At 39.7% G+C, this 144179-nt stretch overlaps 1 protein-coding gene across 1 annotated transcript; it reads left to right on the top strand.

Annotated features, from left to right (window-relative positions):
- The first annotated feature begins 44060 nt into the window (after positions 1 to 44060).
- adcy8 (adenylate cyclase 8 (brain)) lies at positions 44061 to 130542 on the top strand. The gene is made up of 19 exons (XM_054624367.1): positions 44061 to 44137; positions 44215 to 45049; positions 76464 to 76613; positions 85455 to 85585; positions 85863 to 85974; positions 87201 to 87328; positions 92340 to 92498; positions 94401 to 94671; positions 103009 to 103206; positions 107553 to 107653; positions 108339 to 108540; positions 110896 to 110985; positions 111773 to 111945; positions 114097 to 114175; positions 119509 to 119667; positions 126598 to 126744; positions 127637 to 127729; positions 128776 to 128890; positions 130043 to 130542. Exons 1-19 carry the CDS (start codon positions 44061 to 44063, stop codon positions 130540 to 130542), a joined length of 3720 nt encoding a protein of 1239 aa, XP_054480342.1.
- Positions 130543 to 144179: the final 13637 nt, after the last annotated feature.

Here is a 144179-nt window from a genome sequence, read left to right as displayed (position 1 = left end):
CAATGAAACTGTTTAATATCAATGTTTCCTTTGTGCAATAATGAAGATTCAACCGTTTGGTTTCATTTTGCTTTTCAACAGCTTCTTTTTTTGAATTTTTATCGACAGTTAGCTAGATTTACTGTTCATTTCGTATTCTACTTTTGTTTTTTGAATTATTTGCCACATGTTTGAAGCAAATAAATACATGTAAAATTAAATGAAATGGTTGTCGATGCCTATTCATATTCATCAACATGAATCCCATTAGTTTATGACTGTATGAAAATGAATGTTAAATCTGCGCAAGATAGGAATATCTTTTGTTTTCATGGACGGCCGAATGGTGCGTTACTTTTAATGTTGCCGCTGCAAGGAATTGTGGGTCGGAATTATCTCCTTTTCCTTTAGTAAAGGAAGGTCCTGTGTTTCCTATTCTAAAGGAGCTAAGAGAAGAAGCCTTTCCTCAGCATTTAGAGAAGTCTAACAGCTCCTATCATGGCGGACATGTAGATACTTTCGGGTCATTTCACTCAGTGAGGAACCTTCCTAAAATGAAAATACTGCATAATTTGTGTCTCTCGTGTTGTACAATTGTGTAAAATGTCCTCCTCTGGAAAAGAAAAAGAAAGAAAATGATAATAAAATATGATACAATAAATATATTGAAAAGAAGCAGCCAACTCCCAAATCTCTTATTTTGAAACGTCCTTGAACACAAAGGACCGCTGTATGTTTAGCGCCACTCAATTATGACTATGAATACTTCACACACCACCTCAACATTTCAATAATCTCTGAATATGAGTGGTGTTATTTTTCAAACCAAGTGTCTTATCACACGCTAACAGATGTCCGGGGCTCCAAACAGGTCTCTGTGAGTGAAGTGTTTAACCTTTCTCTGACTGACTGCCTCCAAACAGACGCTGTCATTATCCTTTTAAAGGGATAATTGTTTCTTTGTTCGTCTGAATAATAAAAAATAAAAATCAGGTCCCGAGTGCTTCACATGGTCTCTCTGATTACACGACTATTGACCTGATGCTTGATTAGAAAAGTGACGACATTTGTAGCAGGTGGAATATAATTATTGTTGTGAATACATATTTAAATATACAACAACACATACATGCATATATGCATAGATACACACATACACACAGAAAATAATATTAATACGAGAGAAAAAACTAAATAAATAAATTATATATATTGTATATATATATATATATATATATATACAATATATATTCAGTAATTTTCTCACCTGTTTAAAGACACAGAGAGCTGGCTATAAATTATTATTTAAAATTATACCATTTACTACTTTTTTTTACTATTGGATCCATGAATACAAATAATAATATGCTAAAAAATATATTTTTATAAGTCTCCTTGCAGAAAACAATATGCAGCTGACATTACCAGAACCTGTACACAATAAAATGGGCTAACAAGGTGTTAGCATTCAGCTAACGGATGAGTGTATCTGCATCATTTTAAAACGTGTCCAGCATGTTGATATCTTTGACTGTGTGTTTTTCACGCTTGACTCTGTGAGAGGGGGAATCGTCACAGTCGCTTTGACCTTTGACCTCGGTGGATCCGTCTATAATGCCTCTAATCTGTGTGGAGCCGCGACAAAGAGGGAAAAACAACACAAAGAGAGGCAGATTGTCTCCTCTGAGGAGAGGTAGACAATCACACTGTGACGGAGATATTCCCTCCTCACCTACCACACACACACACACACACACACACACACACACACACACACACACACACACACACACACTCCCCCCCGGTCAGCGCTCATGGATCATCATTATCACATCTGGACCAGTAAATCCCTTCCATATTTTTTCAGTCAGAGCGAGTATGAATGAGAAAGACGATTAGCGAGCATAAGCCACTGTGTGTGTGTGTGTGTGTGTGTGTGTGTGTGTGTGTGTGTGTGTGTGTGGCATGCCTGTACGCTGCTGTCTGTGTCGTTGATGTGAAGTCATGTGTGTGTGTGTGTGTGTGTGTGATGGTACGGAGGCTGAGATCATGCTAGCTGAACCATGGCAGCTCTCCAGCAGCAGCTCGTCTTCCTCTTTTTGTAGAGGAGGAGACAAAAAATGAAAAAAATGAGATACAGAAAAAGCAAAATGAAAGCCAACATCTCTTTCTCTCTCTCTCCAGCTCAGAAAATGACACAGCTGTTCGGTGAAATCTATAATTTTCATAGAACAAAGCAGCAGAGACACGACGTGTCAAAAACGCTGAAAGCTCGTCCGGCGTTTTTGTTATTTATTTCTTAGAGATGTCAGAGACGTCCATCCTAACCATCATTCTGTCTGTTTCTGCTCTGTTCATCCTCAGTTACTTTAATAAAAGTACTGTATTGTACTGTAATGAAACCATAGACTGTATATGAGAAGTGGACGTAGTCATTGAGGCTTCACCCATTGGTTTGTGGACTGATGTTATGAAGCATTGAGTTAAGCAATTTCGCCGTCGCCATGTTTTTTGTCTTGACTTGTCTCTGGTGTCGACCTGTCAATCAGTGTGTAGCCCCGCCCTAAAGCATCCCCTGCTTTATGGTCTGTTTGACTCTAAATGGAGCATCATTTACTAAATGAACATCATGCTGTATTGAAGAAGACTTGAAACTAGAGATTGAGACCATAAACTCATGTTTACAATGTTTACTGAGGGAATAAATCAAGAGAGAAGTAGAGTCATTTTCTCATAGACTTCTATACAACCAGAGGAGTCGCCCCCTGTTGGACAGGAGAGAGAATGCAAGGTTTGAGGATACTTCTATACATAAAATATGATGCTCATCAAAAAACTGTGTGCGAGTAAAAAAGGTGGACTTATTTATAACCGAGGTTATGCATTTGACTCTTCTTTTCTTTGTCGGTTCCCCCCCCCCCCCCCCCCCCCCACTGTCGCTGTTTTTAGCCTCGTCCTTGTGTAGTCTAAATAAAAAAACACGGGTCATCAGATATTCTCTGAGGAAGATCAGCAGCTTTGTGGAGCTTCATTTAACCTCCCATTGTGAGAGGGCTTAGTGTGTGTGTGTGTGTGTGTGTGTGTGTGTGTGTGTGTGTGTGTGTGTGTGTGTGTGTGTGTGTGTGTGTTTGTGTTTAATATGGACACACCCAGCAATCATTCTGCATCAACATTACCTCTGTTTATTTAATTAAATAATCCCATTTTCATATTACGTTTTTTTTGTTAAACTGCTCAAAATCTCTCTTAAATGTGATTTTAGAGAAATTAATTAATCAAGTTTTTATAACTTGTTAACTTATAATTTCTTGAGCTTCTTAAGTATCATAACTGTATGAACATAAGATAAAATAAAACTTTTATTGATCCATAAAGGGGAAACCCACATGTTACAGCAGCACAAGGATAGCTAAGAGGTAAGAAAATATAAAAAAAAGAAATAATAAATAATGATATAACAAGAGATAAAAGAAAATAGAAGCATTTACAACACAGTAGACTCTTTAAATGAATAATAATATTTATAATATATGAATAATAACTAATTGTGCAAATATTAGTTAAAATAAACAGATTTTTGTTTTTGTAGAAGAGATAACATTTTATGTTCCAAGCAGGATTTGAAACCATAACCTCTCCTTGTAGTTTACAAAAATAAAATAGTTAATCAATCCTTGATTATAAGCATTTAGTGTGTGTGTGTGTGTGTGTGTGTGTGTGTGTGTGTGTGTGTGTGTGTGTGTGTGTGTGTGTGTGTGTGTGTGTGTGTCCTCAGAGATAAGACTCCAAGGTCACAGCTCTGCCCGGCCTTCAGATCGACCAATGATCTACAACGTCGATAAAACAGAAAGACACACGAGAGCGTCGGACTCAATTATTCATCACTAAACTCTTTTGTCCCCAGTTAGCGGATCAATAGCTGCTATAACCAGCTTCCCAATGAAGGAAAGTAGCACTCCACCATACCTATTATGTTCCCCTTTATTATGTTTGGGCTCCAAATGTTTTGGGTGAGTGATGGAAAACAAATAAAACAGCATTAGGTAATGGCTGTTATTCTGCACCAGGAAACGAAATAGTTGGGCAGATTTATGGAAAGAGAAAAACTTTCCTAGTTCTCTTTAGCATCGAAGTTTTTGCTGATTGCCGAATGAATCACTCATAACTGATCAATAATACATAATTACAGTAACATTTTAGAAGTGTAAAGCATGTTAACATGTACTGGATGTTGGTGCCATGTCTCTGGCTATCCTTCTGATGTCAGCACACTTTTTCCTTTTAGCTCGTTAGCATGCATCAAGCTTAACTACTCGCACTGAGGCAAATTTGTGATATTTGATTATGAGCCACACAAATAAATTGAATTGATTTGAATGAGTTTGTCATTATCAGTTTGGCTGACGTCTTTGGACTGAAGAGACTGAAGCTTGTAAAATGTTCTGTTGGACAGATGGTAACCAGCTATTAACACAACTAATTGTACCTAAAAAAATATCTTTAAAGCTTTAAATAGTAGTAAGAATTTGTAGTTTTAAATAAAAGACACTCCATATCCGTCCAAAATGTGTGGGATGTTTCATAGTAGAGAAAAATAAGTGAGAAATTGTTGCTGTATTGTGTTTACAAAAGGTACAAGAAATATCGATATGTGTAAACTTTGCAATAAAGGGAATATATTTTAAGTAAATTATTGAATTCTTGTCAAGGACAGAAGTCTCATTGACTCCAAATGTCCTGTTTGTTGACTTCTAGTTACCTTTAATTAAACTAAAATAGACGTTTTGGCCGTCCAGAGTCACTTTATATCTGCAGCCCGTGAGATTATCAGATGTTAGAGCCTTCATACCTTTAAACCGATTTGTTTCAGTGTGTTTCAGTGAATATTCCTGCTCTCGCACTCGGGAAGTTGTTTTTCATCCTACCAACATTGTGACATTTAGCCCTGGATTCTGCCAAAAGCTCCCCAAACATCCTCGGCTCCGGAGAAGCCAGTTTTACTTGTGGGGCCAACATTTCCTCCGTCACAGGGAATTTAATCCTATATATTCCATCCCGATAGCCCTCCAGCCCTCCTTTCCTCCCTCCCTTTCAGCACTATTTTCCAGTAGATTGGGCAAAGTCTCCTCTCTATAAGCTGATGATCCGTTTGCTTAATAAAACTCTAGAGAAAGATACTTGGGCCGTTGTTAAGCTTCTTAACCGGGAGCTCCGTTTGCAGGCAAAATGTAGAATGTGACAGTGAAAAAAAAAAAGAAATCCTCCATGAGATTTAAGTTCCACTGATTGTTTTGTTCTGTAAACATTCAGGATTTTAATGTTGATGTAAACACACTCGCCCGACTGTCTCTTCATGTTGTGTAATGCTCTTTGTGGTTATTACTACTTGTTGTTGAGGAATAAAATGTACCTGGCAAGCAGAAATTTAAAATAACATTGCTTTTTACAATTAACACTTGAAACTATGAAAGAACTTGCAAATGAAAAGGGAGTCTAAGTATAACATGTAAACCACACTTTGGTGTTTCCTTTTTTTCCTCTTTACAGATTTCATTCAACTGAAACGTGGTTGTTTTATGAGATGAATCATGCAGAAACTGTTTGGTATTCTCTGTAAAATTAGAACCAAAAATATGTACCTTTACTTTGCTGATACTTTCCTTCTTCTGCAGAGTAAAAACTGAATAGTGGGATGATTGTTTTTGTGGTCATTCACAACTAAAAAGTTGAAAAACTACTGAAATTAGGTTAAAAAGAAGCTCTCAGTCAAACATATCTCTGTCTTTTTAATAATCCCTCTCACAATGCAAAAAAATGTTGCTTAAAAGCACTTTTTTTTCAAACAGGAAATATTTTTTACAACTTAAAACCAATGAAATGTTTGCTTTCTGCAGCTAAAAGGATAAATGTTTGGATAACCACTCAGAAAACATGTTCTAAACAATTGAATATTGATAAGATGTTTATATGCTTTCATAACAGATGTATTATAGTTTTAAAGAAAGCATCTACTAAACACTTTTTCATCTCACAGGTTCACATTAAAAGCAAATAATAAACAAAGACAGATAGAGACAAACCTGTTGTGTTCCACATGTCTTTGCAGCAGTTTAAATCAGTTTTGTAATAATGAGAGTAAACTTGTAATCTCTGTAACATCTGATTGTTGAGGTCGAACTGGTTTCTCTCAGTTTCTCTGTGACTTCAGAACATGAACATTTCTAGAATCAGAATCAATGTGTCATCAAAGAATAGATTCTGTTCTAAATGCACATTATCAAATATTTGTGGCTGTATTTTAGTTATTAAAAATACATTCAGCCTTTATTGTTTTCCTATCTATATTTCACATGTAGTGATTGTTAGTTATCTCCCAATTTAAGTCTATGGGAAGAAGGGTTTTTTGGGCCACATTGCATCATGTAAGCAACAAGGGAATTGTAAATCCACCATTTGGCCACTATGTAAAATGTTAACGTCTTCTCATACAACTGTTTGTATGATATCTTACTCAGCATTTTCGTTGATTCTAAAATAATGTTGTAATTGTTTTTCGTATGTAGGAACATTTTTCATAACATTTGCTTAAAAGTCTGGCGCTCTTCCTGTTGGCTCACATAACCCACCACTCTGCATCTATTCCTCCTTTCCTTGGTTGGTTGGGTCGCTTACATTCAGCCATGAGGAGTACCGTATTTTCCGCACTATAGGGCGCACTGGATTATAAGGCGCACTGTCAATGAATGGTCTATTTTCGATCAGTTATGCGCGTTTTTTCATATATAAGGCGCACCGGACTATAAGGCGCATTACATGAGCGGTGGCAATTTTTGGGTGCGGCCCACAGAGGAAACAAAACAGTCAGTCAGTCAAACTTCCTCCACTTCCGTACCATTGATTCATTAATGTTGAATTCTCTCGCAGCTGCTCTATTCCCATGTTCTCCTGCGTGACTGACAGCCTTGAGTTTGAAGTCCGCGTCGTAAGCGTGTCTCTTGACAGGAGCCATGTTGGGTCCTTATACACACACACTGTAATATGATGGTGAAGCACAGTATGTATTACTCCGCGACGCTCCTGACTACGGTGGCCGTGATGCTGCTGCGGTGCGGCTTTGTAGTTTACTAAGTCTACTAAAACATGTTGACAGAGCGCCGTGTACCACACAAAACCGCTTCGAGGTCAGTAAGCACAACCAGAATTAATCCATATATAAGGCGCTCCGGATTATAAGGCGCACTGTCGTTTTTTGAGAAAATTAAAGGCTTTTAAGTGCGCCTTATAGTGCGGAAAATACGGTAAGATTAATTAGGTTTATATATTTAATATCAGGGTGAGTCATAGAAAGAAAACAAGGAGACTTGTATAGTGTAATGACTGACATCATTCTGCACAATATTGATCCATGTGCTTCTGTTTGTTTTCGGAGCAATGTGGCATTTTTCGGACTATTCAGGTTTTGGAATAATGGTCTGTCGGATCAGCGGTTGGGACGTCGTCGTGTCTTTCACTGTCACAACTCAAACCTTAAATATAACAGAAGAGAACCGAGGCGCCGTGTTTCACATTATTCAGCTTCTCTATTCAACCTCAGCCAAACATTCTACGTTTTCTCATCCCTTTCAGGTGTCAGTAATCAGTATTCATTTTCTATTCGCCTACCGGATCCAGGATTTGAACGGCAGCATGATGTTCAAACCGAGCCGCACCTTAATCCACCTGACAAAAGGGAACAAAGAGCGACCCCCCCCCCTCCCCCAACCCCAACCCTCGGGTCTTTTTCTTTTAATCTGTTTTACTTTTAATTGGGCCACTCGATCAAAGAGAGATGTCTTCCCAATGAAACACTGTGTCATTTTAATTTTTCTCTCATTAGCTTTTAAACTACTCGGCAGTCCTCCGACGGGAGAACGGGGCATTTTACTGAGATGGAAATGAACGAGCGGCGAGGGGTTGAGGGGGAAATAAAAGAAATAAATAAAAAGACTCAGCGGGGTCTCTGCAGAGATGCTGTACGCCTGCTGATATCCAGACTGGATATGGAATAATTCTGACCTTTGACCTCTCAGATGGGAGGCTTTGTGGTAGGGACAGATGAGGGTCTTGACTCTGAAAATGGGGTCTATTTCTCTGATGGCTTTTAGATTTTCATGAGAAAAAACAGCAGTGAATGAGCCGGAAGAATTTCTGTCTTGTTTAAGAACACTTGACATTCTCTGAGTCACCGGAATCAAATCTGAAAACTCCTACAAAAATACTTTAAATACATATTATACATAATACATATATACAGAAGAAAATATAACAAAATAAAAACATTAGTGTATTCCTGTAGTGCATTTTTTTAAACATTGACTATGTTTGAGCACCAAGCATCACTGATGTAAACACTGACTCCGCCTCCTCTTGTCCCAACAGAGTCCTGTTCTCTGTCCTGACTTTGAGTTCCTTTGGTAAACAGTAAAACATTGTATTTGTCTTGGGCTTTTATTGTGAAAGGTAAGAACAGAAGGAGTGGATCTGGTCTGCACTGTTTTCGTCAAGTTCGAAAGAAGTAATAAAGTTTCGGACTCGTTGTTGGACAATAAAGTGTACGTTATGAAGATGTGCGGTCGCCACAACGTGATTGGATGATGCCTTTAAAGGAAAAATATATTTTCTGGCTCTAAAAATATCAGATTTTCACTTCACGATCACCGTATCATCATGATATCTATAGAAAATAATGATATCATTCAAATTCATATTTGGCTTTGTTTACTGTGCATTTTGTCTCGTTTTTTTGGCAAATGAATTACACTTTTGGAGAGAGGTGGAGAGAGAGTCTGTAACCATAACTGTATATAAGAAGTGTACTATTGACATATATCAATATTTCATTTTTTTAATATCAGGTTTTTTGTCAATACTGGTATAGCACAACACCCTTTAACAACATAAACATGATCACTGTTCGACACAAAAATATGTACAAACTTAAAAGATTAAACAGTTAAATCTAAAGTAGGCTTTTTTTTTTTTTATACCATCTACAAAATATATGAAAGATTCAACGATAAAAGCATCAATTAAGAATCAGTCAATACCCAGGATCCATCACGGAAGAGGATGCAACTGATTAAATCCTTTTAATCTTCACCTTTAAAATACATTCTCATATCAGCTTTTGATGCATAAACATGTTGCTGTCATCTTTAACCTCAGTACGTGTTTTCTTTCCAACCAGATTTGTATAAAGTGCACTTAGAAAAAAAAAAAGTCTGAGTTTAGAAAGCGAAACAAAGAGCACATTAATTTATCATCTCCTTCTTCCCCCCCAAAAAAAACCGAGAGAGAGGATCTGGACTCTGCAGAGACGAGGCCCCGGGCCCCTCGGATGGAACGCTGCACTGTGTGGGTGTTGATTTTCTTTTTCTTTTTTTGTTTAAAGAAAGCCCCTCCGGCGAGGCTTTCCTCTGAGAGAGGCTGAGGATGAGTCAGCATCTCCCCACAGCTCTCAATTTAACTCAAGCAACAAGACACGTTGCAGGAAAATGGAAAAAGAAAAAAGCACTCACATCTTATTCGATTTCAGAGAAGCCGTCGTGAAAGACGACCGTTTCTTTTACACCAAACAGCCATTATCAAGCTTTCAAAGTTCCTCTTTTCCAGCTCTCATCCTGCTGGTTTGATTGACAGCTCATAAGTCCAATTGTTCAGGACGTTATTAGATTCAGGGAGGAAGCTTTTACCTCGGTGAAGTGACTTACAGAAAGAACCTCTGTTGTCAAATCACAAACTCTCATTTCACTCGAGAGCCCAGCTGTTAGACGGTGGAAATGAAAGTGTGCACGTTAAGTTTCAGACAAAACAGCTGCTGTGACTCACCTTTGAACAGGAAGTATGTATCCGTATTTGATCATTAGTGCAGTAAAATTAAAATAATACACATTTTAGCACTAAAATAATTCATCAACACAGTTCAAATGCTAAAATAGACATGCTTTTTATGAGATCCTAAGTAGACTCTTAAATGGTGGCGTAACATTTTAGATAATACTTTACATTTATTCACTTTCTTCTCTGAGGGTTAGATGGAGTACATTTATATTTTACCACTACTTTCCCATGAGGTAATTAGCTTAGCTTAGCATAAAGGCTGGAAGCAGGGGGAAACTGCTAGCCTAGCTCTGTCCAAAGTTTAAAAAGTTCACCTACCAACACCTTCAAACTTTAACAAAGTCCAGGTTTCTTTATTTGTACTTGTCGGTAGGTTTGGTTTGCTGTAGATGAGGGTGTCCATCTCGACAAACATTTTACAAACAAGAGAGACAGATGTGATGAAAGTTGTACACCTAAAAAATAAACCTTCGTCTTGAGGGACGAAGCTGAAATTGGCTGAGTTTTTCTTTATTGGATGTGAGGACGTGGTATATGTTGTTCACATCGTAAAGCCCTGTGAGGACAGGTTTTGATTTGTGACATGACTGGTTTACAGGAACCCTGAGTTTAAACTGCAGTTAGTATCTTTAATGAAAATAACTTTTTTGTCATATTTGCTCAAACTGTCGTTATATCCTGACAGCAATACATGAAAACTGTCAAACAATAGCAGTACTAATTAAATGTTGTCACATCAAATGAGTTCAGACACGTCCATGTCACAAACTTTCTAATTTTCCCGCTGAACAGTAACTTAAATATGTTTCTGAAAACATCTAAGGTGAGAAGTAGACAATAAATGAACAGGATATTGATTCAAAGTTATCAATCAGCCTCATAGTATTTCAATCAATTCAATAAAAGCACAAAATAATAACTTCATCAGGATTTGTCAATGTTTAAATAGGAAAGTTTACATGGAAACACATCATTTGTTGAGTCTGTACACAAACCCAACAATGTAAATAATATAATTTGTGTTTTTTCGTGGAGCTACGTGCTTTAATTACTTCTTAACAACAGCCAGGTGCAGACAAGTATTTTCTTCTTTTGTGCAAAGAGCTCATTGCTGCATTGATTGTCTGATATTCATTTTCAGCAGAAGAAAACCCTGATTGATCCGTTTGTGATTAACCGACAGAGCCGCAGAAAGATGATAATAAGAGGTTGTTAAAGTAAAAATCCATTTCGTTTAGGCTCATTCACTGTCGTTCTGGCTGCTGAAACCATGACGTTCATCACGACGTGTCTTTTTTTTCTGAAACTACCTGCAACAACACAGATAATAAAAAGCTCTTGTTCTCTGTGGTCAGAGATGTAAACGCTCTGATATGAACCGTGTGTTCTTGTGTTTTCCTGCAGCTCGCCCATATTTCTGCTGCCGTCGTCTCCAGCCGACCGAGCGCATTCTGTCCACACACATTCCGCTCCGGTTGGGGTCAAACTGTGTCGGAGCCAGCGAGCAGGTGGCTGATTGTCAAACAGAGGAAGGCGACCGGCTGCATGGCTATGAGGTGGGAAAAAAGGGCTTCTGGAGCAAATAATTAAAGACTCGCCATGTAGATAAAAAAAGAAATAAAGAAAACACTGGTGTTTAAATTCTAAAGAGGCATCAATCCTCCACAAATCCTACCAAGAGTTGTATGAGACTTTAGGAAGTAAATATTGATGTGGTTGGTTTTCGCATTGATGATTTTCATATTCTATATCTTCTCTAACAAGATGCAGATGTTTGTAAACAGCAAAATGTCTTTTGGGATCATTTGAGATTCATTTGTCACGTTAAGTTCTTAAGTAACGCTTAATAAATGTATTTATAAAAAAGACTGTATTCTCGTTATGAGCAGAAATTGACTGTTGTTGCTGGACTTTCGTAGCAAAACACGAAAAATGAGGAGTAACCTTTGAAAATAAAAGTCTGATACTTACATTATTTATCGTTATGCACCAAAACTCTAAGTCTTAATACGTGAAAACCGACTGACCAAAGAATCTGATTCTGATTCGGTGCAGGATTGATGTGATGTTGCATCCTTTAATAAATAACTGTATATGTACAGAATTATGAATAAACTCTCCTTGACCATTTCTTTAATGCAAAAAAATATGCAATTCTGTGTTTAAACAGGTTGCTTTTGTTCTGCTGTTGCTATAGTTACTGTGCCCGTGTTCAGGACAGTAGTTTAAAGTTACAACAGTAAACCTAAAGTTATCCAGACGTAGTGGGGGGTGCATTACATATGTGCTGAGTGAGAAAACCACGTTATTACAGAGGAAAGTTGCATCAAATCCTGATCTTAAGCTCCAGTGTTGAATACGGATTAAAGACGCACACGTCTCCTCGTAGTGAGATTAAGGTCATGTATGCTCAACGTAATGAGATTAATGTTGTGGCTGACAAACTATACCGTTTGCCTGCAGTAAATCTATCCTATGTGTGTGTGTGTGTGTGTGTGTTATACGCCCGTCCATCAGTGTGTGTGTGCGGCGGCTGCTGACGCTCCGTCGCCGTCTCGGAGATTTACGGTGCAGATGTTTTGTTTTTTCGTCCCTCTGTTTCACGTTCTGCTGTCACATCCGTCATATTTCCCTCCAGCGTTTATGGGGCAGCAGGTAGCAGAGCTGCAGCCATTTTAATTATGTGGGCCAATAAATCTGCTCTCCAAGAAATGTCAGTGAACAAAAGATGTGGAGGGCTGAAAATCAGGACAGAGAGGGTCCTCTGATGCAGGAAGGAAAGAAAACCAGTCCTACAAAACTCTTATGCTCTGTTCAGGATAAATGACAGGCGAATTTTCTTGCGGGATCGCTTCATCATTTTATTATTGCATCTAGACGCTCCCTCCGTTTAGACAACATTCCATCAATCATGGCATGGATCAATACCTAAGATTTTAGTCCTGGTTTATCTAGATTTTCTATTTTAGTGAAAACAAAAGAGTTGTGCTCAGAGTTTGTCAGTCTGGAGTCTTTGGCTTCCTCCGAAATTCCATACTAAGATGGTATTTTTAAGAATTTAGTGCAAAGTTCCCTTTTTTCAGTTCATAACACACGCAAACATATACATATTACAATACTTTCATTCGTGCTAAAATATGCCCAATCACCATTGTGTTGCCAGATAGTGACTTGAAAGACATTAGAAGAAAGTTTTGACACTTTAAAACAAAACATGTCAACCCATCTTTCACAGCAAACATCCAGGTTAAAATAAAAGCACACTGACAAAGACCAGTTTAAAGACTCGGAGTGTTCTTGGTGACTGAGCTTAATTTAAGGCGATGAAGACCACTCGAGCAAACTGAAGCTCTTTTTGCTCTTCGTGACCCCCCGCCGCTGCAATTCTACTAAAAGCCTCCAAATCCCGGCATCATTAGCTAAGCTCTGAGCTCTTCTCTGATTGTTTTTTTTGTTTTTTGGGGGCTAGAAAAGGAAGAGATTCATTTGATAACATATTATAATCTCTATTTTTGGAGCAATGTTCCACATGTTAACTAAAAAACTGGCTTTAAAGTTTCATTCTCTCAAGCAAGGATGTACCAAAGCCGTGTAACATGACCCCAGTATGTTGAAAAAGCCATGTTACATGACCCCAGTATGTTGAAAAAGCCATGTTACATGACCCCAGTATGTTGAAAAAGCCATGTTACATGACTCCTGTATGTTGAAAAAGCCGTGTTACCTTAATTAATTATAGTGTTGAAGCTTTCTTGGATTTGAAAGCAAAATCTATCAGAAGAATGCTGCCAACCACAAGTAAATTAAATAAAAAAACAGCAGGGTTCCACAACAAAATGCAGATTGTAGCCCCATTTTGATGTAGGAAAATGGGGTACAATCTGAATTTCAAACAAGCACAAAAAAACTATATCATATGTGGAAGGTGGAGGATGATTTTAGGAAAAAAGCTGCTATGAAGTCTGGTGGTTTGGCAGCTGATACTTCTGTATCTCTTTGCAGACGGCAGCAGGGTGAACAGGTTGGAGCTGGGCGGGTTTGCAGGCACCTCTTGTCACCAATATCCCTGATGCTCAGTAGACGGGTACCAGCGATGTTTTAATCACCCGCTGTAGAGCCCTCCTGTCCTGGCAGTTCCACCCAATGCCAGTTTGTAATGTTTTTAGTCAGGATGCTTTCTATTGCTCCTCTGTGAAAGTTAACAAGAGCTCTGCATGGACTACCTATTGCCTTTGTACAAGTCCTGTAAAGTAACAAGTCAAGTATTAAATGAATTACAAAGACACAAAGGTTTAATATCTTAAAAATTTGATTTGGCTGCAAAATATTGGTCTTTTTTCTTAAATTCCTAGACATTTAAATAGTGTTTTTATTAGTGATCTATTTGTGAAAGTCACGAGATCGAGTCTCATCGTTTGGGATCTGGCTGATTATGGTAGTGTCATCTCCAAACTTCATAACAGAGTTCTCTTCATGTTTGGGGTAGCAGTTGTGGGTGTACAGCGTAAATGGAAGGGGCCTAAGCACAATGCCCTGGGGGACTCCGGTGTTCGAAGCTAGACTGGAGGAGGTTTGGCTGCCATATATGACATTATACTCAATCTGAGTATCATAACACCCCTGTCAACATCCAGTTTATCTTGAGGTATTGTTTGTTTTGTTTTTTTGTTTTTTTATTGTGAATACAAATTTTTTGGGGGGTTGTCGACTACTCGATGATTTGACTGCCACTCTCACAATCGAAGCATCGCAGTGGTATAAAAATGTGTTTATGAAACAACAGATTGTTCCCTTCTGGTTATGAGGGTGTTGAATGTTTTATTTGACATAGAAGTGCTTTGTTTCTCTCAATAAATCATGATATATGGCCCGTTTTGGCATGAATAAGAGCTTTTTAGTAATGCTGTTCAGAAACATGTGAAAAATCAATCTCCTTGATGCATGAATAAATCAGAAGACTTTGTTGCACTTTCCAAAATTTGCATCAGAGCAGCATCTTGGCCATAGCCTCAGGCAGACTAGATAACAACAACATAAGGCTACCGTTTCAAAATCAAAGTATGGGCTTCAGCAGTCTGAATACGACAAATTAAGTGTAACGTGCAGGTTTTTTTAGCACAAAACTCCTTCTTTGTGTGTCTAATCAGCATGCAGAGTGGAAGCACGGTGAAAGCAGAGCAGCAGCAGCTTTGGTGTCAGTGTCTAGACAGGATGCACTTAGGCGCAGCATTGAGTGCAGGTCACCTGTATTTACAATCACTGTGAAAAGGCTGCAAATAGAAGCGTAAAAATAGGCCTCTGATTGAGAGTCCATGTCTGTGTAAACAGCAGTAAGGTTCAAAATGGTATCGACTGCATGTAACCAGATTTGGAGACCAAACAGGTAAAGATAAAAGGAGGCCAGGTGATGGGAATGATGGGAACACATGCAGGGCAGGAGGGACTGGAACTGGAATCAGGTGTAGACAAGCTTTCACTGTCTCTCTGTGAAACGTATCCTCATACGATTTGGATGATATCCTACAAAAAGTTACTTCTCGTATTTGTCCAGCAACGTTACGAGAAATCAGGCTTTTCAAATTAAACTACCGCTTCATAGGAAACAAATTAGTTCTGTTTAGGAGACAAAACTATTTGGTTGAGTTTTTAAAAAAGATGGTTAAATACTAAGGTTTAGGAGAAAATGGTGAAATACTTAGTTGGGTTTAGGAAAAGATGGTGAAATACTTAGTTAGGTTTAGGAAAAGATGTCTGGTTGCTCCAGAAATAAATGCATTAGTAGAATGCATTACATTACATTACAGTCATTTAGCAGACGCTTTTATCCAAAGCGACTTACAGGAAGTGTATTCAACATAGGTATTCAAGAGAACTACTAGTCACCAGAAGTCATAAGTGCATCTCCTTTCTTAAACAAGCATCTTAAAGCATAAACCAGAGCAAAAGTATAGTGCAGAAGCAAATTACTACGAAAACAATAATTGCACCAGACTAATACGAATACAATAAGTGCAACAAACTGATACGAATAGGATAAGTGCAATAAACGAATACGAATACAATAAGTGCAGCGAACTGATACATTATATTGTATTAATGTGAACTTTCCCTTTAACTAAACCTTGGGATGGATGGCGGCCTCATGGAGGTGAGTGGTAGGTGTCGGGGATAACAATAAACTAAACTCAAGTCTCATGGTGGGAAGCTGAAAACTAAATAAAGGGCATTCTTTACACAATCATTACATTGTGATTCCAACTCCATCAATGCAAATTACAGGTTGCGCTCTCTGCTGAATCCTGTGGAAACAGCTTCTATTCAGTGGAAACAATTCTGTCTCCGTCTCCCCAGCTGTGCCAGCCTCTGCTTCATTACAGCTGTCTGACAGTATGATGTATGCATCTCCCATTTCATTTGCAAAGGAAATGTGCAGATTATGGAACGGCTCTGACCATGCTTCGCTGAGGATCATATAGACAAATGTTTGAACCCAAAATCATACCGTATCCTCTGAAGGCCATCTGTTTGGTATCCTAAATTTCAGCGCCAATCAACTTCCTTTTTTGAAACTCCTCGAGATGTCCACATTTGAACTTTTGCAATTTTATTCACTGTAATTCAATTCAGCCGTCTGAGACAGCGAGAGGCAGGATTTGACAGCCCTCCCTGCGGTGACCAGCCTTTTCATTTCGCTGATTTAGAACCACTCGTGTCCATGGGAGACGGCGGGCCGCTCCGCAGACGCCACCGCCTCATTAAGAATGTGGTGGGTCTGATCAAAGGAGAATATATATTGTTATCCAGCAGACTTCTTCAGCTGTTCCCTTCAGACACACTGCTCCTGTGCACAGTCACACGTTACTGCACACCGCCGAAGGAAATCACACATTTAGACTTTAGAACATTTCAAATCTCAAATTTAAATATGACAATATTACCAGCAACCAGTCCCAAGTTCAGTTTGGTTGACAGGTTCTTAATTGGACTAAAACTAAATAGGTGAATCTATAAAATGTTTGTTGATAAAACTAGAGATTTGTTTGCACAATTTTTTTGATTTTATTCTGTTTTAATACACTCAGTGTTTCTTCAGTTTTTTCTTTTATAATATATCAAATAAAACAATGTCTGAACTGTTAAAATGTTTCAGTTCTTGGTTTCTCAACAACATTTCAGCTGCAGAGATTCGTTCATCAGTTAAAGCTGCACAAAGAAACCCAATCAGTCACTCTGGAGAGCTGCCTCAGTGGATAAATCATTCATCATATGCATGCCAATCAGGAAACTTGTTCTTCACAACATATTAATTCCACAACTTCCGTAACAAGGTCACTGGAAACACGGCGTGACGGAGAGCTTTGTTCAGTCACAGGGAGAAGCTGAATCAGTGTGACTGCAGGGGTTGAATGAAACGCATATAGCTAACTAAATACAGACCAATTACACAGCAACATTACATAAACACATTCAACATGGAGAAAAGAGTATATATACATAAATTATATTTATAATTTTATTATTAACTCACACATTGAGAATATTAAGGCAAAGAAGCAGCTACTGTATACCATTATATTTTAATAAAAGCAAGATTTTGGACCAAGAAGTAAAAAAAATACTTAATTTATAAAAATAAATTTGACATCAAAATCTCAGTAGAATATATTGAAGAGCAAGCTTACAAATACAATCTTTACAAGAACAAAAGAGTTATGTTCTGTTCACAAAAGAATCAACTCAAATTAGTTTTTAGGATTTATCCAAAATACATATTTGTTTTCATTTGTTCTCACTGTATTGTATATGGAGATCATCCATTGTTTGTGATGTTTAATTATTCGTCGGGGATGGACTGTGTATAAGTACTGACAAGAGTCTTTGGTGTGGAAGCAGTTGTTCAATTTCATTGATTTAGCCGATGGCTAATTAGCAGGCTAGCTAGCTAACAGATTCCACCATGCTTTTATGCTACGGTGGTTACAGAGAAATAAGCCGTACAAAGTTGCCACTCATCTGGAGATAGCAATGTGCTTTCCTACGCTTTGTCTAGAGTATGTGAATGAAGCATTAAGTTGTTAAATTTACTTATTCAGCTAGTCAGCTAGCTTACTGATTCTGCTTTCATGCTACACAGGTTACAGAAATTGTGAGCACATTTTGCCCTCCCTGTAGAACGATTGTGGAAGTGTTCAGTGATGATGATGGACAGGAAGAACAATAATTGTTTTTGATGTTTAATTACTTGTCAGGGGGAAAAAAAACAGTTTGAAACAAGTGTCTCGCAGATAGAAGGTCATTGGAGGCAGATGTCCTGATTAAGTCCCTCATTGTTTTGGTGTCTTTAATTAAAGAAGTGATATTTGAAGCAGAAGGTTGATGGAGAACTCGGACTCTCCTTCTCTATCTCCTCGTCTTCACTGGCCGTTAACAAACAGTGTGTATCAATCACCCGACCTCCAGTCTTTCTCCTTGGTATTTGGTGGCGGCCCCACGGTGAATGTCAGACGCTCTGGTAATGAGTTATTATTGTGCAATGATAACGTTTCATCGATTGCGCGATCGATTTCTCATACGAGGAGCCGAGGGGGTCGTTGTAGGGTGTTGAGTCGAGCGGCGCAGCATGCTTTCACGCACACCAAGCGTGACATTGGCCTCTCAGCGCTCCGTCCTCTTAATCAGAGGGTGACTGGGGTTAAATTATACATTAGTAAAGACGGTCATCGGGTTTATTCATGTCTTTAAAACCGAGGAATGAAGAAAAATGGAGCTAAAGGACAGCAAGATACAACATGGCCATAGAAGTGGATCCAGAGGAGAGATTCTGCCACCAGACAGTCCCATCTCTGCTTTATAACACTAATAATATTACACGTATTTGCTTTTTCCTGCTAGTTATTACAAGGGCTGATAGTAAAATAATACAGTCCTGTGTTTCAAATCTGGATTGTATCTTTAAGTGCAATGCAAAGAAAAAGGCTTGAAAAAAAATCTGTTATTGTGATTTTTTGTGGCACAAAATGAAATCTGATGTATGAGCTTATTCTTGGAATCCATAGATGTGTTTGTTGTCCATTGTATTACTTCCCATTGGTTGTAAACAAAATGTTAAACTACAATGTTAGCCAGCTTGGTTGGTTGGAAAAAGAGGAAAATAAAAGAGGAAAATAAGTAATAATAAAATATTATTTATAAATATTATCTATTATTATTTTAAATAGAAAAGATAAGTTTTGTTAAAACAAAAAGGTGACTTATTTTATTTTCTATTTAAAATAATATTCATCATATCAGAAGGCTAGCTAACTTGCTTACTGTGATAGCTAGGCTAAAATGTTTAAAGTTTGTGCTTGGAGAGTCAGCTAAGCTAACAAGCTAAGCTAAAATGTTAGCGAGCTAGATTGGTTGCCAAGAGAGGATCTTAACTTTACCTAAATGTATTAAGGCATCAATTTAAAAAGCATGTTTTTTCAGGTTCATTTAGTAACTTAGTGACATTCCAATGATTGATATATAAGGTTAATTCTTTAATGTTGACAGCTGATAAAATCTTTCAAGTTCAGCGCACAATAACTGTCGCTCGTCAGCTAGAAATGGAGGCCTACTTTTTTAATTCCTGTCTGAAATCAAGGACCTTCTATCAAAAATGACAAAGAATTTTGATCGGCAAATGGATTGTTTTTTATCCTTATCATGGAGAAATAAGGATAAAAATGAGAATGGACAAGCTTGACTTGTGTAGCTAGTCAAGTTACAATGTGGCTTAATTTCATTTTCCGTAACTTAAATGTAAAACATTTTAAATTTAGTTTTCAACATCTTAAACATATGACAACCAAAATGCCATTTAACAGCTTTTTAAATGACCATTTTAGCAAAATGAAGAACTGAAAGAAGCCAAAGATGAAGAAGAAAAAGAAGAGCTTTGAATAAGAAAAATGTCCCTCAAATTAATTAGAACAGAAACAGCATGAAGCAACTCCAACAGGAGCCCAGCAGACATTCACACTTTATTGGTTCTATTTTTTTTCACGCTGCGTTTGCTGCCTCAGATGTGGGATTTTATGAATTTCTCTGATCCAGCTGATCGATGTTGTGTCCCAGCAGGATGCTGACACTCGGCTTCACACAACAGAGCATCAAGTTGAAAAATCTGTGGGGGGAAATGTTAGCGCTCTGATGAACGGCTCGGGGCAGATGACTGAGCTCCACGTCCTCCTTCTCTCCACACAAGCTTTTTTGATCAAGTACTACATTTGTTAATTTTTCTGACAAGAGATAAACTGGCTGTCATTTGACCTTTCTGTCATTTGGCTGCATGAAAAATGGCTGCATCAGCAAACGGCTTTAAAGGATAAAAGCAATATATCTGCCTTTTTCATAGCTTTGTCTTGGATGCGTGCTTAAAGTCTTACTTCAGGTCGCCATGTTTTTAATCGTGGTTGTTGCCCAGAAAACGTCCGAAACACAACAATTTATGAAATTCCAGACAGGTTCTCTGCAGATATTTTGCATTTGTAAGAGTGAAATTTCAGACAGAAATCAATCGACCAACAGCCAACTGTATGACGGGGATTTAAGGAAGCAGAGAGATCCTCATGATCCAAAATACTGGAAGCTGTTTTGCGTGTATAAACCCTGCAGATTCTGTTTATGGCACAATGGTTTGAAATGAATGCAGATAATGTAGAGAGACATGGGTTTAGACAAAGAAATAAGTATTAAGATGCTAAAGAAGAGACAGAAACGAGCAGAGATGTTTAACCTGTTGGCTCTGATCGATGACCAGAGCTCCACTTTGGTCTTTATCTGACTGACTCAGCACTCCTTATCTCCTCCTTCTTCTTGTGTCCTGTCGATGCTTCCCCACTTCATGTCTCTCTCTTTACCTGTTGGTTATGTTGCTGGTTCAGGAAGTCTGTATATTAACAAGGATGGAGCAGTCAGCACATGCAGATACCAACTTTTGGTATCAAACAACTTTTACAATGCTTGTTATCTGAATGGAGTTTTGTTCGATCGTTGCTAGGATTTGCCAACACCGTACCTTCTCCATTTAAAATCAAAATATTAACATTTCTCTCAGCTCACTATTTGTGTTACATTTACCTTATTTATATGAGGGTTTTGTGCCACAAATGCATCAAGCAGGAAAACTGAAAGGAGGAAAATAAAATAAAACAAGATACATAAGTTAAATAAAAGTGGAGCGAGCCTCTTTGCCTCAATGTGGAGTATGTAATATAACCCCCAAACAGGTTGAAGAAACTAAATGTAACAAAAATGTAAGTTTAAATGTAATTATATTCCATGGAGTCGTCATACGTTTATAATAAAAAAATAAAAAAATGAAACCGCTTATTCCTCCTACATCGTGATTGATTGTCTGTGATCTTTTTTTATCCAAACATACATTGATGTTCATCCTCGAGCCGGAGTGAGTCATCTCTGTTTCCACATTCAGTTCAGATTAAACAGCTTTGTTAGCGTGTGAAGGTTTTTCCTCACACTGCAAACGACCTCAGAGAAACAACACGACCTCACTGCTCAGCGTTAATCATCCACACCACACAGTCATATATATATATATTCTGGTGGTTATACAGTAAACAAAAAGGTAAACATGACATTAAATAATCAATCCTGGAAGAACAGGTCTGGACAAATTAATAAGCGGTGGGAAGGCTGGCATACATTTTGCAGTTTCTTCTTTACCAAGCATCTGTGCATTACAATGTTAAACCTAGTACAACTACTATTACTGTAACACCAATTATACAGTGTTATAATGAACTTTATCAGTTGTTATCACTACCATTCTAAAGCTTCAGACGGGGCAAACTACACCTACCTGCACGCTGTGAGACAGTCATAGTTCTAAACATGTGGTTAACGTTGTGAATTTAAACAAAATGACTTGGTTATGGGTCTAAGGAAAGATAAAATAAGTATATTTGTTATGTTATTTCACACAAACGTATGATATTGGAGGTGTGGAGGAAGGGGATGATGAGATTATTCTGGGTAAGTAGGTGGCGGTGGGGGTGGATGTGGGGAAGAGGAGGTCTGTTCCTGTCTGGTTCTGAAAAAGTAACTGGGGTGTGAAACAGAATTACAGGATCAGTTCTGCTAATGCATCAATCAGGATGAATGTCTTTGGCGTCCTGTTCCAGTTTGTCAACCAGTTTACAGGTGCTGAATTAAAAAATGTTCCGAAATTAAGATTTTTTTTCATTTGTTTGTGAAGCAAAATGACACATCTTGGAAACCTGACATTAAATCAGAGGTGGTTATTAAAAGAGACTTAGACCAATCTTATGGGAAGGCAGTGATACATGTCCCCAAAAAGTTCAGGATAGGAATTTGTCCTCCTCTAACTCCACCAAGCAGCTTTGACGGACAGCATTAAAGTATGATGGAATTGGCAAGCTAGCCAGCTAACTAGCAGACAGCTGGCTAGCTTGCTAAATCCACCATGCTTTTATGCGACACTTGTTTCAGAAAATGAGCCGGAAAGTGGGCTGGTCGAACACTCGTTGGCCAGTTAGCTAGCTTGCTAACACCACCATGCTTTACACTGGTTACCCAATGTATGATCGTACAAGTCCTGTACTGAAGACCTGCGATCACTGCACGATGCGGCCCTTTCAATGTCTGTACAACTTGATCCTGACGTATTTACAGAATAAAAGCCTGACGGAATAATAGCTAACCTCAAATAAAGGTCTCTCCTCAGTCAAAGTGAATAAAAGTGCTGCTCATTATTTGACAAATCAAGGTCAATCAAACCTTTACTTAGAAATGTGTTATCCTTTATACAATGACAAAGCATAGGAAAGCATATTGTTATTGACAGATGACTGACAACTTTATATTTCTATTGCATTATAGTTCTTGGGAATTGGCAAGCTAGCTAGCTAAGCAGCTAACAGCGAGCTAGTTAGCTAGGTTGCTAATTCTACTATGCTTTGAGCTTGTTACAGAATGTATGCTTGTACAAGTCCAGTGCCGTATTAAAAGACCGGCAATCACCGCAAAATACTGCCATTTCACATTCTGCACAACTTCATCCCGATACCTTTACAAAATAAAAGCCTGTTCGATTAAAAGCTGACTTCAAACAAATGATTACTCCTCAGTCAAGGAAAATAAAAGCCCTGATAATTATTTGACAAATCATGGTAATCAAACCATTACTTAGTAATGTATTAATCTTTATACAAAAGTTCAAACATAAGTCATATTTTAAAGATTATAAACTACCATAAACTCGGGTAGGTCTCTCTAACATTTGGCTCATCTCTAAATGTAATGTACTGAGCTGCTGACTGGTTTGATAAGACCAGTGTGTTCCAAATCCCAGATGCTGCAGTTTGTTTTATCTGGACAGAGATACACCAGGTCGGCGTCTATTTCTGTAGCTGGGTGTCTAGACAAAACTCCTTCTCCTTTTCCTGGACAAAACCCACCTCTACTGGTCATTAACATTCACATCATTCACATTTTCAGTGTAAAATTGAGATAAATGTACCCAAGAAATGTGGTAATGAGTGGTAATTGACTTACATCATGCCTTTTTACTTATGAACATGAATTCAAACTTCTTAAAACGGAGGTGCACGAGGAAGAAGTTTAACTTTTTCTACCCTACATCATTTTATTTTTTTTACTTGCTTTAATACTTTTTAAAAAGAGTCAAGAATCAGTGTCCTTAAAATAAAATATCATCCATTTGACATCTTGACTTTACCGTAATTAAAAGTGAAGGAAAGAAGATGTAGGAAGGAAAGTTTCTGTTTGCCAAATGTATAACTCTTCAACTGTCTTTTTATTTGGTGTACTTTAAAAAATGTTTAATTGAACTTTAATTCTTTGCCTCAACAATGGATAAATGAAACAAGATAAATGTAGCAAGTTTATCAGAGTCCTAACGAACAAAACACCCACACACTCTTGTGGTACAAAAGTGAATTGCTATCACCATATAAGTGACAACTTTGTTCAGTTTATTTGCATTAAAGAATGGGGCATTAAAAAAATACGGTCACTTCTGTTCATCGGATGCAACAGGAGGATTCCAAAACTAACGGTTGAGGTCACGATGACTATGTCCACTTTTTATATACAGTTCAAGATGATACCTCTTTTCTATTTCTATTGCCTGAAAGATTTGTACAAAACGTGTACAATTTCTGCGACTGATACTGATATTCACAGCATTCAAAACGACAAAAGCTAGGTATCTTTCCATGCATTTTTTGGTTTCTTTTTATACATTTTTAGAAACTAACAAGCGTTTTTTTTCATTATGTTGGCAAACTTTATTGTCCAACACACAGTCTCATTGCAAATTTTGGTTTCAAATTTATTTGGAGGGGAAATAATGACTTTGGCTTTTGAAAAGCTAATCTCAAACGTAGGCTAGCAAAGTTAAATCTTTTATCACTTTCAATACTAAAAAGAATAGTTTTCGTGAAATTCATACCTGTCTCTCCTCTGATGATTTGGAGTTTTGCCTACTGGATGTTGATTGAATTCTTTTCAGGGTTCAGTTGTTAACTTTAGCAAACAAACGCTGTATTTAAAACATGAGTTCTTCCTCAATACAGAAAATGAAGGCAGGTGATGAAACCAGTGAGGCAGGTCTGGACCAAAGGAGCTTTAGGAGAGCACATGTTGTACAGTTGAGATGTGTCCCGGCACTGAACAATGTACGTATTGTTTCTTCTTCCTGTCTGTGGTTTTAGCCATGAGGTGAAGAAGTGATTAACTTTCTGCAGGGACAGCCGGCTGGAGAAAACCTGTCCAGGGCCAGAGACAATATTTACAGGTGTGACCTTGTCGTGTGTGTGGATTTAGATTTAGACTCGGTGTGTGCTGCACATGATAAGACACAACTCACCCCCACAGCAGGTCTGTGTGTGGATTGGGTGGCTGGAGCAAGGTATTTATTATGATCTGGGGTTTCTGGGTTTCATTCTCTGCACAGCTCAACAGGAATAGATTAGAATTTCTCAGCTTATGTTTTTTTGAATTAACAAGAAATGACACATCTTGCCATATTTTGTTGTGAGGTTAATGATAGTCTGTTTTTGTCACGACAAATGCATGATGTTCATGGTCCCCAGATGATTATTCCTATTGTCTTGACTGAAGAAAACAGCTTGATTAAATTAAATCTTAAATAAAGTGTCTGCACCACTGAGACAATGCCAATGGAAAGTCATTTAGGATGTTTTTTTTGTGGTGGACACAAAAATCTCCAGGTTTGACAAATATAGATTTTGATCAAAGTTTGCAAAGAGAAGAGGTCAGGTTGGATAAAACAGGACTTTCACCCAGGAGACCGATGTTCATGTCTATTGTGAAACCAAAAGTCAACATTATCTTATATTATAAATAACTACAATCTTTTCCTAAACCTAACTAAATAGTTGTGTTGCCTAAAACTAACTGAGTTGTTTCCTGCGAAGACAGAAGTTTATTCTGAAAAGACCGTATGCATGTAACGAGTGAAAATGTACACGTTGCTGGTCTTTTGTAGGAAAACGCACAAAATAAAAGAGCAGTAACGTTTCGTAAGACATCATGCGAATTGTTGTCTAAGGATACGTTATTTTTTTTGGTGTTGGTGCAGATCTTCTGATCAATCAGCGACATTGAAACAGGTCTGCATCATTACGTCGTCTAGTGAATGAGCTCAGACGTTTTTTTTTATTTATTGATTTTTTATAGTTTTGTTGAATTTCCCAGCGTTTGTCTTCAAATTCATTAACATTTTATTAATAATTTATATTTGCTCAAATGAATGTCTACTATTTTGCTTTATTCAACATCCTCCAAAACACATTTTCCTATTGCAGATAGCAGAGTAAAACAACAACAACAACAACAACAACAACAACAACAACATCCAGCCAAAAGCAGTCTGTCGTCCCGGTTTATTCCTCATCGACATCATCAGGCTGCTGACTGTGAGTCTCTGATTCCCTCTCAGCTGCTCTGGCACATTGTTCCTCGTGCAGCCGAAGCCGTTAATTATGGCAGCCGGTTCACAGCTTCGATAGCAGTGCTTTGGCGCTCCGCGACATCCCAACTGTCAGTTTAATCATAGAGCCGGGGTCGACGACAGCGACCTCGCCGGGCTGGCTCTGCCTCGCCTCATCCCACTGCAGAAAATATCTGTCACACAAAGTCACAGAAACCCCGCTGATGCTCAACCTCATCGACTCTTCCGGATGTATATCGAGTCAAATCCAAATAACTGTTTGGTGTGTTTTCTGCTATACAAAAATTAAACATTGTATTATGTGATTTCTGACTGAATCTCCTCACATTTTCTATTCCATATCATCATTTACATGACTTTCCTAGACTCCCTTGAGAGAACACACTATAATTAAAAAAATACCTGAAACAAATGTAGAAATATTCTTAACACTCAATTAGGAATTTGGAGAAATGCTCTCTTTTGCTAGCTTTCCTTTTCTATCTCTAAAGGCTTTTACACTAAAGGTACATAATGAATAAGCAACACTGAAATGTGAAATACTCACCTGCGTATATCATATGTATCCTCATACAAAAGTTCCCAAGATATCTTTTGAAAAGTTACAAATCTTTCGTGTGCTTTCCAACGAAAGTCTCAAAAGCAACAAACGCTGCATAAGAACAGCCTTGAATATTATATGTTGAGGGCTTTTATTGTGAAAGGTAGGAACAGAAGGAGTCGACCTGGTCTGGCATCCCCTGCTTTATGGTCTGTTTGACTCTAAATGGAGCATCATTTACTAAATGAACATCATGCTGTATTGAAGAAGACTTGAAACTAGAGATTGAGACCATAAACTCATGTTTACAATGTTTACTGAGGGAATAAATCAAGAGAGAAGTAGAGTCATTTTCTCATAGACTTCTATACAACCAGAGGAGTCGCCCCCTGGTGGACAGGAGAGAGAATGCAGCTTTAACACATGAAGCATTGACTTCACTTGGCAGAGCCGACAAATGTCTGTGGCGAAAAAATTCTGTCGATGTGAAACTAAGATGTCAGTGACAACAGAGACGAATACTAAAAAGATTGTGACAAAAGATACTAAAAATAAGCTCAGAACATTGTGTGAAATCAGACCGCGGCTGCGACTTGCTAGCGAATCCTGTTTGCTTTTGTAAATTACGATTGGTGTTTAAAGACCAATCACTGTTCCTGGAGGGTTTTAGACGCACACACACACACACACACACACACACACACACACACACACACACACACACACACACACACACACACACACACACACACACACACACACACACACACAGCAAACATACCCAGTGACACATCAGAAGCGCTGTCTGAATTTAGAAGGCTCATTAATGGTCCGTTTCTGTCGGTGTTGATTTGATGCGTGCCTCCTGTCGCTGTGTAGTCACAGCAGATACCACATCCTGTCCTGGAGAAGGTCGAAAAATAGCTGCTCATTAGCTGGCATACATGGATTCATGAACACACCACAACTTTTTACCTCCACACAGCTGTGACTCAGAGTTTTTTTTTACTGGAGAGAATATTGCTGAACATTTTGGTAGGTGCGTTTGAAAGCTTTCTTTGAACAACCTTAACATCCCAGTCTATTGCCAATGTCTCCCAAAACAACAAATATGACTGTTGGGCGAGCACCGTCGTGGTTTACGTTGGGAAACAAGAACCAAAATGATGGGTTAGGTTATTGACTGTCTTAACAATAGAATGCATATCAGAATAAGATGTAGTCATCGTAATGTCACCCATTGGTTTGTGGACGGATGTTATGAAGCCTTGAATTCGGCGAATTTGCTGTCGCCATCCTAGATAACGGCCTTTGCCATCTTTTTTTTTGCAGCCAATGAACAGAAGTGACCATATTTGGACTGAGGAGGAGTGACGTAGAGACGCCGTATACGTCTCTGGTGTCGACCTGTCAATCAGTGTGTAGCCCCGCCCTAAAGCATCCCCTGCTTTATGGTCTGTTTGACTCTAAATGGAGCATCATTTACTAAATGAACATCATGCTGTATTGAAGAAGACTTGAAACTAGAGATTGAGACCATAAACTCATGTTTACAATGTTTACTGAGGGAATAAATCAAGAGAGAAGTAGAGTCATTTTCTCATAGACTTCTATACAACCAGAGGAGTCGCCCCCTGATGGACAGCAGAGAGAATGCAAGTTTTAAGACACTTTCTGGTTTTATTGTGGTATTTGTACAACATTTGTAAAAATTACACTCTTTTGTATTTTTGACTCAAGACTATAATATAAATTAGTTTTTGTTGGTAGAAACCTTAAACTGATAAATAAATATTTCAATCCCAATTTTTTATAAACATATAACTGCATTACCTAACTCAAGATTTATTTTTCAAAACTTCATTAGATATAAATGTTAGGTCAACGTCTTTCAAATCTACTGTAAATAATGTACTTCAAGGGGAGGTATATTTTATATATGTATATGAATTTCTACCCACATGTGTTTTGTCAGAATAGATGGCAGTGTTTCTCCATGCATTGTTTTAGCGGCCTGCCTTGGCAAAAAAAATGGCGGGACAGCGTTGGGGGGAGGGACTGATGTCATTTTGGGAGCGACATGTTTTGTCAGTTGCGGCGGTCTGAGGGGAAGAAGCGTCAGTATTTGGCGAAGCTCCAGACACACGACATGTAACACAGTGTTTAAACGCTCCCTGACTTCATACATCAACCTGACAGCATCCAGCCTGGGACCCTGAGAGCTGCTGCCTCTGAGTTCAGACTGAAGAGACACATAGATAGATAATACAACAGATAACACACAAACACACATTCATTACAAAATATCTATTTTTTTTATTATTAGTATTATTTTTGATATGCCAAACAAATCAAATCGGTATTGATACAAAAACACAAGTGAATAGACAGAGAGAAAACCATACACAGAATTTTCATTAGATAGAGAACATGCAAGTTAATTGACTTCAGAGCCCCGCCCACACTGACTGATTGACAGGTGAATAGAAAGACATCAGGGCGACAGGTAACAATGACACTAAATGAAAGGAGACTCACAGATTTCCTCTTGAATTGACTTAAAGTGAATCAATCTGAGCTGAATAAAAAACGAACAGACTAGACTTTCCTTCTGTTTGATCAGCGAATCAAACGCCTCCACAGCAGGCGTGGGCACTTCAGGCTCCCGACAGGTATTGGAAATGAGGAGCTTGGTGTCGAAGTAATTTGTGTTGCCTGTAAAAAGAAAGCATTGACCCATGGGAAACAGAGGTGAAGGTGGTGCTGATAGACATTATTATACAACTGACAAGCGGCAGCCTGGTTTTAATAAGTGAGTCCTCTGGATGTCTCGTCCACTCTGAGGGACTCTGTAAAATCTTTGCTTCAAAATTTGCTTCATTGCTCCCCAAAAGAAAAAACAGTTTTGCAGGAAAGTGAAACAGAACACACATTGACTTAAACACAACACACTTGCAATGCTGGACAATAAATAAAACATATATGAGAAGGGCTCTTGGAGAGGGCAGACTTCCACCCAGGCCGTTTCCATTTTGGATCCCCTCCAAAATGTAATGGGTTCTTCCTTGGCCCATACTACACACTGCCTCCACAGTAGTTCTTTTCCGAAATCCTGCTCACAAGCAGATAAGTAAACAAACATACCCAGAACATTTATGTTATGTATTGAATTGGGTAAGAATGAGGATAAGGCTATGAGGCTAATTTTAGTTCTGTAAAAAGCAGTGTCATCCGCAAAAGAGTTGAACCCGTCATCTGCCAAAGTTCTGCGCTGACCAATCAACAGTGCAAGGTAAAAGACTTCAGAGCCCCGCCCACCCTGACTGATTGACAGGTGATGTTTGGGAAATAGAATAACATCAGAGCCAATGGAATGAGACTAAATGAAAAGAGACTCGCAGATTCCAAGAATTCCAAGAATTAAGTCGAAACCCCTTTCATGTAGTTTGTAGCATTATGATCATTTTACAGAGAAAAGGGATAAAATGTCGCTGTGAGTTTAATAATTATGAATTATGTGTTTCATAGTCCAGCAGCAACGAGAAAACCTGGGATTTTCCCATCAGGCTGTGCTTCTGCCATGCAACACCTTGCACTGTCTGAATTAAGTAAGTTTGTAGTTTGGGAGACAGATTTCAGACGATTAAATAAAGTGTCTTCTACCAAAACCATGAAAGAGTTAAAACTCGTAACGGAGGAAGTGATTTGTTCTTCATCACAAACAATAACAATCTGTATTACTGAAAAATCTCAAGTCACCTAATCAACAACAAACGGCAAAGAAATGAAAAATCAAAATGAGATGAAAAACAAATTTACACAAATTCATTTAGAAACATCGAGTGAAGATATGATGCAGATGTGGCTGTCACAATCATAATCATGAATTTCAGTTTGAGTCTCCTGCACATCAGCATCTTCAGCTCAAGTGGACAATCAGAGAAGATGTTTCTGTATTGATCATCTTCCAGTATTCTCTGATTACCGGCATGATTACAGATGATTTACGCTGCGGCTCGAAGCCAAACAACGAGGAACCGGCAGCCAAATGGTCGCCGAGCTGAGCGCAGCAGATTACAAGTCAGAGACTGGAGGAATGAAGAGGAGGAGGAGGAAGAGGAGGAGGGGAGAAATAAAAAAAAAAAGAAAGTCCTCTGGATGACTCATCCCCTCCGGCTGCCTCTCAGATATGATGCCAGCACAGTCGGGTTATTTGCAGCAGGCTCAAACTGCCGTGTTACCCTCAAACATGATCATTACGCCTCAGTCGCCGTGACATCATCGAGTGCAAAAACAAACTCGAGTTTTTCTGTTAATCTTGTACAGAGGATTAAAAACTTCTATCACTTGGAACACATGAAGGAGATTTCCGTGTGTTTTCACTGCAGATCAGCTTGTTTCTAAATGTTTTATTCGGTTACGTAATTTCCATACTAGTACAAGTAAAAGATTACTAGGGACATATTTAAAACGGCTCAGACTTCCAAATAGGAGATACTTCAGTGGTTTTGCAGTGGTAAAGGTTAAGGACACTTAAGTCATCTCCTCTCTACTTTGTTTGGCGTTACTTCACCAGAAATGTGTTCCTGAATGTGTGGAAAATGCTTGGAAACAGATATAAGACCTTAATGTTGGGAAATTAAATGGCAATGCTTCATTTTACAAACCCTGCCTCATAGAAATGTATTTATGTATTATTTACCTTTAGTTAACCAGATAAGTCAATTGTGAAGCAGTTCTCATTAACAGTGACAACCTGGCCAAAGAGGCAGCAACAGGAGATGAGTCGATGCGAGACAAAATAAAACATATATACATATTCAAAAGATCTCATACAAAAATAACAATTGTACAATATATATTAAAAAAATGGTGTTCCCTGAGATGCAAATTCAGAAGCAGGTGCAGTGATCAGAGACTATGGTTTGTAATAATGAGTTATTAAAAAAATCAGGTTTTTTTGTACAGATATTGTTAAATAGGTGCAGAATATGACTGCTAATATGATCTAAAAGGGTTAGAAAATATTTTTTTGCATGTAATTTCGGCTTTAAGATGTAATATTCACCAGCTGCAGATTACATTGTATGCTTATGTTTGACTTCAATTGGATTTTTTTATGCAGTTTTATTAACTTGACTTCAAAGTGACGTGAGCAGCAAATTGGAAGGTTTGTAGGTGAAAAAAAATCCAAACCAAACTGATTTGGGGTTAAAGTGAACACTGAGTTCTCTGTATTCTCTTTTCAACAGGTCATTGAATAGAGCCTCTGTAATGTAATGAATTAAGCCAAAGTCAAGTTTTCCTGTATGTACATCCATATGTGATGTAAGATGTTTAAAGGCTTTGCTCACTTTGGTCCCTCCACTTTAATTAAATCTGATTGCATTTTGGCTGAATGGATCTGGAAAACCTAAACTCAGCAGGTTTGAATTACTGTAGCTACTGCTGTCACCCACTCAGAGCGACTTACTGTTCAAACTCATTCAACAAAACTGTATTTATTCAGAACCAGATGCTGGAATAACCCAATACCTGACGTCAAGGAAAAATGTATTCCCCCACTACCAACAGTTCACGTTTCTTTTTTGTCATGATCAAAATGTGCAACCTCTTGGACAAGTTATTTTGTAATGCGATCATTACTGTGGCAACTTACTTTCTCATTACTTTCCCAACATGCACCATAATCCATAACAACACAGGACTAAGGCTCCAAACATGGTCCACGCAAGAATAATGGATGTAGTCATTGTGATGTCACCCATTGGTTTCTGGACTGCTGTTTGGAAGCCACAAGTTTGGCAATTTGGCCGCCGCCATCTTGGCAGTTTTCCAAACAACGATTACCATGTTTACAATGTTTACTGAGGTAATAAATAAAGTAAGAAGTAGGGCAACCTTCTCATAGACTTCCAAACAAACTGACTTCTTTTTGCAACTTAAAGGATTTGCCCCCTGCTGGCTTTACTGGTCAGAACTGGAGGTTGCCGCCTAAAACAACAAGAAAATTGTTCTCAAGAAGATGTTCTCTAATAAGCATGTTAGCATATACAGCTTAGGCTGATGGGACTGTCAGTTGTTTGCAAACATTCAGTCATAAAAACATTATCAAATAAAAATTTGCCTGGATGCATGTGCTAGATGAACCACATTTCATGTCAATCCATCCAATACTTGTCCCTCATAAACCATATATGTGAGCCTCATGGTCGCTGTAGAGGAAGATTCATCCTCTGGGAACAATAAATGTCTTGTTAGTTGATACAATAATTCAGTCTGCACCGAAGTGTTCAGTGTCTGACCAGACTCATTCGACAATGCAGGAAACCTAAACACACACAAACAAAGGCGAATGTTAATATTTCTTTGACGTAACGTTCTTTCTGTTTTCCACGTAAATTATTCTTCACTGCTGCTGGTCGGTCATGTGTGACCTCAGTACGTCTTCATAGCCACGTTCGCTAGCTGAGATATATCTGAACACACACACACACACACACACACACACACACACACACACACACACACACACACACACACACATTTACAGGCATATGTTGTTTATGAGACCAATGTGACATTTCCCTGCTTTACAGGGACACACATACACAAACACACGTTGAAAGTCAAATACATTACTTTTATGCAGGCCCATGAACATATGTGCTCAAACACTCCCAAACACACACACTCTCACACTTGTAAAAGACCTCGGGTATGCTGATGGCGTTGTTTGGCTAATCAATGGCAAAAGTGCAGGTTAGCGTGGCAGGGGGAGTAAGAACGGGTGCAATGCATGAAGATTAGACTCCAGTAGATTTCCCAGCCTGCCTCTGACCCCTCAGATAAAACTGCAGCTAAGTTAACTGAATGTACTTGTGGAAAAAAAATAAACGTTTGGCTGCACAGGTCTTTAAGATCAATCTTTATCAATCAATCAATCTATAACCATCTTATTGGGATTTTTGAGTAATAACATACACAGGCATGTCCTGACAAAATAAGGCTAAGAGGAAGATTTCTTTAAACTAAATAAATGAAAAACTAAAATAAATCTTTTGTCATGTTTCTAGTTGTTTCACAAAGAATTTTAAGTTGCAGATTAATATTAAAGAAATGTTGAGAGCAGGATTAAAATGTGTTTCGCTAACATTAGATATGAAATGTTAAAACACAAGCAGAGAGCGCAGCCCTACGTCCAAACGGGTCTGTCAACAACCCAGCATCTTATCTTATGTTTTTTTTATATATATGTCATGCAGAATATGGTATAGTCTGTATTTTCAAAAGCCAAAACTGGCGTTAAAGCAAAACCAATATTTAATTTTAACATCATAGTTTTCTTTGTTAAGAATTATTGTAAAGTGGAGCTCGCTGCATGTAATCCGAGCTTATCAGACATGACTGTCAAAAAAAGTTCACTGATGAAAGCATGAACATGTCTGAGATTTTACAAAGATGGACAATTCGTTTTTAAATACTCTAGAAACCAGAGTTCTTAAAAATCTACATGTGACTAAATATTTTGCAGCCACATCTTTTTTTTTTTACAAGATATTCAAACTTCTTAAAAATACATTTCACACTTCTTTCTTTACAGGGCTTGTATGAAGACAACATGAGAAAATACTACTTAAGAGCATTACAGATATTTTATGACACAGCACTCCCATTTACTAGTGAAATATAGCACAAATAAAGTTTTCCCAGCTAATTTAAATTTTGTTTTATGTCTTTAAATAGTACACCTTATCTCTTAAATTTATCTTTTTACTAATTACAAGCAAAAACACCTTGTATTCATTGTATTTTTATATTTTAAAATACATTTTCATAATTTTACATAACCAACCAGCTTCTGATTAGCTTGGCTGTTTCAGAGGTCTGGTAACACGCTAACAACATTACAAACGAAAAAAAAGGAATTCAATTCAGGTTCCTTTGCAGTCCATCATGTCTGTCGATTCTCCGTCTGATCAAATGAGCCGACGCTTGTCCTCGTTTCATCCTCACGGAGTTACTGTGACCTTAATCTGAAGTATTTATTTCCCAGTCGGGGTCATAAGGAGTCTTGGTTTTCGTGTTTGACCCAGATTCAAAGTCAGTCAACTCTGCACAGAAGCAAAATGAAGCAAGACTTCTTTTCTTCTGCTGCTTCTCTTTGTTCCATCCACTGATGAGCGCTAATCCTCTGGAGTCAGACTGAGTTTCCACCAACTGGGCTCAATGAAAGTCTGTTTTGTTGCAGAGCACCGAGGAGCATTTATCTGTCTTGTTATTAACATTTATACAACTGAAAAAGAGTGAGCTTTTACACTCCCTCCTCCAGTCCTACATTAACACCTGGCAGCAGGCCAGTACAATCACGGTTTGCTCTTATTGGAGCTGAATTAAAGTGAATGAGCTGGAGAAAGTGATTAACACATCCCTTTAATCACAGAAAAGGCGTATTAAAGATGTCATAATCAACATGTTTGGAAAGCAAAATATAACCCTAAAACAAGCCAACTCAAATCAGGCTTGATGTGAGCTTTAGAGAACCATTTCACTTATATAACAAACTATAACTCGTCCCCAGATTCCATGTGAGTTTAAAAATCAATTTAACGTCAAAGTTACATTATTGTTGTGTGGTTTCTGCTAAGCAAGTGCTCATACCAAAATGACAAAACAGTTTGTTTCTCAGCACGCTGGACTCATCCAGCATTCCTACCTCTACTTACAAAATAATGTGCCATAATTTGTAGATATCACACAAAAGGATTTTGTTTGTTTTCCAGCTAATCATGAACCATGAAGTATAAATACCACACAAGCACACACAGTTTTGGTTCTGCCAAGTGAGGCCAATACTTCATGTCTTAAAGCTGCATTCTCTCTAGTGTCCATCAGGGGGCGACTCCTCTGGTTGTATAGAAGTCTATGAGAAAATGACTCTACTTCTCTCTTGATTTATTCCCTTGTTTCAAGTTTCAAGTCTTCTACAATAAAACGTGATGTTCATTTAGTAAATGATGTACCATTTTGATTCAAATAGACAATAAAGTGGAGGCTGGCTTACTGTGATTGACAGGTCCAAGATGGCCGTGACTTAATTAACGTCAACAAATTATCATAACGTCAGTCCACAAACCAGTAGGTGACATCACCTACTGCTTTATTTATATATATATATACGTATATATATATAAATTAACTGACATGTTTCTACTCAAATGAAGACTCTGATATCCTGGTGATAAAAGAAAACCCTCTGAGACCTTGTCTTCAGTGAGGGAAATGGACCAGAAACCCGCCTGCCAGAGGAATTAATAAGGTTATTACTCATGTTAATTAAACAACAACACACTTTGAACAAAAAACAAATAAGTAACTTGGAATAAATCATTATGCGGGAAGGAAATAGTAAGTGGTGAAGTATGAAACGTAAGGGTTGCTGTAGCAGTTTTACAAATGAAGTGGTGAATGACCTTCAAGGCAGTTGATTGCAGTCTGATGAGAGAAAATTTGTATTGTTAATTATGGGCCATTGTGTGGAAATCCTCACATAAACCATATCCTCAGCATTTAGGAGCAGCGAGCTGCTGTGAGGCGCCGAGGGAGCATGTTAAGGTTCAGAGTCTCGCTCAAGGACGCTTGGGACATGAAGACAGAAGACAGATGAAGACAGGGAGCGAAACGCCAACCCGCTAATGATGTTGACTTGTTTTATTGCTAATAAAGGACGAGGCAAAGATGAAAGCTGACAGTTTAATGACGTATAACAAGAGCTCTTTTTTATTTTATCAATTAAAAAAACTTGACTTTTCAAGGTGATTGAAGTCTTCAAACCAACACTTCCTTCATATCTTTACTTATTGTGAAAACCAAGTCCCCTCAGTGTATTCTTTGGTCATGGTTTTGAATTGTATTTGTATTTTGATCATGTAAGGACTGTCCTGTATTTGTAATGGATGACACAGGGAACAAATCCCCCGGGACATGTCCAGTTATACTGTCCAATTAATGGACAGCTGCCAGCTGATAACAATTAAGAGTTACCAGTGGGCATTGGTTTCCTTCACAGTGTTTCTTTACTGAACCACAGTGGATAGTCACACAAAGAGGTGACTTCAACCTCCAACCAGCTAACGAAAAGAAAAAAGAATCTGAAAAGAATTGTCAATGAGAACAACTATATTGTTAATTTGGCCGCATTAAAACACGCCATTTCTGCTCTGTCTTTCAAAATAAATTTCCTGATTTCACTGGAAACAACCTGGTAAGGTTAGGAAAAAAGATTGTTGTTTGGGTTAAAATACGTATTTTAGGTAGTTAAGTAGGCTATGTTACGTAGCCTACATAATAAAGCTACGGTATGTAAGCTACGTGTTAACGCTGATTTATTTTTAAGCCAACATTGACTTTTGGGGTCTTCTTATAAGTTACATAACAATACTACTTTGCTAACATCATGTAGCATAGTTACGTAGGTTGCATAATGTAGCGTAGTTATGTATGTTATGTAATGTAGCCTGTGTAAGTTGGTGTCACACAGGACACGAACACCGGCCTCCTGGTTGAAAGTACTGTGTTTGTCTGTATATGCATAGGCTACATAACGTAACCTACGTAACCTACGTCACTACGCTACATTACGTAAGCAAAGTAGTAATGTTATATAATATGTTTTGGACTTTTGCTGTCAAACAGGACACGAATACTGGCCTACTGGGTGAAAGTCCTGTGTTTGTCTGTTGTTAAATAGACTACATTAATCAACCTACTTAACTACAGTACGTTATGTAACCTACTGAACCTTCATAACTAATCCACTATGTAAGTGACATAGTCTTGTTTAAAGTCAAAGTTGACTTTTGGTGCCACATAAGACTCGATCACCTGCCTACTAGGTGAAAGTCCTGTGTTTGTTTCGCCCATCCATCCACTCAGACTTTGTAGCTCTTTATGATACGTCACCTGACTTCCATTCTTTTCTCCCGCCATAACTACGGCCACCTAGAGCCTCATTGTTTTTAAGCTGCCGTATTTGACGATGTGTGAGTTAGAATGGGCTGTTTTATTTTTATAATAATAATAATAATAATAATAATAATAATAATAATAAACAGATTAACTTGTGGCTGACTCATGTGGAATTTGTTGGATGTCTCTTATTCTGAGTTTGATTTGATTGTGGGGGGGGTTCCAGTGGTGAATCATCCCAGTAAAATCACCCTGGCTGCCTGATCTCAGAGCAGTTCTTCATTATTCGCCGTTATGTGGAGCCGCTCCAGATGACATCATCTCTACCGTCTGTCTCTGCTGGCGCTTCAGATTCACACCAGTAACACAGAAATATCAGTTTTCCTCACAGCGCCCACTGGGGACGCACTGGAACTGAAATTCTGCCCGTGACTTTGATATGGAGAAGATATTTTTGGCAGTCATTTTAACAATAATACAGTTTTTGTAGTAGAAGAAGAAGCTGATGACACCTGCCTCCTCAGTTTGTATATCAGCGTGTCACCACTAAGTAATCTGGAGTCTTCCTGATCTTCCAAATGGCCAGTCCAGTCCTTTCAGTAAATCCTTGTGTTGCTTTTACTGAAATATAAGTATATATACAGTACCAGTCAAAGTTTATATATATATATATATATATATATATATACAGTAGCAGTCAAAAGTTTGGACACACCTTCTCATTCAACTACTTTGAAGAATGTAAAATATAAAACATATTCTGGTTTGTTGAGCATTTGTTTGTTTACCACATAATTCCATATGTGTTCCTTCATAGTTTGGATGTCTTCAATAATAATCTAAAATGTAGAATTTTTATTAAAAAAAAGAAAGAAAAACCATTGAATGAGAAGGTGTGTCCAAACCTTTGACTGGTACTGTATATAATAGTGTTAATGGAGTATGTTCCTCACATGTCTTGGTATTTTTGGGGGTATTGAGTTCTCCTTCCTGCAATTTAGGGCAAATCTTTCCTAGATGAGAAACTCTTCTGCTGTGAGCGTATATATGATCCATAACTGATAGAATAACGGTTGAAAACCTCAAAATTGAGTAGAAACAACATCCAGCTCCTGGCAGGTTGTGACCTCCAGCAGGGACAAATAATGAGAATAGAAGCTCCTGCAGAGCTAAAAAACCTTCCCCGTGTCTCGCTCCATTATTCAAGGTAAGACCTTTTTTCTTTTAGCTCTGCAGCTAGCCGCGGGGGCAACCCTTCACTCGGCAAAGTGAAGGGCCCGCTGCAGCCTTCACACACAGTCTGGCGACGGCTGAAAGAACACATTCGTCCTTGCTGTGCACACTCGCCGTCGTTAAGCTGCGTTCTGGTGAATGGGAGGGCGAGCCGTGCCCTTCATTTTTCTGTCATATGGCCATTGAAACCTCGAAATATGAGCTGTCAGGCGGTCTGACAAGCTGAAATGAGCGGGATAGCAAACGGCTTAATCTCTGAGGCGGCCCTGGCACATGGATGGCCGTAGGGAGCCGCACAGATAATAATGTATGCAGCCGTTAATGTGACTGGGACAAAGTAAATGAAGGATTTCACTCTAAATTGATACATATAACATTTTAATTAAATGAACATTAAGCCGTGCAATCTGCTTAATTGTTTTGACAGGATCCAGAAAAAGAAAGCAAATACCTTTAAGACATAGAGCCCATTTCATATATCCAGAGTATAAACGAAGCTTTTGAAATGTGGAGGATGGATGTTAGAGACATGCCGTTTGTCTTTGGTCTCCTTTGAAGTGATGAACATGAGATGTGAAGATGAAATGCAACACTGAGGCACGGTTTTACATTTGACATGGCCAAGATGTTTTAAAATGTCTTATGAATAAGGAAAGAATAATCTGAAGTCCATTGTTTTAAACAGAAATGAGTGCACAAGAAGTCCTCAAGCTTAGTTTATACTAGTATATAACTATTTGCCAGCCAAATCAGAGATTTTCACTTCATTTAAAAGCTTATAAAGCTTTTTTATTTTTTTACAGGGCTTGTATAAATCAGTGAAGTAGTCCATGAGTTATGAGTTATGAGTTATGAGTTAATTACAATCCCTCCTCATCATAGTGGAGGTTAGTTTATGGCATTATGCCGGTCTCACTTCTTCTTTGTACGCACTGTGACATTTTGGGGATTGATGCCAAGAACAGCGCGTTGAGTATAAACACCTTTAAACGATTTAAATCTACACTAAATTGACTTTTTGTACAATTCTCTTTAAGTTTTCCATAAAGTCAGACTGGTGGATTGAATAAATTTAGATTCATTCAGATATTCTTCATGGCATCATGTAAAAACTGCCTGGTTGTGTCCACAAGATCACTTTCCGGCATTTCCAAAATCACAAATAAAGACAATTTAATTGAATTCAAATATGCAACTGTTTAACACGACAATGAGCTCAGTGATGTAATCGATTAGTTAGACAACTCATTTATTCTGTAAACAGATTTAATTATGAACTGCAGACGTGTTTGCTTCATCTGTACGCTGCACGTTGTCTCTTTCTGGAGCAGCTTTCCTTTTTGAAGCTCAGAGGGAACGGCACATTTGCAAATTCAATATTCCCCCCCCCCTATCAGTTAGGACGCCCCGTTTACAAGGACAAATAAAGGGCATGTTGAATAATATGCCGGCTCTTACTGGTGGCTTGATAGTGTCAGTGGGGTTCAGTTTGGGGAAAGGATTTCAGTAATTCTCCTTTCCTGGGATTCAGCAGAAAAAAAAAGAAAAGAAAAGGAGATAGAGTGGAGACACGGCAGACGAAAACAGAGGTAAAAATAGACTGAATAGCAATGAGGCAACTTTCCTCTCGCCCGGAGCCATGCGTGAGTCAAAGTGGGGGTTTGCGTCTCCTCATAAGGACCTCTTGCAGCTCCTCAAGGTTTAGGAGAGAATCATTTTACCCCGGCTAATCCCAGTGCAGCAAGCTCTCACAGTCTCTCTCTCTCTCTCGGATAGAAGCAAAAGTGGGACAACACAGGGGGGGGAAGCTGGAGCCTCCTCCAGAGCTGCACATTTCCTTCTCCAATATTCTGTCTACATTTTGATGACACTCTGAATTAATCTGAATTAATCTGGCTTTAACCAGAGTCCCCCAGGGTGTGGCGGTGAGCAGAGATCTGTGGAGGGCGATGGTGGACGCGTCCCCCGGGAGCCCTCCTTTCATGATTCATCTGAAGTGTACCGTTTGTGATCGATACGTGAGGGCCTCGGATTTAGATTGAGATTCACCATCAGGTTATTATTAACATTTCAGTCAGTAAACTAAGCGCTCTTACTCGCGGCTGTTTACACTGAACCAGCATGTTAACAATTACCAACGTTACAGATTGAAAGTAGTGCAGCAGCCAAAGCTTCACTGGCCTGAAAACTTTAGACTGAACGTCTGGGGAATGTTAAGAGAGAGCATAGAAGGTCAACTGATGAGAGGCTCTACATCCTAATGGGCTAAACCATTAGAGATATATAGAGAAACGTTGCTAATAGACTAAACTATTAAAGATATATAGAGAAACGTTGCTAATAGACTAAACTATTAGAGATATATAGAGAAACGTTGCTAATAGACTAAACTATTAAAGATATATAGAGAAACGTTGCTAATAGACTAAACTATTAAAGATATATAGAGAAACGTTGCTAATAGACTAAAGATATATAGAGAAACGTTGCTAACAGACTAAACTATTAAAGATATATAGAGAAACGTTGCTAATAGACTAAACTATTAAAGATATATAGAGAAACGTTGCTAATAAGATAAACTATTAAAGATATATAGAGAAACGTTACTAATAAGATAAACTATTAAAGATATATAGAGAAACGTTGCTAATAGGCTAAACTATTAAAGATATATAGAGAAACGTTGCTAATAGACTAAACTATTAAAGATATATAGAGAAAGACTAAACTATTAGATATATAGAGAAAGTTGCTTGCTAAAACTAAACTATTAAGATATATAGAGAAACGTTGCTAATAGACTAAACTATTAGAGATATATAGAGAAACGTTGCAGGCTAAACTATTAGAGATATATAGAGAAACGTTGCTAATAAGATAAACTATTAAAGATATAGAGAATGCTAAAATAGATAAACTATTAAAGTTGCTAATAGACTAAACTAATAGGCTAACAGACTAAATATTAGATAGCTAATAAGATAAATTTATGTAGATAAATGTTGCTAATAGGCTGAACTATTAGAGAAATCTTGCTAACACATTAAACTATTAGATAGAGAAACGTTGCAGGCTAAACTATAAGAAAGAGAAATGTTGCTAATAGACTAAACTATTAGGGAGATGCTAAATATAAATGTTGACTAAACTATTAGGGAGATGAATATAAATGTTGTTTATATTCTAGGCTCAACTATTATAGAAATGAATGAATATTGCTAATAGGCTAAAATATTATCTCTGCTCTGCTCTGCTGGCAGAAGCAGTCGGTAATACGGTCACGCTGGCTGTATGGACTGAGAGAAACAGGTAGATCTGACCAGAGTTCTCCTCCTGTCACTCACCTGCAATTCATTACATTACATTACAGTCATTTAGCAGACGCTTTTATCCAAAGCGACTTACAGTCAGTAGTATGTTACATATCATTCACCCATTCACACACTGATGACAGGCTACCATGCAAGGTGCCACCATCAGACTCTAACTAACATTCATCATCCAGTCCACACCGATGGCAAGCCTTCAGGAGCAACTTGGGGTTAAGTGTCTTGCCCAAGGACACATCGACTGCCGAAGCCGGGTATCGAACCACCGACCCTCTGATTGGAGAACTACCTTGCTCTCCACTACGCCACAGCCACACACTTCAACTGTTGCTTATTGGTCTCAACCATCATGTTCATCATGTTCATCATGTTCATCATGTTCATCATGTTCATCATGTTCCCAGAGCAGAACAAAAGAAAGGGAAACACATTGTGAGGCATGGAGATGGAAAGAGGAGGTGAAGTAAGGCAGTGTCAGAGGAGAGAGGGGGATGAGGAGGAGGAGGAGAGCGTGGGATGGGGAAGACGGACACACACACACACACACACACACACACACACACACACACACACACACACACACACACACAGTGACTGTGACGTCAAACAGGAGCCCGGCTGACTCTTCTCGGTGAGCAGCCTGCACATCATGCTCCTCCACGCGGCTGCTGCTGCTGCTGCTGCTGCTAGAAAACACCGAGGAGGAGGAGGAGGAGGAAGAAGAGGAGGAGGAAGGAGGAGGAAGAAAGGAAGGAAGGAAGGAAGGAGGGGAGTTCTTTTTTTTTGGGACACTTTGCACGGACACAAGCCGCTTCTCCTCGCGTGGTGAGAGGTAATGTGACGGAGCGACACTGTGCGTCTACAACCCTCCTCTCTCTCTCTCTCCCCCCCCCCCAACCCAAACCCTCCCTCTCTCTCTCTCAGGTGTTGCATCCCCCCCCCTCTCTCTCTCCCCCCTCCCTCTCTCTCTCCCTCTCTCTCTCTCTCTCTCCCTCCCTCTCTCTCTCTCTCCTCTCTCTCTCTCCCTCTCTCTCTCTCAGGTGTTGCATCCCCCCCCCCCCCTCCCTCCTCTCTCTCTCAGGTCTCTCTCCCCCCCTCTCTCTCTCTCCCTCCCCTCCTCTCTCCCTCTCTCTCTCCTCTCTCTCTCTCAGGTCTCTCTCCCCCCCTCTCTCTCCCCCTCCCCCCCCCCCCCCTCTCTCTCTCTCTCCTCCCCCCCCCTCTCTCTCTCCCCCCCCCTCTCTCTCTCTCCCCCCCCCCCCTCTCTCCCCCCCTCTCTGGATGGAGAGGCAGGAGGAGGGTTTTGACGCGTCGCTCTCTCTCGCACTTGACTGTGATCCTCTCGAGCAGCAGCAACAACAAGTTGCCTTGTTCTAGTCGTGGATCCTCCGGCTCGAGTCCACACGAGGAGGAGGAACCGGGTTCTGTGACGGGATGTACACACGTCCTCTGCTGACAGCAACGGATTTCTCTTTTTTTATATTGTTTTTTATATTTTTTGGGGAGGAGGGGGGTGACAGAAAAGAAAAAACGGGAATTAATTTGATTTTTCTTTTTTTTTTCTTTCTTCTCTCCCACAAGGAGACACGATGGCACAGTGAGACCCGGCTGTGCCAACGACGCGACACATACCCATTTTGGAGGGAGGGGTTTCATATCATTATTATTATCATCATTATTATCATCATTATCATCATTATTATCATTATTAGTATTAGTATTATTAACACTGGCTCTCCCTGATGCTGCGGACGGTGGCTCCAGCTGCCGCTTGGACGCAGCTCCGCGCAGGAGGAGGAGGAGGCACGGTGATGGAGCAGGAGAGGGTGAGGGCGCACGGTTAGTCCCGGGAGAGAGAGAGAGAGAGAGAGAGAGAGAGAGAGAGAGAGAGAGAGAGAGAGAGAGGGTGCTTCTACCCCTCGGGGACTCGGGTCTACCTGCTGGGTTCCTCCAGTGGAACCATGACCTCCGCCCGGTTCAATGCGCACCATGAGGACGTCGAGATAACTCACAAGACGGGAGAGTCATAATATAACACACACACACACACACACACACACACACACACACACACACACACACACACACACACACACACACACACAGAGACACAATAACAGCAGTGATGGAGCTGTCCGAGGTCCGGTGCTCCAGCGCCAGCGAGGAGCTGTACACCATCAATAAGACCCCGAGCAGCAGCAGCAACAACAGCAACAGCAGTGGTGGAGGAGGTGGTGGTGGTGGACTGGTGGTGGTACTGGTGGTGGTACTGGTGGTACTGGTAATGCACGACCCAAGCGGCTGCTGTGGCAGAACGCGGTGCGGCACATCACCGAGCAGCGCTTCATCCACGAGCAGGAAGGTGGAGGTGGAGCAGGAGGTGGAGGAGGTGGAGTAAAGGGCATCGGGCCGGACGAGCCTTACGACCCGAGCCAGGACGCACGGAAGCAGTCCTCCTCCGGACGCGCCTCGGTGGGGGACCGGCACAACAACGGAGGAACCAAGGTGTTCCCCGAGCGGGCCAGCAGCGACCTGGGCTTCCTGCAGATCGACTGCGCTCCCAGTAACTCGGACTTCTTCCTGAACTGGGGCTACACCTACCGGGGCGTCATCTTCCCCACCCTGCGCAACGCCTTCAAGTCCCGGGACCTGGAGCGCCTCTACCAGCGCTACTTCTTGGGCCAGAGGCGCAAATCCGTGGTGGTGATGAACATCTTGGACGTGGTGACCAAGCTCACCTTGCTGGTGCTGCACCTGACCCTGGCCTCCTCCCCGATGGACCCCATCAAGGGCACGCTGCTGGGGTTCTTCACGGGCATCGAGGTGGTGATCTGCGCCCTGGTGGTGGTGAGGAAGGACACCACCTCGCACAGCTACCTGCAGTACAGTGGGGTGGTCACCTGGGTGGCCATGGCCACGCAGATCCTGGCTGCCGGGCTGGGCTACGGGCTGCTGGGGGACGGGGTGGGCTACGTGCTGTTCACGCTGTTCGCCACCTACAGCATGCTGCCGCTGCCGCTCACCTGGGCCATCATGGCGGGGCTGCTCACCTCCGGGCTCCACATCCTGGTCCAGATGCTCATCTCCCAGAATGCAGCGCTGTCTACCAACCAGGTGAGCGCTCACCTGTCTGGCTCCCCGCTAGCTCCTTTCTCCCCCATCCTTCATCCTCCCCTCATTCCTCTCTCCTCCTCTCCGTTCACCTCTAAATCCTCCTCTTTTCCATCTTCTTCCCCCACCTCCATCTCTCTTCTCCTCCTCCTCATTTTTCTCAATCTCCCTCTTCCTCTCCATTTTTGACCTCCTCTTCTCCCTCATTACCATTTGCCTCCCCCTAATCCTCTGCTCCTCTTTTCCAGTTTCTCCATCTTCCTCCAATTTCTTGTCTTCTTTCTAAATCCTCCAATCTTTTCTTCTCCTCCACCTTTCCTCACTCTCCTTCTTCCAATCACGCTCCTTCTCTATCTCTCCCTTTTCCATCTTCTTCCCCCACCTCCATCTCCTTCTTCCTCTCCATTTTTGACCTCCTCTTCTCCCTCATTACCATTTGCCTCCCCCTAACCCTCTGCTCCTCTCCCCGCTAGCTCCTTTCTCCCCCATCCTTCATTCCTCACCTCCTTCCTCTCTCCTCCTCTGTTTTATTCACCTCTAAATCCTCCTCTTTTCCATCTTCTTCCCCCACCTCCATCTCTCTTCTCCTCCTCCTCATTTTTCTCAATCTCACTCTTCCTCTCCATTTTGACCTCCTCTTCTCCCTCATTACCATTTGCCTCCCCCTAATCCTCTGCTCCTCTCCCCACTAGCTCCTTTCTCCCCCATCCTTCATTCCTCCCCTCCTTCCCATCTCCTCCTCTTCTTTCACCTCTAAATCCTCCTCTTTTCCATCTTCTTCCCCCACCTCCATCTCTCTTCTCCTCCTCCTTTCCTCAATCTCCCCCTTCTTCCCTCCTGTTGACCTCCTCTCTTCTCATTACCATTTGCCTCCCCCAAATCCTCTGCTCCTCTTGCTCCTTTCTCCCCATCCTCATCTCCCCTCATTACCATCTCCTCCCTCTCCTCTTTTCACCTCTAAATCCTCTCTTTCCATCTTCTTCCCCCACCTCCATCTCCTTCTTCTCCTCCATTTTTCAACCTCCTCTTCTCCCTCTACCATTTGCCTCCCACCTCTACCTCTCCTTCATCTCCATTTCTCCCCCCTTCGTCCTCACCTCCTCTCTCCTCCTCTGTTTTATCACCTCTAAATCCTCCTCCTCTTTTCCATCTTCTTCCCCCACCTCCTAAATCTCTCTTCTCCTCCTCCTTTTTCTCAATCTCCTAAATCTTCCTCTTTCCATCTTCTTCCCCCACCTCCCTCCTCTTCTCTTTTCTCATCTCCTTCTTGCCTTAACCTCTGCTCCTCTTTTCCAGTTTCTCCATCTTCCTCCAATTTCTTGTCTTCTTTCCAATCACGCTCCTTCTCTATCTCCCTGTCGTCCACACCTCCTCTCCTCCTTTCACCTCTAAATCCTGTTTTCCATCTTCTTCCCCCACCTCCATCTCTTCTCCTCCTCCTCCTTTTCTCCTCCCTCTAAATCCTCCCCCTCATTCATTTGCCTCCCCCATCCTCTGCTCCTCTCCCCACCTCCTAAATCCTCCTCTTTTCCATCTTCTCTTCTCTTCTCCTCCTTTTCTCAATCTCCCCCTCCTCCTCTCCTCTCCTGTTGACCTCCTCTTCTCCCTCATTACCATTTGCCTCCCCCAAATCCTCTGCTCCTCTCCCCACTAGCTCCTTTCCCCCATCCTTCATCCTCCCCTCATTCTCTTCATCTCATTCCTCCCCTCCCTCCTCTCTCCTCCTCTCCTTTCACCTCTAAATCCTCCTCTTTTCCATCTTCTTCCCCCACCTCCACCTCCATCTCAATCTCTCTTCTCCTCCTCCTTTTCTCAATCTCCTCATTTCTTGCCTCCCCCTAATCCTCTGCTCCTCTTTTCCAGTTTCTCCATCTTCCTCCAATTTCTTGTCTTCTTTCCAATCACGCTCCTTCTCTATCTCCCTGTCGTCCACACCTCCTCTCTCCTCCTCTGTTTTATTCACCTCTAAATCCTCCTCTTTTCCATCTTCTTCCCCCACCTCCATCACTCTTCTCCTCCTCCTTTTCTCAATCTCCTTCTTCCTCTCCATTTTTGACCTCCTCTTCTCCCTCATTACCTCTGCTCCTCTTTTCCAGTTTTCTCATCTTCCTCTCATTTCTTCTCTCAGACTTCTTCTCTTTTTAAACCCGCTCCTTCTCTATCTCCCTGTCATCCACACCTCCTCTCCTCCTTTTTCTCTCCCCTTCTCTCCTCTCCTCTCCTCTCCACTCTTCTATATTTCCTCTTTCTCCATCTTGCACCACTCTCCTCATTTCTCAACAATTCTCTCTCTTCTCCTCCTCTTTTTCTCAATCTCCCCCTTCCTCTCCCCTCCTGTTGACCTCCTCTTCTCCCTCATTACCATTTGCCTCCCCCTAATCCTCTGCTCCTCTTTTCCAGTTTCTCCATCTTCCTCCAATTTCTTGTCTTCTTTCCAATCACGCTCCTTCTCTATTTCCTGTCATCCACACCTCCACACCTCCTTTTTCTCTTTCTCTTCCTTCCTCATCTACTTCTCCTCCTTTCTTCCTCTCCGCCCTTCCTTTTTCCCTTTTCTCTATCTTCCTATACTTTCCCTTATTTTCTCCTCAATTCTCTCTCCTCTTCTCCTCTTCTTCTAAATCTCCATCTTCCTCTCCTCTCCCCTTCTTCCCTGTCGTTGACCTCCTCTTCACCCTCCTCTTCTCCCTCCTTTGCCTCCCCCTAATCCTCTCCTCCTCTTGCCCAGTTTCTCTATCTTACTCCCATTTACTCTCTCAGTTTTAATCCTTTCTTTCTCCTTGTCCCTGTTGTCCACATCTCCTCCTTCCATCTCTCCTCTCCTCTTCTTCTCCGTTGTTGACCTCCTCGTCTCCCTCCCTGATTACCATTTGCCTCGCCCTAATCCTCTCCTCCTCTTTTCCAGTTTCTCCACCTTCCTCCCATTTCTTCTCCCAGACTCTTCTTCCTATCCTGCTCTCCACTCCTCCTCTCCTCTCCTTTCTTCATAACCCTTCACCTCCCTTTAATCCTCTGCTCCTCCTGTCCAGTTTCTCAATCTTCCTCTTTTTTTGTCTTCCTCCTCCTCTCCTCTCCTATCTTCCTCTTTTTTTTTATCTTCCTCGTCTCTCCTAATTTCTCCTCTTCCATCCTCTCCCTCAACCTTTTTCTCCTTTATCAGTCTCCTCATCCTCTTACATCTCCCCTTCCTCCTCCCTCTCTTCTCCTCCTCCTCCACCTCCTTACTATTCTTCTTCTTCCGTTCCATCAGTGCGTCTCTCCATAAGCTTCCCCACTTGTTGCCGTGTGTCTCCAGGCTTCATGGATGCTGATGACACGTTGGTGTTAAATGAAACTCTCAGCTTTGTTGTTGTTGTTTTTTGGTTTTTTTTATGCATATTTCTGCTCAGTTTCTGCTTCATATTTTTGCTCGATCCTGATCATAACAATCCAAACTCTCTGCAGTTTATTCTGCAGATGTTTCCTTGACTGTGAGCAGATGTTTCCTTGACTGTGAGCAGATGTTTCCTTGACTGTGAGCAGGCGTTCATGTGTTTGTTTTAACTGCTCTGTTTCTGTCATTTCATGGCTTTTTTTTCATTTCCTTTCACTCGTGATAATGAAATATTGCCGTTTCTAGTCTGCTAGTATGCTGAGGTTTCAGCACCGGGAGCTGTCCAACACACACACACACACACACACACACACACACACACACACACACACACACACACACACACACACACACACACACACACACACACACACACACACACACACACACACACACACAGGTCCTGAAACACACGAGCAGCTACACCCCCTACTGGTGAATATGTTAATCATAAATTAGCTTTCACATCAGCCTGCATGCATCCCTAACTTCTTTTTATTAAAAATATTTAAGTTAATGTCAGTAAGTATGAAGCTACCAAAGCAGTACATTAGCTCTGTATTGGATTAAGATTAAAACAAACGCCAATGAGGTTCAGCTTTGTCTTTGTGCTCTTTCCTGGTTTCCTGGTTTTCTTTTTCCTGGATTCTTTGCTTCCAGAGGCTAGTGGTTGAAATAAGTCAGGTAAGGCAGCTCGTGTAATGCATCCAGAAGCTGCAGTTTGTTGTCAGAATTCTCTTGTTGGTTTTCTTCATCTGCTCAGTGAAAGTGTTCCTCTGTAGCGGCCAGCATGCTGCAGATGAAGCTACGTATGTTGTGTTTCTGAGAGGAAACTCTCACCTGAAGTGGATTATGGACTCATTTTTAAATGCACACGAGAACAACCCGATCTCCCATAATCCTTTGTTGAATAATCCAAACTTCATGGAATTAAACAACAGTTTTAATGTTAACGTTAACACAGACGGAGGAGATTATTAGTTATTTAGAATTTGGAGTGAAATGAGGAAACATCAGATCAAACAGTATCCATGTCTGAGGGGAAGTCCTTCTGTTTAAAATGAGACGGTGAGTCAGGCTTTGAAGCTCCATGCGACACAGTTTGTTGGTCCTTGACGTCAGGAGCTCTTCGTTCTTATTCTTCCAGGTCTTTGTCATTTTCAGTATCGTTAACAGAAAGAGACTCTTTTGTGTCCAAATGTTTAATATTCATGGTTTTTAGAGGTGATATTTAGACAATTAGCTCTTTGCTTTGGCATTTGTGTCTCTTTTTAAAATGTCAAAGTTAATTTAATTTATTTAAAAAGTCAGAAGCAGTCGAGCTGGAACAATTTCTCAACTAACTGATGAATTGTTCCAGGTCTTTTGATTCATCCATTAAGTCATTTCCCTGATAACTGGCAATTATGAGGATCTGCTGCTTTTGTCTCTTTGGTTTGATTATAAATTAAATATCATTCGGTTTTTCGAAGGTCACCATGGGTTTTTGGTACCTTTTAAGGCATTTTTGACTATTTCTGTACATTTTATAGAGCAAATGACGAATTGAGATAATTAATCATGAGATTAATAGATGGTACAAATAGTTATTAAATGCAGTAATTGAGTCCCGGTTAGTCTGTGCATGAAAAATGTGGTGAGATCTTTTAATCTTTAACTAAACCTAACTAAGTATTTCACCATCTTTTAACTAACTAAACATCTAAACTAAAGTATTTCACCATCTTTACTAAACCTAACTTAGTATTTCACCATCTTTAACTAAACCTAACTAAACTTAACTAAACCTAACTAAGTATTTCACCATCTTTAACTAAACCATCCTAACTAACTTAGTATTTCACCATCTTTAACTAAACCTAACTAAGTATTTCACCATCTTTATTAAACCTAACTTAGTATTTCACCATCTTTAACTAAACCTAACTAAACCTAACTAAACCTAACTAAGTATTTCACCATCTTTATTAAACCTAACTATTTCAATCTTTAAACCTAACTAAACCTAACTAAGTATTTCACCATCTTTACTAAACCTAACTAAGTATTTCACCATCTTTACTAAACCTAACTAAGTATTTCACCATCTTTAACTAAACCTAACTAAGTACCATCTTTACTAAACCTAACTAAGTATTTCACCATCTTTACTAAACCTAACTTAGTATTTCACCATCTTTAACTAAACCTAACTTAGTATTTCACCATCTTTAACTAAACCTAACTAGAACCAAGAAACAATGCATTCAAATACTGATTTCAACGTTGATCACCATGACACATTGTATATTTGTATTGATAAACATGATAACCAGACGTCTCACTGTGTTATATCCATGCAGAGATTTGAAGATTTGAGTCATGCCTTATGTTCAGCCTGCAGCTCAGAGTCATGCATGTTCACACATACAGGAAACTCCCCAAAGCGTTACTCACACCCTGCAGCGCCAACGCCCGTGGAAGGCCAGCGAGGGCGCTCTGATTGTTCGCTGCACTACGGCTCTCTTGTTGAGAAGCTCGGGGGGGGATTTCCCAGCTTCCCTTCCTAACTGACCCAGCAGATGAAAAGGTCAGAGGTCAGGGCTGCTGTTAGCCGGGTCTGACGCTGGTCTTTGCAGTGCGTGACTACAGTGTTTTATGATTTTTTTTTCCAGATCAATGAAACCTTTTGAAATGTGATAGATTAAACACAACGGAGACTCAGACGGTTTTCAGACCATAAAAGCTTTTCCATTGGCCGCTCTGAACTCTGTCTGATCGATTGTTCTTCTGTTTGTTTGTTGAGCTGAGCAGTGATAGACACCATGACTGAAGTAACCCAACACCAGCAGTGTACAGTAATACTGTAGTAATACCATACTATGATATATGATACGTTAAAGCATAGTCGGGCTGTCAGTTCTTCAGTCAAGATTAATTCCAACCATTGAACTTTGTAGAAAGTAATTCATACGCAGCCCTTATTAAAAAAAACAGCACATATCAGCACGACTTTTTGCACACTTGTATCCTCAATTTTTTTTTAATTTAATGGACACAAATATTGTACATGGACACAAATATCCCTATTAATATATATTAACACATATAAACAAAAATACATCTATAAAAATGAAGTTCAAATGCAGTTTTCAACCAACGACAGAACTTAAAACGTGTTATTTTGAAATCGAGCTTCGCTTGAACGTTTCAGTTTGTGTATTTTCTGCTGGAAACCTTCCTTTCTGACCAGATGGATTTTTGTGTGATCACACCAAAATCTCACCAAATCTTTTGCTCCTCTCACATGTTTCTCTCTGTAGCCTTGATTCCACGGCAATATATTTCATGTATTTTACGTGATCTGGTTAAAGTAAATGGTTTGTTGGGGCGCGATTTTAGATTTTAAATGAGACGTAGAAAAAATGTTTCTCATGAAATATCACATTTTAAGTTTAGTTGTGGCTGCTTTACCTGACTGAAGCGCTTTTGTGGCACATGATGTGTTTAAGGACCGTAGACAATTTCTTGTCTTCTTTCCAATCACGCTCCTTCTCTATCTCCCTGTCGTCCACACCTCCTCTCTCCTCCTCTGTTTTATTCACCTCTAAATCCTCCTCTTTTCCATCTTCTTCCCCCACCTCCATCACTCTTCTCCTCCTCCTTTTCTCAATCTCCTTCTTCATCTCCATTTTTGACCTCCTCTTCCATTTTTGACCTCCTCTTCTCCCTCATTACCATTTGCCTCCCCCTAAGGACCGTGGCGATAATGACGTTTTTTTTCAGCTTCTTGCCGTGATAAACGCTGTAGTTTTGGTGATTTTTTTTTAAAGAAAACATGCTTTTCAATCAAATTTTGGGGTTCAGAGGGTTAACAAAGACACATTTATTCATTTAAATGTATTCGGTAAACGTCATCAGTGGCACACAGGTTTAGTGATTGATTAGCTTCCACTCATACTGTGATTGGTCGTTACTAAAACATCAGCTCTCTGGAAGCTCGGTTGGTGGGAGGGATTATTTGAGCATCGCGTGTTGGTATTAGCCGACCTGAGATCAGCGCCTTACACATTCTGTCTTCATTTGGCTGCGATGACATGTGAGCGGGTGGTTGCAGCCGGATGGACGTGGTGGCGGCGGCGGCGGCGGCGGTGGCGGCGGAGGCAGGATTAGGACGGCTCAAGCTGCACTCCTGGGGTTTAAGAAGACGGGGCACGCTGTGAAATTTAACATCCTGGACTCAAACGGTGCTAATCTGCTCCGATTAATTGTGTTTGCTTTAGGACGTGGTGAACATATGAAGAACGTAGTGACTACAGAGAGGAGCGGAGAGGACGTTTACTGTCGGTTTAATTAGAAAAGGAAACTCTGGATTTGAGACTTAAAATATTCCTGCACAAAGTCAAATTTATGAAGTGGTGATGTAACGGATCATAAAATATGAGATCAGGACGTCATCGATGCTTTTCTAGTCTCTGATCTCTGATAATGTTACATTGTAAACAACCAATCTGTGTTTAAAGCAACAGGAGGAGAGCTAGTAACGTTAGCAGCACCGCTGACGGCTAACCAACGGAGGTTCAGTTCAGTTACATTATGATGCATTCAGGCTCTGTCCAGTGAAAATGAGTATTGGGCAAAGGTAAATTAAAACTTTATTATGTCATTTTGTTAAATTATGGTGGTTTGGACAATAAAGTAGTCCATGAATATGAGATATAAGTTTACAGATAATGGCAATTCTTCCTCGTCATTGTGGAGGTTGGTTGATGGCGTTTTGATTGTCACACCTACAGTTTATGTTCATATCTCTGAGTTACACTCCTCTTTTTTTGATTCGATTCTTCACAGTTCATTTTGTTTGTACGCCCTCTGGTGTTTTTCGGAGAATAATGCAGCACAGACGGTATAAACGCCTCCGTTCAAGCTCGGAGCTCGCGCGCCGTCTGCAGAGGCTGGCAGTATGAACAGAGCTTCAGTCAGCAGAGCCGTTCCGTTCAGACTGTGGAGGTCAGACAGAAGAAATAGTAAAACCTGTTAAGAGCGGTCTGCCTCTGCCAGACTCAGAATAGCCTCCATCGACCCGTCTCCGTCTCTTTAGAGCCTCTCCGTTCTCCCTGCTGGCCCCACATCCTTTGTCTCCGGCACATCCAAGGCTTTCAGTATCGGCCGCCGCATTCCGCATTAAAGCCCTGAAAACCAATACTGTCACATCCCATCGTCTCTAAACAATAAGCTCATATTGACCCGCTGCTTGCTTTTCTTTTGTTTACCTCTCCCTGAAATCCTGGTTCTGGTTCTGCGGTCGCTGCGTTATTGATCTGTGCCTTTGTGCAGACGTCTTTTAGCCTTTTTTACCTGCCGTTAAATGAACAGAGGCGTCAGTAAATAACGGATTAGGTTCCTCTGGTTTGTATATGATAATGTGAGTGTTTTTGGTGGAGCTAAGAGCATTATACGACTGTCAATAGCAGTGTATCTTCTTCCCTCTGTTCACACACACACACACACACACACACACACACACACACACACACACACACACACACACACACACACACACACACACACACAGCGTGAGCTTCACACACACCGATTATTCGTTCTTCAAGCTCGCTGCAGTTCCCTCTTCTTCAAGGTCAAACTCGGCTTACCTGGAGCTCCGGCTGCACCGAGGAGATAAAGAAGGAAATAAGAGGGCAAGTGTTGATTTCATAAGGAGAGTGCATGCGTGCATTTCAATCTCTGGCCCACATGGGGCCCTGAAAAAATATTTTATGCATTTAAACATTAAAAAAGGCTTTCTGTTTTCTATTTCTACCAGCCAATGACAATAACAAAAAAAAAACACATCTCCTGTGTGCTTTCATTTGGATTTGACATTTCAGACGTACGTAAAGAAGAACTGATCAGACTTTACCTGGCTGATCATTTAAATAAACAGTTTACTAGAATTTATACTAAAAACAAGGCTCCACACTCAATGCATAGAAAACACATTATTTTTGTTTCTGGGATTATTATTATTATGTGTAAATAAATCACAGGTATCCTCTAGACACAGTAGTTGTTCTTTTACTGTGGAATCTTTACTGTGCGTTATTCAGATTGTATGATTCATAGGACTGTTCGTCTAAAAGTATGATTTCCAATAACACCAGAGAATTATAAAGTCGAAAAGTCAAAATTACTTAAAATAAATTGGTTAAAATGAGATAAAAACGTGATTTTCAGAAATAATATTCAGAAAATCACGTTTTTAATCTAACGTAATATTCTGCCTGTTGCTGTTTTGCCTTTCAAAAACAACATTTTCACTGCAGAACTTTGCTCACTTAAACTCCATTAAAAGCGATTCGATTTTTTATGGGAATGGGAGACGAAAAATGCTTTGTCATGTTTTTTTTACTTGTCCAGCTAAAGAGCTACAACTGCATTTTGTTATGCAATTTGACTAATCGATCGTTTTGGTCAAAGTCAACTTTCTTACGTCACTCAGTAGTCTTTTTTTAATGCTTTTTATAATGAATGAATTACTTATTTCCAAGAAGCACAAGATTTAAAGTTGTGGTTTTGCAAGATTCCTCGTGGAGCAACATAACTGTTAACTAAAACAACTGTTCGATTAGTCGACAAAGTCTTACTCGTGTTAGTTGACCATGAATTTCTCTAGTCAATATTATCCATGTTCTTCTGTTTGTTTCAAGGACACGTTGTATTTAAGCAACGGTCTGGAACAATAGGAATTGATTTTGGGATAACGGGCTGTCGGACTTTTGGGATTTTGAAATAATGTGCCGTTGTAAAAATTGACCGTCCCCGTTTTGGAAAAGGTGATGAAATCATTGAATCATTTTCTTTCATTGACAAACACTATTTTGTAGCATTTTATTTAATTATTGTTGAGCCTTCAATATCATTCTGGTGTCAAAGAAAAAACACACTTTGGCTTATTTGGACTTCTTTAAACCAATCACGCTATGCTGCGCCCGGTGAGTCAGACTACTTGTTACTGGACCTGAATTTCTGCTTTTCATAAAAAGCCATGAATGCTACGTCAATGAAAGGCAGCCAGGTTGATTCTGACACATTCTTTCCATCATCGGAAGTCTTGGTGACCTTTAGAGTGTGAGCGTCATTCAGACTCTCCTCTTTCTTCCCCCGTTCGGACACGTTTTCTCCGTCTTTGGACTGACTCAGCTCGATGAAACACTCCATCCTTTATCTCCTTCCTCTCCACCCACCTCACCTCTTTCACCCTCCTCCTCCTCCTCCTTTATCTCACCGGTGTCATGCAGTTGATCTTGGACAATCTTGCTGTTACCAGACACTGCACTCAGCCGCTCTTAATATTTAATGAAGGATCAGGGCCATCAGCAGCAGCTTTTTGAGCTTTTCATAGCGGAGTTTTTCCGGTGACCTCCAAAGCATTTCCAAAAATTGCTGCAGACGTAAAAGCTTTTAGCGTCTTTCTTTCTTATTCTTCCTTTCCATGAATGAGCCCCCGAATCAGGGCAGGAAATAAACACTTTTCTTCCATTTAGAAATCAGTCGGCGTTATTAAAACTTAAACATACAAACGTAAGGGGACTGCCAAAGTGGAGAAAAGTGTCTTTTAAAAATTCAGCATTATTATAAAAGCTTCCTTCAAATATGTTTAAATAAGTATGTGTGAGTCTCGGCTTCACAAAATATATTTTTTTTTACCTAGAATTATTTACATAAGTACGGTTTTCAATTCCCTCAACTGTCAGTTTGTCTGCCTCTTGAATCCACTGAAACATCACAATGACTACATGATAGACGGACATCTTGTAAGACATTCCTGGTTCCCAGAGGATTTATGATAATTACTTTTCCTCTAGTGCAATGAGTTTCCAGAGTTCAGACATTCATGCTCCCCTTATTATAAACTTTGGCGATCTTCTGACTTTTCATCAGGTGCAGAAATGACATTCCCAGCAGCCTCAAATGTCCTTGCTGATTAATGCTAACACGCTTAACTATTTTGGTGATCATAAAGCATAAAGCGACTGCACCATTGACCAATAAAAACCTGATTTAAAGTCAATGGGGCAATTTTTTTTCCCTGCTTTTCAAAGGGTGCATTATTCAGATAGTAAGATGTGTAGGATTGGTTAAGTTAATGTATGATTTCCAATAACACCTAAGAGTTGTAACGTCCAAAAGTCAACATTGATTAAAAAAAAAAGGAGTAATTATTTCGGGAATTCACAACATGTTTTTATCTAACAAAATACTCTCTTTCTATCCATATTTATTGCCGGTAAGCCTTTCAAAAACAACATTTTAACATCAGAACAGTGCTCGCTTCTCCAATTTACCAAATCCTCCATTGAAAGCATCGCGGTTTTTAAGACAAAGGGAGATTAAAACCCCTTTGCACCCAGATTATGTGCATTTTACTTGCTAAACATCAGCATTGTTGCTGTGCACATGTTAGCATTCTGACTTTAGCGTTTCGTTTCAACAAGTATTCATATTGATGTGTGATTGAACTTCTTAAAAATGACTATCCTTTCAATCCACAAGTAGAGACAATATGAAATGAGTCCACTTGGTTTAATGTTGGGTGCCTGAGACATAAAAGAAGAAAGAATGAAATGGATTAAACAATAAGACACACTGAGGCCGTCTTCAGCCTCTCAGGTCTGTTTAAAGGCGGACAGAATGAAGAGCTGGATTTACTATCCGGCTCTTTGCCATCACAGACTTCACTGAGTGGGGGGGGGGGGGGTTACCGTTTTGTCACCTTGTGTTTATTCCTCCGGCCTCGTCCTCGGTGAGACCAAATGAAACAGTCTGTCTGGGAGAGTTACAGACCCTGAGTCTGGGCTCTGGAAACGATAAAAAGGTGCAGCTTGTTGTTTCTTCCCGTCTCCGCTCTCTGCTTTGGGCTCTCAAACCTTTTTTTGTTGAGCTCTAGTGCCAGAGGAGTGTTGAGACCTGATGAATGAATGTAGTTTTCAAACCGCCTCCAGGGAGTAAGGAAGCTATTTCCCACCTTCGTATTGCTGTCACTGAAGTTTATTCCTTTGCTTTATTTTAAATGAAAATGTCACGTCTTGACGCTGAAGTGTGTCGGCATGGATCCAGTGTCTTTCAGCAGTGGTGACTGACCTTCAAATATATCTGCAAGTCATTCAGTTTGTCTTGCCAAATGCTGACTCAACACTCAACTACCAGTCCTCTTCTTCTATTATTTGGCCAGGAAGCAAGACAGTCATCTCAATGAAAGCTCTTTGTATTCCTTTAACTGAACTTCTGACAGAACGTCAGAGCGGGTTATTGATCTGCTGCCAGTGAATATAAGAAGTTTAAATATTTAGATGTGTGAACTCTCGGACCACAAATTAAACAAACCCATTGTGTCTTTAGGAGAGCCCCTCTGCATTGAGCAAGCAAACAATAGTCACAAAATACAATATATTGGTTTTGTGTACAGGTACATGAGTTTTCCGGGGGGTTTTCGTGGCAACTTTACATTAAAAATGAGAGTTAGGTTAAGACCAACAAAACCACTTAGTTAGGTCAACAAAAAAACATCATGGTTGGTCTTAAAATAACCAACAAAACCAACAGTTAGGTTTAGGCAACAAAACCAACAGTTAGGTTTAGGCAACAAAACCAACAGTTATGTTTAGGCAACAAAACCAACAGTTAGGTTTAGGCAACAAAACCAACAGTTAGGTTTAGGCAACAAAACCAACAGTTAGGTTTAGGCAACAAAACCAACAGTTAGGTTTAGGCAATTTAACCAACAGTTAGGTTTAGACAACAAAACCAACAGTTAGGTTTAGACAACAAAACCAACAGTTAGGTTTAGACAACAAAACCAACAGTTAGGTTTAGACAACAAAACCAACAGTTAGGTTAAGTCAACAAAACCAACAGTTAGGTTTAGGCAACAAAACCAACAGTTAGGTTTAGACAACAAAACCAACAGTTAGGTTTAGACAACAAAACCAACAGTTAGGTTTAGACAACAAAACCAACAGTTAGGTTTAGACAACAAAACCAACAGTTAGGTTTAGGCAACAAAACCAACAGTTAGGTTTAGACAACAAAACCAACAGTTAGGTTTAGACAACAAAACCAACAGTTAGGTTTAGACAACAACAAAACCAACAGTTAGGTTTAGACAACAAAACCAACAGTTAGGTTTAGACAACAAAACCAACAGTTAGGTTTAGACAACAAAACCAACAGTTAGGTTTAGGAAACAAAACCAACAGTTAGGTTTAGGCAACAAAAGCAACAGTTAGGTTTAGACAACAAAACCAACAGTTAGGTTTAGGCAACAAAACCAACAGTTAGGTTTAGACAACAAAACAACAACTTGGTGTTGAACAACGGTCTCTTTGTTGAAAGTTTTTTTGGACTCACTCACCTCCCATCTTGCCCAGCAATAGTCGTCTTTTTAGACATTATAAAGCACTTGCTCTGACGGTTGCTCAGTTACGTGGATGCATTTTATTTGTGTGTCAACCATGAATAAAGATCCTAATTGTATTTTCCATTGGCATTATTTTCTTTCCAGAGCTACACAAACAAACAGACATTTCGTGTCCAAGTACACAAAACCCAACATATTGCATTTCGTGCCTATTACACGAGGTGTCGTGATACTGTCCTCTCAAGTACAGCGTCAGCAAAATGTGTTCATGACCCATTTCTGCTGCACAATGAAAAGCTTCTGTTCAAGCATTTGGATTGAAACACAATCAGGCACTTGAGGTGTAGAGAGATTGCTTTAGGACTGAGTGTGTGCGATTTTGTTGCTGTTTCAAGCTGACAACTACAAAACACTGCTGAGTCACGTCCAGAGTAAACAAGGCTTTCCTTGTGAGTCATGAGAACAGAGACGGATGAAATGGTACTTTAGCAAAGACTTGATAAGAAAACTGGTTATCGTCAGTCAGCTGCAGGGAATAATGAGGATTTGGTTCAAGAGAAACCAGTAAGCTGTTACAAAAATCTTTAAAAATGCATATTACACATATATAGAACTGAATGATTAGTCAATTATTTGATGAGTCAATCGTCAGAAATAATGTACAACTATTTATAAAATCTGACTTTTTGTTATTTCTCATGCCAAAATGCCAAATATTTCAAGGTATCAGCTTTGATGTTGTGAGGATTTGCTACTTTTCTTCATCGTTTATGAAACATTCTGAATATCTTTATGTTTTTGGACAAACAAAACAAGACAATTTGAATATATTTTGTTAGGCTTTAGGGAATTATAGTTGACTTTGATCGTTATTTCAAATATTTAACAGACCAAACGATATAAAAAAAAAGGTATTGGCAGAGAAATCAAGAATGAAAAGAACCAGTTGCAGCTCTCAAATACTGGACATTAATTGAGCAATTTTTTTAAGTATCATCGTTAAATCTGGCTGTTCTGATCGAGCATTCGTAGCAATACCTACAACAAATAATGCACCTTCATTCATAGATATCCCACAAAATTATTTTCTATGTTATCCACGTATGGAAACCACGTATGGAAACTGAGTTTCCTGTGTAAATGGAAGTTTATTTTGAAAATACTGTATTTAACTAGCAGATATTGACACGTTTTCAGAACAATGCACAAAGAAATTCTCATAAGGAAACAAACGAGCCGGTACTGAGGAGCTGCAACGGTAAAATCACAACGACAAAAACAAGAACTACCTCCTCCTCCAGCTGTGTTGTTATTCTCCTCATGAGCTCCTCAGTGCCCCCCCCCCTGCTGCTGTATTGATTAAGTGTATCGGAGGCTCGATGGGGTCAGGAGGTGTTAAAAGACAGAGCAGCTCTTTTTTATTTTGTGGACGGCATGGTGAGAGGACAAACAGCAGACAAACAGAGTAATGAGCAGAAACAGGCTCAGAGCTGACAGGTGAGGACACGTGATCGGGATCATGGCTGCAGGGAGCCGTGTTCAGCGTCAGTGCAGAGGCCCATACGTCCTCATTGAGGCAGGAGGTCCACCCCCACCTGAGGGGTCATTTGCATTGTACACACATGTAAATACAGACCTAGAGTAGCAGTCTACTGACGAGTGTCCTGCTGTAAGAATATTAAAAAATATATATTTTTAAGGGACTAAAATCTGCATTGTTGGTTTGCTGGATAAAAGACATCCGGATGTCCGGGTCGACACTGGGCTGGATTTATTTAGATATAATGGACAACCATTTTTTAACAGAATAGTAAAGACATCCACATGTAGTGAGACGAGGTATCCTCAAACAACGGTTCATATGTCTTATCAAAAGGTACATATTTCCTGTTTTCCTCAGGCAGCAACCTCCGCTTCTGCCGTGTGAAGCCAATGCTGAAGTGTCTAAAAACTTGCATTCTCTCTGCTGTCCATCAGGGGGCGACTCCTCTGGTTGTATAGAAGTCTATGAGAAAATGACTCTACTTCTCTCTTGATTTATTCCCTCAGTAAACATTGTAAACATGAGTTTATGGTCTCAATCTCTAGTTTCAAGTCTTCTTCAATACAGCATGATGTTCATTTAGTAAATGATGCTCCATTTAGAGTCAAACAGACCACTCTACAAACCAATGGGTGACCTCACAATGACTATGTCCACTTTTTATATATCTTCTTTTCCTACAATAATCAGCAACGTGTCAATTTCTCCTGGATCTGGTTCTTGCAAACGGTTTATTTGTTACTCATATTTTAAATAACACATGTAGAATAAAGTGATTTTGATGAAATATCACTATTAAAGCTTTGTTTTGGGCGCTTTTCTTGGTGGAAGTGTTTTTTCACTCATTATGTGCTCAAGGGCTGATGGTGAGTAGAAAATCAATCATTTCTGTTTAAAGTTTCTTTCTAATTTGGGAGATTCTTTCAAAGAAAACATGCTTTTCAAAGCCGCCGGCGTTTTTTAATGGAGTTCAGAGGGTTTTAAGATATTTTAGTCTATTGGGTTGTAAGAGTCACACATCAATGAAAACATACTGTACTCCAGTGTTATTTATTGAAAATGAATATTTCAAGGATCTAAGGGACGTTGAGGAGAGCAGGTTTCTGAAAACATGAAGGGCAGGAAGTTTTTAATGTTTTTTTTTCTGAACGCTCTCCTCTTAGCTCCCAGTGTATTGACCCCACAGATTAAAAACGGGTTTGATATGCAACATTTGTCCTGTTTGAGTCTGAGAACACATTGAGTGAGGTTTAAGGCTTAAAGTGAGGGTGATTTTCAGCTTATTCTTCACATTGAGGATGATTTCAGACGGGATTACCTCCCAGCTGTAATCTATTCATAGCAGCAGGCGTCGGCCAGCAGCGCTCACCGCTCTCCTCTGGGGTTGGCATTTAATGAGATTACTTCTGGATTACTGTTATCTGTTTGAAATGTGGAAAAAGCAGCAGGTACTCTGGAAAAATGAACGAACGGCGTCTGTACTCAACCCTGGTGGTGAAAGAAATGTTTGAGCGCAGAGAAGCACCTTCTGGTTACAAACGTGTTCTGTGTCCGTTTGTTTTTTTACTTCAGCCAGTGTCTGAAATTATCATTAATTCAAGAGAAAGATGGGCGTTTGCTCATTCATTTACAAAATGTTCTTTTTTATATCCATCATCAACACTGTATTTTTGTGAAGTGTGATCGCATGGAAATAATAAATAAGATGTATACATTTGAGGTGACATTACTCAAGTTAAACAGAAAAAAATGGACTTTTGCCAAAGCAGCATCACAGACAGACAGCTTAAATTGCGTTTGATTGGTTCTTAGCGATACGGTGGCCGCCAGGGACAAACTTTGTGGACGAAGCAAAGACCAGAGACCAAATTGAAGCTTTTAAACGTTTGTTGCCAGTGTGGCGGCGTCTTGTATTGATTTGTCCATCAAAGACACATTTTAAAAAGCATTTTGCTTTTGATGTGACCCTGAATGTTAAACTGAGCTCTGCTGCGGTTACATAACGGTCAGACCAACTCCACAGGAAACATGAACTCCAAGACAGAACTGAGAACTGACATGGGCATTTCATTTAAAACTTTGGAGCTTTATTTCAGGAATAGTTTTACATGATAAGTCTTTGCTTGCTTTAAAGAAAACTTTGGTAAACTTTAAAAACACATTTCTTGTATTTGTTGAAATTCTCATCACATCCCGACAGCAATCAATGAATCAAATGTATCCTTTTAAATACATTAATTTAACCTTTGGTTTGCCAGGATAATCCCAATCTCTTTTACAAGAAGGTCTTATGCCAAAATGTTAGCTCAAAAGTCTCCACTCATAAAAAAAACTGATAACAGACTTAAAAACAAAACAGTAATCGTTAAAAACGTCATAAAAACAGAGTACTAAATCTCTGGCATCTTGACACCCCGAGCAGTAACATTATAGATTTTTGGCTGATAACTGTTTATGACTCCAACATCAGTTTGGCTTCGTTGGGAAAGCAGCAAAGGGTTAACCCTAACAAACGCTCTTTGTGCTCAGCAGAAGTCGGAGATGTTTCCTCAACTGGAATCCAAACAGAGCAGGTTGACACACGCCAATGAAAACTGCAAAGCTCCCTGTGAATTTGCCTCTGGGGTCCGTGTGCAGGTTGACACCCTGGTATTACACAACAATGACTGTCTGTCATGTGTGATATGAATCTGCCAGCGGGAAAACCATTAGCGTTTATAAAGTGTTATAGAGTCATCACAGTAAAATGTTTCCTCACCGGGCAGTGAGACGGAGGAGTTCTCTTCATTGGAAAGGACATTTAAGAGTTCATTGATGTGTCATTTGGGATTTTAACAGTCATAGCTAAAACAATGATCTGTTAATCTGTGGTTATCTAGACACATGAACATGTTTTCCCGTTAGGACTATGTCGTTTTCTGTGGCTCTGGATTGTTCCTCACAAATGCTTCATTTGTCCTCAGTCGTGGTGACTAAATGTCCCGCTAACGTCATTTTATTCTCAATGCAGAGGCTGTTTGAGCGTCTTTTTTAGAGACATTACACCAAAGGGTTGGGGGGGAAAAAAACATACATCGTTCACGCTTCACTCAGTAAAAAATTAGTATTGGACGAAAGTAAATTATAAAGTTATTATGATGTGTTCAATGAAATCTTGTAAAGTGTAGTTTTTTGGTGAGAAACCAGTTGTTTGAAGGAGATGATGTTACAGTAATATAACTTTTTTTCATTCCTAATCATTTGAATGGTGTGTTTTTAAGCAAATCAGCACATTAGTGACTTAAACAAAGTAAAAGGGAATAGTTAGTATAGTTATTTGGCTAAAGGACTATAACAAATGGATTGAAGTGGGATGAACCGAGTGAATTTCGGGAATGTCGTGAATATTACATAAAAAACATGTTGACAAACTGCATAATTTGCTGTTGAAAATAGGTAATAAATCCCAATATATCGCAATGTTAGATATCGCGATACTCAGCATATCGCAATTATTCCGTATCGCAACTTAAGTATCATGATGTAATCGTAGAGTAGGTCCTCTGGTGATTCCCACCACTAGTAAACACCTTTTCATGTCGGCCAAAGACACAAGTTCGTTAGTTACTTCCATCATTGATTTTGGATGCAGAGATCGTTTCTCCTTTCTGTTGCTGATGATGGAAGTAGCTGACGAGTGAGCCATCTCGCTTCTTTCTCATCTTTGTCAGAGTTGCACATGTGCAGCACGGATCGGAGAGGATGCACGGATCAGATAGAGACTGGTTTGTGTTGTTGTTGTTGTTGTTCCTGTGAAGTTTAGAACGTGACATGGGATCGGTGCATACACTGGCCTACTCGCAGATACCTGATCCAGCATTTCAGGTTGTATTCGGAGGCATTTCTGATTCTGGTATCAGTATCAGAACAACTCTATTTTCATAAAGATCTCAAGAGAACAGAGGAGCTCACATGTCGTATAATGCTGACTCGGGCAGATGAGGTAAAGGGGAGGATTCCATTAGTGATATCAATAAATCAGCCCTAGAAAAAAATATTGATAAACTCTTATACCATGAGCGGGAACGCGAGAAGACGTACTACACACATCAGTCAGATGCATGTCAGCACTCAGGGAATTCTTGTGCACTCAGTCATCAATCCATCAGAGTTGTTTACAGCCTCGCACAGAGCCGATGGCAGCTCACCACAATGCCGCTTTCTGCTTCTCGCTCCGGAAAAAAAAAAAAAAAAAAGACACAACGTTACATCCATGAAGTGACATTAAAGAGACGAGATGCTGCAGAGCTGCAGGCCGAGCTGTGGGGAAATGTCACCATCACATGCTCGGGAGGAGCTTCGCCCAAGGCCACGGCGGGGGGAGAGTACAAACATGGTGGGTCTTCTGTCGGACCTCTCAGAAGGTTTTGTCAGGGGTCAGAGGTCGCTGTTATGAAACCACCACTGTTGTCTATAGCCACATGCATGTGACTCCTTTTTCTTTATGGCTCCTGTGTAGTCAGGAGGGCCTTTAATGAGCCATAGCAATGCTTTTCTTTTTTCTCCAAAGATTAGTTTGTAAAATGACGACTTCTTTACATTAAGAGTTGTGTATCGTCGCTGCTGGAGGAAGTCCTGTAGCTCAGTTTGGTTAAAAAAGCCACAAAAAAGGTAGTAAGTGAACCTTTGAGTAGAGATTATTGGATCACATATACTTTTTGTTCCAATACCCAACCTAGCAGACTATATAGTATACCAGAAAAATATTTAGAATGTCCCGATACATAGATTGTCGAAATAGAAAGATGTTTTACTACATCTGGTCGCATGCTTTTCTGCATGATTTTCTGACCCACAATCCTTTGTGCAGCCAATATATGAGCAGCAGGGGTAAACGTTAAGATACACTGTTATGAGGAGAATGTCCAAATTGAATGCATACTGCATGCAACAGTGTGTGCTTTGTAAGGGCAGCTGCAGTATGAACTAAACGTAAAAAGACAAAGTATGAGATTAGGAACTGAGTTTCAGCTGTGACTCTTATTTGGAGGATTGAAGTATTTCAAATGTAACTGCTGACACAGTTATAACAAACATGCGCGGTCTAAATCTGAACGTTTGTGCTTGTGCTTTTATTTCCTTTTTCTCTGTTTTCATCCTTTCTATTTCTTTAACTGGTCTACTTCTTCTCCTGCTAGAATACATGATGTCCCAACTGCGGATTTACAAAGTGACAATTTGTATCTTTTTAATCTAGTACCATATTCACGTGAAAAATGTTAATAATTATCTGAATATTCAGATTTGTGACCTTAAACTTGCAAAACAAATGATATTCTAATCAGTCTGTTCTTTGTCTTTAGCCCTAATTTGCGTGTCAGTAAAGCTAACACGTTCAACAGTAACTCTTTTTGGGGCCTTGAACCCAACTAAGTAGTTTGGTTGACTAAACCTCCCTGTGAAGACGGCAGTTTATTTTGAAAAGATCATATTGCATGTATCTGGTTGAAATAGACACGTGCTGCTGGACCTTCCTAGGAAAACGCACGATAAATGGGGAGTAACTGTTCCTTAGATATCATTGTATGAGGATGTGTTTGTGTGACACGTGGAGGTTGACATGTGCCTGTTTAGAGTGTAGAGGTCGAGATCTATAGGCCTCAGCAGCCCTCCCTCTATCATTATAATGAGCATTCAAACAGCGCACACTAAAAATACACACAGCCAACCCAGCGCCTCACCACCGGGCTGCTTCTGATCACACATTGAGAGCATATTGGTGAACATCTCAGCTTTCATCGCTGCATGTTTGACGGGGAGCCGCTGTAACACACACATCCTCGCGCAGACGTTCACCCGTCAGCTCAGCCGTTAGTCCAATTTACACCTTCAGCCGAAGCTGTGATTCTGGAGGTGCCAAGATGAGCTGCTTACAGGCTGTCAAGGAAAAGTGTTTGTGATTTGACTGTCAAATCAGCTTGTTACACCAATAACGTCTCCATACCGTCTAATCCATGCACCGTGTTCTAGCTCCAGATATCTATTGAATGCATAGCGTTTAAACGCCAATCAATCATTACACCACCACAGTCGAGATCTCGCCGATCTCTGAAAACAATCATCATTACGTTGTGGCCTTTTCACTGTTTTTTACAGTTTGTGGTGCATTGGATGGGATCGCTTTATGGACACTAAACAGGAAGAAGTTGTTGTCCTTTGAGTTAAAGTTTAGCACTAGTTTATCGCAATGAATCACTAGTTAGGGTTGGGTGGTATCCGAGTTTTGATATCTTTAAATGTATGTAAAGCTGTGTGCAAAGCATAGAGGGGATGTGGTCATTGTGACGTCACCCATCGGTTTGTTGGACGTTTTGAAGCTTCGAGTTCTGCGATTTCGCCGTCGCCATCTTGGATTAAGGCCGTCGCCATGTTGTTGTTTTTTGCAGCCAATGAACAGACGTTACCATTCTTTGACTCACAGTAAGCCCCGCCCTAAAGCATCCCCTGCTTTATGGTCTGTTTGACTCTAAATGGAGCATCATTTACTAAATGAACATCATGCTGTATTGAAGAAGACTTGAAACTAGAGATTGAGACCATAAACTCATGTTTACAATGTTTACTGAGGGAATAAATCAAGAGAGAAGTAGAGTCATTTTTTTTTTACTGTGTTTCTGGCTAAACCTACTTTTAAAATCTTTGGGGGTTATTTGGGAAATGCAGTCTATATTTTGGTCAGAACTACTTTGTAGCATTCTTACTAACATAAGATGCAGATAACTAGTCACACAACATATTTTTACCCCCAGAAATCAGGGATTCTTTTCCCACATTTAATATACTGGGTGGAAGAGGAAGTCCCTGACGGCAGAGAGTAGACATGTCCGTCAGAAGCAGAAGTGGTGATCGTGTGTCGGTTATGTGTCTTGACATATCTCCCCTAACACCAGTGGATCTGTGTTCGCTTTGTCGTGGGAACTTAAGATCACTGGCTGTCCAGAGAGCTGAGAGTGATTTCATCTTACAGCCTTTTTTCTTAAAGATTCAAAAAAACAAAAACAATAAGATTACATTTTAAAATCCTTTGCTTTCACTCGTTCTCAGTGCTTACGATGACAAAAAGGAAAAGAAAAGCTGTCTCCAAAACTGACAATTGTCTCTGCTGAATGACATCAGATATCGTCATGGTAACGAGCCGCATATAGGTCATATGCCATGGGATTCATATTTGGAGCATTCGTGTGGTCTAGAAAGGAATTAAAGAATAAAAAGTGTTTGAATGCAACCTTCTGATGTTCACGCAGAGAGAAAGAACATCAGAGGTGTGTCACGGGGAGGAAAAGTCATCCTGAATTAGGACACTTTTAGCTGCAGTGGAAGTTTTCTTTATACTAACGCAGCCCTGTGCCAAACAAATTCTATTATTTCAGGTTTTTATAATATTTTGTCCAACTCATTTATGTGTTAGCCCCAAAAACGGAGAGGAAATGTCATTTCTGTCTTGTTCCAGACCAGGAAGTGTTTTGCTTTTTTTTTTTAAATTTATGAGACATTACTGGAAAAATTTTACCAATGTATTCTACCTAAAAGCAGCATTTAAATGTCGCTGTTCAGGGTGGGGCTAACATTAACCACCTCATACATTTTGGGGTAGTTTAAATCTATAAGAATGCATCATAGTTTATAGCATGATCATATGTATTAAGTACTGTTAAAATGTTGTGAACTAAAGATATAAAGATCTATCCAATAGAAATAACCAAGTAAAGTATCTATAAATTGTACTAAAAGCTACAAGGAACTTCAAATTTGAGTTGAATTTGGCGGTCCCTGTGGACAACAGTGGTAGTGTTTTTCCAAGCACCAGACTCCCTTTAGAAAACCTCTAATTTTACTGCAACAGGGTCTGACCTCCTCAGTCCTGGTTCTGGTTCTCCCGGGCCTCCCTTCCCTCCAGCGGGTCCAGTAATACAGCCTGGGTCTCCAGCAGCGTGGAGACCCAGGCCGTGCTTGGAGGAGCTTATGGGTCTTCTTAAAGGTCAGAACGTCTTGGCGTCACTCAACTAAATAAAGCAAACTACTTGGTTAGGTTAGGTTGAAGAAAAGATCATGGTTTGGGTTAAAATAAGTACATTTGTTATGTCATTAGTTCATCACTGAACATTTTAGTAGTCCAGTATGAATATTTCACTGCTTGTATAGATATATTTCTACAGTGTAGTGTCTATGATATCTGTCGGGTTCTCCTTGAACAGCCCCTCTCTTTACGAGTACCATTAACAAAACACTGAAATGTAAATGTGGCAGCAGCTCATCAGAGGTTTTACACCTGAGAAATGTTGCTGTCATATACTGTCAGTGTGGATTTTTATTAATTGAAACTACTGGCTGGTTAGTCATTTGTGCGGCTCAGTCATCCACTCCATCACAGCTCTGTGTTTGGAAGTGTTTCTAGCTGGAGCGCATGGAGGTGGTTCTGATTCTCATTTCACTTTTATTTGTTAAGGTCATTTAAAAAGACTGATGGCCACTCTGTGGACTGGAACATCCCTGTTTAATACTGCTAATGAGTGAAACCTGATGGTGTGTAAAGCTTGTATTGGCAGGAGGTGTGATCTAACTCATTCTTCACGTGACAGAAGAGATTTATGACGGTTAGATCTGCCTCGTTCCAGTTGCAGCAGCTTTAATCTAGTTAAAATAGAGACGCTGACCACAGCTGTTTGCGCTGGTGGATTAAATTCTGACAGTTCGTCCACTGAGAGAAAACACAGAGCTTTAGTTTGTTTTTCTGCAAAGTCTGTCTGCAAACATCAGAATGATATTGCAATAGTGCGGACATGAATTATTAATAAGGGCCGTCCATGGGATGTTAAATTTAAAATGTAATATCTTTTGACGGCCTGTGTGTTGACTGTGGAACGTCTTCATCTAGTCGTCGGCAGATCACTGTGAAGCCGAGTTAATCATTCGCTGTCCTCTTCTGTACCTCAGAGCCACAGAATAAATCCCTTCATTTGGCAGCGGGAGGTTTAGCTCTGATGCTACGAGCCAGCTGAACCTCCAACGTGTTTCCATACAGCTGTCATCAGATACGACAACACAGCATCAAGGCAGGTCAGGAAATAGTCACGAAATGCAACCTATTGGTTTCATGGACAGGTACACACATTTTCCGGGGTCTTTTTTTGGGGACAACATTACGTTAAAAGCGAAAGTTTGGTTAAAGCAACAAAACAACGTAGTTAGGTTTAGGCAACAAAACCAACAGTTAGGTTTAGGCAACAAAACCAACAGTTAGGTTTAGGCAACAAAACCAACAGTTAGGTTTAGGAAACAAAACCAACAGTTAGGTTTAGGAAACAAAACCAACAGTTAGGTTTAGACAACAAAACCAACAGTTAGGTTTAGGTTAGACAACAAAAGCAACAGGTTTAGACAACAAAACCAACAGTTAGGTTTAGACAACAAAACCAACAGTTAGGTTTAGACAACAAAACCAACAGTTAGGGACAACAAAACCAACAGTTAGGTTTAGACAGAACCAACAGTTAGGTTTAAAACCAACAGTTAGGTTTAGCAACAAAACCAACAGTTAGGTTTAGACAACAAAACCAACAGTTAGGTTTAGAACCAACAGTTAGGTTTAGGCAACAAAACCAACAGTTAGGTTTAGACAACAAAACCAACAGTTAGGTTTAGGCAACAAAACCAACAGTTAGGTTTAGGCAACAAACCAACAGTTAGGTTTAGACAACAAAACCAACAGTTAGGTTTAGGCAACAAAACCAACAACAAAACCAACAGTTAGGGAAACAAAACCAACAGTTAGGTTTAGACAACAAACCAACAGTTAGGTTTAGGCAACAAAACCAACAGTTAGGTTAAGTCAACAAAACCAACAGTTAGGTTTAGGCAACAAAACCAACAGTTAGGTTTAGGCAACAAAACCAACAGTTAGGTTTAGGCAACAAAACCAACAGTTAGGTTTAGGCAACAAAACCAACAGTTAGGTTTAGACAACAAAACCAACAGTTAGGTTTAGGCAACAAAACCAACAGTTAGGTTTAGGCAACAAAACCAACAGTTAGGTTTAGACAACAAAACCAACAGTTAGGTTAAGTCAACAAAACCAACAACAAAACCAACAGTTAGGTTTAGACAACAAAACCAACAACAAAACCAACAGTCAAACTGAGCTGCAGCTTTTTAGACGGCCGATGTTGCTTCTTTCAGAATACGAATGTAATTCTTTAAACCCTGCTCCGTGAATTAAATATAAGTCTAGTCGTTGTGCAGGGAGGTAACCGATAGCTCTGAAATATTGATGCAGGGTGTCTGTTCTGGCTGTCGAATCATTTTGCCGTGTTACTCACTAATTACCCCGCCCTGCCCGTCTCCTAAATCTATCTTCTGTTTATCCATTGTTAAACCTGGAGGACAGACTTGTGCGTGTTTATTTTCCGTGTCACGCCGAATATGTCACTACTCCCCCTTGAATCAAATTGAAAAACATTATGATAATCATTACTATTATTAACCTTGCCTCATTATTTTCCATGTAGCTGTTTGTAAGCTGCTCCTCTTCCTGGCCCCATGCTCCTAATGAGGCCTTGTTAAAAACATCCATCACTGGCATTTCCCTTTAATGAGTTCACCGGCGGTCTCTGTGCTGATGCCCTTTACGGCGAGCCGGCGCATCTCTTTTTCCAAATAAAAACGCCGTCGTGGCTACCGCAGCTGCTGTAGCTTATGGGGTTTATACATTTTGGTCTCTGTGGGAGGAGCGGAGGCCTTCAGGGAGGGTGGTGGTGGTGGTGGTGGGGGGAACTGGGAAATTGAATCAGCGCTGATGGCGTCCTGGGAGAGATTCACTGTAATGCTCTGTGAGATACAATGAACAGCCTCAGGGGAGAAAGAAGGCATTGTGTGTGTGTGTGTGTGTGTGTGTGTGTGTGTGTGTGTGTGTGTGTGTGTGTGTGTGTGTGTGTGTGTGTGTGTGTGTGTGGCTTAAAGGAAAAACACTCCCACACGTATTCAGATTTATTTTCTTTACGGTAACATGCAGTGTTTCCTGCAGCACTTTCTTTACGCCGCCTCCACTGAATTAATGACCACCTCCGCCACCGTCACAAGAAATTAAAACTGTTTCACTAAGTAAAACCTTAAAGGCCGAGTTATGCTTTCTGACGATGTTTTTTGCTTTAGATATTATAAGAAAATCAGAAAATATTAAATTTTGCTGCATATTAGGAAAAGGAAGAATAAAGTTTTAAAGACTAGTTTGAATTTGAAAATAAGTAAAAAGAAAAAAGTGTCTGGAGGTGTGGAGTAGTGGTCTTCTGATGTAGGCTACATTAGCTGCTTTTAACATAACACAGCTTAACCTCTGACCCAACTGTCAGTGACTGTGTTGCATTGTGGGTAATGTGGGCTGCTGGTTGTGACAATGAAGAAGAATAAAAAAAAAGACTTCTGTCTCTGGTTCTGATGGGTTGATTGGGTTCATTTGTGTTTCAACTGTCAACTAAACTGTTTCGTTGCTGCTTCCTCATTTAAATCAAATAACTGTTGAATTTAGACTTTTTTGGGACATTAACCCCTGATGTGTTCGAGTAAATGCATGCGTAAATGTATACTTTTTTGCTTTTGGTGCAGAAAAAGGTTGTATCCAGTTAAGCAGTTCAAACAGATCCCGAGCTCAGGATCTGTCAGCTCAGCACCAACAAACGCCAGAATCTCTCTGCAAATATGTGAGAATTGAGTTGCATCCTCAAACAAACAGCTCTAACCCAGCAGCCTCTCCTCTCTGTTAACTCCGACATCCAATCTGCAGAGTACTGTGACGCTTAGGAGCCACCCTTCATATAATGTCATCTTGCTCTCCACAAAGCATGGAGCTGTCGAGGGCACGAGGAATCAGAAAAATCCCCTCTTCATGCTCAATTCCCTCCTCTTGAAATGTGCTCTCAGCGCAGCAATTTTACAGCCGAGGAAAACAGCGGCAGAGCGTTCTCAGTTTCCTGAACTCTCTGTTTGAGCTTTTTTATCATCCAACACAGTTCTGCCTCAAGAGTTTGTGAGCTAGTGCCCTTTCTCTTCCTAAAAACATTAAAAAAGGCTAAAACCGAGACATCAAACAGGAGGCAATGACACATTTAATCAGCATCCCTTCCATCTCCCTATAAAGAAGCTTCTCTAACTCAGCAGTGGACTATAAAATAATCATTTAAAAACACTCGTCTGTGGTTACATTTTACAGACGCCTTTTGATTGACCCTTTGAGACAAACACGAGTCACATTCTCACATTAACATGTCTGATTAGAGCAGGAATCCAAGGATACGTGGTGCGTAGAGAGGAGTTATCACCGCTATAAAGTCCTGGAATAATAAAACCTGCCTGGACATTTATTTATTCTTGGAAAGCTGGTTTGTTTTATAAGCTGTGATGCTGTAACTGCACTGAGTCACCACGTTTGTCATCTGAACTGCCAAGTCTGCCTGGGAAACATTGGTTATACGGATAAATCTGTTACGATATCATACCATTTATACACACAGGAACAACAACAACAACAACAACATGTGTGTCACCATTTATAGAGCCGTACACCATGCCTGATCCGTACTGGGAATGCAGCTCTCAAAAAAAAAAGATGAGAAGGAAGCGAGATGGCTCACTCGTTAGCTACTTCCACCATCCATTTCGAGATGATGGAAGTAGCTAAGAAGTGAGCCGTCATGCTTCATCTCCATTGACGGCGTGTCATTAAACGTGTTAAATATTAAACATGAAATATGTTACGTGCATAGTGTTTTTCAAAATAAACTTCCGTCTACCCAGGAAGTTAGGTCCAGGCAACAGAACTACTTGGTCAGGGTTAGGAACAGATTGTGGGAGACGTTACTCTGGACTACAGATACTGAAGCTTTCTTTATACCAGTGCGTGTCTCCGCAGATTGGGCACCATCTTTGAGCACAAACACGTTTATGCTCAACCTGCTGTTCGTTGCATTATTCTCCATTTACTACATATAATGTAAAGAAGCAAGAAGGCGAAGAGTGTTACCGGCAAGGGTTTGTAATTAGCTGATGACTCATAGCTCATATTCATGGACTACTTTATTATCTTTGCACAAGCCCTATAAAGACAGAAGTCAAGTATTACATGTATTATGAAGAAACAAAGATAAATTAAATATCCTGTCAACTATTTCATATTGATATTTACTCAAAAGTAGATTTTTAAGACCTGTTGTTCCTAAAGCATCTAAAAAGGAATTGTCCCTTTTTGTATAATCGCTAGACATGTTAATAGTGCTTTAATAAGTGAACTATTTGTGACAAACATGTCTGAAAAGCTCTGATCGCGCGTAAATGACAAAAATTCAGAGGTCAACAACCAAACTTGCGGACCCTTTGAATGAATACGTGATTTTCTGGCACGCTTCATGCCATCACCATGCTTAACAAGTCACTGTTAGGCGTGAATGAGCTGATAAACGATATGATAATATGATACTGGATGGTTTCAAAGACTCTTGCCGATACCTGATCCAGCTATTTCTGCTGTACTGGACTAATTTCTGGTTGGAACAACTCTAATTACTGTAAGTCATTTTTATCAAGCTAGTTAATATTGTGCTATAGTGGTGCTTAATCCCAGAAGACCAGGACCCTGGAGCTCCAGAGCCCTCGTTGACAGGCTGATGAATCCAGGCTTGCCTTTAAATGTCACAGGACATGTTTTAAAAGCCCTGAAAACCTCCTCACCTGTAATCATGACTTATTGATCGGCTACCTTATCAGCCGCCTGCAGATACAGTACGATGAGCTCATCATGTGGGGCAATAAAAGCGTTCCTCTGTGACCTTTTGATAGAGACAGAGAGACAATAGAGATGGGAGCAGGTGTTCAGGACCTGTCCAGACTTGTCTGGGACTGTATTTACTCTGCTCACACACAGAACCCCCCCCATGAGAGTAAGATAGATAAACACTGTCATTCTTCCAAACGGATCATTTGGAACAATAACAGTTTCATTTAACATCTTCAGAAAGTTTGAAGGGCAGACTGTGGCAGAGAGAGAGAGAGAGAGAGAGAGAGAGAGAGAGAGAGAGGTGGAGGCAGTGAAGTGTTTTCATCTGTGAACTGTCAGCCAACCTGCTTTAACACTTGCATCATGTGAAGCTCCCGCAGGCGGGGGTGGGTGGGGGATACGGATGGGTGGAGGTGGAGTGGAGGTGGTGGTGAAATCCCTGGTGCAGCTGAGGAGGACGCTCATGTTGCATCAGTGTTACATCAGCTGTGTGTTTCTGCCGGTTTAAAAAACCTGCAGGCGGGATTGAAAAGCATGTTCTCTTTAAACCAATCGCCGAAACTACACAGTTTATCACATCCAGAAGCTATGATTAACAACGGTCCCTGAACACATCGTGTGGGACGAACGTTTCCTTCAGAAAAATCAACCGATGCAAAGCTCACAATTGTGATGTTTCATGAAAAACTTTGCCCCTAAATCAGACTAATCTACCAGTACATTTATTTCGTGTTCCTTGGAGCTTTTCAAAGCACCATGAATCTGTGAGCGTTCTCCATAGTGCGAGCGTCCTGCAGGTAGAACAGAGGGAGGTGGTTCAAACATCAGTTACCTGCTTTGTTCTTTGGGCTCTGTTCTCTTGTCTTCTCTGGTTTTAGATGTTCTGAAACATCTAGGCTCCTTGGTTTGTTAACGATGGTAGAAAGAAAGCTCACCTCTGACACACTTCTATTGCGGCGGAGATATAAACTACATTGCTACAGCACAATCTGAAGCTGTGAGACGTGAGAATGAACTACAACATCCTCATGTTGTCCTCGTTTCCCGATAACCAAACTTGTGGAAGCTGCTTCTGCTCTTGCTGTAAACAGAAATGTCTGTCTGATCACAAATGTGTTAAAGAGGTTATTTTGGCAGCGGAGATGCTGCGAACTAAAACTTGGGATCAGAGCCAGAAAACTGCAACATGCAGGCAGCGCTCCATCTTCATTTCATGTTCTCCCATGCAGTATCCAGATACTGTAAAAACATCAAATTCTGAGCTCATCAGTGCAACTACGAAGCCTTTAAAAGTGAATTCAGACTTCAGACTTACTTGTGATAAGGTCTCCAGCCTAGAGGACAGTCGAACCAGCTCATTGTTTGAACTGTGCAAGTTTAACACACAATATGTAACTGTTTGCTTTAAAAGCACCAAATGTTCAACAAGTAATCTGTGGATAAAAGCAGCATGTCATCTGCAAACTTATCAAACAGAGGACTCTTTATGCAGCTCCCATGCTACAGATGAATGTCAGACCCCCGTAGCACGCTTACATTATTCTACTACAGATGTAAATGAATTCTCCTGCGATGAATCGTTAGATAACAAACAATGTTTGTCCTGTCATCGTGTCTCAGAGCCTCAGGGTGTTACGCTTCCTTCAAAGGAGTCTATAGATCTTAAAGTAACAAACCGAGAGGACATAAGTGGTTTCTATGCTAATCTCCCCAGTAGTGCTACTCAACTCAACAGCTGATGTTTAAGATACTTTATAGTACATAAATATGTATATATTAATTTTTTGTGTTTTTTTTTCTCACATGTTCACATGCTTTGTAAATGCAAGAACAGAAGATTTTTGAAAAATGGTGCTTTCTTGTAATCCCATGTGGGATGGACATAATATTTGGCATGACAGAAAAACTAAATGAATGAATACAGCAATTCTTTGCTGCTTTAATCAGGAAAACATATTGTAATTAAAGCATATTTCCTCATACATTTTGTCACGAGACAACGAGAAGTTAGTTAGTTGTTGTAGTTTGGCTGCTGATTTGGTCCGTTTATCAACAGTAGCAGTGGAATTTTGTAACCTGAATGTATTTAGACATGGGGATTGTGAGTGGGGATCACCAAAGAATGCTTTACATGTCGTACTACCTTTGTCATTTGCAAGTGGCTTCATTTAAATTGTTAATTGTAAAAATAAATGTCATTCACTGCTTCGCTTGTGAACCGGATTCGAACCAAACAGAGAAAATCCTGATCTGTATGTGTGTGATCTCACCCTCCGTCTCTGTGTCTCTGTGTCTGTGTTTCAGGTAGCGGCTCAGGCTGTGTTGTTCATGTGCATGAACACGGCTGGGATTTTCATCAGTTACCTGTCCGACCGCGCTCAGCGTCAGGCCTTCCTGGAGACGCGGCGCTGCATCGAGGCTCGGCTGCGACTCGAGACGGAGAACCAGAGACAGGTGAGTCCACGACTGAAGAGAAGAGACGATAACGATGCTCACACAGGGACAAAACTGCTTATGCGGCCTGTAGCACTGAGAGAAAAGAGATGTCATAGTATTTACACTGGAAACAATGGAGCCTGAATGCAGCAATTGAATGGGAGCGGTTTTCTATAGAAAATGAATCTGTCTGTTCGTTAGTGAGCCGCTGACTTTTCCTCTAGCGCCACTGTGAGGTTGACATCTGTAGTTAAGAGGGAAATATTTCAACGAGTATCACATGGATTGATGTAAAATTTGCTCCGAAATTTGCTTTTCAATATTTCTGTGAGTTTGAAATAACAATTATAATGTCAGCGTTATGGTCCATGCCATAAACTGTCACGTATTATAAAGATACACTCAGCAGAGTGCAAATCTCCACCAGGTTTGTCTGCAACAACCACCGCTGTATTGTTTGATTGAATGAATACAACCCACAACTATCTTACCCGCTGTCCAGACACCAACAGGCATTAAGGAGTCCCAAAACATACTTCATTAAAACTTAAAAACAAGCAGCGACGTATGCAGGCAAAAGGCTTGAAGTCGTCGTATAAGACATTTCGTACAATCTTGCCAAGCTTTGTGGCAGTGATGTTGTTAGCTGTTGGCCAAACACACTGTCCAAAACAATAAAAAGTGAGAAAAAACTATTTTCTCCCACTGTGTGTCTGGGCTCAGAGTGGCATGTCAACAGTACTATGAAACGGGTAATAAAAGGTCTTTTGAGAAGGTCTGAGTCACCGCCAACCAGTAGAGGTCCTTGAGCTTGCAGCCATAACTTGACACCAAAAATATTACGCAGTTTGCTGCAGAATAGAGCAAGATTAGCCGTGGACAGCCACAGATGTGCACAAATATCCTGCAGAGCTATCATAAATATAATACATGAATGGGAAAAGCATCCAATTTCCTACAACAAATTGAGGCATTTGTTGTAGGAAATCGCTCTGACCATTGTCATTCCCAGAGATAATCATCCCCACTAGCACTCTCACTGTGAGCGTTCCAGCATGCTGAAAATGTTGTTTGCCTCTAGCATTGGCTGTGGACCAATCATCTTTTTCTTCTGTATGTTTGATGATTGGGTAACTAATGCTCAGTGAGTGAGCTACTACTGTTGATTTCTGTATATTTACAGTTCCCTGGTTGCTTCAGAGGAATGGATGGGCTTATAACTTACAGCAGCAATGGTGCAATTTGGATGATTTTGGGTGATTGACAGATCTCTCCAAGAGTAGTATACAGCGTCTCCACATCACTCCTCCGCATTCCAAATATGGTCACTTCTGCTATTGGTTGAAAAAAAAGAAACACATGGCAACAGCTTCATTAGGGCTCTCCACAAACCAATGCATGATGTCACGATGACTACGTCCGCTTCTCATGGACAGTCTGTGGTCGGGAGTTTTAGTTCGGATGAAAGCGGCTTCCGGGTCAGAACTGAGAGACCACAGTGACCTCTAAATGACCTTCAATACACAACAGGTGAATGTGTCTTTTCTTCCTGCTTTTTAGTGATGGAGCAGAGTGTGAAGACACTTTGATAAAAGGAGCACAGCCATTGATGGATTTCAGTTGACATGGCTGAATGTTAGCAGCTCGGCTAATGAGCCCGCTGAGAGCAGAGTAACATGGACGCTGCATCGATCCGCTGCTGTCAAGCAAACGGTGCATCAGTGCAGTGGACACACACACACACACACACACACACACACACACACACACACACACACACACACACACACACACACACACACACACACACTTACTCAAATAGAAACGCAAGACATGGTCTGAGTCATTTGGAGCTTTGTTTACACAGCGGAGTGGACGCTCAGGCTCTGAGAAGCCACAGAAAAGCTTTTAGGGCGTTGTGTTTCCTGGAAGGGTTTCGGCTCAGACACGCTCTGGGATGGTTGTAATGGAGCGAGATGGGGCCTCGCCCTCCAGCAGATCACCTTAATGTGAAAACCAATCAGGGCTGTTTCTGTCAACATGCTTTAAGAGCACAGAGCCACGTTTCTGTCCACAGCACCAGGCAAGGAATACTATATGTCTGTCCTTAAAGTGTGACTGAGATGAAGGCGGGATGTCGATAGAAGCAGCAAGTAGAAAAGTACAGAAAAGCTACAGAGTTTAAAGCTGCTCTAATCAATATTTTGATATTTAAATGGGTGTGAAGTGGGCCCTTTATAGTGACGTTACTCTGTGGTTCCTCTCAGCTGCAAAGAGCGTTTAAGCATCAGCTGTTTGGTTTTTACAGTCCACAGCTTTCCTTTCCAGCAGCAGCTGTTTTCATGAAACCAGCTCTGATAAATCCACTGAACACTACCTGCTCAGCAGACAGAAACAGTTAGAGATTATAGCTGGTGATCATAGTGGAGCAATTAGAAGCTAAAGACACGGAAGTTTCCCTCAGGAGGTGGTGGAGACCAAAAACGGAGCTAAAAGAGAGCGAATATTGGTATTACATTCATCACAAACACAACTCCACTGAGTTGTTCATGTTATTCTGTGTCTGCTGGAGGTGTTTATGGGCATCTGTAAGCTAACATGTTAGCCATATTTCACTTGTCAGGGTTGTATTTACAGCTTGTTGTGCTGCCCCCAAAAATGTTGATTACAGGAAGGTTATCCTCGAAGCTGGACGTTCAACGGAACTCATCCAATTTCAGACATGTTTCATTTCTTGCTCATCTAAATCTACTCTCGTAGTTCTCGGTAAATCATCTACGTATAAATACGGCAGCTTGATCAGAAGCTCTAACTAAGACGCTGTAGGTGGCCAAATGGCGGATGGAAAAGTAGGAAGTCAGGTGACGTAGTTAAATGCAATAAAGTCTTTGTAGGGAGGAGGATGGGGAGGATTGAACGGGTGAAAAAAACAAGACTTTCACCAAGGAGATCGTTGTTCGTGTCCTGTGTGAAACCAAAAAGTCTCTCTCCTCCTTGCCAGTGTAGAAATGGGGGAGCGTCAGCGGGGGTTGAGTCATCATTGACTCGTTACGATGTCTCGTTACCTACGTAACAAACTTTCTTTTTTTAACCCAATCCACGATCTTTTCCGAAACCTAAGCAAGATGATTTCCAGTGAACACGGTAGTTCATTTTAAAAAGACAGGGTATGCATTTAACAAGCAGAAATTGAAAATTACAAAACTTATGCAGAGAGTCATAGTTTGAAGCGTAGTACAATGAGAGGAAGAATGAGTTTGACGAATATATGACATAGACTCATTTTATGACGTGTATGTGCACATAAATTCTGAGAATATCATCTTAATGCCCAAAATATTAACATAAGAGATTCAATCTTGGAAGCAATCATGCATCTTTTAATAAACTCCTCTTTATAGTTTTGGGACAAAAACCTAAATGGTTCACTGAAGGAGCACAGATGATAAATATGGGTCAACTTTAGATGCTGACATTAAATTAGACCTTGAAGCTCTTTCATTGCTGACTTTAAAGTTAAAAAAACAAGCGACAATAAAAGCATGAACAAAGTGTTTTGTGACCCTTTAACACAATCCCAATGAAATATGAATATGGAATCGTCAGTGAGCTGCTGGAGGGCTTTGGCTCTCGGCTAAAATCAAGCTGTGCTAATGATTTTCAAAGCTAACGTGACACAGAGTCCGCTGGCTCTCAGCTGTCCAAACCAGAGACCGTGTCCAGTGGAGCAAACACACACTAAACCCCCCCGTCCACCGTCCACACTGCAAAAAATATCCACCTGAGACAGTCAGTTGCTGCTTCGGTAGAAACAATAAAAAAACATAAAAACACACATGTGAGATGAGATGCAGATTGACATGTCCCGAGAATCATCATAAGTGTATTCAAATGAGATTTGCTCACTCTTTAAATATTAATCAACTGCTTTTGTATTTATTAACAAATGTGAGAAAAGCCAAACCAACTAGAAAATGAATGTTGAGTCGATGTAATTTGTTAAATTTTTGATTCGGTTGAATTTTCGTGCAGAAACGTGATGAAGCCAGTTTAGGAAGAAATCTCAGTTAACTTCTAGAGTTCAAGAGAATCAGAATCAGCTTTATTTAGACAAGTATAAAGATAAGATAAGATAAAGATAAAGAGGTTTTTTATTGTCATTGTAGTGATACAACGAAATTTCGTTTGGTAGCCATCGGCCAGCCAGCAGCAGCGAACAGTATAAAAGTATGCATGTATACAAGGAATGAGAGCTGGATATATAAAAGTAAAGAATAGGCAGGGTTGTTAAATACACAAGCAGTGGAAAATAAGAGTAACAAAAAATACATAAATATATCTAACAATAAAACAAGAATTACAATGTCTATATCCAAGTCTTCTGTGAGTTGTAAACAAAACAAATAGAGCAAAGAAATAAAAACTGAATGGTTTTACATGGATTGGATGATTATGTACAGTATGTGAATGTACAGATGTCTCTGTACTGTATGTACAGTGGGTAGGATTCATATTTACAGTGGCAGATGATATGTACATATTTAAAAAACAATTAAAATAATAATAATCTAGAAGTCTAAGTTGTTTTGTTAGCTTTCTTTAACTAAAAATGCAAAGGCAATATATAGCAGGAAGATGTACCATTAAGGCATAGATGTCATTTAAGAAAAACTACTAAACATCATCTGAAATGATAAAAGAGAGAGTTCATTTCATGTAAAATAAATTCATATGCCATACACTTCATTTCTTTTTAAATAAACAGAAAAAGAGCATTGACACATCAATGTTAAATGGAGCTTTAAGTTAATAAACCTGGAGTTAACATTCTTTTGTCAAACTGCTCCAAGGTCAGTCATTTCAAACTCAAGAAAACGAGCTGGTGAGCATTGTACAAACGGAAGTATTCTGTTTAAACTGCATAAAAATACCACAGTTACAAGGTTGAACAGGGGATTTAAAGAGCCAAGATGCTTTTGTAAGCTAATACACATTTTGCAAAGACAGTGTAAAGATATTTACAACAATAAAATGCGGCAAAAGTTGAAAAATGGAAAATACATTATCATCTAAATGCATAGTGGAAGGCTTTTGTACAAAAGGTGAAGGCTGTTCAAACAAAGATCATAATGTGATTGTTAGAGGAATCAAAAGCTTCAATGTAAACACACAGAACTCCACAGAAACAGAACAGCTCAACAGACTAAACCAAAGCCAAACCCAGCTCCTCAGAGGGCCAAACCCTTCAGTGAGAATCCAAGACCACTCTGTGGGGGAAAAAAGAGAAAAATCCACATTTCTTGCAGTGACTCTCCACCACCAAAACGCCCGGGAGCGATGCAGCAGCCGAAGCGTTAGCAACGCTCCACTGGAATGTTTGTCTGTCTAGACCTTCATTTGGGGGATGCACAGCTCTGCTTCTCAGCACAGATAACAGGTCAACACGAAACACCACAGAGCTGAGAGCAGAGAGCGCTGAAACACCTGCTCTCCTCCAATACACACATTATAAAAAACATCAACATTTAAATGTGAAATAATATATATGTGTATCTAACTAAAAGGTCAAATATGTATTTTTTTAATAATCATTATTTTTTTGGCAATTATTCCTCAAATTGGTTTATAAAGATATAGGCAGCATATTTTACAATTGAGCAATAAGCTTTACATTTTTTCCTCTGTGATGCTTCACCTGTTTGCATAACTTATATGTGTACATGCTATTTAGAGAAAGTCTTTTTTATTGTCTTTTTGTATTTTTTTGTATTTGCTTGTTCTTGTCCAGTTTGTTCACAATATAGCATTCGTATATATAGCAATAAATCCGAACAAAAATGTGACGTAATTCGTAGATATCCAACGAATGTATTTCATATGTTATAAACATAGTCATGAACGAGGAAGTATAAAGACCGCTATGAACCGATGTCTACTTTAGGGAACTACTTCCGGAGTTATTTTAACACAAATGACGATCTATTCCTAAACCGAACCAAGTAGTTGTTTTTCTGCATACCTAACTGAGTGTCTGTGAAGATGAAAGTTAATTTAAAAAGACTGTATGTATGTAATTTGCATAAATTGAGCGTGTTGCTGGACTTATTTAGTAAAACCAGGCAGCGAACTGTGGTTCTGCCGAGTAAAGTCAATACGGAAATGTCTTAAAACTGCATTACCTCTAGTGTCCATCAGGGGGCGACTCCTCTGGTTGTATAGAAGTCTATGAGAAAATGACTCTACTTCTCTCTTGATTTATTCCCTCAGTAAACATTGTAAACATGAGTTTATGGTCTCAATCTCTAGTTTCAAGTCTTCTTCAATACAGCATGATGTTCATTTAGTAAATGATGCTCCATTTAGAGTCAAACAGACCATAACGCGGATGCGTTCAATCAGAACTTGGGGCAGGGTAACCTGGTTTCGTCGGTGCTGTCGGAAAAATCAGAAAATCATGACGTTTATTTTAGAACAAATCTGCACAGTTTTCCCAGACATTCAACTGGAGAGTACTGTTGTACCAATCAGATGCATTTTATCAAACTGGATCATTATTTTTAATTAAGACTTATGACCCTGTTGAAGTACTGTTTTTCTAATCAGACCTTTTCAGATTTTAATCAGGAGCAGTTCAGACAGTTTCCTTTGGTGCATGTGTGTGTGTGTGCTTGTTTGTATGTGTGTGTGTGTGTGTGTGTGTGTGTGTGTGTGTGTGTGTGTGTGTGTGTGTGTGTGTGTGTGTGTGTGTGTGTGTGTGTGTGTGTGAGAGAAATGATGGACCCCACAACTGAGCCAAAAAATACACGGACCCCTCAAGGGCTTAAACACGTTTGTGTGTGTGTGTGTTCCTAAGTGAGACCGAAGGCAGCGATGAAACAGCATCAGTTTTTCATTCAGTGTCACAATAATGAATGAAGAGAGATGTGACTAGAAAGGAGAGAATGGAGCAGATGAGTCTCTCTCTCTCTCTCTCTCGATGTGAAGAGGCTCTTCAGAGCTCTCAGAGAGCATCATGCAGTTTCACTGATTTCAGAGGAGACTTGAGAAAAACACACTGTAGTCTGCACTAAGAGCAGAACAGGGCAAAGACAAACCAACTACACAAATATATATTTCTACTTTGTGTTCGATTGTGTGGTGACACAATAATTATCTCACATTTTTACATATGTTTTATTTATTTATTTCATTCTGCTTTCCTGACAAAAGACATCCTTGAATCATTGAATCATTGAATAAACCATAAATGACATCGAAACTTCACTCATCATCCAAGTCCTTAATGCAGACAGAAAGACTTGACTTCCCTCCAAACTGTTCATTTCTGCTGCTATGTTGAGTAATGCCATTTGTTTGTTATCAGAAATCCCAACACTGATCATCTTCCATTACCATTTAACAGGAAGTTAATGCCTCAACTGCCATGACATAGCTGCGTCACACACATGGACTGAATACCAGAAGTGGACGTAGTCATTGTGACATACGTCTCTGGTGTCGACCTGTCAATCAGTGTGTAGCCCCGCCCTAAAGCATCCCCTGCTTTATGGTGTGTTTGACTCTAAATGGAGCATCATTTACTAAATGAACATCATGCTGTATTGAAGAAGACTTGAAACTAGAGATTGAGACCATAAACTCATGTTTACAATGTTTACTGAGGGAATAAATCAAGAGAGAAGTAGAGTCATTTTCTCATAGACTTCTATACAACCAGAGGAGTCGCCCCCTGGTGGACACTAGAGAGAATGCATGTTTCGAGACACTTCAGCATTGACTTCACTCGGCAGAATCAGAGGTTGTTGCCTGGTCACACACCAAAGTCTAGCTTATTGCGGTCAGAAACACTGGTGAGATACTAGTAGCGGATGTGGAGGTGTTTTGTAGTAATAGTTAGTATAGCAGACTTGGACATATGCAAACATACATATATAAATAATGACCGTAACCCCAGAGGCTCAACGGTCTTCAGATTGATAGCCGATGGGTTCTGAGGTTGAATAATGAGTCTTTGTTTGAATGTATTCAGTATCTGAAGGAGACAGATGCTTGAGCAGATCCCTGAGGCCAAAGCGTACAGAGGGACGCTGCACGCTCCCACTCCAAATCTGTTTCTGTGTTTGCCAAGTGGAACTGCGTCAGGAGAAAAAAAACAAACACAAGACAAACTTTGGTTGTTGGTGTTGTATTTGTGGGCCCGGAGGCTTTGGAGGATCCTGCTCCAGGAGCTTAGGCTGGCAGACTCATCTTTTAAATTATTTCTCACAGACAGGCTTTTATGTAATGTGTTTTTACAAGATTATTTTACTCGTGTTTGCTCGTTTAATACTCAGTGTTTGACTCGTGTCAACATTTAAGTCCTCATTGCTCTTAATCTGTGATTCACCGTGCAACAATCTCCTCGGAAATGTACAATATATCAAGTTTTTCATAAAAAAAGTAAGTCAAAGTTGTACTTTGCTGCCAAAATATCTCAAACGTATCAGTTATTGTACAACATATGTCAATATATATATATGTTTGTGTGTGTATATATCTATATAAATGCATCTATACAATTATGAAAAATCATACTATAAACGAGCTGATTAACAATTGAAACAGGTTGAAATTTATATTTTTCTATTATTGTTATTAAAAACAAGAATAATAATCATAATGAATATTATGATAATTATTTTTGATATGATGATTATTATTATTTATATTGTTATTATTATTATCTCAGTAATATTTTTTTCTTTTGAAAGTGCGTGCATGTGTTTTTTTTTCAATATATCCAAATATGTGTATTTGTATCTGTCTTTTCTGTTGCTTCAGAGTTCTAATATTCTTGTTGTTTTTCTTCCCCCCCCACAGGAGAGACTGGTGTTATCAGTCCTGCCACGTTTTGTAGTTTTAGAAATGATCAACGACATGACAAATGTAGAGGACGAACACCTCCAGCATCAGTTTCACAGAATCTACATCCACCGCTACGAGAATGTCAGGTGAGGCAGCTGGTTTGGTCGTGATTTATCGGGGGGGTGCTAAAGGTGTGGCAGGATGTTTGTGAAAGCGTTCAGAGCATTATAGTTATTTAAAAAGTGGGTACAAGACATGTTGTGTTTTTGATAAGTGAGGTTGTGCATCCCCACCAGGAAATAAAAGATCATATCACATGTATAATGGTCATTCTGTGGTTGAAGTATTCCTTTAAATATTATGTTTGGATGGTTTTAAAGAACTCACCTGGATATTAAAGTGACATTTCCGTATTTTATTCAGCATTCTTTTCGCAGATGTTAAAGGCTTCACAAACCTCTCCACGACGCTGTCAGCGCAGGAGCTGGTGCGAATGTTGAATGAACTCTTTGCACGCTTCGACCGCCTCGCACACGTAAGTCACGAAGCTTTATGACCCCAGATCCATCTTTCACTTTTATTTATTTAAATGCTCATTGAGTCCTAAATCAGGCTTTAAAGTTCCTTTACTTTGATTTCTGTTTTACAAATTTACCAGCTGTCGTCAGTTTGGATTCATTGTTCATTTTTGTTTCTCATAGTGAATAGTTCTGTCACCATAATAACGTTATTGACTTTTCGTATGATAAATGGACATGAATTCGATAATTTTTATGTTATAGACTTTTCATATGATAAATGGACATGACCTTGATTAGTATTTTTAGATTGTCAACTTATCATGCAATATATATATATATATATATATATATAGACATGACCTGGTTCATCATTACGTTTTTGACTAGTCGTACGATATATGCTAATTGACCTTGATCATTTTTATGTTATTGACTTTTCATATATACATATGAACATTAACGCAATCATTTTTACATTCTCAACTTATTGTACAATATATGGACATGACCTTGATTGTAATTTTGAAGTTTACATTACATAAGAAAGTCAACAACATGTTAGCGAACATGATGCCAGAATAATCAGCAGTGTTTTCCCGACCATTAGACTCATCATTTGTTTTTTTATTGTTTTGGATGTTTGGTTTTATTTTATTTATGTGTTTTACTTATTATCAGTATCATTTTAAATCTTACATCTATGATCTGATCTTTTCTTCCATTTTTCTTTCACACCAAAACAATTATGTCTTAGGTTTAAAATGTAATACAAAATGTGTTTCATACCAAAAAGTGTGGCATCTTATACATAACATAAAGTTTGCTTTCTACACTCCCCGTCCTGTCCAAAAATAAATCCTAAAAACACTTTTCAGCAGACGTTGTTTTCTATATTTTTCCAGACAGCCTTTCAGGGCTGCCAGCGCTCATGAGAGCTAAATAAAGAAACTCCATCAGCCAGATGAATATTTCATTCACAACAACAGAGCGAATTATTGATTCAACATTCATCTCTGTCGGACTGTATGTTTGTCTGGTATTACATTGAGGAGCGTTTCAGACTGATGGCCGAAAATTGTTTCCACAGGTTTATTATTTTTGAATTGCCCCTTCTCTGTATTTCTATTTTTGATCACAAATGCAATATTTTATTTTCCACGTTCTCCTATTGTAAGGTTAATTAAATGAGTGAATTGTATGTTGCGTATTTTTAACAATTGATGTGCCTGGTGTGTTGCAGGAGAACCACTGCCTACGAATAAAGATCCTGGGAGACTGTTACTACTGTGTGTCTGGTCTACCTGAGCCCAGACAGGACCACGCCCACTGCTGTGTGGAGATGGGCCTCAGCATGATCAAAACCATCAGGTACCCTCTTCTTCCATATCTTCATTATCTCTTAACTGTAGGGATGGAGACACTTCACTGCAGGCTCAAACTGTTTTTTTTACGTTATCTAAGTTCAATTAAGTTTAAGTTTAAATTTAAATAAGCCAACGTTGACTTTTGGTGTCACACGGGACTCTTACAGCAGTCTACTGGGTGAAAGTCCTGTGTTTGTTTGTCCTATCCATCCCCCTCCACCTAAAAAACAAACACAGTTCGGGAGAAAAAACTCTCCAAAGATAATAGCTCGTTTGTTGTTTGGGAACATAACTTTTAGAAGCTCTGTGAGGTTCATGTCACAGCCACTGCTGCAGCTCCAGCTACTGACCGTGTTTATAAGCCAATCAGAAGCCACTACCACCACTTCACTTCCTGTTGTCCCTGTTGCATGTCTCTCTCCTTCACTTCATACTCACCCTAACGTATGAAACACGGTACAACTTTTTGTTTGTCAAATAATTTATCTTTGGAAGCTCTAGCTTACACATTATAATAGACACAATGTTATTGAACTTTTGTTTAAACTGCAGTTCTTTCCTGCAAGTATGTTGACTTAAAGCACACTGTTTTCCTGCTGCTCTGAACGAATCGGCTTAATATCTAACTTTTCCCTTCCAGCTATTGGACAGCAGTGCTTTTATCTGTACACTTCTTTTATCTCATTTCCTCGCAGCACTCGGTTCGCCAGGTCTCTGATCTGAGAGCAGCTCCCCTGCACTATTTCCATTTGGGCTCGAGGCTAGGTGTCAGGAACAAATAATACATGCAATCACAAGGTTCAACCTCATCACACAACACCCATGCATCACTGAAAAAAATATTCAGTGATGGTATCATATTTTAGAAAATGACACAACAGGGATTTACAGCTCCCCTAAGCTCATGAATGATGACACATGACTGACTTCAGTTCATGTGGGAAAGGACGTATGCAGCAGAAATAAAGGTACAACTCTGCAGTTACTTCTGACAAGGCTCGCTGAAGCTGGAGTTTGTGCTCTTAAAGCCCGAGAGCGTTTCCATTTCGATTATCTTCTTTGTCGTATTTTGTTTCCGTTGCATCGTTTTTAGCGTGACAGTGAGGAGGACTGATGTTTAGAGGGAAAAGAGGGATTAGAGATGGATAAGCTGTGAGATTTGTACTGTACACTATTAAGTCAATATGCTGAGCTGCTTACAGGCGACCACTTTGAGCTGCTAAAGGGCAGCTTGGTACATGTTGCCTTCTACAATATATGTGCCGATAACGAAAACTAAAGATAAAAAGGTGGCAACAGATGTCTGCAGGTATTGTGAAGAATGCAAGGGGCTTTGTTGGTGTAGGTGAAACTGCAGGTTCATCAGACAGACAGAAGTTATCACTGCAACAATCATTGAACCGTGTCTGCAGCTTGTGAACTACACTCAAAAGATTGAATGCTGTTCTCCATATTAAATAGTGACTTTGCTTTGTGGCAAGAGTTGAGGTTAAACTTTTTATTTGCCAAATAATGCAAATTTTTGTTAGTAGAGCTGGTTTAATTTGGGTCGTCAGTGCAAGTTGTGTTGGTCTCTCTGCTCCCTGGACAGAATATAACGTTTATCTTCGTCGACCGGGAAAACAAATCAAATCGGATGAGTTGAGGGTTAAAAACTGGACTTCCTGTGTTGCACTCACTCCCTTACTGGGTCCCTGTGCTGACCTTTATCTATCAAAAGCTTTGTTAGTTCTCAAGCGAACTTTTGAAATGTGACAAATGTCAGCATAGTTTGGTCAGAAGTTGGTGGAATAGGCTACGCATGGTTGTAAACAAGGGAAGAAGTAGTAGAGGTTGTGAACTGGCAAATAAACAAGTCTCCTTTGCTGTCTAACCATCTACAAAAACGGAAAGAGATCCTCAGGAATTTGTTTCATTGTTCTTTCATGTCAGCTCGTATTGGCCATGTGCCATGTTGTCTAGAGACAAAGACAATGTCGATATGTATCCTAGAACACGCTAACAGCAAAAACATCTGATCAGTCACGAGTTCAGTGTTCGCTAAGTCAGAACTCTTTCTGCAAAGGCGTTTCCATAACCAATTTAGAACATCTACGCAATATCCACAAAGGGCAAAAAACACCGACATGTTTTGCTGTTTCCATACAGTTTTTCTAATAAAATACTTCAAAATCCCGGTAAAATACGTGACTTCAAACACGGTTAATGCTTTCATAGTTCAAAATCAACACAATTCAAAGGGAGGTACATGTTGGTTTTGGCTCCGCTGGTTTGTCTGCTACTTTGGTGTGAGTGACCCACAGCTTAGAGTATTGCGTAACATTTCATAATTCAAATTCCCCTTGTGTAACACTTATTTGTGTGTATGAAAGCAGGGTAATAGCTGCCTTTGTACCATTTTACTGGATGTGCTCTTTACCCTCATTTTCATAATTTTTTATTCTTTTGATTATGACGTTCGTGTTTACAAGAGGTGAGCTAAATACAGCAAAGAGGTCTAGTGCCTCATTTATCCACACAATGCATGATTATCAAGATGTTATGTTCCTATTAAAAATCCTTGAGGTCAAACATGAGTACAGAGCCGGTGAGACATGTTGGACTGTTGTTTGTTATCCAGTTTCGGGATTAGATCTTCTCCACATTTACACCAGTTTATTCCCCTAAACGTTTAGAGTTTCCATGTTGGGACTCGGTGAAAGCTGATGAAGGTGCAGACTGATGGTGGAAAATGTACAGTATGTCTTATATTTTTTTGCCATGCTAGTCGTGTCCCAGGGACTTTGGTCCAGACTGAAATATCTCTCCAACTATCGGATGGATTGCGATGACATTTTGTACACATATCCATAGCCCCCATGTGATGAAAATCATTATCTTTGGTAATCCCCTGACTTTTCCTGTAGCACCATCAGGATGTTGACATTTGTGGTATTGAGTGAAATGTCTCACTTTTGGATGGATTGTCATGAAATGCAATGCAGACATGCATGTCAAGGGCCACTTCCCAGTCAAGGGTACTCATAAACTGGTGGAAGGGTAAAGGGACGGGAATGAGGATTGGGCTCAAAGCACCATCATGCATAAATACAGCGTAACAGAGCAGCTAGCATGGCAAAAGCAAGGGTACAGAGTCTCTTTTAAAGATCTTTGAGTAATACTTATTCAACATTTTATTGACACAGTCTCTTTTGCCTGAATATAAGTGATGTTTTGATGATAAACAGATCCAGTCTAGAATGAGGGGGTATCAGTTTGGATCTTTTCTCAATACCTTCAAGCCATCATGACCTTGTTGCAGTTCACAGACTCTCATCAACGGTTTCAGATGCTCTTCATGTTCAGACTGGTTTAGTGGATTTGGAAGCTCGTCATGGTTAAACGTTGTGTAACAGTGATGGTCGTTAACCAAAGAGGTTGGAAGGAGATATACGTTTCTAAAACGTCATGTTTCTAGCAAAAAACACTTCTTCGTAAGACTAGCTAGTGAAGTTATACCGACTTGTTTTTTAATGATTGTCATAGTGAATAAGGACCAACTGGGCTTGACAGTGTGAACTGTGATGTTCCTTAACTTCACTGTCTTCTGCCTCGCTCTCCAGGTGATCTGTAGCTTTAGCTCCTATCTTAATCTTTATTTCCTGTTTTCACTGCTGAATCAGTTTGACATCCTGGATATATATCCTTCAAACACATGTTGTAGACCCTTCTGTCTGCTTCTCTCTAAAATGTCATTTTTCTATATAAATAATAAGATAATATTTCTTCAGGGAATGCAGTTATTGACAGTGTGGGCTACATGCTAACGTAGCTCTGACAGCTTGATGGAGTAGCACTGGGGGGCGGGGCTTATTGATGGGTTAGGGTTGAATTGACTCTGATAGTGCATCCTTTGTTGTTTGTAAATGGAGATTGGGTCAATGAAGAGCTTAATGCGTTGTTTGTGCTGGTTGTGGTGCTGACCTCTGACCTCCACAGGGAGGTGACGAACTTACCCGCAGAGTCAGTTTAGCGTCATCATCATCATCATCATCATCATCATCATCATCATCATCATCATCATCTTTATCATCGTCATGACTAACTGCAGTTTGTCTGACTTAATTTCCGGCCTCAGGTGTCTTCGGCAGTCGGCTGACTTTAAGCACCTGTCACAAACTCCCAGCATGCCTTTCACCTCACATTCATCGTTTCTTTTATGAAGCATGAAATGAGGCCGGGAGGCGGGGATGGGCGTGACATCCCCGTTTTGATCTTCAGACTTTTATCAGCTCCAGTTTATCCTGATTTTATTGTGTTGGTGATATATTAAAGTATGAAATGAGAAACAAATTTACTAACAATTGTGAAAAGTCTGCTGAGAATGTTTTTTCACCTCTTTGTTTCGAGGTCGCTGATATGCTGAAATGTGTCGTGCTCATTTTTGGGTGAATTTATGAACAATGTTTTTCAGTCAGCGTTATCTGTGTTCTGTTCTGCAAAAGGTCAATTTCATGTATATTAATTTGCTGAATTAATGCACAATGACCCAGAGTTATCCCTGGAATAGACGGAAAGCCGAACATCTGCTCAAAGGAACAAAATAAATATACATTTCTTATATTGTACTGAAATATATGTTTATCATTAAATATTTATTTTCACATTCATACATCATTACTTTATCAATTTAAAGATGAATTTAAATTAGAAGATTAAATCCTATTATTAGTATTATTCAATTTAAGTGACCACACCAGTGTCTTTTCATGTTTTATACCAATTATGACTCATTTATAATGAATTATCAGTCCTAATGAAGCTGTAGGAAAAGCATGTGGGCTCTTAATCGAAGTGTTTGTGGTTCAGTCTTCTTGTCCATGTGTCCTTGAGCCTTTGCACTCAACCTCAAACCGTGAAGGAAAAGGTGTCAGTGTATGCCAACTTTACAGAGAGCATAATTAAAAATGTAATGTTTAACGTAGGAAAGACTGCTGGATCCCTCTGATGGAGATTTTATTTTTCCTTTCTTGCAGATATGTGAGATCGCGTACGAAACACGACATCGACATGCGTATCGGAATCCACTCGGGTTCCGTGTTGTGCGGTGTGTTGGGACTCAGGAAGTGGCAGTTCGATGTCTGGTCCTGGGACGTGGACATCGCCAACAAGCTGGAGTCTGGTGGGATCCCAGGGTGAGAAAACTCAAAAGATTTAAGATTTTTGACTATTAATATGATTGTTGATAATATAGACAGACAGGAACTTGCTGCCCGACAACATATCCTAATCTTAACCATAGGTCAATCCCTAACCTCAACCATTGGAGGTATCTGCTTAACCTTAACCATAAGTCAATGCCTAACCTTAACCATTGGAGGTCAATGTCTAACCTTAATCATTGAAGGCTAGTGTCTAACCCTAACTATTTGAGGTCAATGCTTAACCTTAACCATTGAGGGTCAATGCCTAACCTTAACCATGAGTCAATGCCTAACCATAACCAATTGAAAAGTTTTAGAGCTTTTGTTTTATACTTAATTTATGTTTTTTTTGTGTCATTTGGTTTTGTCTTGCAGTAAAGAAGCAGTTTTTTTAGGAGTTCATTGGATTAAAAGCTGCCGGATTCTTTTAAAAACACTATTTCTCTTTCTTTTTCTCTTACAAGAGAAATCTAGTCCAGACAATAACCATTAAACTTAAGTATGATCATGTTTGCTGTCCATCTGAAGGGACAATTAAGTGGGATCTGTTCAAGAGATGTGTCCTTTGGAAATGTGCACGTCAATTTGTGATTTTTGGAGTTTAATTCACATTGATGGGATATTTTGCCGTCATCAATTTCAATTCCCATTTTACCATTTGGCCTTGAGACACGGGGTAGGATTAGTTCTGTAACTGCTGGTTTTAATAATAATAATAATAATAATAATCTTGCCAGCCATGCTGTAGCGCTGACCTGTGGCCTCAACTGAGCTCAGTTGCATAACATGGATGGAAGCCACGGCTTCCCACCACAGACGGGAGATGGCTGGATGTCTGATGGTGTAGGGCTCCATCTCATCCAACACATCAGACACCCTCAAATAAGTGCTGGAACAGTGACTGGACTGTCACTACTGGACAAGTAGACATGTCGGTCTAGCTGACATTGTTCAGGATTTCATTCACACCTGCACATCTATCTGACTAGCTCCTCTCTGGCTGAAGGTGAAATCACCTGCTGGACTCTGTAACTCTGTAACGACAGAATATCTTCTAAGAAGTTTTCTTCCAGTAGAGTTCTTCAGACCCCCTGAAAATCTATGACAAGGAGCACTAAAGCTGTTCCAGCAGCTTTTGGTGGAAGTAACATACTTTATGTTGGGTTTAACTTTCATTTTTCATTCAGCAGTACCTTGGCAGGTGCCCACAGAGAAGTCTTTCACTGCAGTTGTTTCTTGTTTGAACTGAGGACTAAACTAGGAGAGTTATGTGTCCTGGAAGTCAAATAATCCTGTCTATCGGAAAATATATAGGACATTCACTTCTAGGAAGTATTCTCTTCAGAAAAGTCCCACAAGAATACGTTGTGGCTGTGAAGAGTTGTTGTGTAGATTTTACTATCTGTCATGCAGGAGAATTCCTTGTTCTTGAAGAAACTCTGAGATTTTCTGCAGGGCATCTGATTTTGGCAACCCTTCAGTGTATTTTATTATGTCTTACCATGTGTGTGCACGTTTGATGTTTTGGCCAGATACATAATGTTTTTGGGATTGTCTGAGCCTACCTTTAATTCTCCTGAATGTGATATCTCACGAGCAGGTAAAGACAGTGGAGCATTTAGAAGCTAAAGAGACAGACATTGTTTAAGAATATTGGACTTGCATTCATCAGGTGGAGTCCGATAGGATGACCACATCGCTCTGTCTGCTGTATGTTTCTGAACATGTTACCCCAAAAAAGTGATAATGTGTCAGAGCTGTGTGTCAGTAAGCTTGTTGTGGAGTTCTTCTGCCCCCTAGTGGCCAAAAAACGACATGTACTGCAGCTTTAAAGCAATATTTTTAAAATATTCTCAAACAAACCTGACTGGACTCTTCCCATCACCGTTCCAGGAGGATTCACATCTCCAAAGCAGCTCTGGACTGTTTGAACGGTGACTACGAGGTGGAGGAGGGACACGGGAAGGACCGCAACGACTTCCTCCGACGCCACAACATCGAGACCTACCTTATCAAGCAGCCGGAGGAGAGTACGCTCAGCCTGCCGGAGGACATCATGAAGGATTCGGCAACTTCGGCCGACCGCCGGGCCAGCAGCACCACTTTTAACGAAGCGTCCTGGAGCCCAGAGCTTCCCTTCGACAACATTGTGGGGAAGCAGAACGTAAGTCCCGCCGCTGATCGTAATTAAAGTCGTGTTGTGCACTTTATCACACTGTGAAGAAAATGTCTATCTTAACAGCAAACTTGTTCTGCAATTGTGGATTAAAATGTTATTTATTTTGTGGGGGGTGAAAAAACCCTTTTCTAGAAGTATGGTGTAGAAATGTCACTTCTACCAGGACAGTTTAGCTGCTCGTCAAACCAAATTGAAACAAGTAAAATAATCTTATGCTGTAGACTTTAAGCCTCACTGCAGGATGAAGTGGTCTCTTAAGATGGATGTTGTTTTTTGCAGTGCTTGTGATCTTCTCAGTTGTCTCGCCTGTTTTTTGTTTTTTTGGGGAATGAGTGGACGGCTTTCAGCGGAGAGATTGCGTTACCATGGTAACACGTGGCTTTGTGTCAGCCTGCCTGTTTGTGAGGATGACGAGCTTCTGATTGTGTGGCCCCATTAAAACATCCTCTTCATCCCTTCTTCATTTGTCTGCGTTCCCGTTTTGCCTTTGATAACAAATCAGCCCCCGGAGGCGTCATGTTGATATTTGGTGTGTTTTGTCTGAGATGGTTGATTATGGAGAAAGCACTTCAGGCTTTTTTCTTTATGGACGGAGGGAGTGAGAGGCCAGTTCATTTTACCTGCCATAAAGACGTCAGCAAACTCTGAATCAATTCTTTGAAACATTTAGTAATCTCTTAAAGTCTAGCCTATCGGCTCTTTAGATTTAATGCTCACATACAAGAGCGTGTGAAGGAAAGGATGTGAATGTGAGAAGTAAACTGTAAAATAAAGACTCAAACACACCTAACAATATCTAATTCGCTATGTGCCAATAAAGGTAAACGTTGTGATGGTTCATATTAGAGAAGCTAATCTTTCATTGAGTGTTGTGGTGCTGCATTTGGCCTGAAGATCTTTGCATTGACCCAAGACCCAACGTCATAGTAAAAGCATTGATTAGTACTAACTACGTGTCCTCTGCTGAAAAAGGAACTTGTGGTTTGCCCGATGGTTAATTTCTGGGTTCTTTCATGTACTGCCCGTCCTGCAAATGGCTGCTCCTCGTGGGAATAATAGTTTCAAAGGTATAGCTTTCTATGCAGATGATATTGAACTTTACTAACTCATCATTATTTTCAGTATGAATTAAATAATCAGTATTTTTTCTGTAAAACATGAATTAGAAGGAAAGCCGTGATTCCTTTTCTGTATTTTTTGAATTCACATTCAGAAATTTAGCCATGACTTTTGAACAACGTGGGAATTTTTTGATTTGATTCTATTCTGGACAAGACCAGCCAAGACAAATGCTGGTGCACCAAAACAATCAAACCGGTGTAAGCTTGTACACCAAACCGGACCTCCAATACGGAAATTGACCCCAACTCTAATCTTGAAGGGTTGTGTATGAATACATTTATTACTCCCAGTTGAAAACCCAACAAAGCAAGCAGCAAAGTCTGGCAAAGTTCAGGGTGCGGGGTTCTGCATGGAGCAGATCTGGCTCAGGGTTTATTCACTTTCAAGGGATTCATTCCAGACAAACATTGGTCCCAAGCTCACACAGTCTCTACATGGAGGTACCCCACACACACACTTCCACTCAGATATGTGCTCATACATAGTATCTCCGGAGGGGGGAGGGGGGATAACGCTGAACATTCAGGCCACATTTGCGTCCCCAGATTGGTTGGAGGGTACGACACCAAACGACAAAAACAAAACACACCGCCTGTCCGGGGACTAAATGTTCCTCCTCCAGAAACAAAAGCGGTGACTTTTTCTACAACCTGCTGCTTCTTCTCCGGGCTGGTTTGACGTCACCACGATTCATCAGGAACATTTCTAAACTTCTTATTTCAGGTCGGATTCGTTGGCAGGTCGTTTCAAAGCCCTGGGTTGTTGTACTGGAGATATTCATTTAGATATGAGGGTCAGGGAATCCTTGTATATTCAAAGAGTTGGTGCGGTAGCCTTTGGAGAATTATTTTTCTGGTATTACAGTACTTGTCAAATGGATACTTAGGTTGGAAAAAAAACTGAACAATGCAGTATAATGCATGCTTCTTGGGGATTATTGGAAGAGTTTATAGGGTGTCAATTAATGAAAAGGCATAATTTATCTTGTTTATCCAGTTAATGAAATACAAACACATATACTCTAACCTGCAGATGAATAAATACATTCAGTAATGTGTTCTCTGTATTGGAATAATTACAAAAATAAGATGATAAAGCAGTTTTTCCCAGCTGTGAAATTAGCGTGACAAATGTGCAGAGCCACGGTGTTTTTGTTTCACCTCCTGCAGCCGTGAGCTCACGGTGAACTCTGCGTTACCTCCTGCGTATATGTGAGGAGGTGCAGGCGCATCAGGAGCTCATAGCATTTGATGCAACCGTGCGTTTGGGTCCAGAGGATTCTTTCTCTGACAAGTGCCACTTCTTTGTTTCTGACACAATGAAAGCCTGTCAGGCCCGTCAGGCCCGTCATTCCAAAAGATTGTCGCTTTGCATATCAAATGCTTCTCGGAGGAGTTTTGAGCTGAACTTCTCCCTCTTCAGTGGTTTTTCCGTCCTCCGGGTACACATCCTCTCATCCTGTTTGTCGGATTCAGTTTTCAGCGTCACTGGATCAAGGTAGAATATTAGGCTGCGTCAGTCAGACAGTGTTTATTTTATTTTCGTTAAATTATGCAAGAGTGTCACTGCAGTAGAAACCAAAAAAAACAATGTGTGGTCTGTAACTGTGAGTGACATTTGCCTCGGTGCAGACAACATTCCATCAACCGTGGTCGAAGTAACCACCATTGGTGCTTTTTACGTCTTGTGGAAGTTCCAGATATCCCTGTGAAAAAAAAGCACTGTGGTGTCTGGGTTCATACCAGCCTCTGTAGGCCGTATTCACTCTATCTAGCAATTGCAATAAAAGAATAAACAACAATGCCGAAATAACTACATTAAAAAAGCAGATTTGTAAAAAAAAAAATTGTCAGGTTTGGCATTTTTGGGAATGCATGATCAACATTTTTGCAAATTGATTCTTTTAATTTGTATCTAATTCTTTATAAGTACATTTATACTAAATATATCAAAGTAAAGGATTTACTCTCATTTTAAAGCTGGATTTGGTGATTACTCTTTAAAACAATCTGAATGTGAGTCCTTTTATTTAACCAATAATATAAAAGTTTATTGATACTGACTTAAGAAAATCCATTGACTGTAAACAGCTGATCTGTAATACAGAGCAATGACAGATGATCCATCAGGTGGCTGCATGAATCACCTGTAACCAGGTAACAGCTCTGATGACCGCCATAAATAACAGTATTTGGTATCGGAGGCCAACCGTTATCTTCCAGTCATCCTGTTCTTTTATTGTGGAGCTGATAGCCGTTGAATGAATGGCATCATATCCTGTCTGTCACTGCGTTTATGGGAACTGTCATCTGTCCAGGACTGATTGTCGTTATCAAAACCCAGAAGATTTAAGAGGCGACGGGTTTGAAGTCCTGAAATCAGACTCCCAGCTCCGGCTACCGGCTGAGTGGCTCTGTCTTTACCTCTTTCACGCTTCGCTGTGTGCCTGCTGGCTCCCATGATGCACGGCACTGTCACAGTGCTTTCACCTCAAAAGGAGGTTTGTCTGTTTCCTCTGTATGCTTTGAAAGCCAACATGAAAAGAAACGGGTTCGTCTTTCACGTTTCTGTTTGTTTGGTTGGTTGGTTTGTCCGTGTTGCTGCTGGTTTATGAGAAATCTGCTTTTATGTCTGCTGGAGAAAACTTGTAAAATGTTTAAATGTCTTTTTTTTTTTGCCCAATCACAGAAAAGACGTGTCACAACAAAGGCTACAACACTAATCAACGTTTCTTATGATATCTTATGAAAAGTTACTCCTCATTTTTGTACGTTTTCCTACAAAAGTCCAGCAGCACGTGTCAATTTTCCGCTCGTCACGTGATTATGGTCTTTTCAAAATAAACTTACGTCTTCATAGAAAACTCAGTTAGGTTTAGGCAACAAAACTGTGCTGTTACTAGGGAAAAAAAATCAAGGAACATCCACCTCCACTATCACCTTGTGAACTTTCTTTGAGGGTCTTTATACTTCCTGATTCTTAAATACGTGGATTGCATACATATTGCTTTAGTGGGATATCTACAAAATTACAGTGCAGTTCATTTTTCGTAGGTAAAGCTACGATCGCTGTTTGAGAACAGCCTGTAGTCATTCATAACTTCATATTGAACCCGACGGACGAGTAGACTATCTTTAAATCAAAAACAATCCAATCAAAGGAGAAAGTCAGATAATGAGGGAATAAAGATAGCATACGTTAAATAACTGTTTGATTATCTCATTTGTTTCCAACCTTAAGTAACGGTAGAGTTGTGGTTAATTCAACCTAAAAGGTGATCTTTTCCTGTTGCCGAAACCTAACTGAGTTGTTTCTTGTGAAGAGGGAAGTTTATTTTGAAAAGACTCATGCATGTAACAAGTGGAAATTGACACGTGTTGCTGGAGTTTTGTTGGAAAGAGCACGAAAAATGAGGAGGAAGTTGTCATTATCTCAGCTGACATGTACCTGAAAAACCATATAGATTATAGATATTTTTACTAGCCTGCCTGTAAGTCTTTCTGGTTCAAAAACAACATGTTTGTCCTCCACCCCTGCAGTGAATGTTGCTGGTGCTTCATGGAAAAAGTCATGGGATCAACAACTTCCTCAGGGTTCCTTCATACGTACAAAAGTTCACGGCAATCTGTCCGATAGTTGTCATGACATTTCACTTCGTACTGCAGTTCTGATCCAGATCTTCCATTTTGCCCCCGGAGCGTGTTTTTTTTGGTTTACATAACGGTCCTGATGTGATCCTTTGAAGAGCAACGGTTCCAAACAAGTCATGTAGCACTACGAGTTAATCTGTCACACCACCACACATGTGAGACATCCAGCACTAAAAGAATCCTCTGATATTACTGTACGCGCTCTACACTGTACCATCTCACCACCGACACCCCCCACATCCACTTGACCTTTTCCTGGCATCACATGTTGGCATTTCCACGAGGGGAAAATATGTTCTGTTATTAATACGTATCATACATGTAACCCCCCCCCCCCACACACACACCCCCCACACCCCCACCCATAGAGCCAACCACTGCTCAGGGCAGCATCACACCCAAACCACAGAGAAATGTCAGAGACGGAAGCATGTGCCCTTTAGGCCGCGTGCTTCCTCGAGGACGTTTACGCCAAAAACAATCATGGCCGCACGGCTCATAAGGCTGGCGATCGTCCCCTCTGAGCCCTCGCGTCTGGGGAGGATCTTGTTGACGTTATTGAGTGGCCTATGGAGTATGAGATCCAACTTTGTGTTAAAGAGTTCCACCCTCTTTCCTGTGATCCAAGTCGAACCCCGCTGGTTTCAAAACAAGTCTAGAACAAAGCATGCTACACAGAAGCTATTTTGAGTTCACCCTCTGAACCCCTGAAAAGCATGTGTTCTTTGAGACAATCGCCAAAACTACACCGTTTATCACAGCCAGAAGCTGTAAACAACTGTCATAATCTTCAGCTTTTTCTTTCTAACGGTCCTCGAACACAAATGTGACGAATGCTTACGTCCGAAAAAGCAACAAAAACGAAACTTCATCAAAAACATTTTATTCTACGTGTCTCATTTAAAATGTCACCTCAAATAAAACAGTTTGCAGTAACCAGATGCTGTAAACACATTAAGTTCTGAGCTCCTCAGCCCAACTACGAAGCCGCGATTGACTCTTTTCTTTTTATTTTATATATAAGGCATGATAACTGTGGTACACTGTACAAACGACATTTCTGAGGGGAACGTTTTCATTTATTTCCTCACAGTGTAGCGTTTAATTTTCAGTAGCACCACTCATATTTTACCATTGAACTAGAACTAGCGTGGACATTAAAATAAGCCCAAACCTGAAGCCAATTTGAGAAGCCCTTCAGGCTCAGGTCAGGTTGCAGATCTCTGATTAAAACAGCTGTATTTAGTATTTAAATATACACATAATAACACTGTATTCTCCACAAACGTCAGCTGAGATCAAAACCTAAAATAAACTGAGGTCCACATGTCGTGAACACATAATGGAGGTCATCTGATTCCACTAAAAGCGTCCGATTGTCTTCATTGTAATGAAGCTCGTGTGTTTTCTCTGTTCTGCTCCAGATATGTTAATGCTTTTGACAAACGGGCCACGCGTCTCCATTCATATGCAACAGAGGTTTGGTCGAATTCGACTTCAGCTCCAGCTCCATCTCCCTTATCTTCATTGTGTGTTGAGAGCAAAAAAATGGACAATTTGCAAATGCAGAGTCTATATTTCAATTTTTGTACCATTTTATGTATATTTTAACCTTTAGGTGCAGCTCATGTTGCTTTAGATAGTTGTATAAGCTTTTTGGTGTTTCATATTCGGTTTGTTGTCATGAAAAAGTTGAATTATTTTGTTCTGTGTGAAAGTGAGTGGTTTGACTTGTTCTGTGGTCTCTCTCAATATGTGACAATCGTTCTACTGACGTTGATAAATGCTGCAGTTCCGTGTGATTTGTGACGCATCGTCTGATAAACCTGCAGATTTCAGTCATTTATAATCTCCAGGTAGCTCTGATTGGACTTGATTCTGCTCGTAATGACGGATTGTCCCTGTACATTCTGGTCTGGAGATGAACTTTTAATGATCTCAGTGTGATGGTTTTCATTTGTTCAAAGTGTTGGATTAGGCGAGACGAGTTGACACATTTGATTGGCCGGAGTCGGAGAGAGGTATTGAATATTCTCACACTCCAGGGTCACACATTTCTCTCATAATGGCTTTAATGGCTGACGGCTCTGCAAGGCTCCGACTGAAACTCTAATTCTGCTTTAACTCAAAGCTAACGACGTGGTAATGAGAAAATTAGTCAGATCCTCACGTGTGACATCTACCACCTTAACCTAAAGTGCTCCTCCTTGATGCACATTTTCTCACCTTGACTCACCTCAGAATGCAGTGCATCAATGGACCTCACCGGTGTTTTTTTAAAGGGGACATAAGAAAAACAGAAAAAGTTTCACCCAACTCAAAAAACTCTGGATTAAGACAACCCAGTCAGTTTTTTAGGGAGATGTCTGGATCAGGCGGAAACCTCAGTTTCTGTCGAGTGAAGCCATTGCGGAAGTGTCTTAAAGCTGCATTCTCTCTGCTGTCCATCAGGGGGCGACTCCTCTGGTTGTATAGAAGTCTATGAGAAAATGACTCTACTTCTCTCTTGATTTATTCCCTCAGTAAACATTGTAAACATGAGTTTATGGTCTCAATCTCTAGTTTCAAGTCTTCTTCAATACAGCATGATGTTCATTTAGTAAATGATGCTCCATTTAGAGTCAAACAGACCATAAAGCAGGGGATGCTTTGGGGGCGGGGCTACACTGATTGACAGGTCGACACCAGAGACGTATACGGCGTCTCTACGTCACTCCTCCTCAGTCCATATATGGTCACTTCCTGTTCACTGGTGGCTAGATACCTTTACATTGGGAATATAACAGACTAAAGGGGCACATGCCAATCCATCAGCGTGGCCCTTTAAAGATATAAAAAATAAGTTATGGAAGGTTACGACCTTCACTACATTTTTCTGAATGAGAGAGACTGAAGCGAGACGGGGAGTGATGAAGTGGTAAATTAAAACCTGAGAGACCCTTGTAAACTGAAGAACCTCGTGTCGTTCAATTACTTTTTTACAATACGGCATATTAATGTCATGGAAGGTCGGCCTGGTTGAGGACATAATGCACTTTAAGAGTTTCTTTCAAAGCGTTTTGGAGGTTGAATTCATTTTATTCTTTAGAGGATCCGCTCTATAAAAATGGGATTTTTTTGCTCATCCTCATTTTTATTTATTGCATTTGCTGTATTTCTCCTGATATGTTGTAAGCTTTTCTCTCAGCTTTGTTGTTTATCCACCATTTCATGCTTTTATGTTTTTTTTTTATGTTCATGTTTTGTGTGTTTTCATTCCCAGTCCTTCCCCTTTACAATCACAGCCGTGGACATCAAGTACAGCTTTGTTACAACGTCTGCAGAATTGCAAGCTTGCACTTACATTTTTTTTTACGAGTGAATGAGAGATTGCATGACTTGTCTCGATAGTCAACGTTGCATTTTGGCCCTTTTCCTTCATTTCTTTTTTTTTTTTTGTGATTGTAATGAACGTAACTGTGTGTCTGTTCTCTTTCATTTTGTAACTTGAGTGAAACCAAAAGGGGGGACAAGCAGGTTCATTCTATGTGCATGTGCTTTCCCCCTTTAGACTCTGGCTGCCCTAACGAGAAATTCGATAAATCTGCTTCCAAACCATCTCGCACAAGCTTTGCATGTCCACTCTGGTCCTGAGGAAATTAACAAGCGAATAGAGAGCGCCATCGACTTACGGAGTGGCGATAAGTTGAGAAGAGAGCATATCAAGTCTTTCTCACTGATGTTTAAAGACTCCAGCCTGGAAGAGAAGGTAGCTGGGGTTTTAGATAGATTACTGTTTTTTTTTTTTTTTTTTTCTCTCTCCCTCCTCATATTCTATTCTTAGATGAAGATTTTCAGAAGCAAAACAAGAACCAGCAATTGTTTTTTATTATTTTCATGAGTAAGCTAAAGGCACTTGATTTATGATTATGGCAATCCCCAATAAAACAGATTTGTTTTACTTTTTTGGTATTTACATAAGTTACTTTTACAAAAATGTTGCTGAAAGACTTTGTAGGAAAATATAAACATTATAAGTCCAGCGTATGGAGTCTGAAGTGTGACACCAGAATAATTATGGACTCACAATTTTAAATTAGTCATTTAACATATTAAAACATTTCAAAGAACAATTTTGAATTCACTAGAAAAAATAGGTCATTACATTTGCCAGTGAATAATTCTGTTTCCTTTTTTCTTCCTTTAAATTATTAATTATAATTCATTTTTAAAAGGTCATTTTTATTTTATTTTTAAGAGCTTTTACATGTCATTATTTCATTCACTCTCTACCTACCTATTGTTCCATCTCACAGTTCATTTCTTGCTTTAATCCATTTTCTATTATGACGTTATTAAAAGAAAGTCACATTTAAATTCTTAATTAAAATTGATTTTGCGATTTCGTATCGCAATTTACTAATTCACTCATCAACTAAAGGCAAAACAAATTGAATCATTAAATTAAAAAAATGTAATACTTACTTCATTAATGCAGCATTCAAATTAACATTAACTCAATCAGTTTAAATTAGTTTATTTAAGATCCACGTTTTCAGAGCTTATAACTGCTCCTGACTTTATTGGCTATAATGAAAGTTTGAGTTTAATTATTCAGTCACAGTGTTCAGACTCCAACGAGTGTCCACGAATAAACACAGTAAATCTAACCTGCAACAGTAGAAACTCACTTTTCTGTTGAATTACTGCAAACATTAAACCATATTTACTACAAATCAGCTTGGATTTGTTCTTCTCCAAGCATTGAGCAGCGGAAACATTGCTGTTTGATTTGTTTTTGCTCAGATTGCAGAAGGCCCTTCAGTTTACTCATGACCAAAAGTCAATGCCATGGACGTGTTACCCTTTTTACAGACTTGTAGAAATAGTAGACTTTTTCTTTGTTGCTTTTTTAAAGGAGCACATTGCATTCACTAAAAAAATCAAAGCATTTCTGATATGTTTTCTCAATTTTCCGACAAAATTTTCCATAATTATGACTCTACATCTCAAGGACCTTAACCTTTAATTTTTTTTAACGAGACTGTACTGTTAAATTTTATTTTATCTTTTGATAAAACAGGACTATGATGAGTTCCACCTCAATTTAAATCTTTAACATTCAGCTGTTAGGTCAGTCATTACAAACTCATCCTGTGCAGGATGGAAAATACACATATATAGGAAATACACATATTTATATATGTGTATTTTGGCATGGGGAATTAAATAAAGCTACTTGAAGTGAAATAAAACTAAAATTATATTATTTCTTTTTTTTCCATTCCGTCTTTGGTTTGATGGCAGTTAAAATGACATACAACACAACTATGAATTATATATAAATGTATTTATTTACATCTGCAATTTCTGTGATGAGCCAACACCAAGTAAACTTGGACAAGTTGTTTCCACAGCAACAAATTCGAACCTTTTCGCAGCACTTAATGTTGAAATTTATCTTTTAATTATGAGATGTTGAGTCATAATTATGATATATAGAAGTCATAACTCCGGTGTTTGTTTTCTTTGGTGAATGCAATGCACTCCGTAGCTTTTGGTCCCCTTTCTTCCTATTTTTTTTGTTCCATGATATAATCTAACCTTTAACCTTTGAGTTGACCTTCATATGACCCCCCCGCCCCCCCTCCACATCTATGTTTTCCCCTTGAATCCCACCGTCATCTTGAAAACTTTTCCAAGAACCTTATTATTATATATTCTTTTGGTTTGCCCTCTTCAGTAGATGTGCAGTGATTTGCTGTTGGCCTCCCCTTCATTTTCTTCTTTTTTATTTTTTATTTGCCAAAGTTGTGACGACACGTGAAGCATCCTCTTGCTAATTTCCCAGCACCCTTTGAGAAAGAGACAGAGCGAGGACGGGGCAGCGGGGGTCACGGAGGGCGGAAAGCTTAGGATTGAGATGAGTCAGGCTGTCGATCCAGACTGCTGACTCATCCGTCTCGAGTCTTACATCAGCGCCGGGCTTATTTAAAGAAATGCTAATGCCCCCGTTCTAATGGACCAGACAGCTTCTTTTATCTCAATTTGACTAATAACAGCAGTGAAAACTATTAACTACAATTTGAACATCTACGTCTTCTAAGAAAGAAAATGCATAATTCCCAAAATGATTTCCTCAGCATCTGTCCATGAACACAGTTTTTTTTTGTTCTGTTAATTTATGAGAATGTTCTATGACAAATGAACTATTTAAACACATGCTAGGGGTGTCAAGAGAACCAATACATTGGTACCAAGTCGATGCCAAATTCTAAAAACGTGACGGCACTTGTAAGGATTCAAGACTAACGTTGTCACGGGAACGATATACGATCTCCCTGATATTTCTACGTTGCAAACAACAAAGAGCTAGTTAAGGTTAGCTGATAGATCCCAATTGGCTAAATAAAGAAGCTAACCGCTAACGTTAACGGAGGTTGCATGTAGAAGTGCATGGGATGCATTGTTTTAAAATGAGATAAGATAAAACTTTATTTATCCTGAAGGGAATTCTTGTGCCAGAGTTTCATTAAAGAAGAATAGCAAAAAACAATAGAATAAAAATATAAACATATATGAACAATAGAGTAACAATTATTAAGTTTAATAAAAATAATCCTGACACCAGTGCAAATTAGAACACAATAGCAATAAGAGTAAGTTAAATGAATAAAGTTAAACATTCAAGTAAAATAGAAAAAAGTAAGTAAGTAAAAACAAATTAAATACAAGAGTAAAAATATAAAGTGTATAAGAACATTATACTTACACCAGCGTTTAATGGAAACTAAAATAGAAAAGTAATATTGAGACAGATATTATCAATGATTTTGAAAAAGTAAGAGAAAGCTATAATGCAAATGGATTTAATATAAATAATATTGAACATTACATTTTAAATGTAATATTGCACATGATGGGGTTATTATTATTGGAGGAGTTATACAGTTTGATAACCAAATGTAGAAAATACTTTATTTAGTTTTTTTTACCGTGTCATAACATTTGGTAACAAGAATCGTGGAATTTTTCAGTTTTTGTATCGACTACTAAATTTCTGGTATCGTGACATCCCTTATACAGAAAGTTATACTGTAATGGAAAGAAAGAATTAAATACATGTAGGGTAAAGCATTAGCAGTGATGCGCTAAACAATCCAAATGCAATGGACTGTTGATAAAAAGGCTTTTTACCCATCAAATAAATAATATCTTTCACAAAAACCTCACATTTTGGCGATACAGACTGTTTTACCCAACAATAGCTGAATTAATGTCATTTTATAAGTTGAATCAATAAAGTAGAGAACAATTTGAAAGTCTCCCTAAAGAAAACTTTATCTCAAATTCTACTGTGGTTAAGTTGATAGCGCTAAAAAGGTTCATTTCATACTACTTAACAAATCGAGCGAAACCACATTTGAGCAGAATGGCTCTCCCACCTCCGTTTGTTAGCTCATGTTGTTGCAGCGCTCTCCGTTTGTGTCTCTGACTCAGCTAACAGCTAACAGCTAACAGCTAACAGCTAGCATTGTGCTTGTCAGCTTTGCCCCCCCTCTCCTGTCTCTCTCTAACTTGTGGTTGAACCGTTGAATGTTTCCATGGCGTTGGTGTGTTTCCAGGAGCGTTTTCTGGGAGTTTCTCCATTTGTCTGAAAACTTGTTTCTCCATCTTCCCCTCACCTCCTCCTCTTTCTTCTTCTTCTTCTTCTTCTTCTTCTTCTTCTTCTTCTTCTTCTTCATTCTTCTTCTTCTTCTTCTTCTTCTTCTTCTTCTTCTTCTTCTTCTTCTTCTTTTCTTCTTTTCTTCTTCTTCTTCTTCTTCTTCTTCTTCTTCTTTTCATTCTCCTTCTTCTTCTTCTTCTTCTTCTTCTCCTTCTTCTTCTTCTTCTTCATTTCTTCTTCTTCTTCTTCTTCTTCTTCTTCTTTTCTTTCTTTTCTTCTTCTTCTTCTTCTTCTTTTCATTCTTCTTCTTCTTTTCTTCTTCTTCTTCTTTCCTTCTTCTTCTTCTTCTTCTTTTCATTCTCCTTCTTCTTCTTCTTCTTCTTCTTCTTCTTCTTCTTCTTCTTCTTCTTCTTCTTCTTCTTCTTCATCTTCTCCTTTTCACATCGCAGTACTCCCAGATGAGGGACGAGGTCTTCAAGTCCAACCTGGTGTGCGCCTTCATCGTGCTCATCTTCATCACCACCATCCAAAGCCTGCTTCCCTCCGCCAGGTAAAAACTAACATGGTGGACTGTTGTGACTGAGAGTGTTATTTACCAATTCATGCAAACACATGAAGAGAATTTGGACATGCTAACGAATACAGCGACAACAGATGTTGGTGGTTCGTAAAACATAAAAGTTCACTGATAAGTAAAAGGGGAAAGCATGTTAAATCAAATAAAATAGCTTGGAAACAGAATTATTAGATAGTTTTTACATTTAACAAAGAACCAAAATCCTAAAGTTTGGCTAGCTTTCATTTCTCAATTCATTTATATTCATATATTATATATATTGTGCCATTAAAAATATTTGCTTTGCATTCAGGTTGATGATAGTCTTCTGTGTAGATGTCTTTTGGTAGAATAACAAGGTGTGCTCATGATATTGTAGTCGATAAACATTCATCTTTGAGAATGGAAAAACAGCTTTCAATATTTCAGAAAGACTGATGATAGAAACGATGAGCAAATAAATCATCTAGCCAAGGTTAATGCAACGTTAATCTTATGTAACATATGGGAGATTTGAATCTCATATTTAATTGTGGGATCTAGTTGATTGATTTAGTTATAATGCGATTATAAAATTAGAATAAATTAAAACATTTTATTGACAAATAAATGTTGCATGTTAAGGCCTCATTGCTGACGGTATTATTGTTAATTTTCCATTTCTGTCGTGTCTCTGCAGGATGGTAACCATGGCGATCCAGTTCTCGATCCTCATCGTCCTCCATTCCTGTCTGGTCCTAGTTACGACGGCGGAGGACTACAAGTGTCTGCCGCTCGTCCTCCGCAAAGCCTGCTGCTGGATCAACGAGACCTACGCGGCCAGAAACGTCATCATCTTCGTCTCCATCCTCATCAACTTCCTGGCAGCCATGATCAACATAGTGAGTTCAGTTTGATTTGAATATTAATCAATTACTAAAGCCGTTAAAGCATCCCCTGCTTTATGGTCTGTTTGACTCTAAATGGAGCATCATTTACTAAATGAACATCATGCTGTATTGAAGAAGACTTGAAACTAGAGATTGAGACCATAAACTCATGTTTACAATGTTTACTGAGGGAATAAATCAAGAGAGAAGTAGAGTCATTTTCTCATAGACTTCTATACAACCAGAGGAGTCGCCCCCTGGTGGACAGGAGAGAGAATGCAAGCTTCATTCCTTTCAACCATTACAAAGGTTCTGACCTTTCACAATAAATGCCCTAGACATATAAACTGTTTAGCAGAGGGAACTCACTTCCCTCAGAGTATATCACGAAAAGATCCAGGTAGTTTGTCGTCTTCCAGAAGGAATATATTTTAACCTTGTTTTGTTCAAAAAACTGTCAACTGTCGTATATCTGCATCGCTGCCGGTTTGAATCGTTTAATGCAAAATATGAGCAGGAGAAGTTTTCTTTTTTTCTTGTTGTTGTTTTTTTCATCACCTTCCTTATGGTTAAAGGCTTCTACTCGTTCTACTAACTCATTCTGAATGTGGGATTGAGTCTAAATACACTGTGTGTGTGTGTTCATGTAATGAAAGAACATGTCAGCCAGTGTGGCTCGTTGATGTGTTTTAAATGGAGCCCTATGGCAAAGTGGAAGATGATGAATTAAGCTGCGATACACACACAACAGTTGTTGGTAGATAGACCTACATTCACTGTTGGTTTGGATCCAATCCAAATGTATTTATAGAGCCCATTTAAACACAACCACAGCTGACCAAAGGGCTGTACAGTCAAATACAGCAAAGACATTAAAACAACCAATAACGACGCTGCCATTTACGCCTAGGTCTTTCAAAAGCTTTCAACAGTAAGAAAAACATCTCCAGGCGTATCCTTAAAGGTTAGATTTTGAACCCCAAATTTCACCAATCCAGACCTCAAAGTTGTATGAAAGTTAACGCACATTTTGTAAGATTACAAAAGAGGCCAAATCACACAAAACTAGAGTTTAAAAAGTGAAACTAAAATTAGGTTTAACTGGCGTGAAGGAGATGTGCTTTAAGCATTTATCCATTCAATTTCATCATGTCTGAATTTCAAAAGAAAGATGGTTATGTGATCAGTTTGCCAGTGTAGATCTATTAATTCAGATTTTTTATGTCTGAAAGTCGACCTCGTCGACCGTTTGTACCTCATATGACAGCGCTCTTCTTCTTCTGCAGGGCGACCTCTGAAAGACACCAACTCACAAATCATTACTTCACTAAAGCACATGAAACGAGCTGATAATGAGCTTTTCTGTGTTGCAGGGTCTCTAATTGCATAAAGCAGATTATATAAACCCGAGGCCTCCACTGGTGAGAGAAGGATCGGTTTGACTTGGAAATAAAAAAAGGGCCACTAATCCTAAAGAAACTAACAGAACCTTGGAGAGGTTTGTTTGTGTAAATGATCTGAAAATGGAGAAACACACATTGCAAGTGGTTCGTTTCTCTTTACAAAGGAGATGTTGAATAATCCATTCTGAGTTTTTGATGTTCAGCATCAGTAAGTGCATTGAGTCATCTTAACAGCAACATAAAGACGTCGTAAAATAAAATATGCTGTCAGCGAACATGTAGCAGATACATCGGGTCCAAACATTTTGTGACTTTGTGCAAATCTGCTTTTGCGAATACATTTTTGTTGTTGCTAATCAAACCAATCAAAAGTGCTTTAATGGTAAAAAGCAATAATCATAAATGATTTTAGGTCCTCAAGTACCCAAAAGTTGCTCTCTCCTGCAGTAACAGAAGTTTTTAGTGAAGAATGTTCTCAAAAAAACTTTTAAAGAAAAACATTGTCTGCATTGCATCTTTTAGCTTAATAATAATAATAATAATAATAATCTTTATTTATGTAGCGCAACTCATACAGAATATGTAGCTCAAACTGCTGTACATTTAAAATAAATAAGAAAACCTTCCTTTTCCAGAAAAAATGATAAAAGTGGTAGGTAGAAAGCGTGCATTTTGGATTTACATTTCAAGTGTAATTAAATGTTTGTGCTCATGTTTAACACGGGTTCTTTTCAGCCAAATTTAAATGACTTTTTGTCATTTAAATTTGTGTTTCTCTTATTAACTTGATACTAATGTCAGTAACATATCAGCTGCTGAGTAATATAAAAATGTTCCAACTTTCTGCAGAGATGAATTACACTGTTTGAAGAGGGATTCTGGGTATTTTAACCCTGATCCTGTATCAGATGAATCCTGTAGAAGCACATTAACCCCCCCCCCCCCACCCGTTGGTCTCTCACAGTTCTATTGCGACTTCGACATGTCCGACACCTTCAAGAACCAGACGTACAACGAGTCGACCTCCATCCCAGACATCTGCTTCTACCCAGAGGTACCGACTAAATGAGGTGTCTGAATGAGTCATGTCCATCTGTTCTGTGTGTGTGTGTGTGTGTGTGTGTGCTTTTCACTTCTGCGACTGGCAAAAATGAAGAATTAAAACCCTCCCTCCACATCTGCTGGCGCCCGGAGGGAGGGTCTCGCTTCAGACAACGGCGACTGATGGAGCCATCAGAACGTCACGGGGAAAACATCCATTATGTGATTTTGCTCACACAATAAGCAGCTGATTGATGGTGTTTTTATAGCTGCGAGCTTTGGTGGAGTCACGCGTCGGCGTTGCATGTTCACGTCACAACCTCATTTCACATCGAGCGTCTGGAGAGCTTGTGTGTGAATAAATAAGAGCAGCTTTTAGAAGCATAATAAATAATTATTGTAATGTTTTATATCCTTTAAAGGGGTTATTTTAATTGATGGCTTGTGTTTTTTCCAAAATCTTCTGTATTTATCCCCAGAATAACTTCATGCAATGATTATATTTTTTCAAATAAAGCATGCATATAAATAATGTCATATAAATACTAACACGCTGATATTTAGCAGCTATCAGTCATCTAATTTAGCATGTTAGCATGCTAACATTGGCTGTGAGCACTAAACACAAAGCACAGATGAGGCTGATGAACATTTAATATGATGACCTGATGATGGCCAGGAAGGAAAAGTTCAGGGGTCATCTGTGAGAGGAACATTAACGCCCACAGCTTCAGTTTTGCCTTCTGAATGTCTCATAACGTGGAGGACTGATGTCAAACACGATGTCTTTGTCTCAACAGTACTTTGTGTTCACGGGGGTCCTGGCGATGGTGACATGTGCCGTGTTCCTGCGGCTCAACTCGGTGTTGAAGTTGGCGGTTCTGCTGGTGATGATCGCCATCTACTCGCTGCTGACGGAGGCTTTCTACACCTCACTGTTTGTCCGCTACGACAACATCCACCACAACACAGAGTGAGTGCTTTAGAAAGATGAAGGTTTAATGACTCACACGTGAGCGTAATGTTTGGATGTCAGCAGAGTTTGCTAAGATGTGCATTTGGCCGCATAGCGTCCGGTTATATCGTAACCTTGGATCCCAATCAGAGAACCAAGGTTCCCTCCATTCTGCAAATATGGAGTGGAGAGATAATCTATACTATAAACATACAGTTCTATAAAATAAGTAAGTTTAGTTGGAGATAAAGCTTTAGTTAAGTTCCTGTCGTTGAAAATGTTCAGTTTCTTGGAGACTCCTCATGATATTTGGTGGTATCCATCGCTCTGCCTGTAGACTTCCTGTTGTATGCACAGTAACTCAAGAACATAAATACCAGACAGTTCAACCACGTACAGTTAATGACACGGTTAGATTTTATACTGAATTTGTTTTAATGATGTAATAATATTAATAAAACATTTGTATAGCAATTTCGGAACATAAAATGCATCTCAAAGTATGGCATTAAAAACAAAATACAAAAAAATACAAAAACAAGTTCATAGAGAGAATCAAGTAGTAAAAATGGTAAAAGATAAAAAATATACTACATTTACTAAATCTCTGCCTGATTGAGCAATGGAAAAGGGCAAATGTAGGCGGTTGGATGAAACCAACCTATTAGAGCTCGCAGAGTTCATCTCAACAGAACACCTGAATTAGAGTAAAGATAAAAAAATTAAAAAAACACATCAAGTTGACCTTTGTTTCTGGACACAAGTGTTACAGATGTGAGAAAACTCATCTTGCATGTGTTCTCAGTGATAGTACGGTGACCTTTACAGTGGCAATATATGGAGTCATCTTGAGCATATGAGCGTGAAAGACTTGTGAAGAAAAAGCAGAAGTCTCCATACGAGCTCCATAGGAAGCTGATGGGAGTCAGGTTCATTTATTTATGGCCCTCTGGGACACGAGAGAGAAGGTCAAGAGACTTTGTATGGTTTCCACTGCAAAAAGTTCAAGACTTAAGTTATTTAGTGTAATATTTTATTTATTTGTGCAGAAATGTTTGAAAACAATGCTGTGAATTAATTTATTTGCACGCAAAGCATTAATATTAAACTACCAGCATGTTCTGTTATTTAGAAAACTTAATTTTGTTAATTCAGGTTTAGAATCTTTTACTGTCTTAAATGTATATTCGCAGCTTATTTTGTTAACTTGTCAAGTTTACAACCAAAATGAGTGTCTTCTTTAATAATAATAATAATAATAATAATAATAATAATAATAACTTTATTTATATTCTTAAAGCGCCAATCATGAACCACTTTGGAAATAACAAGTGACAATCAAATAAACAAATAAGACATAGAATTCAAATGAGAATCAGTTTAAAGAGTCCTAAAGTAAGAAACAACTTTATCACATTTGCACCCTCGATGAACACATCCTGGCTACAAACTGATGAGGAAGGTTAGGCAGTGTTTACCTGGTACATTATAAATATATGTTACATTGTGACATATAACATTAGATCATTGTTTACATGTCAAAAACAAAGGAAAATAAGAAGCAGAGCTACAAAGTACTTCATTTAATTAGAATCACATGTAGCGCTAAAGCAAACAAACATAACATTACTTGCACTTTGCATCAATGAAATAACGAAGGAGTGTCAGGGTTGGACAGAAAGGGTTGCGTGGGTGCCATTGGCAACCATTTTGAGAAATTGGCAACCAATTCTTGGCATTTAGTTGCCATTAGTGGCAACCATTTTTTTTTTTACCATATTAAAAATAGCAAAACGTGCACCACAAAATAAATGAATTTGTTGCAGTAGAGATACTAAAATATGGCTGCACATGCGTTGGTTGGTGATGGCGATGCAAATGTAGTTCTTTGACTGTGGGGGATGGGACCAACCCGTAAACGTCACAAATGAAGATACAAATTGATCCAACTGACAAAGAACCAGATAACCCTGAATGAAAAAAAGGTTATTGGGAGGCAAAGTAATACATGTCACATTTTTATTACAGATTTTTCCATGATGTATAAACTGTATGGTATCTTAATTACTCAAAACATAAGGTTACTGAAAATGGCAACGATATTAGCTTTGAGCCTTGATGAACAAAACTCCTCTTTCAGCAGCATCTTCTACCTTTTTGTTCCAACAGAAACTTCCTGGGGACCAAAGAGACGTCTTTACTCCTGATGGCCATGTTCCTCCTCGCTGTGTTTTACCACGGCCAGCAGGTGAGATCACACCAGCTCTAATGCTTTCAACGACAGTGAACCGTGATTAACTCAAAATGCAGTCCACAAAATGATCACCTGATCGTTACATAAGCTGAGTATAGAGGCGTCAGATCAGAAGAACCTGAAGAGACTTTTCAGGAATGATTGGATGATGTTACTCTATAAGAACTTGCAATCTGGAGATTATTGTCTTCACACAGAAACATAAATATCCCTTCCTTCTAAAAGATGTGAGTAGTGTCAGATACTGTGGAGTATGAGCTGTAAAAGGAAATGTAGTGACCAGTTAGAGTTAGAGTCAAGAAAAAGTTGAAATGATAATGCAGTGTATTGTTGTCGCTGTAATATCCAATCTGTTTGCAATGATGTTGAAATCATGATGTATGCAGATGACACTGTGCTATACACCCATGGGAAAAACGCACAAAAAGTCGCCATCGTTAAATGACCTATGTCTTACTTTACATGTTGAAAAGACCTTAACTACGTAATTTTCCTAAAGATACAAGCTCAGAGACTGTCCAGTCATCTGCATAAATGAGCAAGAAATGCATAGTGTGGAAGAATTTTAATACTTAAAAGTCACTCTTGATCTAACTCTTGATTTCAAAAAGCTTTTAACACACTAAAATTAAAACTTGGAAATTTAAGAGATAAGCAACTCCCTTACAGGTGATAACAGACAGTTAAAATAGCCATACAGATATTCAATTTATAATATGGAAATGCTCCTAAAATACATGGTTAAAAATTCCTGTAAATATTACCACTGTAGTATAAATAATATTTAAATATAGTATTATACATTTTGAAAATGTTAGTGTCCTCTCAAATGTTCCCTTAAGCTTAAAGAACATTGACAATGCTGCTCCTCCTCCATGAGGAATTTTCAGAAATAACATTCATGTGCTCTTTTAATTCATGTAATCTCAAATTATTCTGATTATTTTATTATTCTACATAGCTGCCATGGACTATGGCCGTAAAATAGCAATTTGCTAACACCTGGTGTAAAATATCTGTCCTTATTTTATAGAAGTTAGATGTTATTTTTGCATTGTCCCTTTCCAAATGAAGAAATAAAAGATAACATAAATAACCAGGATGGCAGCTCCCAATATGGATCTTGGGATAAATCTGTCACAACAATAAAACTGAGGGGTTGTGAGACAAAGAAATATACTCTTTGGTAAACATTTGCATGTGTTGAAGGGGTTTCCATGTCGACAAAAAGCCAAAGAGATTGACCCTTTAATACACAGCAGAGGCGTTAGATCCATAACACCAGAGCAGAGCATCCTCTCAGGTGTTATCGCTCTGTAATATCTGACCTGAGTGACACAAAAACATAAAAGCAGCCAGTTCATTCAAACATCTGACACATTATACGAGCCCATTTTTAAAAAAAAGAAGCAGTCAGAGCCTGATGGAAAGTGGTATCACCGCGTTGCTTTCATGCTCTCGCTATGGCAACCTTTGATGGTGCAGTTCAGCGGCCCGGCGTCGGTCAGAGATGGAGGTGGAGACGGCCGTAATTGAGGCTCCTTTTGTAGCCCCATAAAAGTAGAAAACAGCCGCATTTGAAGTCACCCAGTGGCATATTGATTTTCACCGGGGTCAATTCTACCTGTTGTTTGTCGGAGCAGAGACAATGACGGCTCACAGCCCTGAAAGGCTGTTTGTGTGAGACGCATTAGGCCGAGTGAAAAGAGAGCTTGTAAAAAGAGACTTTTTACTCGTTGCAGTGTCCAGTGTGAGAAAATCAGATCCAGCTCTCTGTTTAGTGCAGTGTTAATGGTTTGATGTGTCAGCTTTAACCCAATGGGAACCCTGAATTATCTCTGGGTAAAATGTGTACTGAGTGACATAAAAAAAAACGTTATTTGTCTCATGCTAAGACTCGCAGAAGGTGTTGTGTTAAAACCACGTCTCCTCAAAATGACTTTTGCATTCAAAGTATTTGCATGTTATCACCACCCAGATTTTTGGTCAAGATAATGACGTAATATTTATGTAACTATTTACTTATAATCTGCATTTTTTTAAATACATTTTGGTGAGGAAAGGTCACACGTCGGCTGAATCAATCTGTGAACCCAAAATAAACAGATTTTGCTGTCATTTTATTGCAATAAACGGATCATAACTAACTCATAATTACATCCTGATGGTGATTTGTAAAAAGTCAGAATCAAAGCTGTGTCAGGTCTGTCTTGTAGACGACAAACAAACTTAAAAAAAATTTGTTTTCTGAATGAAGTCTGGACAAATCAGCACCATGACAACATTGTAGCTGCTCCATCAACAGTCAAAATAACAGAATCCAAGTTTGGAATGAATTCGGCAGGGTCATTATTATTTATACACATACATTTACACACATTTTAGTTTCTTCCGGTCTCTGTAGTTTCGTTATTGACACAATTCTTGCGTATTTGCGTCATATGTGTCTATTCTCACCGTTGCAATGACTTTGTATGTAATCGTAATCGTAATTCAGACATTTTGCTTGGAGCACAGATCCAACAGTTTCAATCCTTTGTAGCCGAAAACTCAAAACACCGTCGTCTATTGTTGAGAAAAGGCTGTAAAAACATCAGTGAGTGCTGCTTTCAGAGGAGATCGTATTGTGCTGTGAAGACTATTAAGAGCAGAAAGATGGAGATGGAGACTCTTTTATTCTTCTCCTCTGTCTTTTTTCATGTCGAAAGCCTCCCAATCAGTGCTCGTTAAATGTGAGTGTGATGTATGTTGTCTTCACAATAACAGCCAAGATGATTACAGTAGGATGTTAAGCTCACATGGAGGAAGACTCTTCTATTTAACTGTATTTCTTTGCATTTAACTGTAAAAAATACAAGATACTGGGCAGTTTCATGTGTTCTGACGTTGGTTTCTGTTTTCTTTATGAGCCGAGCCACAGAGCTTTGCCGTCATGAACTGATGGAAACAGAGCACTGAAGCCAGATGAGGTCGTTCTTCACCAACGCTGCTTCCTGTCAGAGCAGTAATTACATTATCAGGAGCAGCGAACATGAAGCAATTCATTAGAAAAGCTGCAGACAAGGCTCTTGTTTTTGGAACGATTAGATGATCTTTTCTTTTTTGTGACGTCATACTTTTCTTCTGAATCATTTTAGGACCAGCAGATGAGTCGAGGAAACCTAATTACTTACTAATTACTTCTTCATCATCAGTGGAGGCCTGTTTTCAAAATGAACTTCCGTCTTTACAGGGAACGCAGAGTTAGTGCTTTTCAAAATAAAATAAACTTCCAACGTAGGTTTACTTAGTTTTTAGGTTTCCTTACGCAGCAAAACTACTCGGTCAGGTTTAGAGAAAGATTAATGGTTTGGGTTAAAATAAGGACGTTTGTAACATAACATCACCAGTCTTCTGTGTGGGGCATTTTCATCCAATCAGATAAGTTTTACATGTTCTATCATGTATCTAGTAAATTCTAAATGTTGTTGTTTCATGATGTCCATGATTCACGATTTCCTTTTCACAGAAGACTGTATTTGGACTGTATTTGAGTATGAATCATACACTTTTGATTTGATTAGTAATATTTGGGTTAAACACAGCAAGACTTAAAAAGAAAAGGGAAGTAAAGAGATAAACATTTTGTATTGGTTTGGGTTTCAATCAGGACTTTTGTTACGTAACATTGCAAATCTCCAGTGTTGGACATTTTCATCCCGTCAGATTAAGTTTAAGTTAAATTTAACATGTTGATTTAAAAAAAAAAACTCTCAATGTTGTTGTTTAATTAAAAATTAAAATGCACATTTGATATAGATTTCCCAAAGTAACCAGTAAGCCAAGCTTTCAGATAAATGAAGTGCTGCAGAAAGTTTGATATTTCCCTCAGTGATGTAGTGAAGAAAAAGTAGAAACTCTTGATATTTTTTGCCTGAATCTGCTCCGAGTTTAATTTCCTCATATATTTGAACCCTAGCTGGGTGAGCATACGAACATTATTCTACCCAAACCTAATTACACAGTGTGTAAGATGACAGCAGCTGTAGCTCTGAGTAGAATGTGCGTTGGCACAACACTTCCCTTTCTGGGGTTAATGGAAGCTGTTTTATATTAAAGTGTCCGAGGTCGTGCTGATTAACGCCCAGGCGAGCCGTCGTTTCGCCGACCGCCATCTCATTATCCCGCCGCCGAAACGGCCCCGCTGGCTTTGTGTCCATAATTAGAAAAACAGAAAATGAGATTGAAGTTTGTTGCTCACTCATATGATTAAAGGACTAATTGATACCAAGATTAATCACAAAACAGCTTCCGCCAACCGCCAGAGAGCGACGCTTAAATCCTCACCGGCTTATCTGTCTGCCCCTCAAATTAATTTTCAATATCAGGGTTCTCTCTCTCTCTCTCTCTCTCTCTCTCTCTCTCTCTCTCTCTCTCTCTCTCTCTCTCCTGCAAGTACGAACTAAATGGTACCGACTTTTGTTTGGCTCTAATGTATTCAAATTACTTTGTATTAATTGTGCACTCAGAAAAGCAATTTGTGTTGCACATTAGAATCCTATTGCTGCAGATTGATCGCACTCTCTTGTGTTTCATAATTGATCCAACCTTTAACGGATTTGGTTAAATTTAGCCGCTCATTTCAGAACCGAGGCTCAGCCTTTCCATCATCTGAACGACGTAAACACCATGACTTTCCTAGTGCGGAGGATAGATTTTTAGGCGTTCAGAGGCTTTAGAAGTAACGTCGAATGTTTGGAGAAAATGGGAAATAATACTGAGTTTCTGTGAAGAGTGATCTGTAGTCACGGCATCAGGCAGAGTTAACAGCGTGAGTATCTGTATGAATCATACATTTTTGCCAGGAGACGTAAAGATTTGTTTTTGAGAAGAAAATATCTTTCAGAGCATCTGAGGGTTTGGTTCTTAAATCTTCTAAAAGTATCTCTCTATAACATCAAATATTCATGACTGAAAGAGCGTCAACCAAAGTCAAAGTTCTGAAAAAAAACAGCTTTATTATTTTATGAAGTCTTTAAAATTTTCAGCAAACCTTTCTCTTCAGGACTCTTTGAGTGTGTTTTCCTCAGGTTTGATTGACAGCGACATCAGCAAACGATCTCACAACTGAAAAATACATGAAAGAACATGAGTACTTTTATATCTGAGTACCACAAAGAATTAACAATCTACATTACAGGGTTGAAAAGCGACTGCTGGAAGTCAATGGAAGAGGATTTCTCTTCTTCCTCCTTGGCAGGATAATATCTCCTCGTAAAAGACTGAACTTAGACACCAGAACACTTTACTCACTCTTTCTTCTTTGTTTGTGTCTCCTCCGTCTTTAGCTGGAGTACACGGCGCGGCTGGACTTCCTGTGGCGCGTCCAGGCCAAAATGGAGATCAACGAGATGAAGGAGCTGCGAGAACACAACGAGAACATGCTGAGGAACATCCTGCCCAGCCACGTGGCCCGACACTTCCTGGAGAAGGACCGGGACAACGAGGTCTGCACAAAAAAACCCTTCATACAGTTTTATTCCTCCTCACAGAGCCGAGAAATACGGCTGCAAGCAGAGTCCTTAAAGTACTCTGCCATGTTGCGGTTGATGCTTGTGGGAATTCTGAGACTCGGGAGATTGTAGTGCAAATTATCTCGAATTCACATTATCCTCTTTTCAATGTTGTGAGGATGCAACTCCACAGCTTGTTATGGTGATGCTTTTATATTGAATCTTAAATTTCAACTAACACCCTGCGACCAAAAAACCAAGATGGTGTCGACCAAAGCACCAAGATGTCAAAGGCCAAAAACAATGATGGCAAATATCAAAAAACTAGATGGAGATGGTAAAACCCAAGATGGCGAAGACCAAAAACTAAGCTGCTTTTTAGGAGCCCAATTCCAAATCTCAACTAACACTTGAACAGAGGTGTCTCCAACAGTACTACCACGTGACAATAACTGTATCATCACAGAGAAAGAGAACATCAGTGAATACTGCCGACTGCTAATCCATCTCAAACTCATTTGAGGTGTCAAAGTTGAATTTGAAACCAATCTGCTCATCGTAATCTTAAGGAACGTTTATTACGTTTATTATTAAGCATCAGTGTAGGTTGTCTGTGCAAGCAGCATATTACGACCCATATTTACATTTGTCTTTATGGTGAGACCTCTAGTGGCTGTAGTAATTATGAAAGCAGCAAAGGAGGAAGTCAAGTGGTGTAGTACAAAGAGTGAAAAAGTCTGTAGGAGGGTCGGGATAGATGGAGTCAACAGGTTGAGTTATTTTAAGTTACTACATTAATACGTCACATACTTGCGTAACAAACTTACCTATTTAACCCGAACCAAAGTATTTTCCTTAACATAACAGTTTAAAACCTGCGACTCTTTCATGATGTTATATAGATCGGTCATGTGTGCCATTTTGGGAGTTTGAGGATGTTTTACTACAAGATTGTTCTCATCATTTTAACAGTTCTGATGCAATTATTCTCACCAAAGTAATTGTTGAGATTTGGGAACAATGTCAACAGCAGTCAAATAATCAGACATGTTGGAAAAGACGAAGTTTCACCTCCAAATGAAGTGTTTTAGATGATTTGGATAAACTGAACTCAATATTGCAGAAGAAAACTGTGTTAGTATGACTACACTGAGTACAGAAGGTCACAGTCAAACACCTTCCAAATACATTGGAGGTTTGTTTCCAACATGTCTGGTCAGACTGTTCTTTAAAATGTAAACTGTAATCAATTCTGAAAAAAATGATGGTAAGATGAAAAAAGACCCAAATGCAGCACCTCCTTTGTCGACCTCTGCTATGAACCAAGATGAATATTTTCAGTAATAACAGATTTAAACACAATAGTGACTCTGAAGCACAAAGCACACTTCCTCTCACACATCTACACATCTTCACCTCGTTTTTCCCCGCTGACCCGCTCTCAAAATGAGTCCTCTACGTTCATTACAATCTGCTCCCTGAGCCTCAGCGTTCCAGCCCGCCAAGAAAGAAGAAGAAAAAGGCTCGGTAATTGCTTTTCAAACAGCTGTACAGAGAGAGAGAGAGGGAATTGGTGGGGCGGTTAAATCAGCCGAAGAGCTTTTTTTGGTCGTATGCATTTGATTTGATTTTAATAACAAGTTGTCAGTCGAGCAGCAGAGAACACACTGATTTGTCTCTCCGTCGGTGACTCAGCTTCCACAACTCGGCAGAGTCAAACTTCACAAAGTTTCCCTTTGTGTTCACCTTATCTCTGCTGCCTTTGTCCCTTTGTCCTTTTAATTTCCATTCAATAGAGCTGCACTCGGTAAAAGTCTAAAATGGGAACACACGCATCAACACACAAACCCTATGGGTCGTCTGAAAGCTGGTGCGTGTTTGTGCCAGTTTTTAACCCATGTACTATTTAATAACATGAACTATTTTCAATTCATACCTTAGTGCTTTAGACCCTTTAATGCATTTATCTTAAATGGGTTTTGATTATTATGACATGCACTACGTAGCTTGAGGTGGAAACTCTTATCATTACTAGCAGGCTGCAGAACTTTGCATCCAAGCAGACAAAAGGGCATTAGAGAGGTCCAATCAAGCAGCAACCTCCGGATCCTAAAAGTGAATCCAAAGCTTCATGTGTTAAAGCTGCATTCTCTCTCCTGTCCATCAGGGGGCGACTCCTCTGGTTGTATAGAAGTCTATGAGAAAATGACTCTACTTCTCTCTTGATTTATTCCCTCAGTAAACATTGTAAACATGAGTTTATGGTCTCAATCTCTAGTTTCAAGTCTTCTTCAATACAGCATGATGTTCATTTAGTAAATGATGCTCCATTTAGAGTCAAACAGACCATAAAGCAGGGGATGCTTTAGGGCGGGGCTACACACTGATTGACAGGTCGCTACACCGTCGTTGTTGGGACTGGGAGTTGTCCCTGTTATTTTGTTGTAACTTTAACCCTTCACAATGTGTTTTTACCTTATCAAAGCTGATAAGTTGGTATCAGTTTGGTAGCCTAAAAAGGATTTACTCAGCGTTTGGCTTCATGCTCTTGTGTCACTTCTGGTTGCAAAAAACAAGATGCTGACTACCAAAACAAAGATGGTGACAAGATGGGGACGACCAAAACCCAATAAGGCAAAGGCAAATTTTAAATATGACGACGACCAAAAACCAAGACGGCGACGACCGAAAACTTAGAAGCAGATGAAAAAACCCAAGAAGGCGATGACTGAAAACAAAGATGGTGAAAGGCAAAAAACAAGATAGGACGACCAAAACCAAGAAGACGATGACCAGAAACCAAGATGGCGATGACCAGAAACCAAGATGGCGATGACCAGAAACCAAGATGGCGATGACCAGAAACCAAGATGGCGATGACCAGAAACCAAGATGGCGATGACCAGAAACCAAGATGGTGATGACCAGAAACCAAGATGGCGACGGCCAAAACCCAAGAGGGCAAAAACCACAAACCAAGAGGTCGAAAGCCAAAACCCATATGGTAGCGGCCAAAACCTAAGATGATCATTGCTAAAATGCAGACTAAGTTGTAAAAACACTCTATTGTCTAAAATATCATTGAATCCTGTAGCATTGGAAGTTTCCTTTTACTGTAACCAACCATCTCCACCAAACTCTACAGTTGTCATCATGCCTTCAGGCAGGAAGTGTTCTCCCCAGACCGCCAGATTTAGCAAAGTGTGATTCATCACTGCAGACAACACATCACTACTGCAGAGTCCAGTGGCAGTGAGCTTTACATCTGTGCTGCCCACGCTTGGTATTGCACACGGTGTGATGTGAGGCTTCTCATGGAAACTCATTCCAAATGAACACCCAGATGCACAGTTCTTGTGCAGGCGACTTGAGGTCAATTGATTTTTTCCCATCCTGGGAGCTTGTGTGGCTCTGCAGCTGAGCCGCTGCTAGACGTTTCCACTTCACAGTAACAGCACGTAGGGTTGACCCGGGCAGATCTAGCAGAGCAGAAATATGACGAACTGGCTTATTGGAAAGATGTCACCTTCAGGGATGGCGGTATACCCTGGTCTCATGTTGCTGTTGGAGGATTCTGCACAGCAATGCAGGAAGTCTGGGGCTTAGCAGAATCTCACACTATCTACGCTCCTGTCTGGTGTTAGGATTGAAGAAAAGCCAGGAGGGTAGATAAGATAAGATAAGATAAGATAAGATAAGATAATCCTTTATTAGTCCCGCAGCGGGGAAATTTGCAGGCTTACAGCAGCGTAGAGTAAAGTGCACACAAGAGATATAGTAGAAGAAAGACAAGATAAAAGAATAAAAAATGAAAATAAAAAAAACAAGTATTATAAATAAGCAATAAAAAAAAACAGTAGAAAAACAACAATAACTGAAATATTATATTTACAGACAGAAAAAAACTATTTTAACTATTTTAACTTTTTTTAACTATTATTGCACAGTGTAATGTGTGATGTATTGCACAGGTTTTTATTGTCATGTTATTATTGTCATGTGGTCTGCTGGGAGCAGAGTTGGTTGTGCAACGCTTCGTGCAAGGCTTCGTCTTCTGGTAAATCTCTACCGTGTCTGGACAGAATCTCATACCAATCAGTCCAGGTTCTACAGTAAAGCAAAGTGGTGGACCGACCGAAGGATCAACATTGAAAAAAAGATCAATGTTTTAAACAATTTAAAAGACTAATTGCACCTTAAAAGTGAACGCTTCGTGATGGAAGGAGGTTGCTGATGACCGCAGTGGGACTCTGTAATGAGCTGCCAGCAATTAAGATGAAAGACGAGGTGACTTTGGGATGAATCTATTTTAATATCCATCACCAGGGTTTTGATAAAAGGTCACACAAAAACTAAAATATTTGAGCTTTTGTTTTTTTAGAAATTGAATGGGAGAAAAAGACGGGACAAGAAAACCTGCTTCATTTAACTTCTTTCCCCCGTTGCGTTCTCCCCGTTTACCGACTGGATAATGGCGGGTGGAGCTGGTCGTCAGAGAGGACGGTCATCGTAATCGGCGTGTTGTCCTCGTCGGGGCGCCGTCATTATCGACTCCTCCAATCTTCCCTTTGCCTCCACAAACAAAAGGCGAGCGGCAAATGAATTATGAATGTCAGGAGAGGAGAGCTGATATCATTCTGCTCCCATGTCTGTTCCTAATTAAAAAAAGGGGGCCATGATTAAAAATGCATCCATTAGGATAGGTTGGGTCCCGATCACTTGTTACATTATTAATTAGGCTGATTGTTGTTTCGTGATTTAGATACAAAAGAGCTGCGTTGTTAATGGGCTACTACACCCCTGAAGAGCTGCTGATGATCTTCAGAATTAATCAGAGTGTTTATCCTAACAACTTAATTTTTAGGCTTTTAAAATGATGTATTTGTTTATTCAGACAAGCTCAAAGACATCACCTGGTGATGTGTTAAAGCTTTCTGTTTCTCCTGTGTCGATGTCTTTCACTTTACTTTTTCTTCCTCAATTCTGATTCCAATCATCTTTATTTTACCCAAATCTCTGCGAGGAACTCATTCAGATTATTCTGCTTAGTGTGAGAAACTATTTTCTGAAGGGTTCTTGGATATTATATTGATATATTGCCGAGCCCTACAAGAAGAAATACACACAAATTATGAAGATACAGAAACAGAACACAAATTATTAAGAGCCTTTAACCATAAGGAAGGTGATGAAAAAAACAACAACACAAACCAGAAACATTTGACAGTTTTTTGCAAAGAATATTCAGCAACCTCCGGTTCTGAAAAGTGGGTTCTAAGCTGAAGTGTCTTAAAGCTGCATTCTCTCTGCTGTCCATCAGGGGGCGACTCCTCTGGTTGTATAGAAGTCTATGAGAAAATGACTCTACTTCTCTCTTGATTTATTCCCTCAGTAAACATTGTAAACATGAGTTTATGGTCTCAATCTCTAGTTTCAAGTCTTCTTCAATACAGCATGATGTTCATTTAGTAAATGATGCTCCATTTAGAGTCAAACAGACCATAAAGCAGGGGATGCTTTAGGGCGGGGCTACACACTGATTGACAGGTCGACACCAGAGACGTATACGGCGTCTCTACGTCACTCCTCCTCAGTCCTAATATGGTCACTTCCTGTTCACTGGTTGCAAAAGTCCCAGATGGCGACTAAACTCGACGGTTTGAAGCGTTTAAAACGTCTTCACAGTCGCCAGATTTCAACCAAGGAATCTATGATGAGGAGGTGCAACAACACAGACAAACATACTAACACACTTTGCAGTCGGGTTTCACTTTTCCTTTAGCAGCCTGTCTGCATCCACCTGTCGAACTCCTCCTAAAGTAAGATCACCTTTCAGGACGAAGCCCCAAAACAAACCTCAGAGCCCTGACTGACGTGATCCTGGAGGGACGCAGTGAAGAAATTCAATTAGTTTGACATTTGACCGAGCTCATTAAGTGTGCGTAATGTCAGCGACGATGTCACGATGAAGTCTTATTTTCACAAGTGTAATTAAACTGAAAAGTCAAGCAGAATACAGAGAGAGAGAGAGAAGCAGGACTCCTTTGATTATTTAAATGAAACGTTGGACGCTATGTTTACCAGCTTATTATTCACATATTCACATAACGATGTGATGAATCACTCCATGTGGCATTAGTGTGTGAGGACATGGTTTCACGTCAGCGAGGCTTTGTGCTCGCTGGTGTGTCGACGTTGCCCCCCGGTGGTGGAGGAGGTGTGGTGCATCTGCGTCCTCACATGCTGCTGTTGCATCTTCCACTCTGCTGCTGCTTGAGACGGACTATCACAGGACATTCAAAGCTTAGTTTTTCATGCAGATGCAACAATTTGTTTTTTGAAACATTTCTTGAAGTCGGGATGAAATGAAAAACCCTTTAACCCTTTAAAATCATAATTTTATGCACCTATTTAACAATATATGCAATAAAAATAACAAAATAAATATTTATTTGTATTTTTTTTAATCAAAATTCAACCATCTTTTCGTGTAAAACAAAATATAGCATTGAAACTAGTACAAACTAATTGGTTCCTGTCATTCATCCATCAATTAATCTGCCACTTTTAGCGACAAAGTAGGAGTGTGTGAGCCTCAGTCCTCTTGTAGCCGTGTACCGCACTAAGCCCGCCTACTTTTAAGCGGTCCAATCAAATGCAAAGGATCTTATTTAAGAATACGTCACAGTAGAGAAGCTAAAGATGCCCTTACATCTGTTTTACTGGGATGTAAACATTGACTGTGAGTCTTATTTGTTTGCACATGTTGAAATAAAACGAAATACATAAAAAATTATCACATTTCTCAATTGATTTCCTCATATGTGCATCATCTGCACTGATCCAACACACTAAAACATGACGCTTTGTACTCCATATAGATGTGTAGTGTTCAATGTGTGACTTCTGTCCCCCCTCCCACAGGAGCTGTACTCCCAGTCCTACGACTCCGTGGGCGTGATGTTCGCCTCCATCCCGGGCTTCGCCGACTTCTACTCCCAGACGGAGATGAACAACCAGGGAGTGGAGTGCCTCAGGCTCCTCAACGAAATCATTGCCGACTTCGACGAGGTGAGACTGCGGCCCCTCTGAAGTGCTCCCACTCCCACTTCAGCCAAACTTTTAAACATGACGCTTTTTTTTCGTGGAGTACACTACTGGGATGAATCCAGGTTTGAGTTTCCCTCCAGTATAGATTTCCATTCAGAGTTCCAGAAGGATTTGGAATAGTAGAATATATATCCTTAGTTCGGTATTCCCTCCAAAAATATCTTCATCTTTCTTCATCAGAGAGATTTCTCACATTTTTCACTGAAGGGAAAAGAAGCTAAATTAAAGACAATCCTCCTGACTGAGCCACAACAGAACACAGCAGCTATAAATATCTGTGCGAAAAAAAAAGTATGTACTGTTAAAAATGTAAAGTACAAAAAGTAAATCATCAAAAATACAGGCAGGTGAATGTGAATGTTCCCCTCTCTCCTCCTTATGTTACAAGTTTGGTTTGTCCAAGTCACAAGTTTATTCACAGTCAAAGAAATCAAATCACAAAGACAAAAAAAACAAGGGAAACAGAGATAAGAAACAAGTTAAAACATGAAATACAACGTGCTGCATACATGCCTGTCTGATCAGATGGGTTTTTTTAGCCGCTTTTAAAGAGTCAAAAGAAGTCAAGCTTATTCAAATCTTCAGCGTTCCATCTCCTGAAGTCTTAAAACGTGTCTGAGATTCACCTCAGAGCTAAGAGCTCGGCTCCTGGTCTGGTGGAGCAGAAGGTTCATGATGTCCTGCAGAGAAAAGAAAAAGAAACCCAGAGGGAAACATTTAAGTACTGCAAAACTACTGTTAAAAAAAAAGCATTAAAAAGCTATTTTATTGTTTAGTCTTTTGTGATTATATGATAATATATAATAATCAGTGGGTTGTAGATGACACAGATCTTTGTTTCTTCTTGTCCCAGCTGCTCGGAGAGGATCGGTTCCAGGACATCGAGAAGATCAAGACCATCGGCAGCACCTACATGGCCGTCTCTGGTCTGTCCCCCGAAAAACAGGTCAGACACAAAGCAGTGAATAAAAACGTCTTCATGGTTTTCCAATAGTGGATTTGATCCGCTGACTGACATTAGGTCACCGTGGATGGACGTGTGAGACCTTTGATAATGCAATACAATAATTATTCTGTCTGTATATATAATATTATAAAGCTTTTTTTACTTACTTATTTAATATTCTTTACTGTGTAATTACTTATTTACTTATTCATAATACTTGTTTTGATCTTGTCTCTTGTTTGCACTGTCCTCTCTGCTGCTGTAATCCTGCAAATGTCTTATCCTTATCTTATCTTATCGGGACTTAATTTTAAATCTTATCTTATCTTATCTTATCTTATCTTATCTTATCTTATCTTATCTTATCTTATCTTATCTTATCTTATCATAAACTCAAAATAACCATGTTTACGTTATTTCACTGATTTGTGACCAAAAATGGGAAAACTTTTTCTGGCTGGGTCAAAAAATACAAATTCCTCTAAACCCACTAAGGATTACCTAAATCATGGTTTAACTTTAAATCATGTTGCACCAAACTTTTGTGAAGAAAGATGAAATTTGTTGCTCTAAAATGTCTAAATTCTGTAGTTCGCTGTTTGAATATTGATTCTGACGTTAGAACATAGAAAAAAAGACATTTTGATGCTGGTAAGAGTTTTACTTCTATAATTAAAGCTTGATAATTCGTTTGGATGATATGTGGAGCATATTTTGTCCTTTCTGGAGCAAAAGGTACAAAAAAACAACATAAGGCAGATTAGAGTTTAAAAAAATAATCCTTTCAGGAGATTCGAGTTTGAGAAAACTGAAGCATCAACTAAACAAAGGCCCTACAATACTGTGCAAGAGTTAAATATTGAAATAACGCCATTGATGACGTTGATGGGTCTGTGTATCTGGTTTCACCAAATCTGGTGAATAAAAGAAACTAAATAAATCTAGAAGCAGTATGAATAGAAGTAAAAATAAACATACGAGTCTGTAAAAGTAGCGTTGTCTATTGGTCCTGACTCCGCCTCTTCTCCTGCCTCTGACCTTTGCAGCAGTGTGAAGATAAATGGGGTCACCTGTGCGCGTTGGCCGATTTCGCCATCGCCCTCAACGAGAGCATCCAGGAGATCAACAAACACTCGTTCAACAACTTTGAGCTGAGGATCGGTAAGAGCTCCGCCTCTTTCACCTCATTCGTTTCCCTTCTTAAATGAGGTTTTCCGCCTTGTTTCATCACATCTTTGTCCCTATTTAAATCTCTTGTATCTTTATTTAATATGTTTTTAATCCCATGATGAAGAGTGTAGGATACATGCATCACTTATCCATTCATTATGTTATTTTTCATAATTTATTAGACTCAAAACACAAAGAAACAAAGAATATTATACAATAAAAATACTATTATTTATTGAATTTATTTAGAATCTATCTGTTTACTGATCAGTGCATTGGTTATTCTTGTTTTGTTTTCTTTTTATTTGTTACCCTCTGAACCCTAAAACCAGCCTGCGTGATGGAAAAGCATGTTTCTTTAAACAATCGCTTAAACTAAACTGTTTATCATAGCAAGAAGCTGTAGAAAACGCCATTATCAGCAGGTTTTTATCTTTCAGGATACCATGTGCACCAAACGCTTCCACCAGAGAAAGAAACTGAAACTAAGCTTAACATTGTGATATTTAATCCAAAAGACATTTTATTCTACATGTCTCGTTTAAAATTTTGCTCCAAATAAACCTTTTGCTTCAACCCGATTCTGTAAAAAACATTCAATTCTGAGCTCCTCAGAGCAACTATGAAGACAAGAGTGACTCATCTGAGACCAACAGTCATGTGACATAAAATAAAATGAACCCAGAGCAGAACAGAGAGGCTGGGAGTAGAGGATGTAACCATGTGAATAGTTCAAACACTTAAAGCCTTCATTGGTAACAATTGTGGGCATTTGGAGAAATAATGGATATATAGATTCCACTGTTGGCCGATATTTGTAAAATAAATGATCACAGAAATTCAAATTGTATTTTGTTTTTTCATTTTTATGATTTATTGCATTAAACTGTGTTTTATTACAATAAAGCCATGTTTTAGTTATCTCTACTTTTAGTCATGATTGTCCTGGACTCATTTATATTGTAATGAAAATCAAGACCACAGAGAGTAAAATGTGTCAGGAACAAAAAACGCTGAAACTTTGGCTTCAGAGGGTTCAACTGTGAACTGTATAAACCAAACAGATCTTTGATGTGTGGAACCCTGAGTTCCAGCTGTGAACTGGATTACTAAAAAGCAAACATCCCTGTGTGTCGTTAACAGGAATGGCCCACGGCTCGGTGGTGGCCGGCGTGATCGGCGCCAAGAAGCCTCAGTACGACATCTGGGGGAAGACGGTGAACCTGTCCAGCCGGATGGACAGCACGGGGGTCAGCGGCAAGATCCAGGTCCCCGAGGACACCTACCTGATCCTGAAGGAGCGCGGCTTCGCCTTCGAGTACCGCGGCGAGATCTACGTCAAGGGCATCAGCGAGCAGGAGGGCAAGATCCGGACGCACTTCCTGCTGGGCCGCGTGCAGCCCAACCCGCTCATCATGCAGCCGCGCAAGATCACCGGCGAGTACTCGCTGGCCACCGTGGTGCTCAGCCTGGTGCAGTCGCTCAACAGGCAGAAGCAGAAGCAGATCCTCAACGAGAACAACAACTCGGGCATCATGAAGGGCCACCACCACTACAACCGGAGGACGTTGTTAGCGCCCGGTAGCTCCGAGGTGGGAGCGGGGCACCACCCCGAGGCGGCCGATAAGACGGAGCTGTCCTGAAGGGCGGACCGGAGCTTCGGCTCCACGCGGGTTTCTCAGAGGCGGAGCGGCGCTAAAGGCAGAAAACGATCCGAGTGGTTGAGTTAAAACTTAAGAGGGGGAAGCTTTTTTGGACACAAAAAGTTCCTCAGGAGTCATAGCAACTTTGGTGTTCGAGTTCTGGAAGCTTTTCCTGGTTCCAGACCTCCAAATGGATGCACATTCAAGAAGGTCTGGTGGTTTTTCCCCCGTAGGAACTTCAGGCAGGGTTCATGAAAGAAACATCGTGCTTCTCTACTGGAGTTAGGATCCATTCCAATCAGAAATGGCAAAAAAAGGTGGATGAGACACCTTCTGTTTGACGGGATGAAGACATTCGTTGCTACTCGCTAAAGGAACCCATTTATAAGGTTTCAACCAACCGTTTCAAACCTTCTGACCCTCGGGGTTGAGATCCACCAAATTGGTCAAAAAACGAGAAAAAGCAACGCAACTTTGTCCACTTTGCTCCAACAAGTGGGCGGGGCTAGTTTTTGCCTGGACTGATGGAGGCCGGCTCCCAAACTTTGTCATTCCACAGCTAAACAGTTCACTAAAACATGTTTCTGAAAACATTTGAGGCGAGAAATAAACCATGTATTAACAGATTATTGATCCTTTTTTAAATATATTTTGACAGTTTGATATGAGTTCGATGGACGGACTTCATGTTCATAGAGTTGAGGTCGAGTCGTGATTATGCAAATTTAGATGCGGCGATCGGTCGGTCAACTCTCCGCGTCGTATCCATCATGCAACACGTGGCCGGCTCTCTCTCTCTCTCTCCATAGAAAATAAACGGGATCCGTCAACTTCTTCAAATTGGTGTATCTCCACCTAAAAGCTTCAATCATGGTTCTCCAAAGGTAGTCGTTAACTCTGAGGCAGGTCTACACAGAGAACCCTTAAGACCTGTGTCCACATAGCGCCTCTTCTTTTTCAATTGTTCCCATTTAAGTATGATACTCGTTTTTTTGAGCATCCACTTCCGATCGCTACGAGTTCAAACTCTCTGAACTTTTCAGAAAAGCGCTGGTGTAGAATATAAAGGAGAAGCTGGTTTCGGCCTTGACTTTTTGTTCTGAACTGTAAACCTCGGAGCAGTTCGGCCGGCCACACACAGAATGTAAGTGGTGAGTGTCGAGCTTTAAGGTCATCTATACAAAGTGTGAAGCGGATATCCTCCTTCACGGTCAAATAAACAAATAACAATGTTAGCCCACGTAGATAATACAAAGCCCAGAAGTGATGCTAGTCTATCATACACTGGTGGTGATGTGTTGTCAAGATATTGTTGTCATAGAAACATTCAAAAAGAAAAAGGTGTAATGTGAACAAAGGCCCGTACAGAGGACGAGAACAAAAACGCGCCAACAAAGACAAGGACGAAAAAGATGCAGGTTCCAAATTTAAGAAAAAGTCTTTCCATATGTTTCATGGAGGAAGGCGTCTGTTAGACCTGAAGGATGGAGAGAAACACTGAATGTAAACAGAGTCGTGTTTACTAGAAAACAACCAGGAGGAGGCAGCAAACCGGGTCATTAGCGGGTTAGCTAGCCGAGCTAACGCGTTCAAACGAGGTAACCGAGCACACAAACCCGCTGACCTTTGACCTTTCAACATCATGAATGTCACCGAAGTCACTTCACATACTGTATCTTCACCTTTTTCCAGAGTTGGAAGCTTTTTCTCTGGCTCCTCCCACTCAGGTTCAACTCAACCAATGAGATCGTTTCTGCCTCCCGCAAACTGCTCTGCTTTTGATGAATGTGCGTGGAACTGAAACTCCGCTTTGTTCCCAGGAGGAGGAGGAGGAGGAGGAGGAGGAGGAGGTGGGGTTAAGGAGAGGGGGACCGGACTGCCCCCCTCGTCTGTTCGATGTTGGAATGATCCGGACTGTCTGACGTTCCTCCTGTCGGTTCCACTTCCCCTTTTTATGTCGCCCCCCCGCCCCCAAAACCCAGAACCCCCGTCCCGCTCAGACCCTCGCCCGGTGTCGATGTTTCTTTTTTTGTATTTCTTTTATATATGAGAACACAATAAAAAGGGGTCTAATTTTTTATACAAGCCTTGTGTCTAGTTGCCTTTATTTTGTCTTATAATCTTATAATTATTATTATGTGATGATTAGTTTCAATTGAGCAGCAGAGCTAAAAAAATATATATATATATATATTCTTAAATATCATTTATGCTCCTTAAACATTGTTGTCACATACAGCATCTTTTGGGATAAACATAATTGGAATTTTAACAGGTTACATGATTTTTTGTGAAGTGCAATATAACAACTTCATATTTTCATTCAGACACATTAGTATTTGTAAAGCACTTTTTAAATGTTACAACTTACTTTACAAATCTGCACCACAATTAAAGAAAATCCATCAAATGAAAACAGAATAAAATAACTAAAATACAAAAATATCCGTAATTCTTTTTTAATAAAACTTATATTTCTTCGTCCCTGCTGGGAATTGTTCTGATTTACTTTAAATGTATCTGTTCAACATGTCAGCCTCCCACATCAGCGACACGTAGCGACACTCATGAAGAAGCAGTTTATGGTTCAGATATCTGTAATGGAAGCTACGTTTGTAATGACTCCGACCAGTGGTTCCACTAACAAACTGGGAACCTTTTCTGGTCTCCAATCAGACCAGGGACAAATTAAAAGAGGAACACAAACCTCATGCAACGTGCACACACGTCCACCAGATGGCAGCAGAAGCTCAGTCAGCTTCCTGCAGTCACACACTGAGCTGGTTTCCGGCCTCAGAAGCAGATTCAGGAACATGTCACCCCATCTGTTGTCATAATGCTGTGACCTCTGACCTCTTCACCCAAAACGCTCAGGGACTTCACTGACGTCAGCTGGTATTATTAAGTATTGAGAGTCTGTATTTAATTCAGCTCAAATGTCCAGAATCCAGAGTCAGACTGGATCCTCCTGGACTTCAGACAAAGCCACTGTGCTGCTACGTTTACAAAGCTCCATGCTATAAGCCCATGATAAGACGTGCTTTACATTTCACAGCTTTTATAAAACATTTATTTTCACTCAGATGTCACTTTAAGTATTCATCTTTATAAAACTGTTAGATGTTGTTTATTCCAAAGCAAAGAAAACCGTAAAAATGGAGATGAAGTTTGACTCTAAGTAGACTTATGTTCTGTCTACACACATACAGATTTTTTCAAACAGATACTTTTCTCTAAGTTTAAAGTCACTAAAACATTTTTTTTTGAAAACGCCTTTTAAGGTGTAGATTTTTTTTAAACTTCTGTTGCTTTGTATATGTATGGACATGTAACGATGACATCATCTCCCAATTTGCAAGTGCGAAAGTAGTCTTCCATGGCAGGACACTGTTACTGAAGGGGCATTTAGATGTCGACATATATCTTACAAGATCAACATTTTCTTATGTTTTAGATCTTTTTATATTATATTATAAAATTATTATATTATTTTGTAAAAATGTTGTTCTGCCATGGCTTTAAATGTCAAATATGTATCAGTAACTAGCTACTGCTTTACTATTTGTATAAATTGGTTTGTTGACTGACCTCGAGTTCCGCATTTTGGCCGTTGCCATCTTGGATTTTTGCAACCAGTGAACAGGAGTGACCACATTTGGACTGAGGAGGAGTCACTCTGGTAGACACCTGTCAATCAGTGTGTAGCCCCTCCCCTAAAGCATCCCCTGCTTTATGGTCTGTTTGACTCTAAATGGAGCATCATTTACTAAATGAACATCATGCTGTATTGAAGAAGACTTGAAACTAGAGATTGAGACCATAAACTCATGTTTACAATGTTTACTGAGGGAATAAATCAAGAGAGAAGTAGAGTCATTTTCTCATAGACTTCTATACAACCAGAGGAGTCGCCCCCTGATGGACAGGAGAGAGAATGCAGCTTTAACACATGAAGCTTTGGCTTCACTTTTCAGAACTGGAGGTTTCCGCCCGCAATATTCTCACTGAGCATGCTCAGAATCTTCTTCTGTGGTATTTAAGGTATCTTAGACATCGCCTTTATCGCCACCTACTGGCCCGGCGTTTTGAGTCGTGTTTTGCGTCATAGTCTGGACAGAGATATATTTGTCAAACCAAGGTCATGAGCACAGAATCTTATTTTAAAACAAATAAAATATCCAATAAAAAATATCCAATAAAAAAAAATCTTTCTTTTTGTAGACACTTTTCTCTTCACCGTCTCTCCTCTGAAGACTTCACGCCCTGAGGAGCACATGTTCACTTCCATCCACTTCACAAACATGAGCTTGTGTTTCCTTTTCTTCTCTCTCAGCCTTTTTGTTCAGTCTGCAAATAAAAAATTCTTTGTGATGTTCCCACAACAACCAATGCTTCATACTGTACGAACCCTGAAGTCCACGTACAGTATGTATCCCCCACAGAGCAGAGGAAATGCTACCTTCATGTACAAACTAATAATATCCCATACATTTGATTTACAGTCATTTTTATGTGTTTTTTTGAACGTCCTCCAAACTCTCCCATCTGTCTCCCATTAGCATCCAACGAAAACAGAGACATTACTGACTAAAAGAAATCAGTAAATCAGAGTGAACGACTCGGAGCATCCGGCCACCACGACGGTGACAAACACTTTGTGTTCAGACGGAATCGATTTGTGTTTCTCTCGTTTTGCCTCCTTCTGATGGATTTTCTATTAGACGTGAAGGAGGAAGAAGAAGAAGAAGAGGAGGAGGAGGAGGAGGAGGAGGAGGAAACAACGGGAGATGCAGAGACGTGGAGAATGGGGTTGCCATGGCGACCACTGGCATGTTAGGGGGGTCCAATGTGAGTGTGTGTGTGTGTGTGTGTGTGTGTGTGTGTGTGTGTGTGTGTGTGTGTGTGTGTGTGTGTGTGTGTGTGTGTGTGTGTGTGTGTGAAATGGTAACTATAGTTAGCTTTTCTTTAGATTTCAGATGTTCGACCTGTAGGAGAATAATTCTGCAGAAGAGATGGACTGAAGAGAGAGAAAATGAGAAAAAACAATTATGTATATATATATACACATGTATACATATATACATATATACATTTATTCACAGAGCTGCTTCTACATCCAGACGAACATGATTTTAAATGACTTTTCCCTAATAAAAGAATCGCCCTGCAGCCCCTCTCAGGTGTTTGCACTCTAACTGATGAGCTCTCTGCAAAGGTTGAAGGTGGGCGGAGCTGCGATTATGTCATCAGACTTGCTGAGCCAATAGGAACGATGAAGGTGTGACCTTTCCACCCAAACAGGTGCAACACATCTGATATTACATTACATTGTAATATCAGATGTTAATGTCGCAGCATTATCGAGGTGTTAATCGGGCACAGCTTCATCCACTCACATGATCACATGATTCTCTCTTAAGCGACCACTGTTCTATCGTTTAGTTAACTGACGACCGCTGAATAAGTTACATATGTTACGGATATTTCATGTTATATTAAATGCATTAAAAACCCACACGGCAAATGCAATAACTGCACTTTTGTCATATTGTTATCTTTAAGAACTGTCAGAAAAAACAAGATGTACCGAGAAACGTGAAAGAAAAGAACAATTCACGAAAACCAATTGCATTTATTTTTTTGAAGTTTGAGATTGAAGTTACAGGGAAATGAGTGGCAATACATCTAATCACAGACTGGAATTGTGACAAAATAGAAATACTTAGTTATCATGAAAACAAACACTATTGGAAACCAACAAAATGTCTGTTTTAATGGTGGATTAGTGAAGAATTTTGCATAGATGCAGGATATTTCTGGCAAATTGGCAAAAAATATGAAAGAAAGCGCAGAAATAACATATTTTATACTGAAGGTGATTTATTTTTATTTTTCTAAGGGTACATTTAATAAAAAACATCAGTGATGAGAATTAAAGATGGATAGACATTAATATTTTAATCAATATAATAGCTATGAATTAAAAGTCAACCTGAGGAGATGAAGCATTGTTTAGTTTGATGCTCAAAAGGTGTTGTATTAAAATAAGACGCTGTCGTCGACGTAGTGATGAGAGAGCAGAATGTAGAAGAAAGTAATGAAACAGAACACAACAACCAGACCGTCTAATGGATTTTATCATCCGGGCAGCTTTGGCCTCGGGGGGGGGGGGTCGGAGGTCAAAGTTGAGGCCGAGCTCTTCGGTGTGTTCGTCTTGTTTCTGCCTCCCAGAGGTCTCTGACCCGACTGACCACGAACGCACCGCTGCCAAGTCCGTTTCTCTCACAGCTCGTTAGAAACACCAACAGATCCTCTGAGAGGCGAACAACCTGCACTGGGGGGGAGGAACAGTCAAATGAAGGTTTTACAACAAAACATTGGAAAGCATGTTTTTTACCTATAATTCTTTACCTTAATTTAACCTATAAAAAGGATTATGTTAATGTCAGACCTGGTGAATGGTCTGTACCTGTATAGGTGCTTTTTTAGTCCTACGACCAATCAAAGCTCTTTAACACTACATGTCATTCACCCATTCACATCCATTCATACACTGATGCACCATCCAAGGTGCCACCTGCCCATCAGGACTCTAACCTACCGTTTACACCCACTCATACACCTCTACCCTCATACATCTTACCCAAAGACTCATCGTCATGGTCTTGTGGATCCGGGGATTGAACCTCTGATCCTCTATTTGAACCATCCGCTCTACCACTGAGCCATAGTCACAGGCTTTTTTAAAAAAAATTAAAGCACAATATATTCAATAATTCGAGGCAACAAAGAAAATCACAAAAAATGATTTTTGATGATTTTTAAATGTATCAGGAAGTGCAAAATGTCACATCAATAAAAAAGTTTTGAAAACTCAAAACAAAATATTATCCTGTGGAGTAAATTCAAACATATAAATCAAAGTGCATTTTAAACCATCTACAGATCAGCCCAGCTTAGATTTACATTTTTATATGATAGAATGGAAGATCCCATATTTTCAGGTATAATCTTTTTTTTTTTACTTTCTGACAGTCTTCAGGAAGCCCATTTAAAAAAGAAATGTTGTACTCTGTAAGTCAACCGTTAACGTTAGGATGAGAGAGGGGGGGAATGCTGACCGCGGTGATAGCACAACTTTTCTGGGAAATAGTTGCAAAAATTCTAAATAATTTGCCAACTTTTTTGACAAGTCAAACTTCTTCTGTGCAACTACTTTCCTTTACCATTAACGACAATGAGGGCATGTTTAAAACTGAGTCCGGGAGGAAATACATTTCCCTCAAAACACAACAGTGAGAGCAGTTTCGTTGTATAGGAACGTGGTTTTATAGCAGACAGGGTTCTCAAAGCTCGATAAAGGTTGAACCAAGTGTGACGGTGTAGTCTGAGATGTCTTTGAGTGTTTTAACCTTTGACCTTTCCTCTGGTGCCACTCTAAGGAAAGAACGTGACATTGTTTTTATCCCTTGTGAGAAATAAGAATGACCAATCCCTTTGTTTTCTCGGATGCATCCTACCATTTTGTTTTCAGGTACATAGTAACGTAGCCTCACTAGCTTGTCCGGTTGTAATGTAAAACATTGTTTCACCATCACACAGAGAGCCAGCAGAGAGCCTGTGGAGTAACATCTGAGCTCACATTCATTACCTCAGAGCCGAAGCAAAGAGAGTCCAGAGACCAGCATTTATCACAGCTAGAAGAAAAAAAAGTCATTTTCACCCCCACTGCTGCATCTTCACTTTAAAACCAACAATAAATAATAACAACCAACAGGAGTCTTTGTCTTGTTGCTCTCAGTGCAGAGATGAAACGTGATCAGAAAGCCATTAAAGCTCATTCATTTGCTGACTGAACTGTGTATAAGAGAAGTAATGGCCGGATGTATTAATGTAAAAACAGAGGAGTTGAGATCGGAGCTGCCTTCTGCGTGCGTTGGTGGAAACTGCTAAAAATACTCGAGTCAAACCGCCAATTTGTGAAGCCGTTGGAATATGAATTAGACGTCACTTTCACCATGGCAACCGCCTCCTTCCCGTCAACGATGCTCCACAGTTGACCACAGAGTCGACCGCTATCTGGGAGGAGGGAGAAGAACACACACACACACACACACACACACACACACACACACACACACACACACACACACACACACACACACACACACACACACACACACACACACACAGAAAACAATGCCAAACACACACAAGACATGCATTAACAAGCATGTTGCCACACAAACCAGCACCGAAAAGCAGATACAAAACTCCTGAATGTCTGCAAACAACGATGCTGCGTTCAAGACAACTTTCAACACGTAAATGTCAAACCACCAATTAGAAATAGTACGATGGAACTTCATAAAATGTCAGAATTTCAACTCCTTCATTAACCCAAAGCAGTTGTCTGACGTCACACCACAATGACGCAGGAATTGTAAATGATAAACATCAACTAAAAGGCAACATATAATTTGCCTGTATCTTATTAAAATAAAGCATTCTATCATCAGAAGTCTATGAGAAAATGACTCTACTTCTCTCTTGATTTATTCCCTCAGTAAACATTGTAAACATGAGTTTATGGTCTCAATCTCTAGTTTCAAGTCAATATCGACCCATAATTCACACTCATGAGCCCATACAGGAAGTGTTCCTGAACATTTGAGGCATAGACTAAATGTAGAAAAGGGATTTACAGGTGGATGCTGGGATGGAGGCGGGGCTTGTGGAATGATATGTGAATAGCAGCAGCAGCGAGTGTCAGCGTAGCTTTCAGGTGAGCTGAGCGGACGCTTTATATTCTATATGTTATAGCATTGGATTTTAAATAAATGAAAACCTACATATGTATTTAAAGAGACCTGTGTTCTCTCTTTACTGCCTGCTGTCAGCATCATTTATTTGACTATTACAACATGCAAAATAGATTCCTCATAATAAATGTTTAACTGTCGTGAAGATGAAAACGAGCACATGAATGTCTCCATGATCACACCGTCCAGCCATGTTCACATCCAGAGAGGGATGGATCTGTTTTTAGTTATTCACGCTGGGTGCCCTTTCTGTTTACTGTCCTTCCCCTCCATGCACGGAGAAGGGGGGGGGGGGTCGCTGACACAAACGTCCCTGCACCCCCCCCCCCCCCCCACCCATCCTAGCCCACTCCCCCGGAGACTGAGCGCCCTACATTCAGCCATCAAACCCACTGTTACATAAAACACCACACAAGCCGGTTTGCTGCCTGTTGCTAGGCAACAAGCCCCGGAGCCCCGTCATCTAGTCTCGGCTGTACCTGAAAGTGCTCAAATGGGTCAGTGAGGACAAAAGACGAGAGACGGACCGGGGCAAACAAAGAAAAAAGAAAAAAAAGAAGAAGCAAAAACGAATTAGAAACCCATTAAAGAGTCCAAGTCTGAACTCAGCATGATGTGTGTGATGAGGTCTGTTTGTCAGAGAGGAGAGACTGAGGAAGAGGATCAGTGGAGAGAAACGACAGGCAGCAAAGAGTTCATGTCTTAAAGCTGCATTCTCTCTGCTGTCCATCAGGGGGCGACTCCTCTGGTTGTATAGAAGTCTATGAGAAAATGACTCTACTTCTCTCTTGATTTATTCCCTCAGTAAACATTGTAAACATGAGTTTATGGTCTCAATCTCTAGTTTCAAGTCTTCTTCAATACAGCATGATGTTCATTTAGTAAATGATGCTCCATTTAGAGTCAAACAGACCATAAAGCAGGGGATGCTTTAGGGGCGGGGCTACACACTGATTGACAGGTCGACACCAGAGACGTATACGGCGTCTCTACCTCACTCCTCCTCAGTCCAAATATGGTCACTTCCTGTTCACTGGTTGCAAAAGAAACATGATGCAAACATGCCGAACTCTAGGCTTCAAAACGAAGGACGAACAGCTTTCGTCTGGCGCTCTGATGACGGCGGTTTAACAATCTTCCAAAGGAGTTCAGGTCAAGTGATCAACAACTGATTCAGCAGCAAAGCTAAGTTTGAGCCGGAGCATCTGCAGATTAATACCATTCTCTTTATGTAATGATCCACTGAAGATAAAAAAAACTACAAAATAAGTTTTTCCATTCGATTGAGGTGTGTTTTTCTTTCTTTGTAGAAAAAGACTTGTTTTATTTCCAATTCACAACCTCTACTTCTTCTTCTTCTTCTTCTTCTTCTTCTTCTTCTTCTTCTTCTTCTTCTTCTTCTTCTTCTTCTTCTTCTCTGTTCACTGTCAGTTTTCTGCCACATTTCAAAACCTCGCAGTTGAACGGGAACACGACTAATGTCTGTATAGTTTTGTCCTACCCTGAGTAAGAGTGAGGAGACTTAAACATGTCAGCTATACTGATTGTGTTAAACCAAACCGATCCCTACACTGCCTCTGAATGATTAAACACTCCCAACATCAGTGTTTGATCTCCACGTTTATACGATAGTCAGCTCTCACTCATGATGAACTCTATCAAACGTTTACTGTGATCAGCAGCAGCAGGAGGAGGAGGAGGAGGAGGAGGAGGGATGCAGGTGTTCTGCAGAGAAACAACACAAACCAGTGGCGTTCTCTGTGGATCGGGTTCAGGACTGGTTTGACTGGTTTATGCTAGATTTCCTAGGATATGCTAGTTATCACTTTTCTACATGAACCGTTCTACCAACTGAATTATGATGAATGGATTTCGAGAAATTAGATACAAATACAGAGATTTGTAAAGACGGACGTTTATTTTGAAAATCTAGAAAACACCTTTTGCAGTAAAACAATAAAAAATTGAAGTAACTTTTTGTAAAATATAACTGTTGTATGAGTGTACGTTGTTTTCAAGCCACCTTTTTATTGGTTAGTTCTGTGAAGTAAGACATGAATGTTTGCTAATGGGTGAAATGTTTTGCTTGTTTTTGGGGGTTTTAAATTTTGTACAGAAATGTCATTTTACAGGCGGAGAAGAGACGGATGAATTTAAGAAATGAGATGCAGGATTACTGTAATTTATTCGTCATGAAAATCCAGAAGAGACAGGTCATTATCCATCGTTTCAAATATTAAAAAGCAGTGCTTCTGCTTTTTCTTTTCTGTTTAGACTTTTTGAGCTTCAGTGTGAACACAAGACACGTTCAGCAGCTTTTAGCTTCATCCTGTGTAGAAAGATTTAAAACTTTAACTCTAAGAAGTTTACCTGAGACGACTTTGTCCTCTCTTCCTTCTGACGGACTTAGAAACAACACAGCAACCTTGTTAACTTCACACCAAAAAGAACCAAGATTTTATGATTTCATGACAACAGTCCCACCACAGCCGATCGTCACACCGGGCGACATGAACAAAGAGCTGGAAATAGTTTCGCTCTCTATGAATTCCTGTCACATCTCCTGTAAACCTCCTTAAACCGTGGAGAGACACTCCAGGGACACTTTGTGAATCTAGGACAGTCGATAGCGCTCCGGTTGACTGACGCAGACGATCGGACGCAATCTGCAGTAATCACTGAGCTTCACTTTCTGTCATTCAGGAGGGAGATGATTCATTACATTACATTACATTACAGTCATTTAGCAGACGCTTTTATCCAAAGCGACTTAAAGGAAGTTTTTGAGATTCTAATGCAGGCAGACTTTATGTAAAGGTCCTGCATCGAGAAAACAGTGCACAGCAACGGAAAAGGTGCAATAAATAAGATGTGATGGTGGAATTATAGACAAAGTTATTAGTTGTCGTCCTCTGGGATGAATATGTCTCCGGTGTAGGGCCTCGCTCAACGACACATGGACTCATTGATGGCTTAAAAGTCAATTCATGGTCACTTAGTTGATTGGTCAATGGATTGAAAATGTTGTCGATAATCTAAATGTAATTAATTATAGATAGATTTTTAGTTATAAATAGTTTTATAAATCATGGCTGAAATAACCATTTTGCTGCATTGGAAGTCCCAGATATACCGGGAGCCACACGTTGGATGGTTTACTTCAGATGTATGTACCCAAAATATTTGTTTTTGCTGTAATTTGATTGCAATAAATGGATAAAAAGGACGCAAAAATAACTACGAAATGATATCGATTTGTAAAAAGTCTGAATTCATGCTTTGTTAAGTCTGTCTGCAAGATAACAAGCATATTTTGAAATCGATTGGTGAACACCTACGGCTACAAAATTTCTTTCCTCCATTTTCTCGAGAAGTCGGTGATGAAAGAATCTCAATTTTTATTAACACAGCGTCACGCTAATTTCTTTTTTTTGCAGACTAGATAGATTTTGGATATTGTGATATGGCATAAGTGTGTCCTGGTTTTAAACGCTGCATTACAGTTAAGTGAAGTCATTTTCTGAAATTCCCAGACTTTTCTAGCTCACTTTGTCATTATATATCTACATTAATGACGATTAATTATCATGAATCTAATTGTGTAAATATTTTGTAAAAGCACCAATAACCAACCCTACATCATCGACGACATATCGATGTGAAGGTATTAAAAGTATCGTCATATTTGACTTCCTCCCTACCTAAATGACACACGAAAGGCAAATAAAATGACTTAAGATATTGGCGTGTTATTGGAGCCATTTGGTGAGACCAAAATGGAAAATAAGCTTTAATATAAGTATCAGAAAAATGGTCATATGTATCGTTTTTGTGATGGTCGTAAAGGTCGTTTTGGACTTACTTTATATCACCAAGCAACTTAGTCTCACTTGATTGTAGATTTTTGTTTTAACAGACATGTTAAAGCGGTAAAATACTGGAGCTGCTGTGACGATGAAGATGAAATCCTCTTCACACAGAGAGAGAGAGTCACAGAAGTCTTCTCTCTTTTCATAGAATGGCAGCGGTCCAAACATTAACGGAGTAAAACAAGTTCTGCTCCTCTGGTCCGTCCAACAGAACTTTACGATACAAGTCAGACGCCACTTAACCCCGACTTCGATTCACTGCACTCAAACACACAGCACGGCGGCTGCTCGCTCAGATCGAAGAGAAGAAGCAATGAAATGAACCGCGTTGATCCCAGGAGGAGACAGTGAGTCAGAGGCAGAGGCATACATAACAATCCAGTGAAACGTGGAAGAAAAGCAACACTGTGAGGGCGTAAAGGTTGATTCTTACCACCAGAGGAGACAAAAGGTTGAAGAAGTTCCTCTTTACAGTGACCGCTTGATCAGAAGAATCAACCAGGCATTTATAGAATTAAAGATGAATTCATATCAATGGAATTCCTGCAATTTTTTACATTTGCTTGCAAAGGCAGAGTGCTTTCATATGGAATTCAACTTTAAGAGGGAGCTTGACATGCAGAGTGTTTGTTAGAAGAGTCTTTCAGAAAAGAATACTTTTTTTTATGGGGCAAGAAAAAAAAAAACCTTTTTCTTCAGTTTACTTCTGTGACATTTATGCTGATGTGTTACATGTTTGGTTTGATTTTTGGAATTGAAGTTTTGTATTGGAACATCACCATTTCACAGGTGGGAAAAGGGAACTATGGAGCTGCATAGTGGCACTGTCACCTCACAGCAAGAGGGGAGCAGGGTTCGATTCCCGGGCTGGCCCTTCCATGAGGAGTTTGCATGTTCTCCTATCTGTCAAAGTGGGTTCTCTTTAGGTTCTCCGGCTTCCTCAGAC

The sequence above is a fragment of the Anoplopoma fimbria genome, chromosome 3, assembly GCF_027596085.1.
Source record: "Anoplopoma fimbria isolate UVic2021 breed Golden Eagle Sablefish chromosome 3, Afim_UVic_2022, whole genome shotgun sequence".
In the NCBI taxonomy this organism is placed as follows: domain Eukaryota; kingdom Metazoa; phylum Chordata; class Actinopteri; order Perciformes; family Anoplopomatidae; genus Anoplopoma; species Anoplopoma fimbria.
The sequence above is the reverse complement of the archived record's forward strand: the minus strand, read 5'-3'. Positions and strand labels throughout refer to the sequence as shown.

What these genes read in the sequence shown, in the direction of transcription:
- adcy8 (XM_054624367.1), top strand. Translation starts at nt 44,061, where the DNA reads ATGGAGCTGTCCGAGGTCCGGTGCTCCAGCGCCAGCGAGGAGCTGTAC. An exon ending in ACTCCAGCCTGGAAGAGAAG is followed by an intron (nt 103,207 to 107,552) that starts GTAGCTGGGGTT and finishes TTCACATCGCAG; the next exon opens with TACTCCCAGATGAGGGACGA. An exon ending in ACATCTGCTTCTACCCAGAG is followed by an intron (nt 110,986 to 111,772) that starts GTACCGACTAAA and finishes TTGTCTCAACAG; the next exon opens with TACTTTGTGTTCACGGGGGT.